The 137851-nt window shown below is 50.9% G+C and overlaps 7 protein-coding genes and 1 long non-coding RNA gene across 21 annotated transcripts; 4 read left to right on the top strand and 4 right to left on the bottom strand.

Annotated features, from left to right (window-relative positions):
* Positions 1-1629: 1629 nt before the first annotated feature.
* LOC132532461 (zinc finger protein 844-like) lies at positions 1630-7244 on the bottom strand. 2 transcript variants are annotated; one of them, XM_060170900.1, is made up of 4 exons: positions 5844-7244; positions 5617-5674; positions 2140-3715; positions 1630-1972 (listed from the first exon to the last, which is right to left on the bottom strand). In XM_060170900.1, the coding sequence occupies exons 3-4, from the start codon at positions 3651-3653 to the stop codon at positions 1879-1881; spliced, it is 1608 nt and encodes a 535-aa protein (XP_060026883.1). In that variant the 5' UTR covers positions 3654-3715; positions 5617-5674; positions 5844-7244; the 3' UTR covers positions 1630-1878. The 2 variants fall into 2 exon arrangements, with proteins under 2 accessions (XP_060026883.1, XP_060026884.1); XM_060170901.1 differs by having other exon boundaries at positions 1630-1967; positions 2136-3715; positions 5844-7209.
* Positions 7245-7421: 177 nt separating this feature from the next.
* On the bottom strand, positions 7422-10479 carry LOC132542566 (uncharacterized). The gene is made up of 2 exons (XR_009553565.1): positions 10366-10479; positions 7422-7643 (listed from the first exon to the last, which is right to left on the bottom strand). It is a non-coding gene; the product is annotated as an uncharacterized LOC132542566 (long non-coding RNA).
* A 26109-nt stretch (positions 10480-36588) lies between these two features.
* FBXO2 (F-box protein 2) lies at positions 36589-43037 on the bottom strand. Of its 2 annotated transcripts, none has more exons than XM_060170895.1 (6): positions 42860-43037; positions 39553-39909; positions 38481-38610; positions 38264-38368; positions 37227-37365; positions 36589-37011 (listed from the first exon to the last, which is right to left on the bottom strand). In XM_060170895.1, the coding sequence occupies exons 1-6, from the start codon at positions 42879-42881 to the stop codon at positions 36877-36879; spliced, it is 888 nt and encodes a 295-aa protein (XP_060026878.1). In that variant the 5' UTR covers positions 42882-43037; the 3' UTR covers positions 36589-36876. The 2 variants fall into 2 exon arrangements, with proteins under 2 accessions (XP_060026878.1, XP_016048014.1); XM_016192528.2 differs by having other exon boundaries at positions 38264-38359; positions 42860-43027.
* A 7-nt stretch (positions 43038-43044) lies between these two features.
* On the top strand, positions 43045-50188 carry LOC103122383 (F-box only protein 44). Of its 5 annotated transcripts, XM_060170896.1 has the most exons (8): positions 43045-43163; positions 44863-44953; positions 45052-45339; positions 46842-46968; positions 47146-47241; positions 47320-47455; positions 49338-49505; positions 49906-50188. In XM_060170896.1, exons 3-7 carry the CDS (start codon positions 45075-45077, stop codon positions 49479-49481), a joined length of 768 nt encoding a protein of 255 aa, XP_060026879.1. In that variant the 5' UTR covers positions 43045-43163; positions 44863-44953; positions 45052-45074; the 3' UTR covers positions 49482-49505; positions 49906-50188. The 5 variants fall into 5 exon arrangements, with proteins under 5 accessions (XP_060026879.1, XP_060026880.1, XP_060026882.1 ...); XM_060170897.1 differs by lacking the exon at positions 44863-44953 and having other exon boundaries at positions 43081-43163; XM_060170899.1 differs by lacking the exons at positions 43045-43163; positions 44863-44953 and adding an exon at positions 43697-43864.
* A 2669-nt stretch (positions 50189-52857) lies between these two features.
* On the top strand, positions 52858-60567 carry LOC103122394 (F-box only protein 6). Of its 5 annotated transcripts, none has more exons than XM_060170889.1 (8): positions 52873-52937; positions 53647-53890; positions 54233-54302; positions 55071-55367; positions 57734-57860; positions 58898-58993; positions 59718-59853; positions 60124-60567. In XM_060170889.1, exons 2-8 carry the CDS (start codon positions 53771-53773, stop codon positions 60304-60306), a joined length of 1029 nt encoding a protein of 342 aa, XP_060026872.1. In that variant the 5' UTR covers positions 52873-52937; positions 53647-53770; the 3' UTR covers positions 60307-60567. The 5 variants fall into 5 exon arrangements, with proteins under 5 accessions (XP_060026874.1, XP_060026872.1, XP_060026871.1 ...); XM_060170888.1 differs by lacking the exon at positions 52873-52937 and adding an exon at positions 52994-53147; XM_007532988.3 differs by lacking the exons at positions 52873-52937; positions 54233-54302 and adding an exon at positions 52994-53147.
* A 440-nt stretch (positions 60568-61007) lies between these two features.
* Positions 61008-68710, bottom strand: MAD2L2 (mitotic arrest deficient 2 like 2). Of its 4 annotated transcripts, none has more exons than XM_060170894.1 (10): positions 68586-68688; positions 68094-68174; positions 67720-67771; positions 67513-67631; positions 65339-65410; positions 64675-64775; positions 63488-63582; positions 63118-63191; positions 61919-62011; positions 61008-61816 (listed from the first exon to the last, which is right to left on the bottom strand). In XM_060170894.1, the coding sequence occupies exons 3-10, from the start codon at positions 67757-67759 to the stop codon at positions 61775-61777; spliced, it is 636 nt and encodes a 211-aa protein (XP_060026877.1). In that variant the 5' UTR covers positions 67760-67771; positions 68094-68174; positions 68586-68688; the 3' UTR covers positions 61008-61774. The 4 variants fall into 4 exon arrangements, with proteins under 4 accessions (XP_060026877.1, XP_060026875.1, XP_016048012.1 ...); XM_060170892.1 differs by having other exon boundaries at positions 67720-67895; positions 68586-68653; XM_016192526.2 differs by lacking the exon at positions 68094-68174 and having other exon boundaries at positions 68586-68710.
* An 8906-nt stretch (positions 68711-77616) lies between these two features.
* Positions 77617-98718, top strand: DRAXIN (dorsal inhibitory axon guidance protein). Its single transcript, XM_007532978.2, has 7 exons — positions 77617-77727; positions 88938-89353; positions 90170-90363; positions 91539-91650; positions 92702-92791; positions 95573-95662; positions 98235-98718. Exons 2-7 carry the CDS (start codon positions 88948-88950, stop codon positions 98345-98347), a joined length of 1005 nt encoding a protein of 334 aa, XP_007533040.1. The 5' UTR covers positions 77617-77727; positions 88938-88947; the 3' UTR covers positions 98348-98718.
* A 21244-nt stretch (positions 98719-119962) lies between these two features.
* AGTRAP (angiotensin II receptor associated protein) lies at positions 119963-133588 on the top strand. The gene is made up of 5 exons (XM_016192539.2): positions 119963-120059; positions 127881-127915; positions 130922-131027; positions 131315-131510; positions 132966-133588. Exons 1-5 carry the CDS (start codon positions 120033-120035, stop codon positions 133079-133081), a joined length of 480 nt encoding a protein of 159 aa, XP_016048025.1. The 5' UTR covers positions 119963-120032; the 3' UTR covers positions 133082-133588.
* Positions 133589-137851: the final 4263 nt, after the last annotated feature.

Genomic DNA, 137851 nt, shown 5'->3' with positions numbered 1-137851 from the left:
AAATAAATATGTAAAAAAAGGCTTTAAGATTCGCATGTTATGGCATCCACTGTTTTACATTCACTGGGCTCTCCAGTACAAGTTACTTACTAGGTCTGTAAAGTCATTCTTCGATATCTGCCTGATAATAATTATATTTTTTTCTATATAAAGGGTTGTCTTTAAAAACTTTTTGATGGGGGGGCCGGGCAGTAGCTCAGCAGGTTAAACGGAAGTGGTGCCAAGCGCAAGGACCAGCTTAATCGCTACACAGGTGGTGAAGCAGTTCTGCAGGTGTCTTTCTCTCCCAGTCTTCCCCACCTCTCAATTTCTCTGTCCTATCCAACGACAGTAATAACCACAAAAGTATTAAAAATTTTGATTGGGGAGTCAGGCGGTAGCGCAGCCGGTTAAGCGCAGGTGGCACTAAGCACAAGGACCAGCGGAAGGATCCCAGTTCAAGCCCGCGGCTTCCCACCTGCAGGGGAGTCACTTCACAGCTGGTGAAGCAGGTCTGCAGGTGTCTTTCCCCCTCTGTCTTCCCCTCCTCACCATTTCTCTTTCCTATCCAACAACAATGACATCAATAATAACTACAACAACAAAACAAGGGCAACTAAATAAACAAAAAAAATTAAAAATTTTTTTGATTGTTGTTGTAGATACTATTACTGCTCTTATTGATGTTCTCAGTGTTAGGACAGAGAAATGGAGAGTAGAAGACAGAAAGGGGGAGTGATAAGACACCTGCAGATCTTCAGCACCTGTGAAGCAACTCCCCTTCAGGTGGTGAACTCAGGGCTTCTACCAGGATCCTTATGCAACTCCTTGGCTTGATGCCACGTGTGCTTAACCTGCTGTGCTACTGGCTGACTCCAGAATTGGGCTTTATAATATTATTTATTCCCTTTTTTTTTTTATTGTTCTAGTTGTTGCTGTTGATGTCGTTGCTGGACAGGACAGAGAGAAATGGAGGAGGGTAAGACAAGAGAGGGGGAAAGATAGACACCTGCAGACCTGCTTCAATGCTTGTGAAGCGACTCCCCTTTAGGTGGGGAGCCAGGGGCTTGAACCAGGATCCTTATGCTGGTCCTTTCACTTTACATGCTACGTGCTCTTAAACTGCTGCTCTACCACCCAACTCCCAGGGCAAGAATTGTTTAATTCCAGTGATTTTATATGTGCAAAAACCATTATTGATTAGAATACATCTAAGCATTGTTGACATAAGTAAATTCTCAATACCAAGTGGATTGTTTCATATATTAGAATTTAAGACAAAGAATCATATTCATTACATTTATAGAATATTCAGAAGTATGCGTTCACTTGTAGCATGGAACTGTGATCCCAATTATTTAGATATATATACTTATATATTATCACAAGATGGAGAGACAATAAAAGAGAACATAACTCTACACATGGAGTGCAGAGGCTCACACCAGAGAACTATGATATTGAACCAAGCCTCTGCATGTCTCAGGTTGCATCTAATCTTAGTACACTTTATGTTCAAAAGATTGATTTCCATTGTGAATATTTTCATGTATTTGAATTTAGTGGAACATCTAAGGCTTTATTACATTCATAGGGTTTTGCTTCACTGTGAATTCTTTCATGTCTACAAAGAGGACCAGAATAATGCAATGTTTTCACCACTGCTTATATTCATCAACTTTCTCTCCATTGTGTTATTTCATGTTGACAAAGATGACAGGCTTAAATCAATGTTTTGCTGTTTACATTCACTGGGTTTCTATCCTCTGTGAGATCTTTCAAATCTCTTAAGAAAACTGGCTTAAATGTTAAAACTACTTGGTTACATTCATGAGGTTTCTTTCTCTGCAGTTTTGATTTCTTTCATGTAACTGAAGAGACTGAGAAACCATGAATGCTTTACTTTTTACATTGTTTACATTCATAGGGTGTCTCCACTGTGAATTGCTTCATGTGTCCGTAGACCACTAGAAGAACTGAATGCTTTACTACAGTTTACATTGTTAGGGTTTCTCTCCACTGTGAATTCTGTCATGTGTCTGAAGATGACTGATACAACTGAATGTTTTACTACAGTTTACATTCATAAGATTTCTCTCCACTGTGAATTCTTTCATGTCTCCGAAGATTACTGGATTGACTGAATGTTTTACTACACAGTTTACACTGATAGGGTTTCTCTCCACTGTGAATTCTTTCGTGTATCTGAAGATAACTGAAACAACTGAATGTTTTACTACACTGTTTACATTCATAAGGTTTCTCTCCACTGTGAATTCTTTCATGTCTCCGAAGATTACCAGAACACCTGAATGTTTTACTACATAGTTTACATTTATAGGGTTTCTCTCCCCGGTGAATTCTTCCATGTGTCCAAAGACTTCTGGAACAACTGAATGTTTTATTACACTGCTTACATTCATAGGGTTTCTCTCCACTGTGAGCTCTTTCATGTGTCCGAAGATGACTGAAACTGAATGTTTTACTACATTGTTTACCTTCATAGGGTTTCTCTCCACTGTGAATTCTTTCATGTCTCTGACAATGACTAGAAGAACTGAATGTTTTACTACACAGTTTACATTCATAGGGTTTGTCTCCACTGTGAATTCTTTCATGTTTCCGAAAATTACTGGAAGAACGAAATGTTTTACTACACTGTTTGCACTCATAGGGTTTCTCTCCATTGTGAATTCTTTCATGTCTCTGAAGACCACCAGATTGCCGGAATGTTTTACTACATTGCTTACATTCATAGGGTTTCTCTCCTCTGTGAATTCTTTCATGTCTCCGAAGATGACTGGATTGCCCGAATGTTTTACTACAGTGTTTACATTCATAGGGTTTCTCTCCACTGTGAATTCTTTCATGTGTCCGAAGAGTACTGGAACAACTGAATGTTTTACTGCACTGTTTACATTCATAGGGTTTCTCTCCACTGTGAATTCTTTCATGTGACCGAAGATGACTGCAACAACTGAATGTTTTACTACACTGTTTACATTCATAGGGTTTCTCTCCACTGTGAATTCCTTCATGTGTCTGAAGAATACCGGATGATATGAATGTTTTACTGCATAGTTTACATTCATAGTGCCTCTCTCCACTGTGAATTCTTTCATGTGTCCGAAGAACACCAGGAAAACTGTATGTTTTACTACATTGTTTACATTCATAGGGTTTCTCTCCACTGTGAATTCTTTCATGTCTCTGGCGATGACTAGAAGAACTGAATGTTTTACTACACAGTTTACATTCATAGGGTTTGTCTCCACTGTGAATTCTTTCATGTGTCTGAAAATTACTGGAAGAACGAAATGTTTTACTACACTGTTTGCACTCATAGGATTTCTCTCCATTGTGAATTCTTTCATGTTTTTGAAGACCACCAGATTGCCGGAATGTTTTACTACATTGCTTACATTCATAGGGTTTTTCTCCACTGTGAAATCTTTGATGTGTCTGAAGACTACTGGAACAACTGAATGTTTTAGTACATTGTTTACATTCATAGGGTTTCTCTCCACTGTGAATTCTTTCATGTTCCCAAAGATGACTGGATCTCCTGAACATTCTATTACATTGTTTACATTCATACGGTTTCTCTCCACTGTGAATTCTTTCATGTTTTTGAAGATGAATAGGATAAGTGAATAATTTGTTATATACTTCATGTTCTTGAGATATTCTAGCAATTTGACTATCTTTGTCCTCAGAAAATTTTACTGTTGTATTACTGTAAAGTAATGAACAATTAATTAATGACATTTTAATGAGTAACACAGATTTTGATTACCAAAATGCAAGACATTTTACTTAATAAGCCACAAAATCAGACATTAGAAATAGATTTGACTAAAACATATACTGAGGGAGTCGTATGGTAGCTCAGCGGGTTAAGTGCATGTGGCACAAAGCGTAAGGATCCTGGTTTGAGGCCCGATTCCCCACCTGCAGGGGAGGCGCTTCACAGGCGGTGAAACAGGTCTACAGGTGTCTATCTTTCTCTCCCCCTCTTTATCTTATCCTCCTCTCTCCATTTCTCTCTATCCTATCCAACAACATCAATAACAACAACAATAATAACTACAACAATAAAAAACAAGGACAACAAAAGGGATAATAAACATTTAAAAAGACATGTACTGAAAAAAATTACAGATATTGAAAAATAATAAAAAGATCTCAAGATAAAAGTAAAGGTAAAAAAATGGTAAAAAAGGGCTGGGCAGTGGTGTGCCTGGCTGAGCGCACATGCTACAATGAGCAAAGAACAGGCTTCAAGCCCCCATCCCCAACTGCAGAAGGAAAGCTTTGAAAGTGATGAAGTAGGAATGCAGGAGTCTTTGTCTCTCCCCTCTCTACCTCCCCATTCCTACTGATTTCTGGGTGTCTCTATCCAATACATAAGTAATAAATAAATAAAAATAAAAACTCATAATACTTAAATACTTTCATATAAAGATATTATGCCAAATATAATGATATCATTACAGGTATTTTATATGCATTAATTGAACTTCTATTTGTTAGTAACAACTTTTGGCTTTGTGTTGAAATCTTACACTGAAAATACTGATCTTTTCAAGAAGGGCTACCACTAAGTATCATAAAATATAGATATTTGCAAGGATCCCAGTAAGAGCCTCTGGCTCCCAAACTGCAGGGGAGTTGCTTTACAGGTAGTGAAGTAGGTCTGCAGGTATGTATCTTTCTCTCCCCCTGTCTTCCCCTCCTCTCTCCATTTCTCTCTGTCCTCTCTAACAATGACAACATCAATAACAATTATTAACTACAACAACAATGAAAACCAACAAGGACAACAAAAGAGAAAATAAGTAAAATATTAAAAAATATATATACATATTCATATACTGAAGTTATTCTTATTGCTTCTAAGTATACTATTTTTTTTTACATTTATTTATTTATTTACTTTCCCTTTTGTTGCCCTTGTTGTTTTATCGTTGTTGTTGTTATTGCTGTCATCGTTGTTGGATAGGACAGAGAGAAATGGAGAGAGGAGGGGACGACAGAGAGGGGGAGAGAAAGACACCTGCGGACCTGCTTCACCACCTGTGAAGCAACTTCCCTGCAGGTGGGGAGCCGGGGGCTCGAACAGGGATCCTTATGCCGATCGTTGTGCTTTGCGCCACCTGCGCTTAACCCGCTGAGCTACGCCCGACTACCAGTATACTATTTTATAAGTGGAAAAAAGACAAATAATTTATTTTATGCGTTTATATTTATAGGTGGAAAAAAGATAATGTAGAACATCATTATGGTCCTCAGTGACTCAGATGGGAACTTCAGTCATGTACATCACATACATCACACTGGAGTCACTTGTCCAAATGTTCTATAACCTAGTCATGAAGTATTTTTAATTTGCTTATTTAAAAAATTGATCTATTTGTGGCAGTAACTATAAATTTAATTTTCTGAATGAATTGTATTGAAAGGGGCCGTATGCAATTGCTAAGTCAGTAGAGAGCACACCATTAAGAATCCATGAGTCTCCTTATACAGGGAAACCACGCAGGCACCTGATCTCAGTAAATTACAGAGACAACACTTTTGAAAACACAGTAGCTTCTTAGGTGGCACATCACGCTTTATTGTAAATGTAACTCTCACCTTTGTTTACTGCCATGCAAGTTATGCTGCCCTTTGGTGGAATGTTCTTGTATCTTTTCTAAAATTACAAAATATAAAAAGTATTAGAAATTATACAAATAGATTGAATTCTTGATTCATCATGAGTCACAATCAAACCTTGCTCACTGAATAGCATCTGTGTTTCTACACTGGTGAACAAAAAGTGATTTGTCCTCTAGTTGAAAAATTAAGGCGATTAGAGTTACCTAGTGAAAGAAAGTTCCTCAAGTTTTCAAACATCACATCTCTGTAGAGTTTCTTCTCCGAAGGATTTAATAGTGCCCACTCCTCTTGAGTGAATATCACAGTTACATCTTCATAGGTCACTGAGCCCTAAAATATATGCAATGTGTTCATGTGAGAAAATGCGAGTGACAGCAGATTAGCCATTCAGTCTCTAGTTTAGGAAGCCTGTGAATGATTGTCTCATCTGCAAACATGTCTTTGGTGACTTGAAAACCAAATACCTCTTAATCATGCTCTAGAAGGTGGTACATTGATTAGAACATTGGACTCTCTTTCACAAAGCCCTGAATACAGAGAGATAATCCTATTCACACTATTTCCCCTCTATAGTTTTGTAATTAGTAAATGATAAAACCTTAGTGGCTATGTGGGAGTACACGCATAGGTTGCTCATGCTGCCATATAAAAGGACCTAGATTCAATATCCTAGTTCTCACATGCAGGGTGTGAGGCCTCTTCACAAGTGCTGAGCAGCTTTGGATATTGTCTTCCTTATTTATAATGTAAAGTTTATATAGGTAAAGAGAATTTGATAGGGAGAGTGAAGTAGAAAGTCACTGGAATTGAACCTACAGCCCCTGGGGACTTAGAGCTCAAAGTCTGGTGTGTCTTCTTAGTACCTTCAGTTCTCTCATTAAAATAAAATAAACATTAGTTTCATTTATCATACATGAATAATTTCAACTGCCACACACACAGAGATATCTCTACTTCAATTTCCTTATTAAATTCTCTTCACCTATATAAAACACAAAAATATAAATAAGAAAAAAAATGGCCACTGGGTGTAATACATTTTTAAAAAAATATTTTAGTTATTTATTAGAAAGATAGGAGGAGACAGACAGAACCGGACATCACTCTGGCACATGTGCTGCTGGGGACTGAACTCGGGACCTCATGCTTAAGACTCCAAAGCTTTATCATTGTGCCACCTCCCAGACCACAGGTATAATGAATTTATAATGAAGCCATAGTGATTAAAAAAAAAAAAAAAGATGGGATAAAAAGAACACATGATGATTATGATAAGTCTGTTAGAAATGAAACATCTCTAGCCACACATGGCTCTTTATCAAATTAACATCATTATGGAAGTATGGAAATTATACTATTTAGAGTGATCATACCACATTAAGGCTCTCTGTAGTGTCACTGTCCAAAAAAAAAATTTTTTTTAAATGCAAGAATGTTAAACAAATAAATAAGAATTATCAGGTGCAGGGCACTGTTGCACCTAATTAAGTCTACATATCACCATGACACTGGACCTAGGATTGAGAACTGCTTCCCACCTGAGAGGGACACTTCATGAGCAGTGACACAGGCCTGGAAATGCCTCTCTCTCTCTACCCATGTTCAACTCTCCATTTCTTTCTGTCCTGTCAAATAAAATGGAAAGAAAAAATACATTTCTTGAGCAAAATTTCTGGAACTGAGCTCAAGAAATAACCCTGGTGGCAGAGAAAAGAACTGTTATCCAGTAATCTACATCCCTCTCAATTTCCCTCTATAATAGGAAAATATAATTTTTAAAAGAACTTTGTTATTGTATTTATTTATTTTCCCTTTTGTTGCCCTTGTTGTTTTCATTGTTGCTGTTGTTATCAATCTTGTCATTGTTGAATAGTACAGACAGAAATGGAGGTTTGAGGCTTGCTTCTCTCCTGAGTGGGGGACACTGCATAAGCAGTGAACAGGCTTGCACATGGCTCTTTCTTGACCTCTGTTCCACTCTCCATTTCTTGTTTCTTGCTATCCTATCAAATAAAATAGAAAGAAAAAATGGCTTTCTGGAGCATTGGATTCATGTTCTGACTCTGAGCTCAAGAAATAACTATGTTGGCAGAAAAAAATAAGAGGGCAAAAGAAAACTGTTTTGCACTACATGCACTTAACCTGCAGTGCTACTGCCTGACTCCCATACGTTTGCAACAAAAATTTTTCAAGAAATAATCTTCAAAAACTATAAATTGCTGTAAAATAAAGACATAAGGCAAACAAAAATGGTGATTACTGGTGGAATATTAATGATTATAAAAACTAAATGACCATTTTAAAAATGGCATATACATGCTATGCAGTCTCCATCAAAATCCCTAAGAACATGTTTAAAGCAAGAAAATGAGGCTGCAATAGGTGAAGTCTCTATAAAAATGATGTTGTGGAAAATGAGTCAGTCACCGCATGCATATAAAAACGAAACAACACCATCACATGACACCATGGGTCATCTCAAAATACATAAGCACTTGGATGTTAGACTAGTCTCCAAAAAATCTATAGAAGTCATCCTCAGTACAGTACATAGTATTTGATTGGGAACTGTCTTCAGAGACCTGGGCTCAACATCAAAAATAAATAAATAAATGGAGAAGTGAACCACTGACACTACAACAAACTGAAAATATTTGGTATAATGACAAGACTTATCACCAAGACAAAGAGATGCAGTAAAAAAAAAACATATTTACATGCGATATATCAAAGGGCTAATCAGCAACATATGTTCTCACACATTCGTAGAGTAACATAAACAAACACAGTAAATGTGCAGAAAGAATTTACAGTCTCTTTAGTCAAGAAGATGTTTAGTCACAGGGCAATTAAAAATTGCTCACAGGAGTCAGGCGGTAGCGCGGCAGTTAAGCGCAGGTGGCACAAAGCAGAAGGACTGGCAATAAGGATCCAGTTTCGAGCCCCTGGCTCCCCACCTGCAGAGGATTCACTAAACAGGCAGTAAAGCAGGTCTGCAGCTGTCTTTTTCTCCCTTACTGTCATCCCCTCCTCTCTCCATTTCTCTCTGTCCTATCCAGTAATGACAACATCAATAACAGCAGCAATAATTAAAAAACAAGGGCAACAAAGGGGAAAATAAATATAATAATAAAAATTAAAAAAAAAGAAATACAACAAAAAACCAAGGGCAACAAAAGGGAATATTTAAAAAAAAATCGCTCACAATCCCTATCACATACAAGTTTACAATAACAATAAATTTTATCTTTTTTAAAAAATGAGTAATTCTGCTTTATTAAACATTTGTAGATTTCCTGATTTTTATCATAACTTAGGCAAAGGTTATGAAAAGCACACATGGAAACTAAGCAGAATTGTGTTAGGTCTCTGATATCCCAGGACAGACATCTTTCTCAGTAGGAATACTGCATTAATGTCATTAATTTTATCTGGAAAAATTAAAACATTTTCAACAGTCCTACACCACTAATCAACATAAAAATTGTTCATCCCACATAGAATGCTGCATATAGAGAAAAAAGGAGGCTAGGAGGTCAAGTGGTGGCACACTTGGTTAAGTGTTCACTTTTTAGTATGCAAAGACCCAGTTCAAACCTCCTGGCCCCACGTACTGGAGGAAAGCTTCATGAAATGTGAAGCAGAGCTGCAGGTTTCTCTCTATCTCTCTCTCTTCCTATTTCCCCTGCCCCATCCATTTCTCTCTCTCAATCCTATATTAAATAAATAAACAAATATTTTAAAAATCTACTTTAAAAAAGAGAGAAAATGAAGACTCTGAATATAAGGAAGTATGTATTCTAATGGACCTCATTTGTGCATGATGCCACTATTCCTGGTGAAACAATTTTATTTATTTTCTCTAGATAGAAGATTAGAGAGAAAAAAGGAAAGACACCAGTGGAACACTCATGAAGTTTCCCCTCCCTAACATGTCCATCAGTGTTGTCAGGGCTTGAAACTCAGTATCTGGGTATGACAAAGTTGCACTTACAACACAAATTATGTCTCGGAATTCAAAAATTATTTCACAAGGTCTTTCAGGGGTCCTACAAAATAGAGACCACAAATGATCACCTGAGAGATCCCAGATGGGTTGAAGATCCATTTCTCCAACAGCTGTAGAGGGAAGTCTCACAATCCTATGTGCTTTACCCCACCCCCATTTCTCATATCTGTTTATATCTATATCTATATATAACATGACATTCAAGAATGTTGACACAAAGTCCCAGTGACAATACTAATTGAAAAGTAAGAGTTTTACGAGTAAGTGGTTGGGCAGAGAGCATAGTGACCATGCACAATACTTCCATACTTGAGGCTTTCATTCCCAGCATCACTATAAGCCAGAGTTGAGCAGTACTCTGGTCAGTCTCTCTTCCTCTCACTCCTTCATTAAAATTAATTTAAAGGTGCCGGGTCATGGTGCACCTGGTTGAGCGCACATGCTACAGTGCTCAAGGATCCAGGTTCGAGTCCCAGGTCCCCATCTGTAGGGGGAAAGCTTCACGAGTGGTGAAGCTGTGCTGCAGGTGTCTGTGTCTCTTTCTATCCCATCCTTCCCTCTCGATTTCCAGCTGTCTCTATCCAAATAAATAAAGACAATAAAAATATTAAAAAATCAAGTTAAAAAAAAATTTAAATGTAAAATAAACAAATCCTGTTTCCCCAAAGCTCTGCCCACCTAGGGGAAGATAGAGACAGGTGGGAGTATGGACTGACCTGTCAACTCCCATGTTCAGTGGGGAAGCAATTACAGATGCCAGGCCTTCCACCTTCTGAACCCCATAAATGACACTGGGTCGATAGTCCCAGAGGGATAAAGAACAGGAGAGCTATCAGGTAGGGGATATAATACGGAGTTCGGCAGTGGAAAATGTGTGGAGTTGTACCTCTCTTATCCTACGGTTTTGTGTTTCCACTATACAAATAATAATTAAATAATGGGGAGTTGGGCAGGTTAAGCACAAGTGGCATCAAGTACAAGTACCTGTGAAAGGATCCCGGTTTAAGTCCCCGGCTCCCCACCTGCAGAGGAGTCGCTTCACAGGCTGTGAAGGAGGTCCGCAGGTGTCTTTCTCTCCCCCTTGTCTTCCCCTCCCCTCTCCATGTCTCTCTGTCTTATCTAACAATGACAACAACAGTAACAATTAAAACAAGGGCAACAAAAGGGAAAATATTTTTTAAAAACTCAAAAGAGACTTAAAATTTTTAAATAAGATAAAAAGAGTAAATGAAAAGAGAAATACAAGAGAGGGGAAGAATAACAAAGTTGCTGCCTGAAGCTCTCAGGTTCTAGCTTCTATTCAGTGACCATAAACCAGGGATATAATCCAGGGATGAGAAGTACACTGGCAGAAAGAGAGAGAAAAAGACAGAGATACAGAAATGTGATGGGCAAAACAGAAACAGTAAATTAAATATGTATCAATTAAAGGACACCTTATTCAAGAGGAAAAAGAAACAGACTCTGATGTGGGGCAAGTCACTTACCCAAGAAGCTGACATCTCTTCCTCGTTCCCTGAATGTCTTTCAGGCCAGAAAATGGAAGGTCAATCACAGCAATAGCTTGAGACTCTGTTTAAATCTAGCAGCACAGCCTCTTCCCTGGACAGTATGTCCCCTAGATGGAAGATACTGCAATGAATAAAAGGTACAATACCCTAGATGTTCAATGGAAACAGAAGAGGTTCTGGAAACATGTAGTGAGTTATCCTGCCTATTAAGACCATGACAAAGCCCACAAATTCTACTGACATCTCTTTCCAGTCCTTTCTTTAATTTTTCTTCAGCAAAAGCATCCACAAAAATCGAGTAAAACGCCAGTTGGGCACTAGTGCAGCATGTTAAGCACACATGGTGCAAAGTTCAGAGACCAGCCTAAAAAGAGATTAAAGCACCTGTCCTGTCCCGTGGGACCTTCAACGTGGGTTAACCTAGGAGAGGGAGGACAAGGAAAGGAGAGGGAAGGGAACAAGACACGCAAGAGAAATGAGACAAGTCAAGATTCTGATCAAGTCTGTTTATTAGCACCAAAGATGCTGTTGTTTTTTTTTTAATATTTATTTATTCCCTTTTGTTGCCCTTGCTGTTTTATTGTTGTAGTTATTATTGTTGTTGTCATTGCTGGATAGGACAGAGAGAAATGGAGAGAGGAGGGGAAGACAGAGAGGAGAGAAAGATAAGACACCTGCAGACCTGTTTCACCACCTGTGAAGCGACTGCCCTGCAGGTGGGGAGCCGGGGCTCAAACCGGGATCCTTATGCCGGTCCTTGTGCTTTGCACCACCTGCGCTTAACCCGCTGCGCTATAGCCCGACTCCCCAAAGATGCTGTTTTTAAGGCCAGGGCAAGGGGGGAGTTAGCAGCTGGAGCCTTGTTGATTGAAGTGGTGTGTTGTCATGGTAATCAGCTGTTATCTGGAAGGTCCTGGGTGATTCATGGGCAGGTGGAATTGGGAGACAGGAACTTATCTGTGAACAAAGACTCTAAGGTGTAAAGAAGCAGGAACTTAACTTTTAAGCAAGGCCAGTCTGTGAACAAAGACTCTGTGGTCATGCCAATAGCAACCTTGAGGGCACATGTGGCTCCCCACATATATATAAGGGTGCATGTTCTGATGTTTGGCGGACTTTATTTTGTGGCAGGGTGGACTGTGCCTGTCTTAGGTTGGGGATCAGCCTTCCGTCTTACCCATCATTGGAACACCTGATCATTTTTTGCCCAGTAGTACCAGGTGCCCTGTCTTAGGTTGATTGGATAGCACTAGTTTCCCCTTTACCCGTCATTGGCTAGCCAGCCCTCTACATGGTGGACGTCCTGACAGAGGGGGGCAAATCCTCTGCAGCAACTCCATTTTCTGCCATGCCCAGCCTATGATAGTGAACTTGTATAGGTTGCATCTTTATGGCATCGATCTGTTGTCGCAAAAAGGTTGTTAAGAATTATAGGACCTACTGTGAGCAGAAGTAAAACAAGTAAGGGTCCTACAACTGAGGGTAGCCAGGTAAGGAAGGGGGAATTTATCCATTGGTATGAAGAGGCGGGATCATATCTCAAGTCTAAGGGAAACAGTCAGTGGATGTAATGTCTAGGGGAAGAAACACAGCATGTCTGGTCCTCTGGTGGTCGTCAGTGCCAACTGATGAAATTTTTCTTCTTCGTAGAGGGTCAGCTGTGGAACAAGCGAAACTAGAAGGCAAGGACTAGGTAGAGAAGCATTGACATGAAAATATAGGGTGGTGTTGCACCAAAACACAGAGGAGGTGCATAAACATTAGAAGTCAAGGTGAGGTTCCTTGAACATGAGGAATATTGAGAGAAAAGAAGAGGTCAATAAACATGTAAGGATGAAGTCAGAGCCAATGGCTTCTGTATAAAGAGGAATTGAAGTCAGCAGTGGTAGGTCAGCAGAAAGAGAAGACTTCATTGACACTTGAGCCAACTGAATATGGGGGGGTGCATTCCCCTTCTTTTTTTATTAATTGAGCTTATGGGTTATAGTATAGGGAATATTGTAATATTACTCTATGTTTTAAAAGGAACAAAAATATATGGAATGGATATATCTATTGAAGCAAAACAGGTGAGCATATGGCTCATAATTTTTTTGATCTTTTCCTTGTTTGAGCTATAGCCCACATAAATTTAGAAAAAGTATCAACTGAGAGAAAAAAAAAAGTTTTTGTTTACTAAACATGGGCAGGTGAGTTACATAAATCTGCCAGAGACCATTGGCTTTTATCAATGGGGATTAATCTTAAAAGTCTGAATAGCAGCATCTTAATTAAACAATGCAGGAGCCAGTAAAGTGCTCTCACTATGGCAAGTCAAGCGTTAAAATTTAAGAGGCTTGGGGAGTCGGGCTGTAGCGCAGCGGTATAAGCGCAGGTGGCGCAAAGCACAAGGACAGGCATAAGGATCCCGGTTCGAGCCCCGGCTCCCCACCTGCAGGGGAGTTGCTTCACAGGTGGTGAAGCAGGTCTGCAGGTGTCTGTCTTTCTCTCCCCCTCTGTCTTCCCCTCCTCTCTCCATTTCTCTCTGTCCTATCCAACAACGACAACAACAAGAATAACTACAACAATAAAACAACAAGGGCAACAAAAGGGAATAAATAAATTAAATAAATATTTAAAAAATAATAAAAAATAAAATTTAAGAGGCTTGTAGATAAATGAGAAAAATTTTAGTATATGAGTGAGTTTAGGAGTCATCAAACACCCATAAATAAAAAAGAAAAATGTTTAGTTTTAAATCTTACCATATGGGCAGTTAGTTCTTCATGTGCATTTATAATTGATGATCTAATGGTTAGAATTGGCTTGAGTTTCTTCATATGATTTTAGAAGGCTCTTTATTAAAATATGCCAGTATGTTAGATATAAAACTCTTAATACATTTTGTCCCTTTTTTAAAATATTTATTTTATTTATTTATTCCCTTTTGTTGCCCTTGTTGTTTTATTGTTGTAGTTATTGTTGTTGTTGGATAGGACAGAGAGAAATGGAGAGAGGAGGGGAAGACAGAGAGGAGGAGAGAAAGATAGACACCTGCAGACCTGCTTCACCGCCTGTGAAGCGACTCCCCTACAGGTGGGGAGCCGGGGTTCGAACCGGGATCCTTATGCCGGTCCTTGTGCTTTTTGCCACCTGCGCTTAACCTGCTGCGCTACAGCCCGACTCCCGGATTTTGTCCCTTAGAACTCTAATATGGCAACTTAAAAGGCTAAAATAAAACCTCATAGCTTAAATGTTCAAAATAATAATTTTGTTAAATCAAGATTTGCCAAAACAAATCTATCAGACCAGAAACACCATGTATTAACTTATCAAGAATAAACCTCTGACAGTGTCTTAAAAACAAGCCAGATAATTTTTGCTCTCTAAAAGAACTAAAGTTTGACATGTAGAATCTGTACTCTCAAAAGCCAATTATTTGATAATAATTTTTGTAGTTTTTCTACATAGGGGAGTTATCTCAGTAACAATTTTATCAGAAGGAGTAAGTTACTGTAAAAGCAAAGGTAACTAACTCATGAGTAAGATAAAAAAATAATATCTCTTACCAAGTTTCAAAGTAAAAAGTTTTAACCAGAACATTTGTCTAAATCAGACATAAAACTCTCTCAACTTTTTACCTAGTCTCTCTTGTTTTAATATCTAGAGTTCTTTCTCAGGGAAACTAGGGGCACACTTTTTGAATAAAATGTAATAAAAGGTTAGCTATATAGCTCTACAGCTAGACAGCTCTCTATATATTTGATCATCTCCAGTGTCAGACAAATGCCAAATTTATTATGGACCAATATCCACAAAACAGTTCACAGGTCATTTTGGGGGCCCTTCAAAATGTACCGGAACTTTTTCAGTTAAATACATAGATAATTTGCATGCCAATTTGGAGATGAAGCATTGTCACGTTGATACTTTTAAGAAGTTAGTCAATTTAAATACTTAGGCTTTTACTTTATTTATTTACCTTAGCAAAATAATTTTTAGATTACCACATAAGAACTGTGATGTAAACCCTCTATTTTTTTTTTAAATCACTTAAACAATTTTAAGTAAAATGTTAAACTTTGTTAGGATCTTTGCTTATCACAAAGCTATCACACCCTTAGGGAAGCTATGAACAAGGGTGGGTACACAACTTAATTGATCTTTTACTTTGATTTGGTTAGATAACTTAAAAGGCTAAGATAAACCTTATAGCTGAAATGTTCAAAATAAATATTTACTGTTACATTTCTTTTAGATGACAATTTTACACTAAATAATTTTGTTGAATCACATCTGCCAAATAAAAAATTTTATCAGACCAGGAATCTTTTTTGATAATGGTTACATCAGTGCCCGTGTCTATGAGTCCTTCAAATTCTTTTCCATTTAGCCAAAGTTTTAGCATGGGTTTATTGTTAGAGACAGTTTGTACCCAATATGTATCAGAGGAGCCAAGGCCTTTGTCTCCCCACGTTGTCTTGCAGCTGGAGTTGTCTGTGGATGTAAAGGGTAAGAGGAGTAGCTGAGCCACACATTGACGTTTAGTAATGGCAGCAACCCCATATGGGGAGGAGAGCATGAGCTTAATTTCTCCTGTATAATCATTATCAACAACACCTGGGGTGATGAGTAGGCCTTTAAGGGTTGTGCTGCTCCTTCCTAATAATAATCCAAACGTGTGAGGGGGGGAGCGGGCCGTAAATGCCGGTGGTTAAGGGCTGAATACCCATGTCTGGAATTAAAACTGTGAAGTCGGTGGCACAGAGGTCCAGTCCTGCACTCCCTGAGGTTGCTCTAAAGAGATCTGAGACAAATTGTCAGAGGAAGGGACAAACCTCACTGCCCCAAGGGCTTGTCTCGGGTAGGGGGCCTGGGGCTGGCCCTGATTCCTGTTTCCCTGGTGGGGAGGTAGGGGATTTCCCTGAATGTCTGTTTTAGATCTGCATTCATTGACCCAATGGCGACCCCTACTGCATCTGGGGCAGAGGCGGCGTGGCGGTAGTCTGCCGCAGGCTTCATAGAGAGGGGCCGTGTTTTCTTTACAATCTTTAGCATAGTGTCCGGATCTACCACATTTAAAGCAATTATTATTTTTCTTTTTGGAGAGAATATCAGAGACAGTGCACCCCTGAAGGGCGGCCGCCATGGCCAGGCCTTGTTGGTATCCAGTACTGATGTCAGAGCAAAGAGGATATACCCAGAGAGGTCAGTTTTCTTTCTCTGAGGGTGGATAGCGGCCTGGCAGGTTGTATTTGCATTTTCAAAGGCCAATTGTTTAACAAATTCTGACCCTATCTATGTTGCCAAAAATCCATCCTAAGAAGCCAGTCAATAAATTCGGAAAAAGGCTCATCTGGTCCTTGTTTAATATTAGTAATAGAGGAACCAGGATCGCCCTTTGAAGGGATCTTTTTCCAAGCACTGCATACAATTGTGCATACAATCCAGGGTTATATTGGATTTGTGTATTATGGTCAGCACAATGCCCTTCTCCAGTAAGCATGTCTAAATTCCAGCCATTATTAGCCTGGGCGTTTCGCCTAGCAGTCTCCTTGCAGTTTCCTACAAACTCAGACTTCCACAAGAGATAGTCACCTCCTGTTAGGGATGCTCTGGTTCATGTTTGCCAGTCTCCAGGGGTTAACAAGCTCTCTTCTATGGATTCAACAATGACAACAGTGTAAGATGCGGCAGTGCCATAAAGGGCTACAGCCTTTTTAAGTTCCTTAATGGTTTTAAAATAAAAAATGTTGTGTTGTCTATATGCTTGCCCTTGTGCATCAGTGATTTCTAAAACTGGGAAGGTCTCCAGGTGTGTTAAATCAATGAGAAGGCCTGGGGAAACATAGAGTCTAGTACTGGGTTTGATGAGGGGAAGGGTTGGTCTTTTTAGCTGACTAATTTTAAGATTATTAAGCTGAGTGACTAACTCCTAGTATTCAGTCTCTAATTTTATTTGTTCTTTTAATAAATTTATCTTTGCTAATAAATCTTTGTTGTTATCGGTGGGTTGAGAAATAGGGGAGGGAGCTGAAAGAGGGGGCGGCACATAAGGGGGTGGTCGGGTTTTTGTTTCTAGAAGAGGTGGCCGGCCAGTCAGGATTATGGTAGCTTACTGCCTGATCATGTAGTGTTGCCCAGTCCTCATCAGAGAGTTCGCTATCTGATTTAACATGGTAGATTTTACGTGTCCTGGGCCGGGTAGTTTTTGTGGGTGTTGCAGGGGGAATGGCTTTGGTGGGTTTTTTTTATTTAGGATTAGCTTTTATGTCAGAATCGAGGTTGGAATTAATCCAGGCCTCCTCAGTAATAGGGGATTTTTTAAATATGTTTTGTGTTAGATTTAACAGACAAATCATCTTCACTATCTAAGGAAATTAAATCTGGGAGGGGGGGGTCATTGGGAAGTTTATGGACACTTTCTATGGCTCCCTGTGAAGGAGGTAGGAGGCAAGCCCAAATCTTTAGCTGGCAGATCTTTAGAAAGAAGGACTTCTTCCTTATTAATAAGTTCTGTAATCTCTTGGGGTCAGGGTCTGACTTTAATTACTTCATTTATAAGATTCCAATAAGAAAAGGTAGTAACAGGGACTTTTTCTGGTCCCAAAAGGTCATAGTACTCTTTTATTGCATCTCCTACTCTTTTCCACCTTTTTTCATCAATAGATCCCTCTTGGGGAAACCAGGGGCAGACTTCAGAGAGAAACTTAAAAAACTTAATTAAATCTTTCTTTTTAACTTTTGTCCCTCGCGTCTTTAAAGCATCTTTAAGCCCGTCAACAAATTTTTCATGTTGACTCAGATCTTGTCCCATATTAGAGTTAGTGGGGGGAGGAAGAAAAGATAGACGAGAAAGGATATTGAAAAAGAACTGGCGCCCCAAAGGGTGACAGACAATCAACTGCGCTCGCCTGGCCGGGCCCCTCGCGGGACCTTAAGGAGTCTTAGCTTAGGAGTAGCCGTATAAATCCCGGCCTCGGTCTCAACAGGGTTGAGAATCTCCACTGAGCTGAGATGACTCCACGGACACGCAGGTTGGGAGCCTAATCATGCCCCGTAGTCTAGTGACCATGAGGCACACAACACGCACACAAGCATTCATAACGAGGCATTCATTCAGTCAAGAGGGGGCGACTGCCTGTCCGGCCACTGCTACTAAAATGTTGCAAGTCAGAGTAGCTCCGGCCAGAATCCGTCAGTTGCACTGACAAGGTCAATTTTTTCACAAATCGCCAAAGTGGAGAGAGAAAGTGTCTGTTAGTCTTAATACTCACCGCCTGCGTCCTGGACTGAATCAGCCGTCTCCTTGAGTTCCTGGAGCACCTAGCCTTCGTGCCCAGCTCTTTTGAGTTCCTGGAGCACCTTGAATTCATGCCCGTCTCCTTGAGTTCCTGGAGCACCTTGCTTCAGTGCCCGTCTCCTTGAGTTCGCTAGCTAGCAATTTCCGCAGTGGTTCTCTAATGAAGTCCTTCACAGGGGTCCCTTGTTCCTTGGGGCATGTTGCGGCGCCATCTGTCCCGTCCTGCGGGATCTTCAACGTGGGTTAACCTAGGAGAGGGAGTGAGGACAAGGAAAGAAGGGAGAGGGAAGGGGACAAGACACACGAGAGAAATGAGACAAGTCAAGATTCTGATCAAGTCTGTTTATTAGCACCAAAGATGCTGTTTTTAAGGCCAGGGCAAGGGGGGAGTTAGCAGCTGGAGCCTTGTTGATTGAAGTGGTGTGTTGTCATGGTAATCAGCTGTTATCTGGAAGGTCCTGGGTGATTCATGGGCAAGTGGAATTGGGAGACAGGAACTTATTTTATCTGTGAACAAAGACTCTAAGGTGTAAAGAAGCAGGAACTTAACTTTTAAGCAAGGCCAGTCTGTGAACAAAGACTCTGTGGTCATGCCAAAAGTAACCTTGAGGGCACATGTGGCTCCCCACAGGCACCCATAGTATAATAGTAGTTAAGAGTTATGATTAGCAATTTAGAGTTAGATTTGCATGTTGTAAGGCACTAGAAAATATTTTAGTTATAGGGGAAATACATAAGATATTCCCTAAGTTTTTATGTATGAAGAGAATTGCTAAAGTAATTCCATGTGGCCTAACCACTGTAAACATACTTGATACTAAGTGACCATCAGTACCCAATTAAGGGAGGAATGGAAGAGATTAGTGAAACAATTCAGATAATGCTAAAGGAAGGAATTATAGAACCTACTCAGAGCTTTAACTATAACAGCCCAATATGGCCAGTTCAGAAGCCCAATGGTAAATGGAGGATGACTGTGGACTATAGAAGAGTTCATGAAAGAACAGGAAAGATGCCAGGACAACTACCAGATGTAGAAGTTATATTTCTAAGAATTAGGAAGGCTTCACCTAAATGGCTAGCCACCATAGACTTAACTGACATGTTCTTTGCCATACCTTTAGCACCAGAATCTACAGAGATTACAAAATTCTCATGGCCGGGAAAGCAGTATCAGTTTACTCGAGTCCCACAAGGGTACAGAAATAGTCCTATCATTGCACATAATACCCTCAGATGGAGCTTAAGAGACATTACAGCTACCAAAGGAATGTGAAAGTTTTTCTTATGTAGCTGATCTTTTAATTATAGGGCAGAATAAGGACACTGTGACACAGGTTCTGGATGTCTCTGTTAAAAAACTGAGACAACAGGGATGGACTATTAACCAGGATAAGGTTCAAGGCCCTGCTGAAAGTATAAAGTTCTTTTTTCTTTCTTCTTTTTTTTTAATTTTCCCTTTTGTTGCCCTTGTTGTTCTTTATCATTGTAGTTAGTGCTGTTGTTGTCATTGTTGTTGGACAGGACAGAGAGAAATGTAGAGAGGAGGGGAAGACAGGGAGAAGGAAAGACAGACACCTACAGACCTGCTTCACTGCTTGTGAAGCAACTTCCCTGCAGGTGGGGAGACGAGGGGCCTGCAGGTCCTTGAACTCTGCGCCATGTGTGCTTAACCCACTGCGCTACCGCCTGACTCCCAAATGTGTAAAGTTCTTAGGAGTACATTGGTCAGCCAGGGTACCTAAAATTCCCGAGGCTGCAATAGACAAATTAAGGCCCTACCAACACCACAGAATAAGTCTCAAACCCAGCAAGCTATAGTAGGTACATTCATGTATTGGAGGAACCATATACCACACTTACAAATGGTGCTTAAACCTTTATATGACATAACTAAGAAAGCTGAAGATTCTGAATGAGGAAAACCACAAAAAGAGGCCTTTGTATAGTGAAGAACTGGTTTATAGAACATAAGGAGCTCACTTATATTAAGGAAGGTCAAACAGTAGTCACTGATGTATTCTATAAACCCAGCTGGGGAAATTGGAATATACTGTTAGGGAACAGAGCAGGTGAAATCCCATAGGACTTTATTGTAAAAGAGTCCCATGGTCAGAGAACAAATTTTCCTTGTTTGAAAAATATGTATGGATAGTCTGTGAAGCGTTGAGAACGTGCCACACTTATTTTGAGGAATAATCCAGTAGTACTCTGAACTACCGTGCCCATGGTAGATTGGGTTAAGGCACCGGCAGAGGCATGGGCTGGCATACACATGGAAGGAAAGGTACCACCCAGGTTGTTCCTCAACCCTGGAGTAATGAATGGGTTATACCTGTGGACCATTCTTGGGGACAGATCTCAATATTACTAACACATCAATGTATACTACAATCCAACACTTTTCTACACAGATCCACTAGTACAACTATTAAGAGAAGCTCATTTGGGGATATTCTGGGCCGAGCTGTGCAACTTGATTTTGTGTGTGTACATATTTGTGATTGGTGGTATTGAGTGAAAGAGATGATCACCTGTGTAATTGTTATTCTAGCACTGACAGTCAGAGTTTGCATTCCAGTGTGCCACTGTTGCTGTGACCATGTCTATCAGGTCTCAAAGACACGGAAGGAACGAAAATCTGTGGGACTCCAGGCAGAAGTATGACCTGGGAAAACATAGTGTCAGGCTGAGCTTCACTGACGGGAGACAGACGACCAGGGACTCATGGTTGAGCTGTAGGCAGTATGTCTTTACTCATGCAGGATGCAGCACAATCTAAGACGAGCTAAACTAAACTCAAGGTACTCTAAAACACACTGCTGTCTTTATATATACTTGCCAAGTAGGATGGAAACAGGATGTGACATAGAGAGGGTGGAGAGAAAAGTGACTGGTGACAATCAGAGTGTGACAAGGAGAGGATCAGGGTGTGACAAGGAGAGGGGGTGGAGCAAAGACATATCATGAAACAGTGGGGATTGAACCAATGCCCTGGAGGGAGGGTGGTGCTTGTTAATAGCGGTTATGTAAATAGAATGAAGTGGTTATGTAAATAGAATAGTGTTAAGCAGGGGGGATTTAAACCAAATGAAACAGAAGGGGTCTCATGCATACCAACAACATAGTAATCAATTTTGGTTTTTCTTTTTTTTTTTTTTTTTAATTTTGGTTTTTCTATAATTGCTACAAAATGCATTTTGAAGGCTTACTGTTTTGTTTCATATATACAATGTCCCATCTAGACTCTGTAGAAACATTTTTCCTAAGGAAATCCATTGCCAATTTTGTACATATAAATACAGTATTATGTTTTGGAAAATTTACTCAAAGCCAGGGCCAGAAGATGAATACCAGTTGGTCACTCTAGCATACCATCTGATAGGGCATGACCCATTAAATCCTAAGAAACGTGTACACTGGGACCCTCTACTACAGACAGCAACCTGAGCAGCAGGATTGTGAGCCTGTTACACAGATAAAGGATCATATACACAGTATTCCTTATTTTACACATGTTAATTAGGCAACCAGAGGGCACATTCACATTCCTGGAAGGAGACTGGTACTCTAGACACCCCCCACCAGACAAGGCCTATCAGTCCACAACCTTAGAATAATACACAGCTCCTATGATCTTAAAGCCTCTTATTGAGGAATGTATTCACCAATACACAGCTCAGAGTTATTGGAGGGGACATTAAACGTTTCACAGTGAGCTGGTATATGGGACCACCCAATTTTCTCTCAAGCTCCCCCTAGACAATTGGACCTTTCAGGCCTTCTAGGCCCTCGGGACCTAAGGGATGGAATGTCACAAACAAGAATATTCAAGCATTCAGTTAAGTGTCCCTTACATATACCAGATGAAGAAAACATGACCCCTTCAACACAAGGGCTGAGACCTCGGATTCCTGAACAAATATGTGGTAACTAATGCCCAAATTTAGAATAGAATAATATAAATGTATAAGAAGTATGAACCCAGTGTTGTGACTTATGCCCAAACTTAGAATAATATTAATGTATACGGAGTGTGAACTTGGAATAATACTAAAGTGTATACTTGAAGCTATAATATGTACTTGACAGAATATGTACTTGAAATAAGTGTGCACTTAAGACATATATAAGAAATGTGAGAATATTAAGTGTGAAAGTATTCCTTTGAGTGTGAAATGTTTAAATAGGATGGAAATATTAGGATAAGTTGTTTCATTTTTGAGTGTTTGGTAAAGTACATATTCAAGTGTGAGAATATTGAGTTTCAAATGTTAAAATGCTTATTTGAGTGATGAAACATTGTTAAAATTAAGTGCTAAACTACTCCTGAGTTTTAAGTAACAAAGGAAAGTGAAAGATAAAACCTAGAACCTTGGCTGCCAAGTCCTGCAGGCCTGCATAGATAAGTCCTATGCAGGATAAACGCCCTGAAATGGCCCTGCACAGGCAAAGATAAAGTCCAGTGCAGAGCAAGCTTTATGTGGCCCCCGTAGTTCTTTGAAATGCCCCTGCAGGCCAGCATAAGATAAAGTCTTGTGCAGGGAAAGCTCAATGCGGCCCCTGAGTTCTCTGAAATGCCCCTTACACCAGCATAAGATAAAGTCCTGTGCAGGGCAGGCCCTACATCTGTATCGCCTGATAAAGTTAGACCTACATGTCAGGAAGACCCCAATTCTCATTGGCTGGAAATTACCTAATCCACACCACAGCGTAGATCAGGGATAAAAGCCCCAGATGTTTGGACATGGATGGCAACTTTTGAACTGCCTGCTAGTCTGTAAGTTCAGAAGCCCCCATCTGGCATATCCCATGGCAATCAACACACCAACGGTCACGGAGGTCTCTGCAGATTCCCCACCAGACCCAGGAAGGAACCAGCTACTTGGAACAGAACAGGAACAGATCAGGACCAGACCCAGGACCCACCCGGACCAGAACCAGGATCCATCCTGACCAGAACTCTGCCTGGAGCAGCTTGTTAACCTGAGGACATAATTTGTCCTGACCTTACCTGTGTACCTACCTGTTTTATACTGAGGAGGTATTTGGGATACATAACTGGAATTATAAGCACTTGACGTCAGGATATTCAGATTTTTAAACTGCATTTCAATAACTTATTTTAATATAAGTGTGATGTTAGAGTGTAACGTGGTGTTTAGAGCGCCATTTAGAGTCAATAAATGAATATACAGCAGAATTCTTTACCCTATTTAATGAATTAATATCAGGGGCATTTTTCAGTCTATGCTCACAATTTCTAAAGCTGTGCAGACCTCCCACACTTAGTACTAGTATTAAACAAGAGTAAAATATCTTAGAAATATTTCTAATTCTTTCTGCCTATTTTCAAAGCAGGTTGTAAAAATTCATAGAAAGTTGCACAGAAGGTTGGGGGTAGATAGCACAATGGTTACACAAAGAGACCTTCATGTCTGAGGCTCTGAAGTCCCAGGTTCAATCCCTACACCACCATAAACCAGAGCTGAGCAGTGCTCTAGTAATAAAAAAGAAAGTTGCACAGAATGAAAGAAAGAAAGAGAGAGAGAGAGAAAGAAAGAGGGAAAGAAAGAAAGAAACACAGTAAAGGGCCATGTTCACATGAACACTAAGTCAGGGAATATGACCATAGCTGATAGGGGGGGAATTCTGGAAAAATTAATCAGAAGAAACCGTCCAGAGGCAGTTCAAAGTGTCCAAAGCTATGAAAGGACTAGAGAGCAAGTTGAGAGGACAGAGCACACAGCTGACTTTTCTAAGAACCCGACAGTCTGCGAGCTGGGTCATGGCAACGACCACATCTCTGTGACACAGTGAAGCCGCCAGCAGCATGCTCGCGCCTCTGTGCATCTGATAAAAACAGTCACTAATTGCAGTGGCTGCTAAGTTCTGGGAACCTTATCAGCTCAAATGCTTCTGCCTGAAGTGTCGACCAAAAGCCAGATTTTGACAATTATGCCAGGTATTTTTTTCAATGTCTAAAGCTATGAAATCGGCCCTGTGGTGTCAAATTGATGACATGCTGAGATGTTAAGTATTTGCACACAGTGCGCTGGATCAATAGTTAAAATTCATTGGTGTCTTGCAGCAAAGGAAATGACTCTGGGGTGGAGGGCAGGGCTCCGGTCCTGCAACATGAGGCAGAGGAGGACTTAGTGGGGGTCGAACTGCTATGTGGAAAACTGAGCATGTTACATATGTACAAACTATTGTATCTTACTGTCGACTGTAAACCATTAATACCGCAATAAAGAAATTTTAAAAATAGTTAAAATTCGGGAGTCGGGTGGTAGAGCAGTGGGTTAAGCCCAGGTGACCAAAGCGCAAGGACCAGAATAAGGATCCCGGTTCGGCCCCCGGCTCCCCACCTGCAGGGGAGTCGCTTCACAGGCGGTGAAGCAGGTCTGCAGGTGTCTATCTTTCTCTCCCCCTGTCTTCCCCTCCTCTCTCCATTTCTCTGTCCTGTCCAACAACAGCATTAATGACAATAATAATAACAATGACAGCAGGGGCAACAAAGTGGGAAAAAAGGCCTCCAGGAGCTGTGGATTTGTAGTGCAGGCACTGAGCCACACTGATAACCCTGTAGGCAAAAAAAAAAAAAAAAAAAACTTATGTATTAATGAGAGAGATAGGAGGAACAGAAAGAGCCAGACAACACTCTGGCAGATGTGCTGCTGGGGATCGAACTCAGGACCTCATGCTTGAGAGTCCAAAGCCCCATCACTGCGCCGCCTCCCGGACACTCCCTTTGCGTTTCTATCTCTATTCACAAAGAAAACGTTTGGGGAAGTCGCAGCAGCTATTAATCATTTTATATCTGCGAGCACAATTCCGGAGCCTTAGAAAACGATGACCAAACCTCTCTGATGGCGAGGCCTGGCCCAGACCGGCGGCACAGCAGCACGGGAGGCGGCCGCAGAGTCGCTGCACAGGATCCTGCAGCGCGACCAGCTCCAGCAGGCCAGTCCCGCCCGGCCGCAGACAAGCAGCTGGCGGCCACCTGCAGCCGCACAACCGCGCAGGCGCCGCGCGCACTCGGGAACCGCAGCCCCGCGCCTGCGCAGACGCGCCGGTCCGCCCGCGGCCAAGGTCAGAGGCCACCGCGCTCAGCGTAGCTCCCCGCGGCGGGTCCGCGCCCACAGTCGCCCGCCGGAGCCCGGCCGGAGCCTGCCCGGAACACCCTGCGCCCGCCCCAGCGGCTCACGCCGCGTCCCCGCGGGCCCCGCACCTCCCCGCAGCTCCGCGGGCCCCAAAGCGGGGCGAGGGGGAAGCGGGACCCAGACCAGCAGGGAGGCGGCACAGAATGGCCAGAGGCGAGGCTGGCGCACCTCCCCGACACACGCAGAGCCCCAGGTCTTTAAGGCCGGTCACGCCGAGGCCTCGCCCGGCTCCCCTGTCACCCGCCACCCGACACCCACCAACTACGACTGACCTGACGCCGCCATGCAACCGACTCTGCATGGCTGACTCGCAGCTACAGTAACGCGAACCTGCCGCCCAGCTGTGCGTGTGCAGGACCCCGCTGGCGTCGCTTGGCCTGACGGGAGCTGTAGTCCGCCTCCTCGCCATCAGCCGAGGGAGAAGAGCCGTTCGAACTACAAGTCCCAGCAGCCCATGCGGCTGGCCTAAGCTGACGTTCAGGAAACAGAGATGCCTCTGCCCTGGAGCCCAGTGCTGCCTCTCTAGCCTGGTGGTTCATGATCGGCTTCTTGTGGTTTTTATTTTATTTTATTTTATTTTTATTTAAGAAAGGATTAATTAACAAAACCATAGGGTAGGAGGGGGTACAACTCCACACAATTCCCACCGCCCAATCTCCATATCCCACCCCCTCCCCCGATAGCTTTCCCATTCTCTATCCCTCTGGGAGCATGGACCCAGGGTCATTGTGGGTTGCAGAAGGTAGAAGGTCTGGCTTCTGTAATTGCTTCCCCGCTGAACATGGGCGTTGACTGGTCGGTCCATACTCCCAGTCTGCCTCTCTCTTTCCCTAGTAGGGTGGGTCTCTGGGGAAGCTGAGCTCCAGGACATATTGGTGGGGTCTTCAATCCAGGGAAGTCTGGCCGGCATCCTGATGACACCTGGAACCTGGTGACTGAAAAGAGAGTTAACATACAAAGCCAAACAAATTGTTGAGCAATCATGGACCCAAAGCTTGGAAAAGTGGAGAGGAAGTATTAGGGAGGTACTCACTGCAAACTCTAGTGTACTTCTGCTTTCTTACTTTGGTGCCATACTCCAAACTCAGTCAATTTCTGCTTTGCGTTTCTACTTGTTTTTTTTTTTTTTTTTTTACATGCATAACATTCCCCAGATGGCTTCTTGTGGTTTTTAAGGATCTGGAAGCTCTAGATAATGAATGAGTGAGCTATTCTGGCCCCGATAGTGACATAATGAGAACAATCTAAGCTGTTTGCTTTTTTATTGATTTGCTTTTATTTGTATTTATTTTGAATGGAGAAAGAGAAATTGAGAGTGGGGTCCGTGTGAGGGCGCACCTGTTTGATGCACCATGAATGCGAGGCCACACAGGGTGGATGGAGAGTCGTGGAACCAGAGAGAGCCTCTCCAGAGAAGATTCTCAACGACCTGCCGCCCACTTAACTGTGAAAGAGATTTCTGTGGGTGGCATTAAAGAAGACACTGAAGAACACCATTAAAGAGATTATTTTGAACACTAAGTTTTTGAAATCATGACTGACCGGGGCAGTGGCTTTGCTTTTGTTTGTTTGTCTTGTTTTTTAATTTTTTAAATATTTATTTATTCATTTTTCCTTTTTGTTGCCTTGTTTTATTCTTGTAGTTATTGTTGTTGTTACTGATGTCGTTGTTGGATAGGGCAGAGAGAAATGGAGAGATAGGGGGAGACAGAGAGGGGGAGAGAAAGACAGACACCTGCAGACCTGCTTCACCGCCTGTGTTTCCCTGCAGGTGGGGAGCTGGGGCTCGAACCAGGATCCTTACACTGGTCTTTGGGCTTTGCACCACCTGCACTTAAGCTGCCACCCAACTCCGGAGGCTTTGCTTTTGTAACCTTTGTTGACCATGAGTCTGTCGACAAGACTGTCATTCAGAAATACCATACAGTGAGTGGCCACAACTGTGAAGCAAGGAAAGCCTTATCACAGCAAAAGATGGCTAGAGCCTCATCCAGACAAAGAGGACAAAGTGGTTCTGGAAACTTTGGTGGTGGCCATGGAGGTGGCTTTGGTGGCAATGACAACTTTGGCCGAGGAGGAGACTTTAGTGGTCGAGGTGGCTTTGGTGGCAGTCGAGGTGGGGGCAGTGAGGATGGCTACAATGGATTTGGCAATGATGGGAGTAATTTTGGAGGTGGCAGAAGCTACAATGATTTTGGCAGTCACAGTAACCAGTCCTCAAATTTTGGCCCTATGAAAGGAGGAAACTTACAGCAAACCATGACAAAAGGACTTTTCAAAGTTAACCCAATTACCAAATAATGTGATGATAACATTAACTATCGATTTTCTTTTTGAACCCTAAGACAGCAGGAACCTCACATCTCCACTATAGAGCCCCTACTTCCCCCAGTCCTGGAACCCTTGGATAGGGCCCACTTTCCCGTATGCGTCTCCCAATCCATATCAAATAATATTGCATCCACCGATCACAACCTAACCAACGCACGATTGCCACCTCAACATGCTTCACTTCAGACTGTGTCCAGAGACTTCACGTGTGGCATGACAACCCTTCAGCTTCATTACTTGGGTGAGACCTTTCCTTTTATAGTACACTCTAATTTCATCTCAGGTGGTTCACCTTCTAACAAAGTCCCATAACCTAGATATACACCAGTTTCTGTGAGAGAGAGCTTATGTTCACACGTATCCATAAACTACTGCAAAATATATACCTGAAAGTAGAAGTACACTAGAGTTTGCAGTGAGTACCTCCCTAACACTTCCTCTCCACTATTCCAAGCTTGGGATCCATGATTGCTCAACAATTTGTTTGGCTTCGTATGTTAACTCTCTATTCAATCACCAGGTTCCAGATGCCACCAGGATGCTGGCCAGGCTTCCCTGGATTGAAGACCCCACCAATATGTCCTGGAGCTCAGCTTCCCCAGAGATACACCTTACTAGGGAAAGAGAGAGGCAGACTGGGTTCCATGGCTGCCAGTTCTTAGCAACATCGCCCCGCCAGATATTCGTCGGGATGCGGCATCATCTAAGTTCATTTCCCACGTCTACGCTTGACCGGACCTGCCAATATACGCGGATATCTTCGCCCACCCTGTCCAACGCTTGACGTCTCGTCACCCAATCTGGTCCCCTATGCCTACACTGAACTTCTCTGTTCCAGTCTCTTGGAAACAGAGTTGGCAGTCAGCTGAGGTAAAGAACAAACACCTCATCACAGACCCCTGCAAGCGTCAACCCGGCTTTGACCTAGCACGTTATGATTGGGCCCTCCTCAATCGCCATCGAATAGGCCATGGCCGGTGCGCCGCTATGTTCCATCACTGGGGAGCCAGAGACGACCCAAACTGCCCCTGCGGCTACAGACAGACTATGACCCACATAGTCAACGACTGCCACCTCTCCAGATTCAAAGGAGGTCTTGAAACTTTACATCAGGCTCAACCTGACGCTGTTGACTGGCTACGGAAGAAGGGCAAACACTAGAAGAAGAAGAAGAAGGAGTATGGACCGACCAGTCAACGCCCATGTTCAGCGGGGAAGCAATTACAGAAGCCAGACCTTCTACCTTCTGCAACCATCAATGACCCTGGGTCCATGCTCCCAGAGGGCTAGAGGATGGGAAAGCTATCATGGGAGGGGGTGGGTTAAGGAGATTGGGCGGTGGGAAATGTGTGGAGTTGTACCCCTCCTACCTTATGGTTTTGTTCGTTAATCCTTTCTTAAATAAAAAATTTTAAAAAAAAAAAAGGAGGAAACTTTGGAGGCCGAAGCTCTGGCCCCTATGGTGGTGTTGGCCAGTATTTTGCCAAACCACAAAACCATGGTGGATATGGTGCCTGCAAGAGAAGCTGTAGCTATGGCAGCGGCAGAAGGTTTTAATCAACAGAAACAAAGCTTAGCAGGAGCGCAGAGCCAGAGAGGTGACAGGAAAGTGACAGATTTGTGAACTCAGCCAAGCACAGTGGTGGCAGGGCCTAGCTGCTACAAAGAAGACTTGTGTTGGATAACACTCTTGTGTATTGGGAAAAAATCTTTGGAGAACTGTATCTGTGACTAATTGTGTAACAGGTCATTTTAGTTTCTGTTTTGTGGAAAGTGTAAAGCATTCCAACAAAGGGTTTTAATGTTGATTTTTTTTTTCACCCATGCTGTTGAATTTAATAGTCTGATGATGACGCTGAATAAATGTGTCTTTAAAGAAACAAAACACTGTGCTACTGAATATAAATAAATATGAACACTGGACACCGAGCTGGCTCATACCGCAGAGCATTTGCCTTACTGTATATGAGATTTCAGGTCTGAGCACCCCACAGGAACAACACAGGGAAGGAAAGTTCCACTTGGGGTGGAGAAGTGTGGTGGAATCCCTCCTCTCTTGACCTCTCAAACATAAAACAATGAAAAAGCCAATACATGAATCCTAGGATCAGGCAAGCACCAATTTTCCGGAGACCACCCCCCACCGAAACTTTATTATTTTTTTATATATTTATTTATTTATTCCCTTTTGTTTCCCTTGTTGTTTTATTGTTGTAGTTATTATCAATGTCATTGTTGTTGGATAGGACAGAGAGAAATGGAGAGAGGAGGGGAAGACAGAGAAGAGGAGAGAAAGACACCTGCAGACCTGCTTCACTGCCTGTGAAGCGACTCCCCTGCAGGTGGGGAGCTGGGGGCTCAAACCAGGATCCTTTCGCTGGTCCTTGCGTTTGGCGCCACCTGCGCTTAAGCCGCTGCGCTACCACCCGACTCCCCGAAACTTTATTTTTTAAAATTTTATTTATAAAAAGGACACACTGAAAAAAAACATAGGAAACACAACTCCACACAATTTCCACCCCCAGAACTCTGTATCCCATCCCCTCCCTTGACAGCTTCCCTATTCTTTATCCCTCTGGGAGTATGGACTCAGGGTCATTGTGGGATGCAGAGTTGGGAGGTTTGGCTCCTGGAATTGCTTCCCTGCTGAACAAGGGCGTTGACAGGTGGATCCATACTCCCAGCCTGTCTCTCTCTTTCCCTAGTGGGGCAGGGATCTGGGGAGTTGGGGCTGTAGGACACATTGGTGGGGTCCTCTGCCCAGGGAAACTGGTTGGCATTATGGTAGTGACTGGAACCTGGTGGCTGAGAAGAGTTAACATATAAAGCCAAACAAATTGCTGACTAATTATGAACCTAAAGGCTGGAATAATGTGGATGAATATTTGGAGATCTCCATTTTGTAGATAGTTAGTGGGCCTATTTTTGTTGTATTCCAAAGGGCCCATGATTATACTAGTTTTTTTTTTTTTTTCTGAGCCTGAAATCTGATATGCAGGTGGACACAAGTTATTGTCTGGGGAGATGATGTCATGGCTGGAAAAAGGAACAGGAAGACAGATTAGGGAATAGAGTTGCTCCCAAATATGGGAAAGGTGTATAAATATTGTCAACTGTAAATCCCATCAATTTGGTCTGGAGCCCATATTCAAAACAATTTTTAAGTGAAACCATGTGTCTGGGGCATGTTAGGGGTCACTGAGTGAGCATAGCAGTTATACAACCAAAGTTCATGCTTGAAATTCAGTGTAACATGTTTCACTCCTAAAAGCTACTATAACTCAAAAGTCAGCATAGTTTTGGTAAGAAAACAAACAAAAACACAGTACAGGTGAATAGCTCTCCTTATGATTATTCATAGTCCGTTTACTTTGCCTTAGTTGATATATCCATTTCTCGACTGTTCCTGAGTTAGAAATAGAGGCAGAGAAGGTGGTGACTAAGATCTGCCATGTAATTAGACTTCTAGAGTTATTGGTGTGAAGTAACATGTTGGAGCCTTTTCTGTGGAGTCTCAGTGATGAGGGGTGCTTATGCATGGGGGGAGATGAAGGAACTAAGAGAATAGAGCTAAGGGATCTGTTCTCTTTGATGACTAATAAACACAGGATTGCCTAGAGACAGGCTGGGAAGCTGGGTAGGTGGGGCCTCAGCCATGCCGGAGGAGACAGGCAGTGGGGAAGCCCAGACAGTGGCATCAGCTCAGTCAAATGTGAGGCAATTTGACTAGTTAATGGGGGTGCTGGAAGACTATTGATAGGAGTGTTGACGGCATCCAAGTTGAAGACAGTTTCACTCTAAGGAAAAGGAGAGGAGGGCCCGACAGTAGTGCAATGGAGCAAAGAGTAAGGACTGGACTAAGGATCCTGGTTCCAACCCCTGGCTCCCCACCTGCTGGGGGATCGCCTTACAGGTGGTGGAGCAGGTCTGCAGGTGTCTGTCTTTCTCTCCCCCTTTCTGTCTTCCCCCTTCTCTCTCCATTTCTCTGCCCTATCCAACAACGACAGCAATAAACACACAATAAACAAGGGCAACAATAAACACACTAAACAAGGGCAACAAAATGGAAAAAGGGCCTCCAGGAGCTGTGGATTCCTAGTGCAGTCACTCAGCCCCAGCAATAAGCCTGGAGGCAAAAGGAAAAAAGAGAGGAGAATGGAGCTATGTTCTGAGGAGGGAAGTCTTTGATAGCGTGTAGGGGAGCAACAATCATGGTTGTAGACAATGAACCTTTGTTTTCATAATTAGGCCCTGTCCCACTAGGGAAAGACAGAGACAGGCTGGGGGTGTGGATCCACCTGCCAACACCAATGTCCAGCAGAGAAGCAATGACAGAAGCCAGAACTCCCACCTTCTGCTCCCCATAGAGAATTTGGGTCCATTCTTCCAGAGGGATAAAGAATAGGGAAGCTTCCAAAGGAGGGTGTTGGTATGCATGAGACCCCTTCTGTTTCATTTGGTTTAAATCCCCCCTGCTTAACACTATTCTATTTACATAACCACTTTATTCTATTTACATAACCACTGTTAACAAGTTCCACCCTCCCTCCAGGGCATTTGTGGTTCAGTGATAGGATTCTCGCCTAATCTGCCTCCTCTTTGTCACACTCTGATTTTCACCAGTCACTTTTCTCTCCACCCTCTCTATGTCACATCCTGCTTCCACCTTACTTGGCAAGTATATATAAAGACAGCATTGTGAGCAGTACTGTACCTTGAGTTTAGCTTAGCTAGTCTTAGATTGTGCTGCGTCCTGCATGAATAAAGAGATACTGTGTACAACCCAGCCATGAGTCCCTGGTCGTCTGTTACCTGCCCGTGAAACTAACCCGCCGAAAACAACATGACCCGTCGAAAACAACAGGAGGGGATGGGACATGGAACTCTGGTGTTGGGAACTGTATGAAATTGTGCCCTTCTTATCCCACAATCTTGTCAGGCAGTATTAAATCACTAATGAAGAGGGGAAAAAAAGAAAAAAGAAAGAAAGAAGTGTGGGATAAAAATGACAGCAGAGGGTCTGGCTCTGTTGCCCCTCCCGGGATTCAGCACGAAATTTAGACACAGGAGACATTGAATGAGGCGAGTAGTCAGGAGTGTAGACCAAGGGCAGTTGAGAGTGTAGCCGGGCACAGCTGGAGTCGCCATGGAGCTGAAGAGCCTCAGCCAGGATGGGAAAGAACCCAGCTCGGGGGGGGGGGGGGGGGGGCTGAGGATGCCCCCCCAAGGACTGGCCAGTGGCCTTAGATAGGGTCTGTTTTTTCTGGCGTGGGCAGGGTCAGTGTTGTGTCATGGGATTGTGTCATGGGATATATGGCCCAGTTTAAGCCCTCAGTCCCCACCTGCAGGGAGGAAGCTTCACAAGTGGAGCAGGGCTGCAGGTGTCTCTCTGTCTCTCTCTCCCTCTCTCCCTCCCTTCCCCTCTTGATTTCTGTCTTTATCTAATAAATTAAAATTAAAAAATAATTTTAAAAAAAGGATGTATGATCCTTTTAGAGATGTTCCTGGTCAGATGTGCCCGGTGCAGACAGGAATAACTCTTCCTAGGTGGGTGAGGGGTCTGCTTATTCTCAGCACACCCCTCAGTCTGTCTCAGTGAGAGAATTTCTTCCATGAGGGTCGGGGTCATGTGTTCCTTCAGCACCCACATGCCTCACCTCCCCACCACACACTGCCTGCTCCTCATGGGAAAGTCGGTCTCTTCAGCCGCTGCCCAACTTCAACCCCACCCCAGCTTCTGCTCACCAAGGGGAGGGTTTCCCCCAAGGAGCTGGTAACACATCTGCCCCCTGGCCCCCATTGTGGCCACGCCCTCTGGGCAGACTTGCAGGTGCTCAGGTGGCACTGCTACCTGCTTGCCACTCTGGCCCGAGGCTGCTTCCCTCACCTGTGTGTTCTGTGCTATCTCAAAACCTAGATGCCCTGGAAACCTTCCCCCACCTCAAACCCGCCAGGCTGTTCCTTTCTCCTTCCACATGCCTCTTCCTGGGAGAAGTCCTGCTCCTGCTAGCTAAGGTTGACATATAAAATATACACTCGCTGTGTGATATACAAGGCATACTGTATATTCTAACTACATACCACGGTATGGATTCGCTGGCTATACAGAGAGTTACTGTAACAAAGCAGAGATCTCTGTCTCTTAGAGCAGTGCGTGACGTGTCAAAGTTCTGTATTATGCTGGTGCTAGCCGTCCCCTTCATTTGTTTCTTTGACTGCTTGCTGTTACATATTCTTGCATCTAACCCACTGATTCCAGGAGACCAGAGTCTTGGTTTTCTCCCTGCATGGCAGACAAGTATTCCAGCCCAGCAGACACCAGCTGATCAGAGAGGCTCCTGAGGACAGGAAGGCCTCTCTCCCCTTGGCGAGTGTTCGAGTCATTGACCGAGCCTGTCAGCCTGCCCTCTAGTGGGCTGCATGTGGGTGGCCCCAGAAAGAGGTGGGTTCCTGCCTCCCCGTCACTGTCAGGGCTGTCCTGTGCCAGGTGCCCGGTTGTGGGGCTATGTGAAAGCTTGGTAGAGCTTAGGGGGAGCTCCCCCCATCTTCTGATGGAGGTCTGGAAAGACACCTCTCTTGTTAGCCTCTCTCCATAGAGATGAGTCAAGAAAGAAAAGTCTATCAGACTCAGCTTGCCCTTATTAGAGTCCCAAATTCACAATAAGCATACACCCTCTCTCTCTTAGTTCCCCCTGCTGTCAGCCAAATGGTTGCCTGCTTTAGAATTCACTCACTCAAAGTTCACACATTCCACTTCGCCTTTTGATCACAAAGGCAGAGCACATCCTGTCACACACTCCTAACAGGGACAAGTGAAAAGCCCCCAAAATCTTGCTTCCTGGTGTTCTTTGATGTCCTTAATTTACATAAAGCCTTGTTCCTCCTTCTCTGTCTCACCTTACTGGTTCAACCCCTATTCTTCTCTCAAACACCTTTAGATAATTAAATGCCTGCATCAGGAGACTAACTGTTTTGATCTTTATGTATCAACTCTTATCATATCAGCCCCCTGCCATAGGGGCATGCTGACCTTTAAGAAACCTGTGAAATCTGACGTGTGTGAAAACTGTTCTTTGTTTAACCTTCTATATTAACCCAACCCACCCCCAATAAACGAGTTGTTCCATCAGAACGCTCCCCAGTGTCTCTTGTCTTTATCACTGAGTCCTTGTGTTAGTGAGGGGAACCGGTAGTGGTAGTTTACCTTTCCTGGCTGGGAGTCACCCCATGCCAGCACCGGGTGGGCAGATGAGGCACACTCTTCTACACCAGTGTGACACCCACACCAGTTTTCCTGCCCCAGCACCAGTTTTCCCACTTCCAGGCAAGTCTCCGGTCCTCTGCGAGCCCCCTGCGCCCTCTCGCCCTCCCCACCTTCCTGGGGGTGTGTCCTTGACGTTCAAGCTCTCATCTTCCTGACAAAAGACCATGGTCTCAGCCAAGCTTCTCTGTGGACCCCAGGTCCTGGGGAGAGCCAGCAACAGCCTCTGGGCTTCTGCTACTACATTGAGAACTGGCAGTGGGGTGGGGTGGGGTGGCCTGGCTAGGTGGGCACCCTCCTAGTCACCCTCCCACCTGAGAGTCCCAGTGCCAGGCCCTGCCTCTCCCTGTCCCTCCACACTGTCTCCTTTCCTCAAGCTAGGAAGGTCATGGGTGACCCTCTTTCTCCTTTATCAGACTGGCCTCCTAGGGCAAGGTGTGGCTTCTATCACATGACAGTCATCTCAGGTGGGTGCAGGAGACCCCCACACACACACACACACAGCGAGACCCTCTGAATGAGATCAAAGGTGTCCACATCTTCAGGCCAGCATTCTCGGAGGCCAGAGCAGGCTCCCCTGTCAGACTGCAGGGGACACCCAGAACAGGAGTTCTGTTTTGTCCTGTCCTGCTCCCAGAGCTGTCACTGGGCTCAGTGCCTAAACCCCATCATGTTCTTTCCTCTTTCTTTCCTTTTCTAGTAAAAACAAAGAAATAAGGAGGAGAAAGTGAGATGGAGAGAGAGAGACTTGCAGCAATGTTTCACTACTTGTAAAGTTCCCTCCCCATAGGCAGGGATCAGCAGCAGATAGCCCACGGGACAGACTGGGTTTCAAAGAGCTGGGGGGCCGGGGGGCAGAATGTGGCCAACACATAGCCTGGGACCACACCCGCTAACCAGTGCCAAGGGCCTGTCTTTGGGCAGGGCTTGGACAATGACCAGTGAGAGCAGATGTCAAAGACAGTGTCAGGCCAGGGAGGGCGGTGCACAATGGACAGGAGCTGACAAGAGGACCCTGTGTCTACCCCTCATCCCCACCCTAACTACCGGCCCCTGTCACTAGAGGGACAGGAACCCCAGCTGAGGGGCTGCCATGACCCCCATTCTGCCTTCAGAGAGCAGCGGGGATGGGGGTATCCCTGCCCCACATTTGGCCTCTGGGCAGCTTGGGTGTCAGTCCTGTGCCAGGCCCAGCTCACAGCTGTGGTCTCACAATCTCAGCCTTTGTCCGGCACCCTGGCCTGACTGGCTCCCATTGGCCCAAAGGCCAGGAAACCAGAGCAGCTGGAGCCCTGCCAAGGATTTTACCAGGACAATCCCTGGTAAAATGGCCCTCTGGAGAGAAAGGATGGGAGAAAGGGGTGTCTATTCATCCGTTTGTTCATTCCTTCCTTGGACAAATAATGTTTATTGGGTGCCCACTTTGCGGTGGGCACTGTGCTAGGTGACAGGGTGGGGAAGAGGTGCTGTTCAGTGGTGGGCCCAGCCAAGGACCTCACCTCATTTTCTCCATGCTAAGATACACTGCCAAACCCTCCTTGAGCCGCAGGGCTGAGCCTGGAGTCAGGGTCTGGAGAGAGCAGAGCAGGGCGGGGCGGGGCAGGGGGCAGGGGCGGTGTTACCACTACATAGGTTGCCCTGGATGCCAGCAGGGCGGCTGGGGGGCTGCGCGTGGCCTAGGGCTCCACCCACACACTGCTGTTGGTCACCCGGGCCCCAAACCAGCCCTTCCAGTAGACCGAGTCCTGCCCCGCGTGCTCGAAGCGGACGAAGCGGACGCCGGGCCCATAGTCGGTGAAGGTGTGGGAGATCTGGGGAAGGGGCGGAGACAGGGTCAGGGGGGCCGGGGCACCCCCTCCACTCTTGCTGCAACACTGCCACACTGGTGCGGGACGAGACCCCCCATACCCCCATGCCTCCTTTGCCCAGGATTTGGCAGTCCAGGGCACCCGCCCACAAGGCAGCCAGGTCCAGACCAGGTGGGTGCTGGGTCCAGACATGGGAGCCCCGCCCTCCGCAGGCTCACCTCGGTCCAGCCGGCACCGTCGCTGTCCGGGGCCACCGCCACCTGGCCGCTACTGAACTCTGCCAGCACATCCTCGTGCTCCGACAGCAGCTTCACCGAGAGCTCGTACAGGCAGCCGGCATCGCTGCGGCTTGAATACCTGCCCCACCCAGATACTTGTCACTCACCCTGCGGCTCCCGCCCCCTTCCCCTCCCCCCTCCCCCCAGCTTTCACAGGTGAGGTCACAGGGATGGAGGGAAGAGTGTCTTTTTTTTTATTTTTAAATCCAAACCCAAGCCTGGTTTCAAAGCCAGTTCACAATCCTGCTTCATTTGAAGCCTAGACAGAGAAAAGAGAAGCAGAAAGGGGTGAAGTGGGAAGGAGAAGGAGGAGAAGAAAAGTGGAGAAGGGGAGACAGAGGAAGAGAAGAAGGACGAAGAGAAAGAAGGAGGAAAAGGGGAGTTGGGCGGTTAAGCGCACAAGGCACGAAGCGCAAGGACCATCGTAAGGATCCCAGTTTGAGCCCCCGGCTCCCCACCTGCAGGGGAGTCACTTCAAAGCAGTGAAGCAGGTCTGCAGGTGTCTGTCTTTCTCTCCCCCTCTGTCTTCCCCTCCTCTCTCCACTTCTCTGTCCTATCCAACAATGACATTAATAACAACAACTATAATAACCACAACAATAAAAAACAAGGGCAACAAAAGGGGAAATAAATATTAAAAACTTTCTTAAAAAAAGAAGAAGGAGGAAAAGGTGACTGTGGAGGAAGAGGAGAAGGAGGTGAAGAAACAGAAGGAGTAGGAGAAGGTGAGAAGGAGGAGGTGGAGAAGAAAGGGAGGAGGGAGGAGGAGAGAAGGAGGAGAAGAAGGAGAAAGAGGAGGAGGGGGAAAGAGAGGAGGAGGAGAAAGAGAACAAGGAGAAAGAGGAGGAGGGGGGAGGGGACTTGCTGGCATGTAAGTCTCAGGAGAAGCAAACTTTCACTTGCTGGACTCCTGTTCCACCACTCTGCCACTCCAAGGGCGCCCTCAATCCCCACTGCCACCCTTCAACCCCGCTCACCAGTCCTTCACCACGATGGCCGGCTGGGTGGTGTCCAGCAGCTCCTCCCAGTAGCCTTCAGCAAGGAGATCCACCAGCTGAGCCTTACGGCACCACCTAGAAGACCTGGGTCAGCCCAGAGCAAGGTCCCCCCTGACCCTCACCACCTCCAGGACCTGGATCAGCCCAGAGCGAGGTCCCCCTGCCCCACCCTCCCCTCCACTCCCAGCCTCCTTACTCAAAGGATGAGGCAAAGAACTTCTTGACTCCACAGTCCTGAATGAACTCCACCCCGCAGTCTCCAGGAAGCTCTTCCACCCTCCAGCCGTCCCCACCGTGTTCCACATCACTCCAGCCTTCCAAGTCCTCTGTAAGGACAGACAGCCCCAGGCAGTCACACAGGCGAGCCCAGGGCCAGGCAGGGATATATATATATATATATCCCTGGGCATATGGGGGGAGGGCAGGGAGGCCCTCAGGACACTAACAAGTTGGGTGAGCAAATGAAGGTGGAAGCTGAAAGGTTGTTCCCAGACTCGGACCCTCTCTCTCCTCCCCCACCCAAGGGTCCTGCACCAGGCTTCTCATGCCCAGCTCACAGTGTATGGGGGCACTGAGAAAAGGAACCCCAAGGGGAAATGTTGACACAGGTGACCCTTGAACAACATGGGTTTGAATACTACTGGCTTTTTTTTTTCTAGAGAGAGACAGAAATTGTGAAAGAGGGGGCCAGGTGGTGGTGCTCACATGACAGTGCACACGGACCCAGGTTCAAGCCCCTGGTCCCCACCTACAGAGGGAAAGCTTCATGACTGGTGAAGCAGGGCTGCAGGTGTCTCTCTGTCTCTCCCTATCTCCCCCTCCCCTCTCAATGTCTATGTATCTATCCAATAATAAATAAATAAATAAATTTAAAGAGTGACAGAAAGAGACCACAGCACAGAGGCTTTCTTCAAAGCTTGAAACTGGGTCTCTCACACTCGCTGTCCAAGTGAACTATCTCACCAGCCTTCTGCTGGTCTTCTTACAAACCATTATTTTTTCCTTTTCCTAAACTGACTCCCAGAAGCAGAGTGAAGCAGCCAGGGATGTAGGTTTGCTGAGTCTGCGCTCGGACTCTGGCTTCTCTGAGCAAGGCTTCATCTCCCTAGAGTCCCCCACCCCCCCAACACACACACAGACACACACACACCCAAAGGTTCCCTGTACAATACTCAGTGAACGCCACCCTGTGCCCAGCAAGAGAGCCCACTGAACACGCCGAGAAGGCCCACCATCCAGCAGGGAATGCTGTGTCCCCAGGCCCGCACCTTCCCCACAGGGGTTTCGCAGTAGATTCCTCTGCCTCTTGCTCAGGAAGTAGAACTGCTGCCAGTGGTCGCGCCCGTCCTCAGCGCAGCCTTCGGGCACCAGCCCCTCCTGCTGGCACTTGAGCAGCCACAGGGGGGCGCCATCTACCAGCTCCTTCCAGCGCAGACACACCAGGCGGCAGGCCTGCACCAGCTGGGCGGCGGGCAGCTCTGCCAGGACGCGCAGCAGCAGGGGCTCAGGCAGCTCGTCTAGGTAGGCCGCCTGGTCCTCCTCCTCCTGCTCCTGTTCCTCCTGCTCTTCCACCACCTCCTCCTGTTGGTCCTCCGGGCTCTCCTCCTCTGGTTGGCCTGCCCTCTCTGTGGTGGGGACAGGAGAGTTGGATGGAGCAGGGTGCCTCTCAGAATGCCCCCCTGCTCTGGTTGGGAGTGACCTGTAGGGTATCTGCCCTCCACCTGCCATGGGACAGTCTGCAGCTGAGGCTGGCAATTCTGTGGCCAGGAGCTGGTGCCCAGTGCCAGGGGGCACGCACCAGCCCTGCGTACAGTTTCACGGGGTGGGGGGGATGGGGTGGGCAGGCATCCTTCCCCCAAGGAAATAATGTGACCACACCCACCTGGGACCTCGTCTTTACCCAGGGCCCCTTTTAACCCTTTCTACTACCTTCTGAGAGCTGTGGTTCCCTCACCACCTCCAGGAAGCCCTCTAGACATGCCCCCACTCTATCCTTACACAGTCTGAACTCCCATCATCCTTAGCCTCTGGCCTAGGGTGTGAAGGTCTATGGCCCCTTTCTGGGGACTAGTGAAGGATTGAGGGCAGTAACAGGGCTGGGACACCAGCCTCCATCCTGTTTGATTCACTGCCAGCTGCTAACGTGTACGGGACACTTGCTGTGTGCCAAGCACTGTGGGAAGGGTTTTTTTTTTTTTTTGCCTCCCATTATCACTGGATTGGAGCTCAGGCAGTCCAGTTTAGAGTCCAGTTTAGACATCAACAGCCTCAGAGGTGGCGCCGTGTAGCTAGGGTGCTGGACTGACAACTATGAGGCCAGGAGTTTAAGCCCAGGCACCACATGTGCCAGAGCGGTGTTCTGGTTGTCCTCCTTTCTCTCCTCTCTGTCACTAGTAAATAAGTTGATTGTTTTAGTGAGTCATGAGATTAGGAGGTACGGCAATGGGCATTGGTTTGGAGTCTGCATATGAAGATCCTCAGGATGGAAGGTGGGGAGGGATTAAGATCACGCTACCTTACTAGGCATGGCTGTGGGGACCTAAGGCTTGCACAGGTCACAGCTACATGACTTGGGGAGGCTGGAGGCAACTTTTTAAAAGAGACCATGTTTAGGGCTGGGTGGTGTCACATCCAGTAGAGTCACATCACTGTGTACAAGGACTTGGGTTCAACCCCCTGGCTGCCAACTATGGGGTGGGAGCTCTATGAGCAGAGCTACAGGTCTCTCCTCTCTATTCCTTGTTGTCTTGACCTCTGTGAAAAGAAACAGGAAAAGCAGGGCAGTTGCCCTGTAGACACAGAGCCCCGGCCATCCGCCATCATCACGAAGAGATGCAGTGTGCCTGGGAAGGGGGGAGGGTTCCTTTGCCTCTTCTTTTCCTATCTTTGACCCTGGGTTTCTTCACCTATGAACTGGAAGGGGTCTTTGTGCTGGGTTGTTCAGATGTGCAGAGGAGGGTCAGGAACACTGACTGCAAGAAGACAGATGTCAGCTGTGGGCTGCGGTATCTCCTACATGCCAGGCTGCCTCAGCTTCTCCACAGACAGCTGAAGTCAGCACACAGGGAGAGCCCAGTGTCCCTGGAGGAGGGGGCATGGGGCGTGGGAGAGACAGAGCCATGTGGGGGTGGGAGAGGCTGCTCCCAGCCTCAGCCCTGGGAGCAGAGGGACAGCCAAGGTCACGGAGGAAGCATTGGGGGGGAGGGGACAGGTCCTGCATCCATCTCCTAACAGTCAGACCTGAGAGCGCCTGACCCCTTCTCCAGTGGCCCTCAGCGCAGCAGGTTGAATGGATAATCATGAGCACAGCATGGCCTCTTCACCGTTAGCACTTCTGGCTACATCTTAACATGAGCCCTTTTGGCAAAGATGGCTCACTGTCTTCTCCTAAGTCCTAGTGCAAACCAGTGGGGGCCCAGAGAGGGAGAGGCCAGGCTCTGCATTGCCTGTCACCCCCATCCTGCTGCCCACAGGTCCCTGGGGAGCTAGCCTGGCATCCTCACCTCTCCACCCCACCCTCCCCTGGCCCTGCCCTGGCCTGGGTGGACACCTGATGCTCCTCAGAAAGGTGCACCTCACCTGGCCCCCTGCTCCTGGCCCCAGGCTGGCGCTCACTGCCCCAGATCTGATTACAGGCCCCTCACCCACTCCTGAACACACACAACTGCTCACATTGTTGCTGTCAGAAAGTTATCTGGCTTCTGGAAGTTGATTCACTCACCTGGATTGGGCCCCAGAGTCAGGGGAATAGCTGGGGCCCGGGAAAAAAACAGGAGCCCCTTCTGGCGCCCCATAAGAGTGTGGCAAAGGGGCCACACGGAGTGGGGGTGGGGAAACTGGAGCTTCCTTGCTGGGAGAGGAGGACTTGGGCCAGACTCGGTTTCCCCTTGCCTCCCCAGACCGTGCCCACGGGCAGAGGGCCGGCAGAGAAAACGCTGGGGGGGGGGGGGTCAGCAGGCAGGTCTGGCTCCCCCTGACTCAGCAGGCAGCCCCTGTAGGCCCCACCAGGAGTCAGAGGGGTTGGGGGGAGGGGTCCGGTGCCAGGCAGGATGACTGGGCAGTCTCCAGGCCCTGGAGTTCAGGGAGAGTTGGCGCACCCCAGCCATCCCCCTGCCCAGGCCGGATCCCCCACTGGGCATCCCAATGTCAGGTTGAAGGCTAGGATGCAGGGAGTGAGGAGAAGCCATTAGACAACCCCCCCAAAATCCATGGGGTTCGGACTGCCCGCAGCCAGAGCTGCCAAGCCAGAAGTTGGTGGGTGGGAGGAAAAGTCCTGGATGAGTTCCCACAGACCCTCCTGAGGCTGGCACGTCGCAACGTGGGACCCCTCCCAAGCCATATCCTAGGCAAACAGAATCCCCACCACCACCACCACCACGTCTCCTCTCCAGCCCTCGGAGCTCCCAGAAGCCAGTTCTCTTTGGGGATGATCTCAGGGGGCTCTGCAGGGATGAAGTCCGCTGCGCTGCAGGGGTGTGTGTAAGGGGGTCGTCCTCTGCTCCCCTCCTCTGCAGCACTGCCCCGCCTGCCCAGGGCCCCTCCCGGGCTGCAGCCTGCAGGTGCAGACGCCGCTACCTGCGTCACCGTCTTCGTCCATCCTGCAAAGGCAGATGCGAGGGCAGGAGCCGAGCGCTGCAGGCTGCTGAGTGCGGCCGAGGCGAGTCCCCGCGCTGCTCCGTCTGGTCGGTCCCGGCCGGCCGAGCCTCTTAAAAGGGCCACCCCCTCCGCAGCCCCCGCATTCCCCCGCACCCGCACCTCCTCCCTCTGCACCCCGCCCCCGGCCCCCCCCTTGGCCGCCGGCCCGAATGCCCTGCAGTCCACAGTCAGCCGCCGGAGCTCTGAGGCTACTGGGAGGCTGGGAAAGGTTCTTCTAACCGGGGTAAGGGAGGTGTCCGCTTTGGTTCGCCTCCTAGGTCCCTCCTGGGGGGAGGGGAGGGGGCTGCTGGGCGGGGGAGGTAGAGAGAGGCTGGGTCATGCGGAGGCTGTGGGGCACAGGGTCCAGGAGGAGGGAGGGAGCAGGAGGTCTCTCCCGGAGGTAATCCCACCAGGTAATGTTCCTACGTCCCGATGGGGGGCGCATCCTCGGCCCAGCAGCCCCGCAGTGACTACCAAAGGCTTCGGGGGCGGGGCCTGGAGGGCGAGGGGCGGGGCCTGGAGAAAGGGACTAGGCCTACAGGGTATGGGCGGGGCCTGGAGGGCGAGGGGCGGGGCCTGGGGGAAGAGAACCGGCCCTGGAGGGCGTGGGTGGGTCCTAGAAACACAGGAAGGGGCGGGAGGGGGCTTGGTGGAAGATGATTGGACCTAGCGGCGTGGGCGGGGTCTGGAGGACGACGGGCGGGGCCTAGACGAAGGTGATTGGGCCTGGAGGCCGAAGGGCGGGTCTGAGGGGAGGGGCGGGGCCCTCGCGACCTCTGGCGGAGGCTGGCTTAGTCTCTGCATCCCAGTCTCTGCATCCCGGAGCACAGGTGACCCGCCGGGAGGGGTCACCGAGAGCTGCCCGGCGAGGACGCGAGCTGGCCCGGACCGGGTGGGAAGGGGCGGCGGTGTCTGATCGAGGCTTAACCAGCCCAGGGCAGCTGGGTGAGGGCCAGGCCCAGGCCACTGGAGTCCCTCCTGGGGGCGGAGGGGGAGCAGGGAGCGTGTAGGAGAGGCCTTTCCCCCATGGGCCACCCCCTGCCCAGGCCCAGCTAGGGCAGAATATGCCCTCTACAGGCCTGAGAAAGTTTCTGAAACCCTGTGACCCTCTGTCAGAAAAATTAAGATGCTTATCCACCCCAAGTCCTGTCCCAACTGGTACCTCCTCCCCTCTGAAGATGGGAGAGAGGATGGAGGAGCAGGCCTGGTGCTACGCATTTTCGTATTCGCTGTAATGATGGTGGTGGTGATATATTGCTGTAGAATCAGAGAAAGATGCCTCTGACCCTGTCTTGGACCGAACGACCTTGGGCAGGTCCTTGTATCTCTGGTGTCCCGACCTTCCTTAAGAGGGTGTTGTGCAGTGCATGGGGGCGGGGGGGAAATCAGGGAAATCGGGGTTCACTTTTTATTTTTTATTATATTTATTTCTTTGATAGAGACAGAAATTGAGAGGGAAGGAGGTGATAGGGAGAGAGACAGGGTGGGGGGAGATAGCATAATGGTTATGCAAAGAGACTCTCATGCCTGAGGCTCCAAAGTCCCAGGTTCAAGCGCCCACACCATCATAAACTAGAGTGGAGCAGTGGTCTGGTAAAAAATAAAATAAAAATCAGCACACTGTCCAAGTGAGCTGTAAAAAGAGAGAGGGGGAAGGAGAGAGAGACACCGCAGCCCTGTTTCACCACTTGTGAAGCTTTCCCCCTGCAGGTGGGTCTAGGGGACTAGAACCTGGGTCCTACAGCATTGTAACATGTGCGCTCAACCTGGTGCACCGCCACCCGGCCCCTCACAGTCTTACAAAGTCCTTGAACCCTCCCCAGAAAAGAGAACTGCACCGGATCCCATGTTTCAGAGGAGGAAACAGAAACTGAGGAGCAAAACCAGAGCCCCACTCTGTATGGATAACGTTCTGCTTGGTTTTTCTTCTTTCCGGTACCCAGAGCAGGGACAGCATCCAGGACCTTGTTGTAGAACCCAGGACCTGCTAGGCTGCCTCCCCAGCCCCAAGGCAGAGTGACTTTAAGTGAGACAGTAAGTGGCAGAGCAGAGATAGGAACCTGCACCCTCACTTCGGGGTGGGGGGCCCTAGGAGAAGGGGGGTCTGCCACACAGCTCTTTGGTGACCGCAGGAGGGTGCCCAGGAGCCACCGCCATGGCCGTGAGGAGCATCAATGAGCTGCCGGAGAACATCCTGCTGGAACTGTTCACTCACGTGCCCGCCCGCCAGCTCCTGCTGCGCTGCCGGCTGGTCTGCAGCCTCTGGCGGGACGTCATCGACCTGGTGACTCTGTGGAAACACAAATGCCAGCGAGAGGGCTTCATCCCCGAGGACTGGGACCAGCCTGTGCCCGACTGGAAGACCTTTTACTTCCTGTGCAGCCTCCGGAGGAACCTTCTGCACAACCCGTGTGCGGAAGGTGGGGTCTGGCGGGGACCCAGTGCTCTCCAGTGCACACACTGCCACAGTGCCAGCGGGCACTTACAGCAAGCCAGGTCCCCCGAGTGGCTTCACTCCTTAACCCTCCCTTAACCACCCCTACATGGTAGGCCCTCACAGAGCACCCAGGACTCAAATGGGCCCGCTGAGAGCAAGAATAGCATTTTTTTACTCTATTTTTTTAAATTATCTTTATTTATTTATTGGATAGAGACAGCCAGAAATTGAAAGGAAGAGAGAGATAAAATAGGAGAGAGACAGAGACAGAGAGACACCTGCAGCCCTGCTTCACCACTCACAAAGCTTTCCCCCTGCAGGTGGGGACCGGGGACTTAAACCCAGGTCCCTGTGTATTGTAGCTTGTGCACTCAACCAGAGGCATCATCACCTTGCCGCTTTGCTCTGTTATGCTGGCTATTCCCCCAGTGACCTTTTCTGGGAGCTGGAGCATTAGCTCATTGGTACTGACTGTGCCCAAGACAAGAGACCAGCAAGTCCAAGCTGTATTCTGTTGGCCAATTTCCCAGTGTCCAAACCTAGCTAGGCCTGCTGGGATTGTTTCAGAGGGCAAAGAGGACTTTGCCTGTGGAAGAATAGGAAATGCCATCTTCTTCCCAGTCCGTGGTACCCAGAGGCCTCTTCCTTCCCTTGCTGGTTCTGTTTCGTCAGATACTGGGATGGAAGGAGAAACTCACTCTGCATGGTGTGGCCAGTTTGGAGGCATAGTGGCAGATGTCTCCAGGATGTCTTTCAGGTCTCTATCTCACATGGTCCCTTACAGACTTGGTCTCCATACAGGTGATGGACAAACAGCCTTATTTTAAAAAGAATATATATATTAATATGTGGCCCTCAAATTTTAATTTTTTGGCCATTTAAGAAAAAATTTGAAGGGCCGAGTGGTGGCGCACCTGGTTGAGTGCACATGTTATAATGCTCAAGGACCCGGATTCCCTACCTGCAAATGGAAAGCTTCACGAGTGATGAAGCAGTGCTGCCAGTGTCTCTCTGTCTCTCTCCCTTTCTATCTCCCCCTTCCCTCTCAATTTCTGGCTGTCTCTAACAAATAAAAAGGATTTAAAAAAATTTTTAAAGAAAAAAAATTTGACCGTCTCCCTGCCCTTCACCCCTTTACAGAGGATAAGAGCAAGGCTCGGAGAGAGAGCAACTTCTTTAAGGTCATACAACCCAGCAGTGGTGGAGCTGGGACTAGACCCAGAACTCTGTAGCCAGCATCAGAATCACCAAAAGGATTAGGTCATGCTAATGACCACGTGCCTGGGAATGTCCAGAAAGTACTGATCGTGGTGCCCTGCACACAGGAGAGGCCTGACCCTAGGTGGCTACTGGGGCCACAGCATCACAGCATGAAGCTTGAGGATAGCTGCCCAGATCTAGGGAGGGGACCCAGAGCAAAGGACCCTTGGGAGAAGATGACCACCCAAGGACTTCCCTGTGGTTTGAACTCTGCTTTCCCACCAGATGGCTTTGAGTTCTGGAGCCTGGATGTGAACGGAGGCGACGAGTGGAAGGTGGAGGACCTCTCTAAAGAGCAGAGGAAGGAATTCCCCAATGACCAGGTCAAGAAATACTTCGTGACTTCTTATTAGTAAGATCCAAGGCTAGGATGGGGCGGACAAACCACTCTGGGGCCTCTTTTTGCTTTGGGAGGGTTACACACACACACACACACACACACACACACACACACACACACACACACTGCCCAGTGGTGTGCCCCTGCCCTGCCCACGTATCTACCTGCCACCCCTGACCCACCCCCCAGCACATGCCTCAAGTCCCAGGTGGTGGACCTCAAGGCAGAAGGGTACTGGGAGGAGCTGATGGACACCACACGTCCGGACATCCAGGTGAAGGACTGGTGAGCGCCGGGCATTCGGGCAGCCCACCCCACCCTGCCTGAGAGTCCCCGACGGACCCTCCCTCCCCCTTCCTGCAGGTTCGCTGCTCGGCCAGACTGCGGGTCTAAGTACCAGCTGTGCGTCCAGCTCCTGTCGTCAGCGCATGCGCCTCTGGGGACCTTCCAGCCGGACCCAGTGACTATCCAGAAGAAGAGCGATGCCAAGTGGAGGGAGGTGTGTGACGGGGCTGGGGGAGGGAGGGGCTGTGACCAGGCTCAGCCCAAGGTCAGATCTCAGCTCCACTGCTGCTCCTCCAGGCTCCGAGCACTAGAAAACAGAGCCGGGAGTCGGGCGGTAGGGCAGCAGGTTAAGCACACGTGGCGCAAAGCGCAAGGACCGGAGTAAGGATCCCAGTTCGAACCCTGGCTCCCCACCTGCAGGGGAGTCGCTTCCCAGGCGGTGAAGCAGGTCTGCAGGTGTCTGTCTTTCTCTCCCCCTCTCTGCCTTTCCCTCCTCTCTCCATTTCTCTTTGTCCTGTCCAACAACGACATCAATAACAAAAGCAACTATAAAAACAAGGGCAACAAAAGGGAAAATAAATAAATATAATAAAAAAAGAAGTTAAAAAAAGAGCCACACCCAGACAGCCTCCCAAAGGGCTATTAATAATTACTAATATTTTTATTTATCTATTTAATTTCTTTATTGGGAATTAATTAATTTATTAATGAGAGAGAGAGAACCAGAGAGCATCACTCTGGCAAATGTGATGGCAGAGATCAGACACAGCACCTCACGTCTGAGCTCCAGTGGCTCATCCACTGCTCCCTTCCCAGATGCTAATTACTGACATCGGTCAGTATTACCTAGGCCAGCATTATCTGCTCTGCTACCTGGATCAGCAGCTTGTCACTGCAGAGACAGACACAAGTTTTGTAGATGTGGAAGCTAGTACTAGTGAGCAGGGTTAGACAGCATAATGGTTCCACAAAGAGACTCTCATGCCTGAGGCTCCAAGGTCCAGGTTCAATTCCCCAAACCACCAGAAGCCAGAGCTGAGCAGTGCTCTGGTAAAATAAATAAATAAATAGATAAATAAGTAAATACACACCTACTCCCAGTGTATGCCAGTTGCATCTAAAGTAGGGGTCAGGTGGGGGTGCACCTGGTTAAGCATTCACACTACAGTGCGCAAGGACCCAGGTTCAAGCCCCTCGTCCCCACCTGCAGGGGGAAAGCTTTCTTTTCTCTCCCTTTTTGTCTCCCCCTACTCTCTCAATTTCTGACTGTCTGTATCCAATAAATAAAGATAATAAAAATTAAAAAAAAATTTTTTTTTAAAGGAAGGGAGGGAGGCAGGCAGGCAGGAAATAATTGACAGTAGTGACCTGGAAGGTGACACGGTGGAGAAAGCATTGGATTTGAAGACATGAGGTCCCAAGTTCCACCCCCAACAGCACTACATATACCAGAGGGACACTCTGGCTCTTTATCCCCCCGCTACTTCTTACTGAGAAATAATTTTTCAGAGGAGTGGGGGCAACTGATGCTAGAGGAGGAGACAGTCTTCCCCAAATCAGAGGCAAGACCAGAACTCAGTTCTGCTGCCTTCAGGCCCAGCACTGAAACTTCAGCTACATCCTTGCCCACTGGCCCCTGCAGGCAACATCACTCTCAAGATCAGGTCTCCTGGCCCCTCCCCTTCCTACTTACCCCCTCCCTCTCTCTTTCTTTCCTCTGTCTCTCTTTTAATGTTTCTATTTATTATTGGATAGAGACAGAGCAAAAATGAGAGGGAAGGACGAGACAGAGATGGAGAGAGACTGAGAGACACCTGTAGCCCTGCTTCATCACTCATGTGAAGCTTTCCCCCTGCAGGTGGGGACCTGTTCCTTGAACACTGTGACATGTGAGCTGAACCAGGTGCGCCACTGTCTGGCCCCTGGCTGTCTGTCTGTCAACAGAGAGAGAGTAAAAGACCACAGCACCAAAGCTTCCTTCAGTGCTATGGGGTTAGGGCCCAAAGCCGGACGGTACACGTGGCAAAGCAGCATACTGAACACGCGAACTACTTCCCCAGCCCAGACTCCTCTTCCTTCGGCCTCCCTCCACCCAGGTCTCCCACACCTTCTCCAACTACCCGCCTGGTGTCCGCTACATCTGGTTTCAGCACGGCGGTGTGGACACTCACTACTGGGCGGGCTGGTACGGCCCCAGGGTCACCAACAGCAGCATCACCATCGGGCCTGCCCTGCTCTGATGGCCTCGCTCTGACGCCCATCTGGTAAAGCTCTTGTACAAGGGCTGGGCTTGGGCAGGGGGACAGCTCTCTTCCCACTGGCAGGGGAGGCTGGTACAGGGTCTCTTTAAGATACAGGGCCCTGGGGCCAGGTGGTGGTGCATCTGGCTCAGCACACATATTACAGTGCGCAAGGATCCAGGTTCAAGCCCCTCGTCCCCACCTGCAGGGGGAAAACTTCACGAGTGGTGAAGCAGAGCTGCAGGTGTATCTGTCTCTGTCTCTGCCCTCTCAATTTCTGGCTGTCTCTATCCAATAAAATAAAAGATAATAATAAAAAATTTTTTTAAAAGAGATAGGGCCCTTGGGTTGGCAAGGGGCCAGGTACTCACAGGCTCCCCACCCCAGGCTCCCCCAGGAGTGAAATAAAATGAAAACTCTGCAGGCAAATAAAAGAATGAAGGAGAGGAAACTGCAAGGATGGTGGACTCTCGCTTCCGCATTCTGGGATCCGGAGTGGAGACCTTGGCAGACTCTGTAGCCAGTCAACTCGTACCCTCTAATCCTGCCCGCACCTTGGCTGACTCTAACCAAACAGCTTGTGCCAGGCCCAGCTTGGAAAAGATAAAGGCTGGGTGCTGGGAAGAAAGGTGTTCAGGCCTGGTAGGAATCGACCTGAAACCTGAAATCGACCTGTGCAGAGAATAAACGTACCTCCCTGCCCTCCACGCGGCCCCAGTCTCATTCTTTGGCCACATTTGAGCTGAGACACTGGGGAGCTGAAACACGGATTTTTCCATAGCACAAGCTCAGGTGACGACCTAGATCTGTGTCTCTCCCTGTGCCTCCTGGGCTTTCTCTCCTTGTGTCCTTTGGGGGTGGCTTCCTGGGGCCCTGCGGGAGCTGGGGCCTGAGTGGAGGGCAGCTCTGCTTATCTCCTGCCCCTTTTGGCCACTCCCTGCCCTCTGCTATGCCCACTGCTCAGACTGGAAGGAGGCTTAGGCCAGAGAGTCAGACCTGGTCTGAGATGAGCAGACTGGTGGCTCCAGGCCTGTCGTCACTGCCAGTGAAAACTTAGAAGCCAAGTAGGCACCAGGTGTGTGGAGAACTCCTGCCCTAGTGTCCCAGGGCAGATGGGGTGGGAGGGGCTGTAGCAGTCGGGGTTTGGCCCGGATTCTGAGAGCTGGGGCATGTGAACCCAGGATGAGTGGCTTGGGGGGTGGTGGGGGTGATGCTCAAGGGTTTGGAGAACATCCGAAGTGCCTACCCCATCACTGGAACTGCCACTCCCAGGACTTCTCTGCCCATCCAGCTGTGCATCTGTGTCCCTCCAACTGGAAGGACAGCAGTGCTCTGAGCTGGCCCCTGACACACACAGTCAAATAAAAGGTGTCCCCACCCCAGCCTGTGTCCTGTGGGATCAGGGGACAGGGGCAGAGTTCTGCTGAAGATAGGACATGGGTGATACTTGTCCAGGGTACCCAGAGAGATGGATACTTCAGTGACCAGGATCCCAAAGGACCAGCACCATGGGACGGAACTCTCACCATTGCCAACATTTCACCCCAGCTGTCCTACGCACTGCTGGCTTCCTCTGGAGAGGGGACTTCAGGTCTCTGGGTCAGTCCTCGCCTCCATGCTTGCCTGCCACACTCCTGACTGATGTGGCTCTTCCAAAAGCACAGGACATCAGAGGAGGCCAGAGCGCTGAGAATGGGACCCAGAAACCTGAGAGGTGGCCCAGCTGGTAGAGTCTGACCTGTGAGCACAAGGACCCAAGTTCCCCAGCATCACATGTGCCACAGTGATACTCTGGTTCCCTACCCCCCCACGCACACATATGCACACACCCACTAGTAAACAACAAATTAAAAAGACAGAGCATGGGCCAGTGAAGTCACTCACTTGGACAGGGCACTGCTTTGCCATGGGCATGACCTGGCTTCAAGTCCATCCTTGCCACACTGGAGGAACTTTCAGTGCCACGGTGGGCCTCTCTGTCCCTGTCTCTCTCTAGAGAGGGCTTGAGGATGGTTGCCTAGCATAGTAGGTGCTCAGTCTGCACCATTAAACTTACTTTATCCTATTCAACTCTGGGCCAGGGAGACAGCATGATGATTATACAAAAACACTTCTCATGCCTAAGGCACCAAAAGGCCCAAGTTAAATCTCTAGCACCACCATAAACCAGAGCTGAACAATCCTCTGGTAAGAAAGAAGAAAAGGAAAGGACAGAAGGGAGAGAGGGAGAGGGAGGGAGAGAGAGAAGGAAGGAAGGAAGGAAGGAAGGAAGGAAAAACAAAGCAAACAAAACCCACTCTTCCTTGAAGATGCAGCCCGCAGCCCTGGTGGAGGCTGAGCACTATCTGCACATTTATGGCTGAAGACAGGGGGTTGGGGTACTGGGGCAGTGGTGCACCCAGTTTAGTGTATACAGTACTAAGCTTAAGGATCCGGGTTTGAGCCCCTGCTCCCCACCTGCAGAGGGGATACTTCACAAGTGGTGAAGCAGGTCTGCAGGTGTCTTCTCCCTCTCTCTCTCCCTCCTCATTCAATTTTTCTCGGTCTTATCCAATAAAAAGGAAAAAATGGCCTCCAGGAACAGTGGATATGTAATGTCAACACCGAGCTCCAGCAGTAACCCTGGAGGCAAAAAAAAAAAAAGAGGGGGAGTCGGCGGTAGCGCAGCAGGTTAAGCGCACATGGCGTGAAGTGCAAGGACCGGCATAAGGATCCTGGTTCAAGCCCCAGCTCCCCACCTGCAGGGGAGTCCCTTCACAAGTGGTGAAGCAGGTCTGCAGGTGTCTGTCTTTCTCTCCCCCTCTCCTCTCCATTTCTCTCTGTCCTATCCAACAGCGATGACAACAACAGCAATAATAACTACAACAACAACAGCAAGGGCAACAAAAGAAAATTAATAAATAAATTTAAAAAAGAGAGAGAAAAAAAAGAATTTTGTTTTTGAAGGTTTAAACGTAGAGTTTCAGAAATCACCCCCCCCCCCCCCATGGAGAGGTCCTGCAACCTGGGCAGGCCATGAGAACTGAGGAATAAGGAAAGTCTCCAGCAGGGGCAAGGATCCAGAAAAGGCTATTTCTTGTTTAATTAATTAATTAATTCATTTTTACTGGAACCCGGCTCAGCTTTAGCTTATGGTGGTGCTGGGGACTGAACCTGGGAGCTCAGAGCCGCAGGCAGGAAAGTCCTTTGCAGAACCCTGATGCTATCCGCCCCTCCACTGCCTTTATGTCATGTCATGTCATGTAATGTCATTTATCTATTCATCCATTTTTGCCGGAGCCCAGCTCAGCTCTGGTTCCCGGGGCTTGAACCTGAGGGCCTGGGGCGAGCCTCCCCAAAGCCAGTGCTAGCCCAGCCTCCTCCGGGATGGGAGGAGGCAGTGCAAGGGTCAGGTGTTCTCCGGGAGTGGCCTGAGCTTCCTTCCCAGGACCAGCTGGGGTCTGTGCAGCGCTCCAGGTCCGTTGGCCCCTTGGGTGCGGGAGGGGGTGGGTGGGTGGGCAGCGCCGGGTGTGACGCACATGTCCCAGCAGGGGACAGCTGGGGCGATCACGTGACGCGAGGCGGGGCGAGGCCGGCAGGCGGAGGCGGCAGGCTTGGGCTCTCCCGGAGCTGGGTGCCGGGGCTGGGTGCCAGGGCGCCCCTCGCGCCCAGGTGTCGCGCCAGCAGGTGCAGGGGTGCGGGGACGGCGGCGCGGGAGGCGGAGGGTGCGGGTTAGCTGTCCGCTGAGCTGGGGGCTGAGTTCCGGGTCCCAGGGTGCGGGGCGGGGCCTGCATATCACCGGCAGCTGCACCCCAGCCCCGGGAAGCACCCAGATGGGCCTGCCGCCTGCTATCTTAGGGCCTCCCGGCACCCCCTCGCGCACAGTGAGCCAAGGGCGCCTAAATTCTGCTTCTGAGGGTGCTGGGTGGCCCAGTGAGGAGCCTCATTGCTGAGCTGACTTCGCACAACTGGCCTGAATGTCTCCTTCCATCCATCCTTCCTCCCTTCCTTGCCTCTATGCTCTGGCTGATGGTGGTGCGGGGGACCGAACCTGGTCTTTGGAGCCTCAGGCATGCTCTCTTTGCATGACCATTATGCTATCTACCCTGCCTTTAGTTTCTCCCCTTTCTCTTTATTTCATCTACCCACTTCCCTCACTCCCTCCCTCCCTTCCTTCCATTTCCAGAGCACTGATCAGCTCTGGCTTATGTGGTACTGGTGGAACCTGGGACCTTTGGTGCTTCATTTATGAAAGGCGTTTTGCATAACCACCGGCAGACATGCTGTCTCCCGCCCTGTGAATGTTTTGAATGTTTGCTCCAGCTGCCTTGGGGAGGCCTTCACCTCTGAGTACACACACCTGGCTGGCCCTCAGCCAGCAAGGGCTGTTGGGGAGGGCTGGGGGTGTCAGCCAACTTCCAGTGTCCAAGGTGAGAAACTTTCACTTTCATCTGGCCTGGGCTGTGTTCTTTGAAGTCACATTTTAATTTTAATTTTGAGAGATGCAGAGAGAGAGAGAAACACCAGAGCACTGCTCAGCTCTGGCATATGGTGGCGCGAGGGATTGAACCTGGGACTTTGGAGCCTCAGGCATGATATCTGTTTACATAACCATTATGCTACCTCCCCCACCTTTTTCTTTTTTTATTTGGGGAATTAATGCAAATACAGTTGTTGGTACATGGGTAAACTTTGTTTTCTTTTTTTCTTTATTGGGGGATTAATTATGTAACATTTCTCAGTTTTCCACATAACAATTCAACCCCCACTAGGTCTTCCTCTGTCATCCTGCTTCAGGACCTGAAACCAGCCCCCACCCCCACCCCAGAGCCTTTTACTCTGGTGCAGTACAACAAACCCTGTCCAACTTCTGCTTTGTGTTTTCCCTTCTGATCTTGTTTTTCAACTTCTGTCTATGAGTGAGATCATCCCAACTTCATCCTTCTCTTTCTGGCTGATCTCACTTCATCTGGAGTGAGGAGTGGGGCTCCGGAACCCTCACACCCCCACATGCAGAGGGGAAGCCCAGCCCACCCAAGGCATGTAGCAGTGTCTGCAAAGCTGGGGAGCCAGTAAGAGAGCAAACAAGTACATGCATTAGAGTTACTCAAGGGAGACCTGGAGTGGACAGGACAGATAAAGGAAGGGGAAGGAGGGGGAGAGAAAATATCTCACTAGTCACCCACACGCACAAACACAAGCAGGCAACTTGTCCACAGACGGCCAGAGGAAGCAGGATGGCTCATTTCAAGCCCTTGTGATTCTCTCCCTAGTTGTCAATGATTAGCCAGTTCCAATTTTTTTATTTTATTCTATTTATTTACTTATTTTTACCAGAACACTGCTCAGCTCTGGCTCATGCTGATAGATTGAGTCTTGGACTTTGGGGCCTCAGGCATGAAAGTCATTTTTTGCATAACCATTATGCTAGCGTCTCTCTCTCTCCATACACACACACACACACACACACACACACACACACACACACACACACACACACACACACATTATCCCAGTCTAAAAGTAAGAAGCAGAGTTAGAGGAGTTCCTAGAGACCTCGGGGTCCTAACCCCTCGGTCAGGTACCACAGCCAGTGTTGCCTTCCCGCAGGCCCGCGTGTGCGCCCCACCTCACCTACTGTCATGGCCCCCGTCTGCATCAATGAGCTGCCCGAGAACATCTTGCTGGAGATCTTCACGCACGTGCCGGCCCGCCAGCTGCAGCTCAGCTGTCGCCTGGTCTGCGGCCTCTGGCACCACCTCATAGACACGGCCACCCTCTGGAAACGCAAGAGCCTGCTGGCGGGCTTCATCACGGAGCACTCTGACCAGCATGTGGATGACTGGAAGATCTTCTTCTTCCTCTGCAGCCTCCGCAGGAACCTGCTACGGAACCCATGTGGCGAAGGTGAAGCGAGGCCTGCAGCTGGGCTGCTCCCATCCGCTCACCCCTTCCTGAGCTAGGGGGCTGGGCACATGCCCTACACCTCCTGGAAGGTCCTAGCACCCTAGCGATGGCCGTGGCCTGTGGGCTCTTCACTCTTCAGCGTTCAGTGTGGAGACTGGTCCTGCCTCATTAAGAAGGGTCCTCCCACCTTGCATTGCCCCTCACGGCACTTTTCACACACGGTGGTTACCTTAGCTCTCTCTTTTTAAAAATATTTTTATTTTCCCCTTTTGTTGCCCCTTTTTTTAAATTGTTGTTGTTATTGCTGTCGTTGTTGGATAGGACAGAGAGAAATGGAGAGAGGAAGAGAAGACAGAGAGGGGGAGAGAAAGATAGACACCTGCAGACCTGCTTCATCACCTGTGAAACGACTCCCCTGCAGATGGGGAGCCAGGGGCTCAAACTGGGATCCCTATGCCGGTCCTTGCGCTTTGCACCACGTGCGCTTAACCCGCTGCACTACTGCCTGACTCCCCAGCTCTCTCTTTTTTTTATCTTTATTTTATTTCATAGAGACAGTTACAAGTTGAGAGGGATGGGGGAGTTAGAGAGGAAGAGAGACAGAGACACCTGCAGCACTGCCTAACTGCTTGTGAAACTCCCCAGGTGGGGACTGGGGATTTGAACCTGGGTCCTTGTGCATTGTAACACATGCACTCAAGCAGGTGCACCACCACCCAGCCCCTAGTTACCTCATTTCTACCTTTTTCTAAAAAAAAAAAAAAAAAGATTCCTTGCCTGCAGGAGGAAAGCTTCCTGAGTGGTGAAGTTTCCTTCCTGAAGTGGCTACAGGTTTCTATCTTTCTCCCTTTCTATCTCCCCTTCCTTCTGAATTTCTGTCTCTATCCAATAAATAAGTAAAATGATTTTTAATTTCTTTTTAAATCTTTATTATTGGATAGAGATAGAAAGAAATTGGGAGGGGAGGGAGCGATACAGAGCGGTCCAGGAAGTGGCGCAGTGAAAGCATTGAACTCTCAAGCATGTGGTCCCAAGTTCAATCCCCAGCAGCACATGTACTGTTTCCTTCTCTCTCTCCTCCTATCTTTCTCATGAATATTTTTTTTTTTTAAAAAAAGAGAGCGAGAGACAGAGAGAGACACCTGCAGCCCTGCTTCACTCCTCATGAAGCTTTCCCCTGGCAGGTGGGGACCAGGAGCTTGAACCCGAGTCCTTGTGCACTGGAATGTGTGCTCTTAACCAGGTGCACCACTACCTGGCCCCTGTAAAATGATTTTAAAAAATTCTTTATTAAAATAGCACATGAGATGCCAGGGATTGAGCTCAGGCATTTGAGTCATGGCTTAAGAGTCCAACATTTTACCCAGTGTGCAAACTCCTGTGTCACTTATCTCCACTTTTTTTTTCCCCTTCTTCTTTCTCCCTCTGCCAATATTTCACATCCCTACGGCCTGATGGTGTCTGCTGTTCAAGACACAGAGCAAAACAGCCTTCCTCTCTGGTTCAGCCAAGCTGCCTGACGTCTCTGGAGGCTTCCTCTGTGCCAGGGACTGGTGTGGGATCTTCACAGATGTCATTTTTCTGTCGCCATCTCTGCCATCCAGATGGAGACAGAGAGGCTTTGGAGTCCAGACACACGGCTCGAGGCCTGTTTCCCCTGGGATGTTCTGTTGTCTCTGCCAGAGGTCTTCTCTTCATATAGTATCTACTGTTTTTTTTTTTTTAAACATTTTAACTTATTTATTTTATTACTGGATAGAGACCGAAATTGAGAAAAGAGGGGGAGATAGGGAAAGAGACAGAGGGACACCTGCAGCCCTGCTTCACCACTTGTGAAGCTTCCCTCCTGCAGGTGGGGACCAGGGGCTTGAACCTGGGTGCTTACGCACTATGTGTGTGCTCAACCAGGTGCACGACCACCTGATCTCCTAGTATGTACTCCGTGCTTCTCTCTCCCTGTCTTCTCTCAATTTCTCTGTCCTGTCCAGTAAAATGGAAAACAACTGGCCCCCAGGAGCAGTGGATTCATAGTGCTGGCACCTGGTCCCAGCGATAACCCTGGAGACAAAAAAAAGGCAGTTAACCCGCATGGGGTCAAAACAGGACCCATGAAGAGCCCAGGTAGCTGCATGGCCCTCTTGTCAACTGACATTTTGAGAACTGGAACGTGGGTGTGGCCCTGAGCCCCAGAGCAACATGAAGTGAGGAGAGGTTTGGTTAGCAGTGCCGGTGTTGAGGCGGGAGGCTCTGCAGGTGCCACCCCACGGACAGCTGGCACGGACGCCTCAGCAGGCCCTTTCTCGTGACCAGGTGGGAGGCAAGTGGCACAGTGGCAGAGGACATCTGCTTGGTTTCTGTTTTTCTAGAGAACATGACCCACTGGAAGCTGGACTTCAACGGGGGGCACAGATGGAAGGTGGAGACCATCCCAGGAGACCACGGGACAGATTTTCCAGACTCCAAAGTCAAGAAGTACTTTGTCACATCCTATGAGTAAGACACACTGACTGAGCAGGTCATGAGGGAGAGGGAGGTCAGACAGTGAAATCTCCTCGTGAGGCTTGGGGGTAGGTGAGAGAGAGAGAGAGGGTGTGTGTGTGTGTGTATCCTCAAACTGGCTCAGTCTGTTGCTTCCTGGAGCACGAATCAACTCAGTGGCTGGCTTAATGGAGGGAGGGCCAACTTCAGGAGACTGGAGTCCACTGGGCAGACAGGTAAATTGGAGCCAAGTGGTGGCACAGCTGGTTAAGCGCACATAGTACTAAAAGCACACCCTATGCAAGGATCTGGGATCTAGTCCTTGGCTCCTCACTTGCAGGGGGACACTTCACAAGAGGTGAAGAAGCAGGTCTACAGGTTCTCTCCGTCTCTCTCTTTCTTGCCTCCCCTTTCAATTTCTCTCTGTCCCTATCAAATGAAAAGGGGGAGGGGGAAGGCTTCTAGAAGCGGTGGATTTGTAGTGCTAGCACCGGAGCCCCATCCACTAGAGGCAAAAAACAAACAAAAACAACAACAGGGGTATTGGGGGCTGGGCGGTGGCATGCTGGGTTAAGTGCAGGTGGTGCAAAGCATAAGGACCGGCCTAAGGATCCCGGTTCAAGCCCCCGGCTCCCCACCTGCAGGGGAGTCACTTCATAAGCGGTGAAGCAGGTCTGCAGGTGTCTTTCTCTTCCCTCTCTGTCTTCCCCTCCTCTCTCCATTTCTCTCTGTTCTGTCCAACAACAACAACAACAACAAAATGGGGAAAATGGCCACCATGAGCAGTGGATTCGTAGGGTAGGCACCAAACCCCAGCGATGACTCTAGAGGCAAACAAACAAAAAATCCAGGGGTATCAGCAAGCTGGTTCTCACCCAGGAAGGTGAGCTGATGGATGGAGGTACCCTTCCTGGGCCCCTGGGATGGGAGATGGTGCCACCCACGTTCAAGTGGGTAAGGCTCCCAGCCATGAGGTGGGGACCAGACTCAGCAGCAGGCGATGAGAGTGATCAGGGTCACGAGGAGTTCAGTCCTTTCTTTCGGGCCCTCAGCTTGTGCCTCAAGTCCCAGCTTGTGGACCTCAAAGAGCAGGGCTACTGGGAGGAGCTGCTCGACACGTACCGGCCCGACATCACGGTCAAGGACTGGTGAGTGGGCCCACGGTGCTCTTTCCCCTTCCTGAGAAGGCCCGTGCCTCAGTGTCCTGGGGCGGGGGCCCTACACCCCTACCAACAGCCCACACCGGGCCTTCCAACAGCATCTCCCAGCTTCCCCTGCGGCTGTGCCAGCCTCCCTTGCAGATGGGGAGCCTGAGACCTCCACAGGAGTTATCAGCAGCAGGCCCTGGGGTGGCAGAGACCTGGCCCCACCTGTGTCTGCACAGGACACAGGACACAGGAAGAGCCTGGGCTTGGTCCAGGCATGAGCAGGACTCCAGCTCTAGGCCTCCAGACCACCCACTATTCTGAGGGCAGTGGGGTATCCCCATCTGCAGCCAGGATTTTTTTTATGTTGGGAAGTGGCGGGGCAGGGGAGTAGTCGCGGCTGAGAGTTCTGCACCACCCCACAATACTGACTCCACAGCCCCGCCCATTATAACCAGCAGGCCACCTGAGAGCCCTTAGGTGCCATCTGCACCCCAGGAGCTGCTCCCCTCCCTCAGGGATAGCTGAGGCTCCGTGTGGATAAACTAAACGTGGTCACACACACCCCCCCCGGGCTCGGTGGGGCACAGGGAGCATTGCATCCATCCAGGTGGGCCTCGCAGCCAGAGGAGGGAGGCAGACCACCACGCTGCAGGGTTTGGGCCATGGGTACACCTGCACCTGCTCCCGCCCCTCAGCGCACGGCCCTGAGCCCCACCTCCCCTAGGTTTGCTGCCAGAGCAGACTGTGGCTGCACCTACAACCTCCAGGTTCATCTGACCACCAGTGACTACATCTCCTTGGCCTCCTTCGAGCCCCCGGCTGTGACCATCCCTCAATGGAGCGATGCCAGGTGGAGAGAGGTGAGGCCCCATGACTTGCCACCTGCCACCACTCCCCTCCCCCCAGAGTCAGAAAACAAGAAGCAGCCCTCTCCCCAAATACCCTGGCTGTCCCGCCTGGAGCTCCCTCCCAACTGCTGGTCTGGGCAGCTTGAACCACTAGCCCCATGTGTCTCCTGCAGCCCAGTGGTCGATTCTCCCCTCTGCCTCCCTGGTCTCCTGGGCAGCTTGAACCACCAGCCCCGTGTGTCTCCTGTAGCCCAGCGGTCACTTCTACCCTCTGCCTCCCAGGTCTCCTACACCTTTTCTGATTACCCTCCGGGTGTCCGCCACATCCTCTTCAGACATGGGGGAAAGGACACCCAGTTCTGGGCAGGCTGGTATGGCCCTCGGGTCACCAACAGCAGCATTGTCATCAACCCCAGGACACCCAGGGACCCGGCCCCTCCCACGGCAGAGCCTGAAACCACCTAGAACCTGTCCGCCTGCCCTCCCCACCTCACCTCCACAGGATGCACGCCCTGACTGTCAGTCACCCAGCAGCTATATACCTTTGGCCTGGGCTGGCCCCAAGACCCCTCTGCATAAGAGCTGAGTTGGGGGGCAGGGTGGGAGAGGGCAGTGAGGCCCCCTGCTCCAGCAGCCCCTGCCCTTAGGGAGGAGACCCACCACTCTGGTGTCTTTCTACCACAAAGCGTAAACATTTTGTCATAATAAATGTTTGTAGTAAGAGTAGCCTGTAATGTTGGTTCCAGAGTTGGCAGACTGGGGGGGTAGGGAGGTCCCTTGGGGCAAGGTGGTGGCACATGTCACAATGTGCCAGGGTTGGGTTCAGGGCCCTGGTCCCCACCTGCAGGGTGAAAGCTTTGCGAGTGGTAAAGCAAGCCTTTAGGTGTCTGTCTCTCTCCCTCTCTAGCTCCCCCTTTCCTCTCAATTTCTGGCTGTCTCTAGCCAATAAATAAAGATAATGAAAATAAAATTGGGGGTGGGGGTAGATAGCATAATGGTTATTATGCAAAGACACTCTCATACCTGAGGCTCCTAAGTCCCAGGTTCAATCCCCAGCACCACCATAAGCCAGAGCTGAGCAGGGCTCTGGGAGAAAAAGCAACAGTCCCTCAGCCTGGGCTAGCGGGCTCCCCAGCCCCTCCCACCAAGGCTGAGTGACAGCAGCCTCAGCCACTGGGGCTCCTTTATTGAAACTACTCACAGCACAGTATCTGAGACAGACATGGAGACATGGAGACAGGAGACACGGAGGTCCCGAGCAGGTGGTAGCGCAGCGGGTTAAGCACATGTGGTGAGACATGGAGGTCGTGGTGCCCTTCACCATCCTGGGGGGAACCCTCCAGACGGTAACCAGTCCTGAGCAGCTCTGGGTCCGGGAGGAGGACAGTCCATCACAGAGGCAATAAGAGCACTTGGAGTCGGGCCGGCCGTAGGCAGGGGGTCCCCAGGGTCCGACACATCAGCATCGGGGGCAGGCAGGGGGTCCCCAGGGTCCGACACATCGGCATCAGGGGGGCAGGCAGGGGGTCCCCAGGGTCCGACACATCGGCATCAGGGGGGCAGGCAGGGGGTCCCCAGGGTCCGACACATCGGCATCAGGGGGGCAGGCAGGGGGTCCCCAGGGTCCGACACATCGGCATCAGGGGGGCAGGCATGGGGTCCCCAGGGTCTGACACATCAGCATCAGGGGGGCAGGCAGGGGGTCCCCGAGGTCCGACACATCGGCATCAGGGGGGCAGGCAGGGGGTCCCCAGGGTCCGACACATCGGCATCAGGGGGGCAGGCAGGGGGTCCCCGAGGTCCGACACATCGGCATCAGGGGGGCAGGCAGGGGGTCCGGCAGGGGGTCCCCGAGGTCTGGCACATCGGCATCAGGGGGGCAGACGGGGTCCCCGAGGTCCGACACATCTGCATCAGTGATGGGCAGGTGCCTTCAGCTGCTTTTATGAGCCCTCTCCTCCACGTAGAGCTGCATCTGCAGGGCAGGAATAAACACCGAGGGTGGGGCCCGAGGGGAGGGGAGAAGGGGGGGGAGCTCTCCGAGGGGCACTCCCTAGACACCGCCCCTTCAGCTCACCTTCAGAATGTCTGACGTCATGGTTTTTAGGGGAATCAGCCGGGGGTCGTGCATGTGCACATCTTGCTCATCTGCCAGGATCCAGGGGAAGTCCTGGGTCAGGGACAGAGGGGAGGGTGGCACCGGAGGCTGGCAGAGTGGGTCCCCAAGATCCCCTCCAGAAGCCGGCAGCTCAGAGCCCGGGGGAACCCGTGTGGTCGATACCTAGAGGGCAGGGGCTTCGTCCCTGGGGGCCCCCACGGAGCTGTGGCCGCATGTGGGGCTCCCCTCCTCTCAGCACTGAATGCCTGGCTGTAGCAGAGACAGGCGTGTGGCCACAGAGCAGACACACAGTGGAGGGGGGGCTCACGGGGCAGAGCACACACATTGCCGTGTGCAAGGACCTGGGTTCAGGCCCCCAGCACACAAGGATGGGGGGATCTTCTCAAGCAGTGAAGCAGGGCTGTAGGTGTCTCTTAATCTCTCCCTATCTCAGTTTCTCTCTTTTTTAAATTATTTATTTATTGGGTAGAGAAAGTAATTAATTGAGAGGGGAGGGGAGACCAAGAGGGAGAGAGACAGACATCTGCAGCCTCGCCCCACCACTTGTGAAGCGACCCTCTGCAGGTGGGACTGGGGTCTCGAATCCTGGTTCTGGCACATTGTAACCTGGCCCTCAATTTCTTTTTCTTCTTTTTTTCCCCATATATTTCTTTATTCCCTTTTGTTGCCCTTGTTCTTTATTGGTGTAGTTATTATTGTTGTCATAGTTGTTGGATAGGACAGAGAGAAATGGAGAAAGGAAGGGAAGACAGAGAGGGGGAGAGAAAGACAGACAGACACCTGTAGACCTGCTTCACCACTTGTGAAGCGACTCCCCTGCAGGTAGGGAGCTGGGAGCTAGAACCGGGATCCTTATGCCAGTCCTTGCACTTTGCGTCACGTGCGCTGAACCCGCTGTGCTACCACCCAACTCCCTGGCCCTCAGCTTCTATGTCTATCTAGTAGAAAGGAAGGAAACAACCAGGAAGGCCACCAGGAACGGTAGATCTGCAGGCACTGAGCCCAGCAGTAACCCTGGTGGCTGTGTAAGTGCCAGGCAACACCGTGCAGGCTGCACTGGCCAGAAGCAAAACCCATGTCCCCTCAGACCCGTGATATCTCCTATTTGGGGGCCGCCAGGTGGTCCTTGCCTACCATCCCAGACAGTTCAGTCTCACCTTGATCACCTGGATTTTCTCCATGTTGCGGGTGGCGGCCTCTCTCGTGTGCACCAAGACAGTGAACGTACAGCCTGAAGATGCAAGAGTGTGCTTGTGGTTAGGTCGGCCTCCCCCCCCACCTCCCCAGCCAGCCGGTCATTGGCACAGGACTGAGAATTAAGCCACGTGCTGGCACAAGACAGTCTCAGCAGGGAGAATGAAGCCAGGAGGAGTCAATCCGGGAAACTTCCTGGGGGAGGCAGATCTCCAGAGGGGTTCTCAAAGGCAGGCGGGAAGGAGTAAAGCTTGGTGCAGCCACATCAGGACCGGAAGACACGGAGCAGCCCCAGGCAGGCAGGCAGGCAGGAAGTGGGACAGAGCAGCATACCTGGGGGGTTGTGGTCCAGGACGGCATCACACACGCTGATCTTCAGGATGAAAGCCCGGAGTAGCTGTTCCACGTGAGACAGCAGGGAGTCTGAGCTGGAGGGAGGCGAGGGGGCAGTCCCCCATCACATGGTGTCCCCTGTCACACGGCATCCCCCTCCCACCAATAGGCAAGGAGCTGGGAAGCAGCCTGGGGCCCCTCCAGTGCTTCACAGAATGCTGGCTTCTAAGGACCGGGCAACCTAGCTCACCCAAGCACTTAAAATATGGGACATTTAAAGCCACTGCCGGGGAGCACCGGCCATGCACACGCAGTACAAAGCGCAAAGGCTTGCAAAAGGATCTGGGTCCGAGCCCCCGGTTCCCCACCCGCAGGGAGGACACTTCACGAGTGGCGAAACAGGTCTGAAGGTGTCTGTTTTTCTTTTTCCCTCTCTATCTAACCCCCTCCACCCATTTCTCTCTGTCCTGTCCAATATAAAATGGAAAATATGGCCACCAGGAGCAGTGGATTCATAGTGCTGGCACCAAGCTCCAGAGATAAGCCTGCAGGCAAAAAAAAAAAAAAGCCAAGGCCAGGTCCTAATTAGAGTGGAGTGGTGCAGGCCCAGCCTACACAGTGGGTCTACCACTCTGCAGCCGGGAACAGACCAGTACACAGCCCCAGCCTCTCCAGGCCCCGTAGGAGAAGGCCTGCCTGAGGTCACAGCACATGGAGGCAGATTCCAGTGCCCTGACTGGCTGTTATACCCGCCTAAGGTCAATGTGCAGCTGACCAGAAAGTTGTGCCATCTCTGCCAGCTTAGTCCCTCTGGCTGCTGAGTGAGGCTGAGACTGGCCCTTCACCAGTCCTGCTTGCAGGTGTGAAGCAGGAGGGGCTCTGTGACCCAGGCGGCCAACCTGGAGGGCTGCCAACAGGCCTTATGAGCTCGGCATACCTGGCATCTGTCCCCTCAATGGAGGCTGCCTTAAAGGGGGTGGTGTGGGTGGGGCTATTGCTGGGAACCTCATGTTGGCTAACAAGTAGAGGAGAAGTGGGCCCAGGGAGTGGGGCAGGGCTGAGGGCTCTGGAACAGAGGGCCCAAGGAGTAGGGAAGGGCTGAGGGGATGGGGAAGGGGTGAGGCTGTGGGAGAAGAGGGCCCAGGGCGTGGGGAAGGGGTGAGGGTGTGGGAACAGAGGCAGCTCACTTGATTGACAGCAATGGGGGCTGTGTGATTTCAAAGACGAATTTCTCCACTGGGCGGTGCTCTTTGTCCAGAATCACCACCACCACCTTCTCCACGTCATTCTGTATGGGCAAAGACTGGGCTGCAGCAGGGGCCAGTGTATCACCCTGCTACCACCCGCTCCTGGCCCAAGGAGGGGAGGGGAGGGGAGGGGAGGGAAGGGGAGGGGAAGGGAGGGGAAGGGTATCCAGCCTCTAGACCAAGGGTCCCCGAGAGCCTAAAGATCAGGTCTGGGAAATCCAAGTGTCCCCTCTCCCCTAGATCCGAGAGGAAGGACAGGCAAGTCTCTCGGTGGGATGTCCCAGCAAGTGTGAGAAAGCAGAGGGAAACAGGAGGGGGAGGCACCAAGTCCAGAGGGAACACTGCAGGGCATGGGTCAGGAGGCAGATGTGTGAGACCCCAGGACCCTTATGGCCGGGGCCCCCCTCCACTGACCCGGCTCCTGGGGCCAGCACACTGTGTGTGTATGACCAGACACTCTGGGGCCTGTGTGCGTGGGGTGCAGGGGCCGGGATTCTGGCTGCAGGTAATGGCGCAGCTCCAGCACTGTCCCCACCCCAGCGTCACTTACTCTGTGTGCCTGGAGGGGCCTCTGGAGGGCCAGGGGAAGGGCCTGGGGTCTCACCTTCTCCAGCAGCGGCTTGACACAGTGCAGCGTGTCCTGGATATACTGGTTCAGCTCCGGGTGACAAGACATCTGCACATAAACCCGTAGGATGACCCGTGAGGACCCAGTACTGATGGGAGCCACCCGCCTGACACGCACCCCAGAAGGCCTTCAGAGAGAGGCCCAGCAGTTCTCCTCCGCCCCCAAGGAAATCAGTTTCCCATCGTGGGACTGGGAACTGCAAATTGTCCAGAGGAAGAGAAGTTAGCAGATAAGAATTCTCTTAGCAGGAGTTGGCAAGGACCGGCATAAGAAGTTAGCAGATAAGAATTCTCTTAGCAAAGCGCAAGGACCGGCATAAGGATCCCGGTTCGAGCTCCAGCTACCCACCTGCATGGGGAGTCACTTCACAGGCAGTGAAGCAGGTCTGCAGGTGTCTGTCTTTCTCTCCCTCTCTCTGTCTTCCCCATCTCTCTCCATTTCTCTCTGTCCTCTCCAACAATGACAGCAATAACAACAACAATAACTACAACAATAAAACATAAAACAACAAGGGCAACAAAAGGGAATAAATATTTTTTAAAAATAAGAATTCTCTTAGCACTGGCATCGACTAGTAGGGCTCCCCTCCAGGGTCTGAGAAGTTCCTATACTGTACAAGGAGGTAGACATATCTGTGGTTGTTGGCATTATTCTAGAATAATAATAAAAAAAATCTAGGGTGGGGGTAGATAGCATAATGGTTATGCACAGAGACTTCCATGCCTGGGGCTCCAAAGTCCCAGGTTCAATCCCCCGCACCATAAGCCAGAGCTGTGCAGTGCTCTGGTGTTTCTCTCTATCTTTCTCTCTCTGCATCTCTCTCAAAAATAAAATAAATACTTTTTTAAAAAAGGAAAAATTAAAAAAATATTTAAAACTTGGGCTTTCAAATATTTGAAACTAGGGGAGATAACATAATGGTTCTGCAAAAAGACTTTGATGCCTGAGGCACTAAATTCAATCCCCAGCACCACCATCAGCCAGAGCTGAGCAGGGCTCTGTTATCTTTCCCTCTATAGCTCTCTCATGAAAAAATCAATTTTACAGAAAAAGAGACAGAACTTTAAACAAAAATCTGAAACTATGGAGCTGTGTGGTCACAGACACGTGGTTTTCTTCCTCTGAGCTTCAGTCTGTCATCTAGGAAGACTCGGCAGACACGTGGAGCCAAGTAGCTGGCCCCACAGAAGCTGCCCACTGTGCCGGGTCCCCTCGCCTCCCTTCCCCTCCCCGCATGCCCTTTACTTGGCCCCGGCCAGTACTGGGCCATTTGATGGAGCTTTCACTGAGCCAGCTAAGGAACCCACACTGCTAGAGAACGGGGATAGAGCGGGCTGGCGTTTACTGACCCCAAGATGTTTTTGTTTTTTTTTTTAATATTTTTTATTCCCTTTTGTTGCTCTTGTTGTTTGATTATTGTAGTTATTGTTGTCATTGTTGGTAAATATTTATTTATTCCCTTTTGTTGCCCTTGTTTGGTTGTTGTAGTTATTATTGTTGTTGTTGTTGGACAGGACAGAGAGAAATGGAGAGAGGAGAGGAAGACAGGGAGAGAGAAAGATAGACACCTGCAGATCTGCTTCACCGCCTGTGAAGCGACTCCCCATTCAGGTGGGGAGCCGGGGGGGGGGGGGGGGGTCAAACCGGGATCCTTAAGGACCCCAAGATATTTTAACCTAAACTAATCCAGAACAATTAAGGCCTGAGAGAAGACGCACAAGAATATCTTCCCTCAAACCAGCCTCAGCGGCCCTTTTATTTGCTGTTTATTATTGGAAAGAACAGAGAGAAATTGAGAGGGGAGTAGGGCATAGAGAAGGAGAGAGACAGGCACCTGCAGCCCTGCTACACACCACTAGTGAAGCTTTCCCCCTGCAGGTGAGGGCCGGGGGGCTCGAACCCAGGTCCTCACCACTGCAATGTGAGCGCTTAACCAGATGCGCCCCCGCCAGGCCCCAGAAGCCCTTCCATAATTTAAGACTCCAGCACCTGTGGGTCCCTCTAGAATTGGACCCTTGGTGCTTGGCCGGGGAACCTCAGTTCTGAGGGGCGGAACATCGCTAACCAAGCCCATGCAAGGAGGGGCTGGCCGGAGTGGGAGAAGGAGCCTACCAGCCCCGGCGTGGGCACACATGGGCGCGGTGACTCGCCTGCACAGGCACGTTGTACTTTTTCCGCTTCTGGAAGATGCCCACCGGGTAGACCTCGCGTACGTAGAGAATCAGGTGCACCGCCACCTCCAGAAACTCGCACAGCACGTCGGCCACCACTGCAGGGGGTGGGGGGGCAGAACTCCGTGGGCTGGGGGAGCGCGGCCCAGGCCCACCCTCGCCTCCCCACAGGTCCACCTCCCTCACCTTGGCCAAAGTTGAGGTCCTGTCGGGTGAGCGTAGTCATCCTGCCCGCCACCTAGGGGGTGGGGCCAGGGTAAGGACTAGCTCCCAGGGTGGGCCCCAGGCCAGGCGGGGGTGCACCTGGTTAAGTGCTTGTGCTCCCTTGCACAAGGACCTGGGTTCGATACCCTGGTCCCCACCTGCGGGGGAAAGCTTCATGAGTGCTGCAGGTGTCTGTCTGTCTCTCTCATCCATCCCCTTTCCCTCTCAATTTCTCTCTGTCCTATAAAATAAGCAAAGGCTAAAAAAAGGGTTAGCAGGAGCCGGGCAGTGGCGTACCCAGTTAAGTGCACATATAACCAAGGGTAAGGACAGGGGTTCGAGATCCCGCTCCTTACCTGCGGTGGGGGACACCTCACAAGTGGTGAAGGTCTCCAGGTGTCTGTCCTCTCCTTTCCCTCCCTTTCCAGTTTCTCTGTCTTAAAAATACATACATACATACATACATACATACATACATAAACAAACAAAGTAGCTGCCGGGCTCCAGGCGGCTGCATGGGGGGGGGGGCATCATCACCGGACACCCCAGAACCAGGGAGGCTGAGCAAGTCCCCCCCCTACGCAGGCATCGTCTGGGGTGCGGGGCTATGGGGGGCTCCAGTGCGCCTCCACCAGCCTCTGTGCGCGGGTGGTCTGCGCCGTAGAGCAGGGCCTGGCCCCGGGTCCGAGGGCTGGGGAGAGGAGCCGCAGAGCAGGGCCTGGCCGCGGACGAGCGGGGCTGCAGGCCCGGAGCAGAAGGCGGACACGAGCACACGCCGCGGCTGCAGCGGCGCCCCGGTCCGCCTGGACCCCCTCCCCGCCGCCCGGAGCCCTTCCCCGCCCCGGTACCGGCTGCTGCCTCCACCCGCGGCCCCGCGCGGGGAACCTCGGCCACCGCCGCTCGCGCCTCCCGCTCAATCCGCAGCCCGGGATCGCTCCCAGCCTCCCGGCGCTCCGTGGGTCCTAGCGCCGACTGCCGACACGCCCACTGCCCCGCAGCCAATAGGAAGGGGCATAGCAGCGGGACATGCGCAGTGGGAGGTGTGTGCGTGGGCGGGACTCCCTTTGAGTGCCCGGAACCCCGGGCCCAGGGGTGGTGGGCGTGGCCTAATCAATGGGCGGGGTTTGTGGGGCGGGGCTCCGTCTGTGTGCCGGGGACCTTGGCCCTCAGAGCCAATCGGAGACTGGAGGTGGGCGTGGCCTGAGTTATGGGGCGGGGCTTTGGGGATAGGCTCCGCCCACCTGCCTGGGGACTGGGGCCAGAGGGGCGGGGTGGGCGTGGAGAAAGCCCACTCGGAGCTCCAGGTCCCGTAGCTGTACATCTTCCCCCCACTCGGGATGTTCCTTTTGCTGATGCAGGACGGGTGGGTGTGGCAGCTGAGAGCCCAAGGGAAGGCAGAGGGTCTCAGGGCGGCGGCATCCTTTGCGGGCTGCGGGCTCGCAGGCCCACGCACCCTCAGCCGCCCAACCGAAAGCGAATCCGCCGGCTGCGGGGCGGGGACTGGGGAGAACCGGCAGGGCCCGGAGACGCCCCCACCCGGCATCTGCTGCAGCCTGAGAGGGTCCTGGAGGAGACCCCACCGCCACCGCCCAGGCATCACGGCATCAGCTGGTCTCTGCAGAGCTTCAGAGACAGTGCCGAGCACCGGGTTCAGCGTGCCCGTGATATAGGAAAGGAAAGGAGGGGAGGAGAGAAGGGAAAAATGTCAAGGCAAAGAAAGAGCTAACTAATGGGGACAGGCGGTGGCGCACCCGCTTGAGCGCACATGTTACAGTGCACAAGGACCCGGGTTCAAACTCCCATCCCCACCTGCAGGGGGGAAGCTTTGCGAGCGCTGAAGTAATGCTGCAAGTGTTGTCTCTGTTTCTCTACCTCATCCTTCTCTCTCCATTTCTGGGAATAAATAAAGATAATTTTAAAAAGAAAAAGTTAACTAATCAAACAGGAAGGAAGAAGAGAAGGCCTTGAGAAAGCCCCCCTTACACACACACACACACACACACACACACACACACACACACACACACACACACACACACACACACACACACTGAAGTATCTCACCCTGACAGGCCGCAGAGCTTCTGAGTCCTGCTGCTAACTTCTCCCAGACACGGTTCTGCGGGGAAAGGCGCCAGAAGGAAGGCGCCCAGACCAGAAGCGGTGGGTCCACGTCCACCGCCTTAGCCCTGCAGCCTCTGCTCTGTGCTGAGCTTGCTGGACCGTCCCTGTGCTCAGGGCCCAGAAGGCTCTAAGAACACCGGCTCTTTCTGCGGCCTTTCAGTTTAATAAAGTTTCTCCTCTCTCTAAATCCACGTGGCTCCCTGGTCTTGTTTGCCACACCATCCTTGAATCCTCTCGTGACATCCTCAAGGCCTTACTCCCATTTTGCAGACAAGCCAAAGGAGATACAGAGGGAGGGGAGTATTCTTCATTGACATAGGTTTTTTTTTTTTTTTTTTTTTGATACCTCTGGATGCCCTTAGACTTCTGTCAGGGTCGAAAAGGCCCTAGAAATTAATAATTGTTTTTTTTGTCTTTTAACAATGTACTGCTTAGCTCTGGGGATTGAACCTGGGGCCTTTGGTGCTTCAGGCATGAAAGTCTATTATTTGCATAACCATTTTACTATCTCCCTTGCCTGGAAGTAATAATATTAATGTAAAAACAATTGCTTGTGAGCTGGATTGTTTTTATATTAATAGAACATTGATATTAAAAGTAATATAATTTTTATATTAATATTGTTACTTCCAAGCTGGGGAGATAGCATGATATAGTTCAGTCCCCAGGACTGCCACAAGCCAGAACTGAGAAGTACTCTGTTAATAAAGAATATTGTTATTGTTATTTAAAAAAAATGCTGGTGTGCGTTGAACACTGATTTTTTTTTTTTTCACTTCATTCATTAACTCTGGGAGCTAAACACACAGGTCCACTTTATAAATGGTAAGTAGCACATACTGGGAACATGCCCTGAATTACCAAAATCACAATGTTGAAATACAGACCCAGTTCTGCCTTCTACTGAAGCTGAGGAAGAAGGGTTTTTGTTTATTTATTTTCCCTACAGCACTTCTCAGCTCTGATTTCTGGTGGTGCTGGGGATTGAACCCAGGCCTTTGGTGCCTCAGGTATGAAAGGCTTTTTGCATAACCATTATGCTACCTCCTCAGCTCCAGGTTCTTTGCTTTCACAGGTAGAAAAACCATGATCAGAGAAGTGGCTACAGAATTGTGGGCTCAAGTCCAGGATTCTTGCCTCTGACTTCCACAGACAGAAGGGCTTGCCAGAAGTCCCACTCATCTGTGGGTGCAAAGCTCTTACCAGGAATAATCACCATCAGGATACCTGGAGAGCCCACCCAACACCCTAAGACCCATTCCCCAGTCTTCTTGCCTACCAGATCAGACCAGGTACACAAGGTGCTGCAGTCAAAAAGCCCAAGGCCACCCCGCAGTGAAGGCATGCCTTCCCTGCATGAGGCTGGGGCCCCTCACTGGCTGTCCTACATGTGATGACTGAGCAGTGCTCGAGTCTCTCTTTCTTTCTCTAAATAAGCACTTACAAACATATGCTTTGAAAATAGCTCTCAAGGGCCCTGATGCCCAAGCAAGTGTGGCAATCACTGTCATCACTGTGATTTGGTCTATTTCCAAGGTAAGTACATTTCCAAAAAAAAAAAAAAATTGCAATGCTTAACCCAAAGGGATAGATGATAACGTGTGTGTGTTTTCTTGTTATGTTTTTCTTAGATTGTTTTGTTTTGGTTTTGGTGGAGCTGGAGACTTGCCCGTGTATAATTTTGCTGCTCCAAGCCACTTTTTCACTCACATAGAGACAGAAACAGAGACAGAGAAGGTGAGACACCCTTTTCTCCAGTGTCACAGCACCTCCCATGCCATGCCAGGGTCTGAGCCTAAGCAGCCCACACACACACACAGCAAGACACGCGCCCGGCCTGGGAAGCCCCATGTCCCAGCCTGGGCATGGATGGCTTATTCAGGGATGAATGCTCCTGGCTTCCCATTTTAGGCACCGTGACTTTTCTCTGGATGTGGGGACCCTTCCTTTCACAAGCTTCCTGCAGTTGTTGCCACACACGGGCCCCGTGAGGCAGAGTCTCTGTGGGTGCTGGGCCACCAGGGAGCAAGAGGGTCCTTCTCTGCCCTTCTCTGGAGGCTACTCTTTCACTGGTGATAGGAAGTTATTTTTTGTGGGGGGGGGGCATTGTGGGAGGCAGTTCCTTGTAAAGGATCCCTAAGATTGGTGTGGGGGGTAGAGATACCCAGATTCCAGATATCCCTGTGGGGTGACCTCCAGTGCACAGGGTGAGTGACATGGGCACCCATGCCAGCCTGGCCCTCTTTTAAAAAAATATTAGTGATTTAATAATGAATTACAAGATTATGAGATTACATAGGTAATTCTACATAACACCTACCACCATAGTTCACGTCAGGCTTTCATCCATCACCACCACCCCCAGACACAGGCCTCAGCACCAGCCCCCAAGCTACCGCAGGCCTCCCAGTATGCTCTGTTAAGGAACATCAGAGAGGGGAGTTGGGCGGTAGTGCAGTGGGTTAAGCGCAGGTGGCACAAAGCGCCGGCGTAAGGATTCCAGTTCGAGCCCCTGGCTCTCCACCTGCAGGGGGGTCACTTCTCAAGTGGTGAAGCAGGTCTGCAGGTGTCTGTCTTTCTCTCCCCCTCTCTGTCTTCCCCTCCTCCCTCTATTTCTCTCTGTCCTACCCAATAATGACAACATCAATAACTACAACAATAAAGCAATAAGGGCAACAAAATAGAATAAATAAATAATTTTTTTAAAAGAATACCAGAGAGGGAGGGGGCAGGCATGGCACACTTGGTTAAGTGCACACATTACAGTGCACAAGGACCCAGGTTCAAGCCCCTGGTCCTGAACTTGCAGGAGGGAAGGTGGTGGTGCTCCTGGTTAAGTGCACATAGTACTAAGAGCAAGGATCCCTACAAGGATCCGGGTTGAAGTCCCCAGCTCCCTACCTGCGGGGGTGGTGGGATGCTTCATAAGCGGAGAAGCAGGTCTGCAGGTGTCTCTCTCTCTCTCTCTATCTTCCCTTCTCCTCTCAACTTCTTTATGTCATATCTAATAAAATGGGGAAAATGGCCTCCAGGAGCAGTGGATTCTTGGAGTGTCAGCTCCAAGCCCCGATGATAACCCTACAGGGAAAAAAAAAAAAAGGAAGTGCCAGTGCCAGGTCTCCTACATTCTCTATCACTCCTCTAAAAAAGAAAAAAAAATGGAAACCACCATTGACGTCTTTCCAGTGGGGAAGCCGAGGTCCCAGCTGCTCGACTGTGGCACTGCAGTGGCCGTCTTGCCGGCTGCCGGCAGAAACCCCGGCGTGAGGATGCACTGGGGCTTTGGTTCAGAGCCAGTGGTGAGCAGGAAGGTGGGCCAGGGAACAAATGACATAAAGCACGACGTGATCAGAGCCCAGGCTTTGTCTCTTCACTTACAAGATGAACAGATGTTCCTGGAAAGCTCAGGTGGTCCTGGGTTCCGTGGAAACCAGGAGTCTGGGGACAGGGTAAGGGCAAAGGGCAGAGCAAGTAAGGGACGAGAGAGCTCTCTGTGCAGACTTATCTGTCATTCCCACCCATGAGGCTGCGTGGCACCTGGCTGTCTCTCCTTAATTGCATCAGCATGATGGATGATGGGGGGGGGTGTCCCAGATTAGATTATCAGGTTAATTTATTTCATTTCTGAAAACTCATTTTACTGGGCGGATGCTTTCCCAAGTTATCTGCATATTTCTCACCAGACAGCAATATGCAGGCAGGTGTTTGGGAGGAAAAGGAAGATGTTTTACCAGAAGAGGGCACTTATTTGCCAACTGGGGCAGGTCCCTGGGACCTGCAACTGGGAGAGAGAGAAAAATCACACTCCAGAGACAATTCTGTCAAGATTCAGAGAAGCTGAGATAGCACAAAGTCTTGCAAAGCAAGGTAAGAGTTTGCACCCCTCGAGCAAAGGCAGAGGCTCGCCATCCCAGGGTCTTCACACAAGACAGAGTCCTAAAGGCCACAGGCAGACACATAGCAAGGGGGCCGGCAGACCCCTCAGCGGCTCCTAAATCTCACCTTGGACCCGCTATCCTGACCACAGGCCTGTCACATCTGGAGTCCCGCCCATCACAGGCAGTGGGGGAGAGCCATAAAGACTAGACCACACAGAGGCTGGTGACAGTCCCTTGGACCCCCTAGCGCCGGGTGACACAGCCAGCTAGAACGCTCCCTGCACAGAGGTAGAGAGAGTCCCATTTTTTTTCGCCCTTCAGTTCAGCACCTGCCTCAAGGCCTGGCCAAATTCAAGTGTTCAGTGAGTGCATGCCACAGGATGAACGAAAGGATGGAGGAATACAGTGACAGTCACAGAGGGTGGCTCAGTGGTGGGGGCAGGATTTGCATGCAGAGTTCACACGATTCTGAGTGGGGTCCCTGGCAACACAAGCCAGTGCTGTGCTCTGGAAGCATCTTTCTCTCTCTGTCTCTCAATCTCTCTCAACGTACATATAAGTAAACCTTTGAAATGATAACAACAGCTCAGGGCTGGGTGATGGCACATCCGGTAAAGTGAACTTAGTACTATGCTCAAGGGCATGCGCAAGGATCCGGGTTTGAGCCCCCGCTTCCCACCTGTAGAGAGGATGCTTTCCAATCCTCCCTTTTGCTGCAGCTCCGAGCTTCTCTCTCACTGCATTTCCCTCTTTCCTGGGATTGCCTCAACTCTAAGAACCAGAGTAAATTTTTTAAACCTTACACCAGATTTTGCCTTGTCCTGCTGGCCTCCACCTCGCTGGCACTGAAAAGCAAAGTCTCTTGCCTTGGCCTCTGCAGGCTCATACGACCTCACACCACCCGACTTCACCCCACTGGTCCCTGCCCAATCGTCCCTGCCTCACACTCCCAGGGCCTTGCACCAGCAGACCACCACTTCTCCCAGAGTCATGGGACTCATTGTCACTCTCTTGGCCCAAACTCTGTCTCATGGAAGAGGCCCTTCCTGGTGAGCTTTTTTTATTATTATTAACATTTTTAAAATATTTATTCCCTTTGTTGACCTTGTTGTTTTGTTGTTATAGTCATTATTATTGTTGTTATTGATGTCTTCATTGTTGCATAGGACGGAGGGAAATGGAGAGAGGAGGGGAAGACAGAGAGGGGGAGAGAAAGACAGACACCTGCAGACCTGCTTCACCACCTGTGAAGCGACTCCCCTGCAGGTGGGGAGCCGGGGGCTCGAACCGGGATCCTCACACCAGTCCTTGCGCTTTGCGCCACCTGCGCTTAACCCGCTGCACTACCGCCCGACTTACCCTGGTGTGCTTTTGTCAAAATAATCTACCCTTCACTTTGTGCCTTCTCTCTACCGTGTGCTTTTTAATTACTTTCTTTCCACAGCACAGTCGCTATCTGGCATATGCACTAGTTGACCTGCTTGCTTTCTGTCACCTTCACTAGAACGTGAGCTCTGTGATTGCTGGGACTCCTGCCCAAGTTGTTTATGACTGGACTGTGCCCACCACTCAGAGCAGCCCTGCACGGAGTAGGTGCTTAGTGTGCATGTCTAGGACGGTGGCTCAAAACTTCCAGGGAATACAGTCCCGCTCAAGGAGGGAGCCTCCAGATGATAGTCCCAGGACAATAGTGCGCCTGGAGCTTGCCCTGCATGTCTTGACGCAGACACCATCATCTTCTTACAGAGGGCCTGGCACTTGGAACATCGAGAGGTGGGATAACAGTGAGCTCAGAGGTTAGGTGACGTGCTTATGGGGACAAGCAATGTGGCATCAGAAAAGGAGCATTAAAAAAAAGAGAGAAGGGAGTTGGGTGGTGGCGCAGCGGGTTAAGCGCTTGTGGCGCAAAGCGCAAGGACCGGCTTAAGGATCCAGTTCGAGCCTCATGCTCCCCACCTGCAGGGGAGTCGCTTCACAGGCGGTGAAGCAGGTCTGCAGGTGTCTGTCTTTCTCTCCCCCTGTCTGTCTCCCCCCCTCTTGATTTCCTTCCATCCTATCCAACAACAACGACGTCAATAACAACAATAACCACAACAATGTTAAACAACAAGGGCAACAAAAGGGAAAAATAAATAAATATATATTTAAAAAGTTTTTTAAAATAAAAAAAGAAGAAGAAGAGGAGGAGCTTCAGGAGTGGGCAGTGAGGCACAGTGTTGAGCGCATATGCTACAATATGCAAGGACCAGAGTTCAAGGCCCAGGTCCCCAGCTGCAGGGACAGCTTCCCCAGCAGTGAAGCAGTATTACAGTTGTCTCTTTCTCTCACCTGTATCCTTCCTTCCCTCTTGATTTATCTCTGCCTCCACCCAATAAATAAAACATTTTTATTTTATTTTATTTTTTTACCAGAACACTGCTCAGCTCTGGCTTATGATGGTGCAGGGGATTGAACCTGGGACTTGGGAGCCTCAAGCATGAGAGTCTCTTTGCATAACCGTTATGCTATCTACCCCTGCTCAATAAACTTTTTTTTAAAAAAGAGGAGGAACATCTAACCTGACAACAGAAAGAAAAAGAAAGAAGAGGGGAAGAAAGGAAAAGACGACTCCAAATAGAAGTCAGGAAGGAGCTCTGGGCGCCAGGGAGACCACTGCTCCCGCAAGTGCTCTTAAATTCTTGTGGGCTGGTGGCCCTCACTGACCCCAATGAGTTATGGGGGCCATGGGACCCATCACACAGCATTCCCGGACTCTCAGGGTCAGAGACAGATGAGCCAGGCCCAGGAGCTGGCTTTGTCACCAAAGGGCTGGGGGCATCACAGTGACTTTGGACATGGCATGGTGAGAGACAGTCCAGAAGTGTGTGAATGTGTGTGTGTGTGTGTGTCCATGTGTGTGTTTTGCTAGGGTGTTATCTTTCCCTCCTTCCACTTAGGATGTGTGTGGGGAAGAGGGCCCAGGTGCGGCTGTCAGAGTGCCAGCCTGTCACCAGATAGCACTTTGAAGAACACCGCATGGGAGAATCCCCTGTCCCCTGACCTCTGCATGGAGAGGCCCCAGTCCCTGACCCCTGCATGGAGAGGCTCCTGTCCCCTGACCCCTGCATGGAGAGTCCCTTGTCCCCTGACCCCTGCATGGAGAGGCCCCTGTCCCCTGACCCCCGCATGGAGAGGCCCCTGTCCCCTGACCCCCGCATGGAGAGGCCCCTGTCTCCTGACCCCAGCATGGAGAGGCCCCTGTCCCCTGACCCCCGCATGGAGAGGCCCCTGTCCCCTGACCCCTGCATGGAGAGGTCCCTGTCCCCTGACCCCCGCACGGAGAGGCCCCTGTCCTGAGACCTCACCCCACATCCCGTTCACTTTCCCGCACGGCAAGGGCCCTGCTATTTCTTCTGTCCCATTTGACAGCTTGGGCTGAATGGCCCTTTGGGAGAACTCTGGGCCCCAGAGGAGCCTCAGCTCCGCTCCATTGCAGGGGTCCGCCGGAGACCCCCTGCCTCGCCCCATTGTGGCGGGGTCCTGTGGGACCGTCCCCAGAGGCACCGCCTGTCCTCGCCCGCCCCGCGCCGTCTTTGTTCGCCTCCTTTGTCTGCCCCGCGCCCTCGCTTGGCGGCTGGGTCCTGGGGACCTGATCTGGGACGCAGCTGGGGACAGCGCAGGGCCCTGCCCGGCCCAGGCCGCCCACCGCAGGGGTGGCCCTGCCGGTCCCCCGCCCCTCCGCCGCGCCCCGCCCCGCCCCGCCCCGCCCGCCGGGCCCCCCGCCCCTCCTGGCCCACCCCGCAGCCCCCCGCCCCGCAGGCCCCACCCTCTACCCCCCATCCTGCAGCCCCCGCCCCCCTGGTCCCCAGCCCCGTAGCCCCCGCCCGGCAGCCCGGTTCAGCCTGGGCGCCTCTCGCGGCTGCCCGCGCTCCTCTCAGCGCTCCCCACTTGGCTGCTCGACCCCAGACTGCGCCTCAAGCCTGCCCGCACTCGACCCCGTGCCCCGCAGGTAAGGCCACGCCCTCGCGCCCACCTGAGCACCACCCGCGCGCCCAACGGTGAGCTACCTGGTGAGTCCAGGGTCCCGGCGCGCGCAGGCTGGAGGAGAGGGCCCTGCTTCTGCTCTGCTTCTGCCCTGTGCCCCTGCAACCCTGCGCCCTGCTGTCCGCGCCCCCGAGGGAGTCCACTTTCCCCTCCTGCCTGGCACCCCAGCGCCCGCTGCGCTCGCCCACTCTCCCGCTCCGCACTTCGTCTTCTTCTGGGACCCCCATCTCTCTTTGTCTCGCTGTCTCTGAGCATTCTGGTGGTCACCCAACCCGGGAACCCCAATCCACCACCTCTCTGAGGAGCTTGGAAGACTACAGAAGCCTGGGGCGGGAACTGGCCGAGATGGGTGTGCTCTGGGGAGCTGGGGGTCCCTCTGGGCGCCCCTCGCTCTGGCGCGCCCTCCCGAGCCAGTACCGAGCGCTGGCAACCGGGACGGGCTGGGGTCCCTCAGCGGAGCCCCTTCTCAGCTCCCTGGGTCTCCACTACCAGCTGTTCTGCACCTGCTCAGCACAGGTCAGGACAGAGGCTTTCCCGCCAAGCCTGCGTGCCTTCGTCCCAGGGCAACCTCTGTCCAGTCTCCCGTGCCCGCCTTTCAGCCACCCAGCTGGTGGCTCCAAAGTTCCTGGCTACAGCTCAATAGGTCCAGGACCACCCCCCCCCCCCACACACACACACACATACCCTGGGGTCAGGCCCACAGAGGCATGGGTTTGGGCTTGGACAAAGGAACTAGACTTTGCTGAGCCTCAGTGTCCCCCTCACAATACAGGGCTGTGTAACAATAGCCTGGGTGGGGATAGCAATGGTACAGCGCTCCTGGAAGCTGGTACCCTGCACAGGCACCTACCAGGAAGGAGTCCATAGCTTCCAGGAGAGGTGGGGCTGAGGGCTACAGAGCAAGGAAAGTGGGTCAGCAGTGCAGGGTCTAGCACCTGGCAGGGAAGCCTGCACATCCCTCCAGCAGCACCATCACCTCGCCTTTCCAAGCCCTGCCAGCCACTCCTTTCTCTTTCCCTCTTCCCCCATTGTCCTGATTTTCGAAAATCAGGGTGAAGGGTACTCTGCTCCCCAAATGAGATAAGAGCAGGAGTGTGGACACTGCCACAGTTATCACAGGGCTTCCATGTGACTCACTCTGTATTCTGTACCTTGTCTTCCGGTCATTTTTAAAATTTTTCTTATTGGGGAATTAATGTTTTACATTCAACAGTAAATACAGTAGTTTGTACATGCATAACATTTCCCTGTTTTCCATAGAACAGTACAACCCCCACTAGGTCCTCTGTCATCCTTTTTGGACCTGTATTCTCCCCACCCACCCACCCCAAAGTCTTTTACTTTGGTGCTATATGTCAATTCCAGTTCAGGGCTTCCAGTCATTTTTTTTACAAGCTCACAGAGCATCTGGTGTGTGTGTGTGTGTGGGGGGGGGGGGTTGGTAATCCCAGGCCTGCTGTGTACTCAGCCAGATCCTCTGAGTATCATCTGAGGTGTTCCAGCATGCAGCACAGCACCCCCAGTGCTGCAGGCTGACTACATGAATCAGGGCTCATTTGGAAGAGGGACCCTCCCAGATGGCAAGTTCTGGGTCCCCTGGCTGAGGTTTTGTTTGCAGCCATAGCCGGGGCTGGCAACTAGAGTGTTGCTCAGGGTGGGGAGCACACTCACACACTCGTGCACATGCTCACACACTCACACACACACACACACACACTCACAGACACGCATGCACACACAGCAGGCAGCTTCCTGCTCCTGACCCTGCCTGGCAGAGGCTCAGCATTGGTGCCCCAGGACCTTTCTGCCTTCTTGGACCACAGAATTGCTTAGCAGCTCTGGCCATCTGACATCCTTACTCAGAGATACTTAGTCTCTAATTCACATGAAAATGGTGGCATCTACTCTGCCTTCTTCCTTACCATCCTAACCACCCCGAAACTCCTCACTGGCTCCCCGTTGCTCTGAGACTAAGCAGTTGGCCTGCCTCCCACCACACTGCAACTTGGGTTCCAGCTATGATGGATGGGTAGTGCTCTCCATGGCTAACTTCCTCTGTGCTTCTGCTGGGATTCACACCCCTCCCCATTTGAAAAGTTGTCCCTGAGGCCAGGTGGTGGCACACCCAGTAGGCACACATGTTACCATGAACAAGGACCCAGGTCCTAACTCCTGTTCCCCACCTGCAGGGCTGGGGAAGTTTTGTGAGTGGTGGAGCAGTGTTCTAGGTACCTCTCCTCTTTGGCTCTCTTCTCCCCCCCCCCCATGGCCCCCCAGTTTCTCACTCCTATTGGAACAGCAAAAAAGAAAGGAAGGAAGAAAGAAAGACACTAGGAAGATTAGTGTACAGACACTTGACAAAAAGAAAAAAAAAAAAAAAAAGGAAGGGCTATCCCTGCCTAGTGTTTAGTGGAAACCTACTGATCCTCAAAGGTCAAGGTGAAGGCCAGGCCCCCTCCGCAGGGAAGCCTTGCTGCAGTACCTGTTCTTTGCCTCCCTGTCTCTCATGGTCTGAACGTCCTTGGGTGGAGCTGGCTCCTGCTCCCCTTGTGGCCCCAGTACCTGACTCATCTTGGGCACTTTTTGCAGTTTTGTCTTATTTATTTTTTTAAAGATCTTATTTATTAATTCATGAGAAAGATAGGAGGAGAGAGAGAGAAAGAAGCAGACATCACTCTGGTACATGTGCTGCCAGGGATTGAACTCAGGACCTCAGGCTTGAGAGTCCAATGTTATATCCACTACACCACATCCCAAACCACCAGATTCATTTCATTGAATGAAATCTGGACCAAGCTGAAAATGGTAAAAGCCAGGGGTTATCCCTGCATTCCACAGGGTCTTGCTGGCCAGAGGCTGAGTTAGCCCTGGACTGAAGACTGTAACTAAGGACAGAGGGGCCATAGCAAACTACCCAGAAAAAAAAAAAAAAAACCCTGTGATTCTGCAAATTCTGTGTCCTTTTGAGAGATGAAGATGGTCTTCAGCTTAACAGAGGAGAAACAGACAAGATAGAGGAAGCAGCTGCCTACATAGATAAACAGGTAAACTGACAGGCAGGCTTTGAATCTCAGCTGGGCACATAGCAGCTTTAAGACCGTGGCTGACACTTGTCCTGACACTTATCCTGAGCCCGGATTTGCACCTGGGCCCCCTAGACTCTATGGCCTGGGAAGAACAGGAAGCCCTCTAGAGAGGCTCAAGGCTGGGGGTTGCATCATACGAGCATACTGATTCTGACCCAGCCAGGTAAGACCTGCCTTTCCTGCTGTCCCAGGTCCTCCACCGTCTCCTCCAGCCCATGGAAGTGTAGAAGGCAGTGTGGAAGGGGGGCAGTGGAATTCCTGCCCCATCCCATCCCCCTGTCCCGGCCTGGCATCGACCATCCCCCTCGTGTTACTGGATGAGTGAGAGAAGCTGGGAGGAGGCCCTGTCAGAAGCCAGGGCAGCTGATATAGAACGCTGTGGGACTCAAGTCTTCCATGCCCTCTCTGCCCTGGCTCTGGCCACAGTCCCCAGCACCTGTGATCCTGGAGGGTCCTAGCATGTGCACTGGTGTTGGCCACATGACTAGTGATCAAAGACCACTTCTGTGGAGTCTGAGGGTTATGGCCTAGAACCCCAGCCCTGTCACTTACTCTGTTGTGTGACCTCCTCCAGTCTGTGTCCTAAAATAGAGTCGCCATTCTGCTAATATGACATGAACAGCATCATCCACAGCAAAGGCTTAAGTCAGATCTTGTAAGGCTAGGTGGTGGCACGATTGGTCAAGTACACAAGTCACCATGTGCGAGACCCCAGGTTTGAGGCTGGGTCCCCATCCGGAGGGGGGAGGGAGCTTCATAAGTGGGGAAGCAGGTTTCTGGTGTCTCTTCTTCTCTCTCCTCCTCCCTCACCCTACTTCTCTCTGCCTCTTAGTAGGGAAAAAAGAAAGGGGGAAATATGACTGCTAGGAAGGGTAGATTTGTCATGTAGGCACTGAGTTCCAGCAATATTCCTGGTGGGAAAAAATTAGGACAGGGAGACAGCATAATGGTTATACAAAAGGGTCTCCTGAGGGGTCGGGTGGTGGCGCACCTGGTTGAACGCACATGTTACAGTGCACAAGGACCCAGGTTCGAGCCCCCAGTCCCCACCTGCAGGGGGAAAGCTTCATGGGTGGTGAAGCAGGACTGCAGGTGTTTCTCCTCTCTCTTTCCCCCTCTGTTGCCCCCTTCCCTCTCCATTTCTGGCTGTCTCTATCTAACAAATATAAAGATTTTAAAAATTATTTTTTAAAAAAAGGGTCTCCTGCCTGAGACTCCTAAGTCCCAGGTTCAATGCTCAGCACCACGTAAGCCAGAGCTGAGCAGGGCTCTGGCATCTCTCTCTATGTGTCTTTCAACCTTTGTCTCTTTCCCACTAAAATACAATAAATAAAAAATTTTATAAAAATTTTAGATAAGGTGGCCGGGTGGTGGTGCACCCAGTTAAGCTCACATAGTACTAAGCACAAGGATTCAGGTTCAAGACCCCAGCTCCTCACCTACAGGGGGGATGCTTCACAAATGGTAAAGCAGGTCTGCAGGTGTTTCTCTCCCTCTCTATCTCTCCTTCCCTGTTCAATTTTTCTCTGTCCTATCCAATACAACTGAAAAAATGTTCTCCAGGAGCAGTGGCTTCATAGTGCTGGCACTGAGCCCCAGCGATAACCCTGGAGCCAAAAAAAAGAGTTAATTCACATAAAGCTCTAAGCCTAGTTAGTGCCTGAAGATAAGTGATACTCATATGAATACAATTCGCTTTTCAGATGTGGGGGGTGAAGTCCAGAGAGGTTAGTTGATGCCCTGGCCTCCTCAGCTGTTCAGTGCCAGTCAGGACCACGTCGGGCTTGTCTGACTCAGGTGCCTCCCCTCTCCCTGCTGCCCAGGTCGGTGCCAGTGCCTGCTGTCAGGCACATTGTCATTTGATGATTAAGTGATGGGTGTGACCCAGTGACAAGTGGCATTAAATTGTCTGGGCACCGAGATAGTGAAGTTGGGGGGGGTAAGGCCATCAGGGAGATGTTGAGAAGGGAGGGTGGGTGGACAGCTACAAGCAACAGAGGGGAGGAGGTACAGGAGCATAGAGCTGGGACCCCAAGTAGGTGGGGCCTCCCAGGCACCCCCGAGACCACTGCTACATGTGTTTTTGAGGTGTGAGTCTTGGGGGAGGAGTGGCTCCCCAGATTGCTACTGGAGACCATCACAGCAGCAGGGGTACCCCTGCAGAGAAGCCAGAGCTCATTTGCCAGGACAATGGTCCCCCCTCGCCTGTCTGCCCCTCCCCACAGAAGCCATCCATCACCCCACTGAGGACCCGGGACATGGCCACCTGCTCCTGCAGGTTCACATGTGAAAATGCTGCCCCCATGCCCTCTCATTCCTGTTCCTGAGGCAGTGGCAGCCACGACTTCTCACAGCATTCCTGTGTGCCAGACACAGGGTATCCCTTCCCTCCCACTTACAGCCATGGGCAGGCTACAGATGTCAAATGACCTGCCTAGAGTCTCTCCTAGACTTCAGTGTGCTGGGTCTGGGCTGGCTGCTGTGTGTCTGAGCCAGTACCACATCCCCCAGGCCTGTCTTCTGCTGCATGGACACACACACACACACACACATACACACACGCACGCACACTCACACGTACACACACATGCATGCACACACGCACACTCACACACACATGCACGCACGCACACACACCATCAGGAAAGGTGGATTTGTTTGTTTGTTTGTTTATTGGATAGAGACAGCCAGAAATCAAGAGGAAAGGGGGAGATAGAGAGGGAGAGAGACAGAGACACCTGCAGCCCCTGCTTCACCACTCGCAAAGCTTTCCCCCTGCAGGTGGGGACTGGGGGCTTGAACCCAGGTCCTTGCACATTGTAGCATGTGTACTCAACCAAGTGCATTATCACCTGGCCCCAAAACTTACTTAAAAAAATAAAAGGTTCTGGAGGGTAGACCCTGTGTGTCTTCTGGGTATAAGAGTCTTCTGAGGTGAGACATGGGGTCCTTATCACGCTGGGAGCTCCCCAAGTCCTGGGTGAATTGTTCCCCATCAGATGGGGAGTTCTAGGAGCAGACACCATGTCCTCTTCCCCTCCAGATTGACACAAGTTCCTTTCCTTGGTACCTAGAGTCTGCCCTCCAGAGGGGATCAGCAAATGACCACCTGGTTTGATCTTTTCCACTCCTAAGAGGAACTCAGTGCTGGGGCTGGGTTGGGCTGGGCTGGGCTGGAGGCTATCGAGGCATAATCAAGCACCCAGGGCTCCCCTGAACCGCCCTCCCCTTGGCCCTCCCCTTCCCCCCCCATCACCTAAGCAGATCAGCCAGGAGCAGCGAGGCCCCCAGCTGTCTGTAATGGTTGGTGGAGCCAAGTCCAGAGTGGCCTGTCAGGCATGCAGGACTGGAGCCCCTCTTGTCTCCAGGCTCCCAGGCGAGGTTGTTGGCAGGACTAGGGTCTGTAGTCCTTCATTTCATTGACCCGTTTCCCCGCACCCCCCTGGACAGACTCAGCATGTGAGGGGCCCCTCCTCCTCCCTCACCATTTCTTCTCTCCCAGCTGCCAGTGCCTAGAGGTCGTGTCAGGAGGCAGACGAGGGCCTCAGCTGCGCTGGGCCACTCACCAGTGGTAGCATCTCAGTCTGCAGTCCGCAGCTCGCCTGGGCAAGAACGCAGCCTGGTGTGCAGGGCAGGTGGCAGCCACAGCAGCGGACGATGAAAGAAGCCAGTGTGAGCTGGGCCTGCATGGCTGCCAAGGCGCAGCAGGTCCCATTGTGCCGATTCCTTTTATGTCACTTTCGGGAGTCGCTGTTAGACTTCCAGTCTGAAGGGCTCCGTTTCTGAGCTCTGCACGCTTCTGATGTTTCTCAACAGGCTTGTTCGGGGGCAACTCCAATCAGTTGGTTGTTGCCAGTTTGGGGGCTGTGGGGGAGTCAGAGCTGGGCCCCCACCCAGAACCCTCCACGGCTGACTTCAGCTGGAAGAAGAGGGGCACCTGCTGCCCCCTTTTGATTGGACGCCATTTGTGGTGCAGCCCCTGGTGGGTTTCCTGAGTGAAGAAATGGACGGGAGCCTTTGATGGCTGTGGGTGGGTCCTTGGCATGAATACTGCAACAGCCTTCGTTTCCTGAGTGGCTTTTTGCCAGGCTGGCATCTTGACTGCTGGGATCTGCCAAGATCCACAGACAAATCCTATAGGCTTGGAGAGAGGGCTTCATGTCAACTTCAGAGAAAAGCAGTGCCAACATGCCCAGCCTTGCTCCAGCCCCCCTCACAGACACATATCCTGGGAACTTACTTATGATTTGTGCAGTTCAGTCATACTCAGCCCAGCTCTGCCCAGACCTGTAGTTAGTAGTGGTCCTGCAAACCCAGTGAAGCATAACAAGGGGTGGCACCGAGATCCCCAGCAGCTTCTTGCCTGGCTAGGGGCTTTCAAAATACTGGGCCAGGGGGCCCGGCGGTAGCGCAACAGGTTAAGCGCACATGATGCAAAGCGCAAGGGCCAGTGTAAGGATCCTGGTTTGAGTCCCCGGCTCCCCACCTGCACGGGGGGTTGCTTCACAGGTGATGAAGCAGGTCTGCAGGTGTCTATATTTCTCTCCCCCTCTCTGTCTTCCCCTCCTCTCTCCATTTCTCTCTGTCCTATCCAACAACGACAGCAATAAAAACAATAACAACAACAGCAATAACAACAATAACAACAACACAGTAGACAACAAGGACAACAAAAGAGAAAAAATAGCCTCCAGGAGCAGTGGGTTTGTAGTGCAGGTACCAAGCCCCAGCAATAAGCCTGGAGGAAAAAAAAAAACTGGGCCAGGAGGTGTTGCACCTGGTTAAGTGTTCACATCAAAGTGTGCAGGAACCCAGGTTCAAGGCCCTGGTCCCCACTGCAGGGTGGTGAAGCAGGGCTGCAGGTGTCTTTATCTCTCTCCCTCTATATCTCCCCCTCCCCTCTCAATTTCTTCATCTTTGTACAACAATAAATTAATAAAAATATTTTAAAAAAGGAATTAATAATAATAATAATAGTAATAAAACTGATCAAGGGCCTGGGCAGTGGCCCAACTGATGAAGCGCAGAAGTCATCATGCGTGAGGACTCAGGTTTGAACCCCCGGTCCCCCCCTACAGGGAGGATGCTTCAGGGGTGGTGCAGCAGGGTACAGGTTTCTCTTCCTCCCTCCCACTCTCTTGCCTATTTCTCTCTATCTTTATTACAAATAAATGAATAAAATATTTTTAATCCCATGAAGTAGCAAGTCATAAAAAAAAATAAGAAGATGGGGGGTGGGGGCGGGCAGTAGCACAGCGGGTTAAGTGCACATGGCTCAAAACTCAAGGATCAGCGTGAGGATCCCAGTTTGAGCCCCCAGCTCCTTACCTATAGGGGGTCATTTTACAAGCAGTGAAGAAGGTCTGTAGGTGTTTATCTTTCTCTCCCCCTCTCTGTCTTCCCCTCCCCTCTCAATTTCTCTCTGTCCTATGTAACAGTACAACAACAGCTATGACAACAATAACAAGGGCAACAAAAATGGAAAAATGACCTCCAGGAGCAGTAGATTCATAGTGCAGGCACTGAGCCCCAGTGATAACCTTGGAGGCAAAAAAAAAAAAAAAAAGACTGGCCAACCTAGAATGGGTACAGCGTGTGGGTACATAGGGATGGAAAGCACAGTAGTTGGGTCTCCCGAGTGGGGCAGGGTTTGCAGAGGGGAGGTTATCCCAAGCCCCAGGCCCCAGGCGGAGGGAACAGCGTAAGTGAGACTGGAGAGACAGGAAGCATGGGGTGGGGTGCTTGGGGTCTGGGGGCAGGGGTGCTGGGCTTAGGGGAGGGTGCGGCTGGGGCCACAGGCTCACAACATCTTGGGAGGTGAAACGAGAAGCTTGTGGTCCTTGGGGAGAGCACGAGGGAGCCATGGACAGCTTGCGATGAAGAGAGTCTTAGCAGAGCCACCTGGCAGCGTGTGGGCTGGATGACACCTGGGGGGAGGGTCACCCCAAGCCCTGTGGGGGCAGTGGCGCTGCACGTGTGTGACTTTGGGGTGCAGAGAGCAAGGCGAGGACAAGGGGCTGAAGTTGGGTTCCTGTCCACAGACCATCTTCACTAGGACTGGCTTTGGCTCCAGAAATCCAGTTAAGAAACCAGTTTTTCTTTTTTTTAAAAAATATTTTTTATTTATTCCCTTTTGTTGCCCTTGCTTTATGTTGTAGTTATTATTGATGTTGTTGTTGTTGGATAGGACAGAGAGAAATGGAGAGAGGAGGGGAAGAGAGAGAGAGGAAGAGAAAGACACCTGCAGACCTGCTTCACCACTCATGGGAATGCACAATAAACTGCAAATATATAGGCAAGAAAAAAGCAAGCAATAAACACTAGTATAGGTCAGGGTCAGATAGCATAATGGTTCTGCAAAGAGACTCTCATGCCTGAGGCTCCAAAGTCCCAGGTTCAGTCCCCAGCACCACCACCGTGAGCCATAGCTGAGCAGGACTCTGGTAAAAAAAAAAAAAAAGGGAGTGGGGGAGTTGGGCGGTAGCACAGCAGGTTAAGCACACATGGCACAAAGTGCAAGGAATGGTATAAGGATCCTGGTTCGAGCCCCCAGTTCTCCACCTGCAGGGGAGTCGCTGCAGGTGTCTGTCTTTCTCTCCCCCTCTCTGTCTTCCCCTCCTCTCTCCATTTCTTTCTGTCTTATCTAACAATGACAACAATAAAAACAACAAGGACAACAAAAGGGAAAATAAATAAATAAAAACTTTAAAAAAAACTATCGAAGACAAGAAACAGGTTTTAGGGATCCCTGGAAGAAGAACAACATATGAATGACAAGGCTTTGCAAAGGAGTTCCTCTTATTATTATTATTTTAATCTTTATTTATTGGATAGAGACAACCAGCAATCAAAGTCAGCAATCTAGAGGGAAGGAAGTGATAGGGAGAGAGAGACAGAGAGATACCTGCAGCCCTGCTTCACCACTTGCAAAGCTTCCCCTCCCCCCCGCAGGTGGGGACCTGGGGCTTGAACCCGGGTCCTTGTGCATTGTAACACTTGGGTTCAATCAGGTGCACCACCTGGAGCACAGGAGCCTGCCTGTGGAGCCCCAGCCTCAGGGCCCCTGTGGGAAAGGCAGGGTGGGGCTGTGAGAGCAGGTGACAATCTGGGGCAGTGCCGGGCAGCAGGGCCCACAGTGGTGTGGGGGGGAAACAGGGGCAGGCACAGTGCAGGTCCTCACCTGAGACCCTCCACCCAGGTCCCCATGCCCACCTGTGCTTGTCCTGGGCCCACAGCCTTCTCTCAGCCCATGATGGGCAGTAGAGGCCAGACCTTGGACCTGACAGTACTGGGACCCCCAGGGGGCCAAGGGAGGGGCAGGAACTACCCCTCCCCTTTCACAAGGCCAGGCAAGGCCTCCCCACCCTTGTCACAACCCTCACTAGGATGGTTGCAGGGGTGGGGCAGCCAGTTTGGAGACAGAGATGCCGAAATCTGAGCTGGCCTGCTGACAGTCCAGGGCCATTACATGGCCCCGAGTCACCAGGAAGCAGTCACAGAAACATCTGTGAGCTTAGTGGAATACACAGGAGGCTGGGAACTATGACCACTCATTCAGCCTGGCTCAGCTGCAGCCTGGCCTGTCTAGATGAGGTCAGGCTGGAGTCAGGGGCAAGAGCCTCCAAGAAGCCTGTGGATGTCAGTACACACTCTACACCCCCAGCCATGGGCCTCTAGAGCCCTCATTCTAAGTTCCTCTGGAATGGCTAGGGACCCCATTTCTTCCCCTGCAGGAGGCTCCACTGTTGGTGTAGAATTTGGGGGTTGGAGGCTGCTACCTCCCAGTCCCCGAGAAAGGCCTTCTAGGCACATCTACACGCTGCCTAGATTCTTCAAGCCAGGGCTTCTTCTCTCTCTGGGAGCTGGGAGCTCTGGGCTGGCGGGTCTGTCTCAGGCTGTGAGGACCACTTAGGTGTGGCGGCATCCCTGCTGTCCGCCGAGCCCCAAGCCTCCCACCCCCAGTTCTAACCCCCTAACTGCCTTCTTCCTTGCATGTCCCCTCCCACCCATGTTGAACCCCCAGGCTACAGCTGTGCAAAGCAGGGAGTTGGGAAGCCAGCTACCCCTCACAGAGCCTCTTTTCTTGCAGGGAGAAGCCCATGGCGGGGCCCCACGTGATCCCCATGCTGTTCCTCTCCCTGCTGGTGCTGTTGGAGCTGAGCCCCACAGGCTCCCTGGGACCCAGGACCCTAGCCCGGAATGTCCCTGAGAATCACATTGGTCTTCCAGGCCCAGATCTGTGGACACCGCAGACCAGCCACTACCGCAGGAGGGGCCTGGGCAAGAAGGAGCGGGGCCCAGGTGTGGCCAGTTGGGCCCAGGATGGGGCTGTGGTGACCGCCACCAGGAAGGCCTCCAGGAGTCCTGCTGGCCTGCTGCAGGACAAGGACCGTCTCCGAGGACTGGCACTGCCCCACCAGGAGAGCCGTTCTCTAGGCCCAGAGAGGTCCAGGAAGCGTGGCAGGGAGCATAGGAGGCGCAGGGAGAGACTGAAGATGACCAGAGGTAGCTGGAAATCTGGGGGCTGAGGGGGAGGGAAGGAAGGAAGGACAGAGAAATTGAGAGGGGAGAGGGAGAAAAAGAAATAACTGCAGACCTGCTTCACCACTTGTGAAGCATCCCCCCTGCAGGTGGGGAGGAGGGGCTTGAACCTGGGTCTTTGTGCTTGGTACTATATGCTCTTAATCCAGTGTGCCTGCCCCCTTCTTAATTTTTTATTTATTACCAGATAGAGACAGAAATTGAGAGGAAAGGGGGAAATAGAGAAAGAGAGAGACAGAGAGACGCCTGCGGCTCTGCTTCACCACTCATGAAGCTTTCCCCCAGCAGGTAGGGACCAGGGGCTTGAACCCTTGTCCTTGGGCACTGTAGTATGTGTACTTAACCAGGTGTGCCACTACCTGGCTACATCATACAGTTCTCATATGCTTGAGAAGCTTCAGCTCTTACCTCCCAGCCTTCTCAGAAGCTTCTTTCCGACTCTACAGTACCTTTCAGTCTCATCGTGTTGGTCAACTATTCCGTCCCCCCTCTGCTGCCTCCTCCAGGAAGGCTTCCTTGATTAAGGATTTGGACTAGCTAGAATATTGGTTTAGAAAAAAAATCACGGACTGTCTTCCCCAGAAACACTGAGGATTCATTAACCACCCTCCCCCCCCAACAGCTGCCTTGTCTTTCACGCCAACAAGGGCAGGTTGCAGGGGTAGATAGCTTGTCACATGGTTCTTGTCACCCTCTTGTTTGCAACAGGAAGTGGGTTTGCGAAGATGAGGATGGGGTGGTGGGTGGATTAAACCCCGTGCTTCCTACTCTGCGTCCCAGGCCAAGCCTTGGTCCAAGGCCCCGGCTCCCTGATGAAGAAGGCGAGGCCCAAAGAGGAGGAGCAGGCCCCTGACTCTGCCATGGAGGAATCTTCCACCGGCTTGGCCCCCACCATCCTCTACCTGAGCACCTTTGAGGCAGCACCTGCCACGGAAGAGTCCCTGGTTCTGCCCGTCACATCTCTGTGGCCACAGGTAGGGCAGGACCTGCCCCAGCGGGAAGGCATGACTTGGAGTCCTCTTTGTACCTTTAGGGAGACAGAAGCACAGTAATCTGGGCCAAACAGTGACGGGGTCTCCTGACGCCCAGCGGCAGGGCCTTGGGTGTTCTGCTCTCGAAAGCCCAGGCAATGGTCACTTTAGGGACGGCCGGGGGCAGATGCCAGCTCAGCACAGTGACCCCAGCATAAAGAAGGGTAAAAGGGAAGGGGTTCTGGCTTCTGTAGCTGTTTCTCTGCTGTACATGGGCCCTGGTGGAGACCTATACCTTTTAAGAGATTGGTTTTCTGGGGGCTGGGCGGTAGCGCAGCGGGTTAAATACAGATGGCGCAAAGCACAAGGACCGGCGTAAGGATCTGGGTTCAAGCCCCCGGCTCCCCATAAGCGTAAGGATCCCGGTTTGAGCCCCTGACTCCCCACCTGCAGGGGAGTCACTTCACAGGCGGTGATGCAGGTCTGCAGGTGTCTTTCTCTCCCCTTTTTTGTCTTCCCCTCCCTTCCTCTCCCCATTTCTCTCTGTCCTATCCAACAAGAATATCAATAACAACAATAATAACAACAAAGGCAACAAAAAGGGAAAAATAGCTTCCAGTAGCAGTGGATTCATAGTGAAGGCACTGAGCTCCAGCAATAACCCTGGAGGCAAAACAAACCGATTTATTTATTTATTAACATGAGAAGAGAGAAAGGTGGAGAGGGAAGGGGTGGGGGAGAGAATCAGAGCCTCTCTCTGGCTGATGCAGCTGTGGGCATAGAGTTCATTACCACATGACCCCAAGTCCAGGGCTCTACCCACTGCACCACCTCCTGGTGGTAGATCAGGCACTTCTGCAGTGGAGAGACAGGGTGGAGCCTGGCAGCAGGCTTCCTCCAGCCCCTGCCCCTGGGAGAGTGTAAACACCCCAACACCAGGCAGACTCCACCCCCTTGGGGCCTGATGGATACCTCCCCCCCTTCACTGGCCACCTGGAGGTCCTGTCCTGGGGCAGGAAGCCTCCAGGAACCAAGTCCATGTCCCTGTCCCCTGACGGGATTCCATGTTGCCCAGCAGAGGGTGTGTTGGTCTGCTGTACCCTCTAGTCCTAGAGTGCCGGTCCTGCTTCCATCGTTCGGAAGCCTTAGATTCCCACCTCTCCACTTGGCTTCTGCAGGCTCAGCCCAGGCCAGACGGAGAGGTGATGCCCACGCTAGACATGGCCTTGTTCGACTGGACCGACTATGAGGACTTAAAGCCTGAGGTCTGGCCCTCCACCAAGAAGAAAGGTGAGTCCTCCCTTCTCTTCCCCTTGCCTACTGTGCAGATGAAGGCCCAGGGGTTCTCCCCCACTGTCTGTAGGGATGGGGCCTCAGAAAGTCCAGCCTGACCTGCAGATGTCCAGACTGAGGCTGCACGGAACCAAATCTAGAATTGATGGCAGAAGAGAATGTTGCCTTCTGTGTTCACCTTAAACCCAAATGCCCCAGCACTAACACACTGTATCCTGCAAGGCCTCAAGTCTTTTTCTGACCCTTTATGGGAAAATTTTGCTGAACCCTAAATTAGAGCCAAAGTTGTTTAAGATAGACCAGAGGCCGGACAGTGGTGCACTGGGTTAAGCACACATAGCACGAAGTGTAAGGACCTGCACAAGGATCCCAGTTCAAGCCCCCAGCTCCCCACCTGCCGGGGGGTCACTTCACAAGTGGTGAAGCAGGTCTGTAGGTGTCTGTCTTTCTCTATCCCTCTCTATCCCCCTCCTCTCTCAATTTCTCTGTGTCCTATCTAATAACATGGAAAAAATATGGCCACTAGGAGCTGTGGATTCTTAGTGTCAGCACTGAGTCCCAGAGATAACCCTGGAGGAAAAAAAAAAGGGGGGGGAGGAGGAAAGAAATTTCAAATAGACCTAGGGAAGAACTTTCCAGCAAGAAGTTTGGTTACATCCTGAAGGGGGTTGGAGCTTAGAGCCTTCCACCCTCCCCCACCTTTGCAAATATGACAGGGAGACAGCTAAGACAAAGAGGCCTTTGTCCTGGTCACGTGTGAAAACCCCTCAGTGGGCCATGTTGTGAATGTCCCAGGGCTCTTCCTACAGGCTGACCCTTCACAGTGCCACCAAGCCCCTTGCCCAAAGCCAACACCTCCTGTTGCTGTCACAGTACCCAGACACTAGCCACTGTGGACCCCCCTGAGGGACCCCTGGGGCAGGAAGCCTGCCCTGGCCTGTTACAACCTCCCTGCCCAGAGCAGCTGGGTGTAAGAGCTGACACCAGGCCTGCGTGTTTAACCTCCCTGCTCTGCAGGGCAACTGATGACAGACGTTCTCATCCTCAGAGAAACACCGGGCTAAACTCTCCAGTGAAGGCAATGAAACATCAGTGGCTGAAGGGGACCCTTGTGACCACCACCAGGACTGCCTGCCAGGTACAGACCACCATGGGCAGTCAAGGGTGAGGCCGGTGCTGGGTAGCCATTGTGTGAGTGTGTGGGGGCTCAGGGTCCTAAGTCCCACCTGACAATTCCTGGTCTCCTTTTTTTCCCCCTTTATTAGGGCAATTAATGGTTTACACTGGACAGTAAAATACAGTCGTTGGTACATTTCTCAGTTTTCCACAGAACGCTCTAACTCCCCACCTAGCTTCTCCCCCACCTGTTCCAGGACTTGAGCCTTCCTCCCCTCCCTCGAGTCCTTGACTTTGGTGCAGTACACCAACTCCAGTCCAAGTTCTGCTTGTGTTTTCCCTTCTGTTCTTATTTCTCAACTTTTGTCCATGAGTGAGATCATCCCATATTCCCTTCTCTTTCTGGGCTGATCTCACTTCACATGAATCCTTCAAGCTCCATCCAAGAGGAGGTCATGAAAGTGACATTACCATTTTTAATAGCTGAGTAGTATTCCATTGTGTGTCTAGACCATTTATTCATCTTAGTTCCCAGTCTTCAAGGAATAATAACCACAACAGCCACCATTTGACTGTGTCACTGCCATGCCTTGAGGATTTTAATCCTCACCATGGCCCAAAGAAAGAGACCCTGACACCTCCAACATTCAATCAGACAAAGCGATTAAACTGCACAGAGACTAAGTGTCTCAGCCCAGGTCACTCAGCTTGCAAAGCCGAGCCTGCCCCGTTCTGCCTAAAGTCTCAGGCCTCTCTGCTTGACTTCTGGTGCCGGTGGGGGACAAAGTATGATTCTGTCCCTCACAACACTGTCACCCTATATGGGGAAGCTTTTGGTAACATCCTTACCTATTCACTAGCAGTGCCCAAGACAGTCTGAAAGTCCGGCCTAGTAGTGCTTTCTTAATAGCTAGATCATGAAAGACAGAGAGCAAGGGAGGGATGGAGGGAGGGGTAGTACCACTTGACCACTCCTGAAGCTCTCTCTTTGCACGGGGCTTCCACGCGGTGGCCGGAGGCTCCAGCCTGGGTCCTTGTTCATAGCAAAGGTGAGCGAGCTCTTTCCTCTCCCCCTTGATGCTCTGAGAGTCTCCTTAACCATTGCCCCTTGTTGAGTCAGTCAGGACTTCTGGTACCAATATGAACTTGAGATGTCAGATGGAATTTTTAATTTTCATTTATGTTATTATTGCATAGAGACAGAGAGAAATTGAGAGAGGTGGAGAAAGAGAAGGGGAAAGAGACAGAGAGATGCCTGAAGTCCTGCTTCACCACTCATGAAGCCTTCCCCCTGCAGGTGGGGGCCAGGGCTTGAACCTGGGTCCTTGTGCACTGTAATGTGTGTGCTCAACCAGGTGTACCACCACCTGGCCTGACCCTACTGAATAAAGTGAAAATTCCTACTTTATTTTATTAATTTATTATTGGATAGAGACAGAGAAATTGAGAGGGAAAGGGAAGTAGGGGGGAGAGTCAGAGAGACACCTGCTGCTCTGCTTCTCCACTTGTGAAGCTTTCCCCCTGTAGGTGAGGATCGGGGGTTTGAACCTGGATCCCTTGTGCACTGTGATGTGTGTGCTTAACCAGGTGCGCCACGGCCCGGCCCCAAGATGTCAGATGTTTGCTGAATGTAGCAGGTGAGGTGGGGTGGTGAAGGTCAAGGCCCGAGAACGAGTGAAAGAGGAGGAGGCGGGTGGCACAGGAAGGCTTCTAGACATTGAAGGCAGTCCACAGAGGAGCCCCAGGCCAGAGACAGCTGGTGCTGGTGCCCCCACCCCCTTGTTAGCTGTTGTCTGGGCTCCTGAGGGGCTTCTCAGCTGGAGGCCACCCTGTAAGGCCTCTCCTCTCTGCTGCATGCTCGGATGCCCTTGAGGGGCCGTGAAGCCAGCCCTCCTGCTCAGTGGCTGAGGCACAAGACAGCTGCAGAACCATCTGGTGTCACACAGACCATATCTGGCCCCACTACCCCCCAGACAGGCTGCTTCTTTCCAGACCATTGTCTGCAGCCCGAGCAGAAAGAAAAGGCTGGAGTTGGGGCCAACTGGACGGCTCCTTGGGCTGGCTCCATGGCCTCTGACCACCCTGCCACTTCCTGGGGTCTCTGCATCCCCATCTGTCACCATGGGGTTTGGTCAGCATCCCCGACCCCATGTCCCCTCCCCATTCCACACCTTCAGCACCCTGGCTGTTACATGTTGGGAAATTGTGCAGATGCGGTCACATCCACCATGTTGTCTCCTCAGGGTATTGTCAATTCCCGTGACAGCTGAAACTATTCCCAGAGTGCCTTTCCCGACCAATCCTGTCCTGACTTCCACTTCCGATTTTTATCCTATAAAGCCCACTGCTGCTGCAGGTCTGGTCTCTCTTTTTGCCCCTTTTCACCTCGGTGACCGGATGCAGAGAAGGGTGCTGCACGTAGCGGGAGGTGGCCATTTTGCTAGCTCCACGTGGCCCGAAGCACTGAGCTCTCACCCAACTCTGAGGTGCCCGTGTGAATAAAGATTTGTGTTCCCCCTCAGCTCCCATCCCTTCTCTCTCTCCCCCACGATGCAGCCCAACAGTTACATCCATTATTATGGGGAGATGATGCCACCCCACCCTCACCCCTCCCACGGTCAACCAGTTGTCCATTGGAAGGTGGCTGGGGTCCCTGCCACCCACCCTGGGAGCCCAGGCCACGGTGGCCATAGCTGGTTTTTGCCCAGAGCCATGGGCAGAGATGGGCCTCCTGCTAGGAATGATGGATTCCCCTGCCCAGTGGGACATGTGCAGGGTAGTTGACCACATGCTCTGCCTGCAGGGGCCTGCTGTGACCTCCGGGAACATCTCTGTACCCCGCACAACCGAGGCCTTAACAACAAGTGCTTTGACGACTGCATGTGTGTGGAAGGTGAGTCCGTGTTCAGAGAGCCTGTTCTACAGCAAGAGAGGGGCCTGACTTCCTGGTGGAGCGTGAGCCCTGGGGTCTGCTGGGAAGAAGGGTGTGGGAGAGCCTCCAGGAGCTGAAGAGCAGAAAGAGAAACCTCCTCCAGCCGTCCGCGCTGCAAACACACACACACACACACACACACACACACACACACACACACACACACACACACGCGCGCGCGCGCACGCGCACGCGCACGCGCACGCGCACACACACGGAGTTCCTGACAACCTCGGTCAGCTTTGCCCGTCTCACCACTTGAAATGCCAGCTGGTGTGGTTTCCCCAGAGCTGTAGGCGGTACCATGGGGAAGCACAGTGCCATCTCTCAATACTGTCCAGCCTGAGACAGTGGCAGCAGCCCCCGCAACAGAGCTCTGCCCGGTGGGGGGAACCCAAATGTGAGCCAGAATGGGGGCTCTAGGGGATCCCCAAGAGTTCTCCCTTGGAAAGATGCACTTGCACTTGGCTGGTCGCTTCCGGAACTCCTCCAAGCTCCCGCCAGCAGTGTGTGTATCCTGCCCAGGTGTGCCCAGGTGTGCTGGACTCTGTGCTGCATAGCCCTCACAGACATCCCAGTAAGGGAGCTACTATGGTCCCCATCTGACACATGAGGAAACTGAGGCATGGAGGAGTTAAATGCCCCAGCACCTGCCCAAATCTACACAGTCAGAAGCAGTGGGACATACCTTCATTTTCAAATTCTGAAAAACCTCAAACACATACTGAAGTGGTCAGAGGAATATAACAGCCCCGGTTCCCATGGCCACCCCTAGAATTACCAACATGCGGCCAACCTGTGATGTCTGTCCTGCCTGCAGCCCCCCCCCCATTCAGGTGGTTAGAACACCCCTCCAGGGAATTTGCAGCTTACATGTTTACTATTCACTTTTTATTGGATAGAGACAGAGAGGAATCAAAAGAGAAGAGGGAGATAGAGGAGAAAGAGAACAGATACTGCTTCACTGCTTGTGAAGCTTCCCCCCTGCAGGTGGGGACCGGGGGCTTGAACCTGGGTCCTTTCCCATGGAACATGTGAGCTTAACTGGTCGTGCCACCGCACAGCCTATGGACTGACTGGTGAGAGAGGAAGAGAAAGAAAAGGAAGCAGCAGATCCTCGCCCTGGCGCGTGCATGGCAGAAGCACATTCAGGTCCTCGTGTCCGGGCACGGCACTCTTAACCGCCTTGGCACCCAGACGTCTGACTCTCAGAGCTTTCGGGTTGGCAGAAACACAGGCAGAGACACAGAGTCCTCTCAGCCCTACAGCCACCGCCCACTTTCACCACCGCACCTCGCTTGGTGTGGGCACCTCATGACAGGTGCCAGCACGGACACCTGACTGTGACCACCACAGTCTGCAGGCAGGGCTCCTGGTTCTGAGGCCTGGATCCACACCACCTGTCTGCACTACAGCAGAAGAGCTGCAGGGCTCCAGATCCTCCTCCCTCCTCCTCGCCCCAGCTCCCTGTCCATCCTTCCTTCCTCCCCATGGAAAGTCTTCTAATTCTTCTTCTTCCTCTTCTTCTTCCTCTCCTCCTCCTCCTTTTTCTTCTTCTTCTCCTCCTTCTTACCCTCCTCCTCCTCCTCCTTCTCCTCCTCCTCCTTCTCCTCCTCCTCCTCCTCCCTCTCCTCCTCCTCCTTCTCCTCCTCTTCCTCCTTTGTCTCCATTTCTGGATCATTTCTTTGGGTCATTTCTGGGGCTTGGTGCCTGCACTACGAATCCACTGCTCCTGGAGGCTATCTTAACCATTTTTTGCCCTTGTTGTTTATTGTTGTTGTTGTTATTGTTGTTATTGCTGTCATTGTTGTCGGGTAGGACAAAAAGAAATGGAGAGAGGAGGGAAGACAGAGAGGGGGAGAGAAAGACAGACACCTGCAGACCTGCTTCACCGCCTGTGAAGCGACCCCCTCCCCCACCCCCACCTCCGTGGCAGGTGGGGAGCCAGGGCTCAAACCAGTATCCTTCACAGGTCCTTGTGCTTTGCGCCATGTGCGCTTAACCCACTGTGCACCCCCCCCCATTTTTAAAAATACTTACTTTGGATAGACACAGAGAGAAATTGAGAGGGGAGAGATAAAGAGAGACACCTGCAGTCCTGCTTCACCACTGGTGAGCTTTCCCTCAGCTTTTAGGGACCAGGGGCTTGAACCCAGGTCCTTGCATATTGTAATATGTGTGCTCAACCAGGTGTGCCACCAGCTGACCCCCCCACTTAAAAAAAATTATCTTTATTTATTGGATAGAGACAGCCAGAAATCAAGAGAGAAGGGGAAAGTAAAGAGGGAGGGAGAGAGAGACACACACACCTGCAGCCCTACTTCACCACTCGAAGCTTTCCCCCTGCAGGTGGACACCAGGGGCTTGAACCCGGGTCCTTGCACACTGTAACATTGTGCATCCAACCAGGTGCACCACCACCCAGCCCTGAGTCTTTTATTTATTTATTCATTTATTTTTAAGCCAGTACAAGCTGCTGTGCAGAGACTGGGGGTCCATGGCAGCCCTGACCCCTCGGCACCCCTCCTTGCAGGGCTGCGCTGCTACGCCAAGTTCCACCGGAACCGCAGGGTGACGCGAAGGAAGGGGCGCTGCGTGGAGCCCGACGCCGCCAGCAGCGACCAGGGGTCCTTCATCCACGTCTAGCATCCCCCTGCGGGGTGCCCCCCAGCCCAGCCAGGGGACCGGCGTGGAGGCCCGGAGAAGCCTGGCAACTCGTGTATGCTCTCCCGGGGGAGGTCAGAGGGCGGCTGGGGTGGGGGCGGCCTGCCCAGGAGTTCCTGGCGGCCCCACACCTGCACCCAGCACCCCGACGCTGGGGGGCCCTTGCTCCCCGCGCTTCCCCGGGCATCCAGATTCTCCGCGACGGCCGCGTGGAGCGCGCCCCCTGCTGTCCGAGAGCGGCACTGCAAGAGTTTCAGGTTCAAGGCTGGCCGGGGCGTGTCGGAGATGGGGAGCCCCAGGGCAGGAGAGGATGCCTACAGACACCTTCTGCAGGCAGCCGCAGACCCATCAGCTCTCCCGACCGTCCTCCCCACACAGGCAGCCTCAACTTCTTACAGGCGGGGAAACCGAGGCACCGTTGAGTTTTGTGACTTGCCCAGGGCTCCTGAGCAATGATCTCAAATGGTGGCTGTGCACGGAGGCCCTGGAAGTACATGCAGCTGGAAGGCAGGTTTCTGTTGCACTGGTTCTGCATGTCTAATAAGCCTAGGGACCTGCATTTCTGCTCCCCCCGCACCCCCCTGAGGACACCCAGGCCCTGGGGAGTGAGAGGAGGGGCTGGACGAGGTAGTCAAGCTCGAAGGCCGGGGCTCTTACTCCTAGTCTCCTCCACAGCGAATGGCTTCTATGGGCGTGGCTCTCTGGTGCGTCCTGCAGCTGTGGCGAGGCTGCGTGGACTGATTCTGTCTCTGGACGCAGCTGTGGCATGTGTACAGACTAAACAAAGTGTGTCGGGCGCCTGCATGCAGATAAGGCATGGTTTATAAACGGAGAGCTCTGCTAGCTGGTGTTCTGAGGGCACCCAGTTAGGGCGCGGTCCTTGCGTCTCCTGGGCCCTGCTCACCCAGCTCTGCAACGTGCGCTCTGGGTTCCTCTGGGAGCTTCCGCCACAGGGCTCACACCACTGGGGAATCTAAGGCAGGCTGGACAGAGAACGCACGTGGACAGTGAGCAGCTTCGCCATGTGCACTGCCTGTTTGATGTCATCCCTGGGGTGGGGGCAGATCTTAGGATCTTATAAGAGAGTGAAAGAGACCTCAGCTCCCACGTGTCTGGCAGTGCCTTGGGGGCCAGGCTCAAGCCTGGGTTTTGCACACGGCAATATCCAAGCAAGCTGTTTTGCTGGCCCTAGGCTGAGTCTTCTGTGGGTTTCTTTTCTCAGAGCCTTAAGACAAGCGATCAGCTTCCCTACATCATTATGAAATGAAAGTGCGGGCCATGACCAGGACTGTGTGTCCTTTGGGCATTTGCATTATTTCCATGTTAGACTCATTTGTTGTCCAAAGAGACAACTCAATCTCGGACCCTAGACAGTTACAAGCTCTTGCTCCAGACACTGAAGGAAGCTACAGTGTTAGTCTCTCTCTCTCTCTCTCTCTTTCTCTCTCTCTCTCTGTCTGCCTCTACCTGAAAAAGTCATCCCAGAGCCGTGAAGACCCGGAGATGACAAAAGAAAGTCTCTAATAATCAAATGCAAGCATGAGCCCCCACCCCCAAATCCACAGATCACCTGTGTGCCACCCTAATAGCTCCTCTGTGTCTTAGTGGTTTCCAGGTCTCTCAGACACGAGCCTCAGCCCCCCAGCCCACACTGCACAGCAAGACCTTCTGAAGCAGAGGTGCTGTCTCAGAGCTCACTCCCCACCAGCTCCAAACATGACTCTCGGTAGATCTGGACCCAGGAGCCACTTTAAGAGAGCTCTGAGAATCTCCCCACGTGGATCTCACTCCTGACCAGCACTCTGATGAGGGGTAGCCATCTTGTTGATGTCAAAAACCTCCCCAGTCCCTGCGCCCCACCCCACCCCCAGCCCGGACAGCCGCTCGAGGACCCATAGCCACAGGTTCCGGGCTTGCTCACTCTCCTGGGAGCTGGCTCAGGGGCTGGCACTGAAGAAAGCAGGCAGATCTAGAAGAAATCAAATAGGCCTGTTTGTCTCTCCCTTTTCAAGTTCAGTGGGCATGGGGACTGAGGGGTGGAGGGAGGAAAAATGAAAGAGATCAAAGTCAACTATTTGAAAGTGAATCCCCTGACGGTTTTGTCTGATAGCAGGACAGCGTCTGAGCTGCGGAAGGCTTACCTGGGGTGGATGGCTGGTCATCGTGATAGAAACCGAAGGTGGTAGCTTCAGGTGAGAGACCTGGCATGCTATGACAGGACTTGGCTCGCCTGTCTTTTTTTAAAAAAAAAAAACTTCAAAAATTATTTATCTAATATTAGATAGAGGCAGAAAGAAATTGAGAAGGGAAGGGGAGAGAGAGAGAGAGAGGGAGAGGGAGAGGGGGAGGGAGAGCGTGGGGGGAGAGAGGCAGAGACACCAGCAGTCCTGCTTCACCACTCAGGAAGCTGTCCCCCTGCAGGTGGGACCAGGGGCTTGAACCTGGGTCCTTGTGAACTGTAGTATGTGTGCTTAACCAGGTGCACCACCACCTGGCCCTGGCTTACCTTTTCAATGACTCTGAGACATCAGAAACAGAAAACACAGGCCAGGACTAAGCTGCAAGCACTCAGAGAAGTACCCCTGCCTACTAGGGTCCATGTTAACCAGGGCTATCTCTTTGTCTAGCTACTGTCTCCATTCTGCATTTGCAAAGGGGTGTGTGTGTGTCAGGGGGGGTGGGGAATCCTCTAAACCCCAGAGTTAGAGATTCCAAACCCCCTCAATGGGTTTGGTGTTGTTGTGGTGGTCAGGTGTCGGGCTGCACCGCGGAGAAGAGAGCGGACGTCCAGAGCAAAGGGGTACACAAATCTTTATTATAGGATGGGGGGGGTTTGGTTCGGACCACGTGGAGCCAGCCGGCAATGGCCGACCATGGGGGAGAGCAGGGAGCGAGACCTCAGAGAGGGAGAGCTGAGAGCCCAGAGGGGGGGGGGGGTGAGGGGACTTTTTATTGGGCGACAACCAGGGGTGACGTGTAGGGCCAGGATTGGTTGAAGGGGGCAATGCTAGGGTTTCGCATGGCGTAGTAAAACCTGGGGGCGGAGACTGCATCAGAATAACTCCTCAGCAACAGTTTGGAATCAAGTTTTCTTCTGGGAATGTCTTCCCTGGGTCTATCTTAAATGTATTTTGCTGGTACAGATGTTAATTTGCTCTCATTTAAGATTCAGCAAACTTTTACTATGAAGAACCAGAGAAATAGTTTAGACCTTGCAGGCCTTACAGTCTTTTTTCTTTTCCCCTCCAGTGTTATTGCTGGGGCTCAGCGGCAGCACTATGAATCCACTGTTCCTGGAGGCCACTTTTTCCATTTTACTGGATAGGACGGAGAGAAATTGAGAGAGGAGGGGGACACAGAGAGAGACACCTGCAGACCTGTTTCACCACTTGTGAAGTGTCCCCCCTGCAGGTGGAAAGCCGGGGGCTCAAACCTAGATCCTTGCATGGGTCCTTGCACTTAGTACTATGTGTGCTTAACCCAGTGCACCACTGCCCGGCCCCTTGGCCACATGGTCTTTATCACGACCACTCAGATCTGTGTAAAGCAGTTGTGGAAAACGGGCACAAGCATGGACGTGGCTGTGACCCATGAAACTATCTATTGTCACTGAGATCTCAACTGCACACAAGTCCCACATGATACTAAACATGGCTCTTCTTTTAGTTTTCTTTTTTAAAATATTTATTTATTCCCTTTTTGTTGCCCTTGTTGTTTTATTGTTATTATTATTGTTGTTATTGATGTCATCATTGTTGGATAGGACAGAGAGAAATGGAGAGAGGAGGGGAAGACAGAGAGGGGAGAGAAAGATAGACACCTGCAGACCTGCTTCACCACCTGTGAAGCGACTCCCTGCAGGTGGGGAGCCGGGGGCTCGAACTGGGATCCTTATGCCGGTCCTTGTGCTTTGCACCACCCGTGCTTAACACGCTGCGCTACCGCCCGACTCCCTTCTTCTAGTTTTCTGAAATGCACTTGAAACACACGCACACATGCACGCACCCCTTTGATTTGCAGGCTACTCAGAAGCAGTCAGTGGTTGCATTTGACCTGTGGACCATAGCTGGCAGATTCCAGCCCTGGTTCACTGACCTCAAGGGGCCTGGAAACACCTACGAAGACTCTGTTTCAGTTGACCCGGGTTGTGTCTGGGCTCCACGTGCTTTTCAAAGCTGCCCATGGGATGCCATCCTGCAAGCGGCCTGAGCACTTCTGCTCTCACCCTGACAGCCCCTCAACACTTTGGGGACATTAGGGAAGTTACCTAGAGTTTCTGTGCCTCACTGGTCCCATCTGTGAAATAGGGGGTGGTGACCCTTCCTTACAGGGGTGTTGTGAGAAGCGCACGCACGATCTTTGCAGCATAGTGAACGCGGCGTCTGACACTCTCAGCTACTGTGACTCACTCCTCTTCTAGAAGAACTTTTGTCGAGGTTCTGTTCTGAGACAAAGACCCATATTCAACATCCTATCTAAGCCTCCCTGGGACTCGAGGGTGATGCGATGGTCTATTGGAAAAGAGGAAAGGAGAAACCACCATCTTTGCTCTCCCCTTCTTCATGACTCTTCTTCTAACTTAAATTCCGAGCGAGCTCAGACTGGGTGTTTTGTTCTGAAAGATAAAATGCATAAGGGAGGCTGCGCAGCCTAAATGCCCATCAGCAGATAACTGGCTAAAGAAGTTATAGGATATCTATTCCATGGAATACTACTCTGCTATCAAAAAGAGAGATTATTGTATCATTTGGAGGGAAAATGGATAGAACTAGAGAGATTATGCTTAGCAAAATAAGTAAAGAGGAGAAAGACAACTTCCATATGGTTTCACTCATATGAGGCTCTAGGGAGTCGGGTGGTAGCACAGTGGGTTAAGCGCAGGTGGCGCAAAGCGCAAGGACCGGTGTAAGGATCCTGGTTGGAGCCCCCGGCTCCCCACCTGCATGGGGAATCGCTTGACAAGTTGTGAAGCAGGTCTGCAGGTGTCTATCTTTCTCTCCCCCTCTCTGTCTTCCCCTCCTCTCTCCATTTCTCTCTGTCCTATCCAACAATGACAACATCAATAGTAACTACAATAAAACAACAAGGGCAACAAAAGGGAATAAATAAATATTTAAAAAAATATATGAGGCTCTAAAACCCCAGGTTCAGTTCCCCACACCACCAGAAGCCAGAGCTGAGGAATGCTCTGGAAAAAAAAGTGTACCAAACTAGACATGTCTGTGAACTTAGAACCCCCAAAAGATAGCATACAGTTCACTTGGTCCAGTTCCTACATCTGGACTATTAAGGCAGCACACACACACACACAAAAAAAAAAAAGCATGGAGGAGACTATATCTTTTTATTTATTTATTTATTATTTTTATTGTTTATTATTATTATTATAGACAACTGATACACATGAACTTGGGGGGGGGGACAGAAGCAAGCAGAAAAGAGAAAACAGTAGAAGGGGCAGAGCTCTGTGGTCAGAGAGGTCTGGGAAACTGGTCCAGACTGAGCCCGGGTGGCAGGTACGAGGCAGGGAACTGAAGAGGGGCTGTGGGTGGGACTAGCCACAGTGACGAGTTCTCTAAAAATGCACACCCAGGCTGAGGGCTGAGCTGGAGGCCAGCAGACGCACTGCCTCCTGGGAGGTGATCTGGACCTCTCTGTGACCCTCCGGTAGGGACTTCAGGGCCAGTCCCCAGATACCCCTGTTCCCACGGGGCTGCCTTCCCTGGATTTGTCTAGTGATGCCAAGGGTGGCTCCCATGTCTGCTGGGGACAGGCTGGGTGTCAGAGCACATGAAGGCTGAGCCTCCTGAGAATGGCACAGTTTCACTTGCTCTTTGAAGCCCCAAATCAACCCCCAAAGCCACTTATCTCTCCCCCTTGCCAGGAAGCTGCCAGTGGAACCTCACTTCCGGCTATATCCAACCAGCTTGGTCACGTCTAAGGTCGAGGTGGTGAGCACAAAACTCCCAGGAATAGAAATGGCTTTGTAGTGAGAGAGAGAGAGAGAGAGAGAGAGAGAGAGAGAGAGGGAACTGGCTTTGTAGAGAGAGAGAGAGACTGTGAACAAAGCTGTATCCTACAAGGAGCGCATATCAAAGAACAGAGGAGGAGGGGAGAGTGGGGGCTGGGAAAGACAGTGAGGAAGAGATGGGGCTCTTTTGGAGGGGCTCTTCTTTGAGGGTTTGCAGAAACTAGAAAGGACAGAGTCACCCCCAAGAACTGCCCACTCTCAGGGGAAATAGGGTGGGGGGAGAGTCACTCAAAATTGGTCGTTCGCAGAAGCAGGGCTCACCTGTGTGTGTGTTCTGAACCCCAAGTCAGGAGGGGTTCCGCTGGAGGAGGTGTGGCTGTTTGGACCCTTCTTCGCTCAGAGTGTGGCCTGGACAAGCTTGTGGCATTATCTGGGAGCTCAGTAGAAATCTGGGGTCCTGGGCCCAGTCCTGGACCCAGTCCTGGACTCATCGAACCAGAATCTCCAGGGCTGGGGCCCAGCCACGTGGATTTCTAGCATGTTCTGAAGAGGCCATTGCTATGTACCTTCAAGATCTAGTGGGGGGAGTCGCACTGTAGCGCAGCGGGTTAAGCGCAGGTGGCGCAAAGCACAAGGACCGGCATAAGGATCCCGGTTCGAACCCCGGCTCCCCACCTGCAGGGGAGTCGCTTCACAGGCGGTGCAGCAGGTCTGCAGGTGTCTATCTTTCTCTCCTCCTCTCTGTCTTCCCTTCCTCTCTCCATTTCTCTCTGTCCTATCCAACAATGACAACAACAATAATAGCTACAACAATAAAACAACAAGGGCAACAAAAGGGAATAAATAAATAAAAATAAATATTAAAAAAAAGACATTACATTAAAAAAAAAGATCTAGTGGGAGAGATAGCATGATGGTTATACAAGTAGATTCATGCATCAAAGGTCCTAGGTTCGATCCCTAGCATCACCATAAGGCAGAGCTAAGCAATGCTTTTACTGTTAGGGGGTGTGGGGGAAGAGCAGATGGTAAAGAACACAGAAATGCCAGCTGTCCAGGGCCATCTGAGTGACTGGAGGGACTTTATGCTCACCCGTGAGCTGGCAAAGCTGAGACCCAGTTTCCCTTGTGCATGCTGACCAGCAGGTGACGAATTCCTGGACATATGAACTCAGACTCCAGGACTGAAACTGGCCTTTATTTTTAGAGGAAACCCAGGGGTATCGGTGGGCCTGGGGCCCTCGCTTGCTTGCTGTTACTTCTCACTTTTAGAAACTTCCCAGTTGGGGCCAGTGGCCCCCCGCCCCCCTGTTGCAGTGGGCGGGCAGCAGGGAAGGCGGCAGCCAGATACCCTGTCTGTCCTGGGCCGAAGTTGTTGCATGTGCTCTTGAGCTGTAAATAAAGTCTAGAGGTTCATAAGCAGACTCACCTGTCTCCCTCAAGGAGCAGATCTGCTCACAGGCGAGTGCTATGGGGGGCTCCAATCTGAGCGTGTGCCCTGTCCCTTCTTGTCCATCCACTTGGTGCCTTTGACAGGACATTTGATGCGTCCATTCTGAGCCGTGTGGTGACCAGGCAGATGGGCTCAGCCTCCCACGGACCCACATCCTCTTGATGTGTTCACCTCCCACTCCATTGCAGGGCTGGGGTAGTCACGGTACAAGGAGACCAAGGTTGGTCCTGGGTGGCTTCCATATGGGCCCGCCTGGCCACGTGTGGAGATAAGCAGATGCCAGGATGGTGGGAATGAACAGAGAGCTGCCGCCTGAAGCCAAGCCCGAGCAGCTCCGGGCAGCTCAGGGAAGGCTGTGGACCGACAGACAAGGGATGCCCAGGCTTGATGCCAGGAAGGACACTTCTGGCCTCGGCACCAGCTAGCACCTGCCAGCGCCCTGAGAGGTCCAACTCTTCAGAACAAGGCTCCCTGACTGTGTGTTCCCCCCAAACCGAGGCAGGTCTAGGGCCTCCTGGGGGCCAGGGCAGCACAGAGGTGGGGAGCTCTTAATGGCCTGGGGTCGCTGTAGGGAGGCCTCCCTCCCCGTGTGTCCCTGGGCAGCCCAGATGAGGGGGGCTCTCCCAACCCAGGAATTCTACAACATGGTGTGATCTCCCCATATTGGGAGCCTGGGAGGAACAAGCCCCAGTTTCTTTTCTTTTTTTTTTTGTATTTATTTTAATTTTATTAGCGATTTAGTATTGATTCACAAAATTATAATGTAACAGGGGTATAATTCCACAACGTTCCCACCACTACAGATGCGTGTCCACATTTCTCTACTGGAAGCTACAGCAGTTCTCCCAAGGTTGCAGATATAGATTAACTATTATTATTTTTTATATTTACTTATTTATTTTTCCTTTTGTTGCCCTTGTTTTTTATTGTTGTTGTTTTTTATTGTTGGTATTATTGATGTCATCGTTGTTAGATAGGACAGAGAGAAATGGAGAGAAGAGGGGGAGACAGAGGGGGAGAGAAAGATAGACGCCTGCAGACCTGCTTCACCGCTTGTGAAGTGACTCCCCTGCAGGTGGGGAACCAGGGGCTCAAACCAGGATCCTTACACCGGTTCTTGTGCTTTGTGCCACCTGCGCTTAACCCGCTGCCCGACGCCAAATTAACTATTATTTCTACAACTATCTGTCTACATTTGTATAGATTTGGCCTCCCCCCTCCCATGGTTCCATCTTCTCTTTCTTTCCAAGTTACCACACCTGTTACTACTTACGAATGTCCCTCCTTTTTTTCTACTTCTCTCACCGGGTCCTGATGGAGCTGGAGTTCAGAGCCCTCTGGTCATCTCCCCCCCTAACACTTCTCCCCCCTCTGGGAGTATGGACCTAAATTCTTTATGGGGAGCAGAAGGTGGGAGTTCTGGCTTCTGTAATTGCTTCTCCTCTGGACCTGGGTGTTGGCTGGTCGATCCACGCCCCTGGCTGGTCTGTGTCCTTTACACAGCAAGTCCTTCAACGATGGAGCTGGGTTCATTTTCCTGTTAACGTGGAGGAGGAGGAGCAAATCCTAGCTGAGGGGAGCCAGGTGGTGTGAGTACAGGCCTTGCTGACCATGCGTCCTCTGCTGGAATGTTCCCGTTGCTAAGAGCCCACTGGCGACCTGACTGAGGACCTGCTGTGTGTGTGTTTGTAGAAGGACGTGCATTTAAAGGAAGGGGCCAGAGGGCAGGTGGTGGTGCACCTGGTTGAGCGCACATGTTACAGTGCATAAGGACCCTGGTTCAAGCCCCCAGTTCCCACTTGCAGGGGGGAGCTTCATGAGTGGTGAAGCAGGGCAGCAGATGTCTGTCTCTCTCCCTCTCTATCTCCCCCTCCCTTCTCCATTTCTCACTGCCTCTATCCAATAAATAAATAAAGATTATACAAAAAACAAGGGGGCCGGGCAGTGGCACTGCGGGTTGGGCACACATGGCGTGAAGCACAGGGACCGGCGTAAGGATCCTTGTTCGAACCCTCAGCTCCCCACCTGCAGGGGGGTCACTTTACAGGCGGTGAAGCAGGTCTGCAGGTGTCTATCTTTCTCTCCCCCTCTGTTTTCCCCTCCTCTCTCCATTTCTCTCTGTTTTATCCAACAATGATGACAACAATAATAACTACAACAGTAAAACAACAAGGGCAACAAAAGAGGATAAATAAATATTTAATGACCTTGCAATTCCTCTCCTGGGGATATATCCTAAGGAACCCAACACATCCATCCAAAAAGATCTGTGTACACATATGTTCTTGGCAGCACAATTTGTAATAGCCAAAACCTGGAAGCAACCCAGGTGTCCAACAACAGATGAGTGGCTGAGCAAGTTGTGGTTTATATACACAATGGAATACTACTCAGCTGTAAAAAATGGTGACTTCACCGTTTTCAGCCAATGTTGGATGGACCTTGAAAAATCCATGTTATGTGAAATAAGTCAGAAACAGAAAGATGAATATGGGATGATCTCACTCTCAGGCAGAAGTTGAAAAACAAGATCAGAAACGAAAACACAAGTAGAACCTGAAATGGAATTGGCATATTGCACCAAAGTAAAAGACTCTGGGGTGGGTGGGTGGGTGGGGATAATATAGGTCCATGAAGGATGATGAATGACATAGTGGGGGTTGTATTGTTAAATGGGAAACTGGGGAATGTTATGCATGAACAAACTATTGTATTTACTGTTGAATGTAAAATATTAATTCCCCAATAAATAAATAAATTAAAAATAAATAAATATTTAAAGAGAGAGGAAGAGGGAGGGAGGGAGAGAGAGAGAAAGGAGAGAGAGAACAAAGGAGAGAGAGAGAACCAAAGCATCACTCTGGCATATGCAATGCTGGGATCAAAGTGAGGAACCCCTGCTTAGACTCCAACCGTCTCTGCCCAGTGTCCCCCTCCCAGGCCACACTAGAATTCATTTTGCAGAGTTGGAAAACAAAGGTAGCCCAAGATAAAGGCTTCTTGTCCAAAGTGACCAGTGACTCAGTGTCTCTGGCTCTTAAGACCTGATGCTGTCTCCCAAGCTGTCCCCTCTCAGATTCCTCAGTTTATCCAGTGCCTACTAGGGGGAGGTCACTGGTCCTCACCCCCACCCTGCCTTCTCCCCAGCTGATAGGAGCTGTGACACTCATCCGGGACACCAAGGCTGCAGGCAGGGCTGGTGCGAGGGGGTCGGAGGAGATCTGCCCTGGGGAGTAAGGGGCCGAGAGTCCTCCCACGGCCTCCCAAATGGTGAGTCCATGCAGGCACCCGCCCTGGTCCCTGATTCTTAATCCTTCTTTCTCCCCTCCTACATGTACAGGGGTCCCCCTTCCTGCACCCCAGGAGGAAAGTGAGAGCTCACAAACTTGCAGACACAGACTCAGAGCTGCCTTGGAAGCTGAGGTAAAAAGAAACCAAGCAGAAGACGGCGAAAGCAAACACCAGATACACCCTCAGCGACAGGCATCTCAGGGGCCCCATGACTCCTAGCTGGCCTGCTGGACAGTCACTAAGACATAGCCAGTGCCCACAAAAGGCCCCTCTGAGATGTCAGCCCATCCAGGCAGACAGGAGAGGTGGCAGGGACCTGGATATAGGCTGGAGCAGGGATAGGCTGGGGGATGGTAGGCTGTGGCGTGTACTTAGTGAGGGCCTGCTTCTGGGAGGGGCTTCAGCTCTGAGCAGGAGTGTCGGAGTTGGGGGTGGGGAGAGTGCAGGCCTACACGTGTGCACACGGGACATGCATGTGCACACACACAGTGACATGAAGAGCCCCGACCAGGACGTAAAGGAAAGCACAGCCTTGCAGAGCCCAGGGGTAGGCCCTGGCCTCGGCACTGGCTACTCCCATCACCTCCTGCCCCGCGTCTAGCTAACCTCTGCTTCACGTGACAGACTAGGGCAAGGGCTGTCTCCATGTGTGTGTGGCTTTATTTATTATTCTTTTTAAAAAAAATCTCATTGGGGGGGGGAGCAGGCGGTGGTGCACTGATTTAAGTGCACTTAGTATAAAGCGCAAGGACCCCAGTTTGAACCCCAGGCTTCTCACCTGCAGGGGAGTCGCTTCACAGGTGGTACAGCAGGTCTGCAGGTGTCTGTCTTTCTCTCCCTCTCTCTGTCTTCCCCTCCTCTCTCCATTTCTCTCTGTCCTATCCAACAACCAAAAATAAATAAATAAATAAATAAATAAATAAATAATCTCATTTTGGACTAGATTCCAACTTAGCAGTAGAAGCCCTGAAGGAAGACAGCCTCTGTCACCTCGCAGTCTGTTCCTGACGTTCCTCTTTGGCCTTCTCTGTTCTCCTGGCCAGCAGTCAGTATCTCCTGCAGCCTGCTCCCTGCTCTCCTCAGAGTACTGTTTCTGTACAGCCTTGCAGTGACAGTCGGTCCTGGTAAAGGTGCTGGGTCATGGGCGCGTTGGTCCTGGCTGTTCTAGCTTCTTTGTGGATTGGCTTTTCTCCCAGCAGATGGCGGACATCACCTTCCTTTGGAAGGCTGAAGAGGTCTCGGATGCAGCAGAACTCTGGGGCCCCAGGTGCCGAGACTCAGTAGTACTAGAGAGCCCAGGAATATCCTCCCCTTTGTCCACAGTGACCAAGTTGAGGATGCCCAAACTGGCATCCACAGTGCAGCCCAAACAGACGTGCCATTTATTTTATTTTATTTTATTTTATTTATTTTTATTTTTATTGCCCCCAGGGTTATTGCTGGGGCTTGGTGCCTGCACTATAAATCCACTGCTCCCAGCAGCCATTTTCCCCTTTATTTTGTTGTTGTTATTGCCAAATAAGATGAAGAGAAACCAAGAGAGGAGGGAGAGAAAGACAGACACCTGCAGACTGCCTGTGAAGTGACTCCCCTGCAGGTGGAGAGCCAGTCACTCAAACCGGGATCCTTACACCTATGCTTGAGCTTGGCACCATGTGCACTTAACCCGCTGCGCTATACTGCCCAGCTCCCTGACTTGTGCTTTCTTTCACCGACCTCCTTGGTCTGTGATAGGGATGCCCCTTCCTTAGCAGCAGGTGGACTCAACCCTGGCCAGGGCCCCCTGCTTCATGGGGAAACCCTGTTTATCACTCCTGCCACTGGTTGGGCCCACACAGCCCTTCCATTCCTCCCCCAGACCACCAGCAGCAGCTTCTGTCGCCATATGTTTCTCATAGAAGGTGCAAACCAGTGGTCTGGGAGGTGGCACTGTGGATAGAGCATTGGACTTTCAAGCATGAGGTTCCAAGTTCAGTCCCCAGCAGCACATAGGGCAATTTGTAGCCTTCTGAGAGTTCTCCAGACTGTTCTCCACAGAGGTTGGACCATTTTACATTCCCAACAGCAGTGTAGGAGGGTTCTTTTGACCCCACAATCTCTCCAGCATTTGCTGCTGTTACCTTTTCTGATGTATGACATTCTCACAGGAGTGAAGTGGTATCTCATTGTTGTCTTTATTTGCATTTCTCTGACAATCAGAGACTTGGAGCATTTTTTCATGTGTTTCTCAGCCTTTTGGATCTCTTCTGTGGTGAATATTCTGTCCATGTCCTCCCCCCATTTTTGGATGGGGTTATTTGTTGTCTTGTTGAGTTTGGCAAGCTCTTTATATATGTTGGTTATTAAACTCTTGTCTGATGTATGGCACTTAAAGATCTTCTGCCATTCTGTGAGGGGTCTCTTGGTTTGGGTAGTGGTTCCTTTTGCTGTGAAGAAGCTTTTTAATTTGAGGTAGTCCCATAGGTTTATACTTGCCGTAGTCTTCTTTGTAATTGGATTCATTTCATTGAAGATGTTTTTAAAATTTATGCAGAAAAGAGTTCTGCCAATATTTTCTTCTAAGTATCTGATAGTTTGTGGTCTAACATCCAAGTCCTTGATCCACTTGGAATTTACTTTTGTATTTGGTAAAATACAGTGGTTCAGTTTCATTCTTCTGCATGTTTCAACCCATTGTTTCCAACACCATTTGTCGAAGAAACTCTGCTTTCCCCATTTAATAGTCTGAGCCCCTTTGTCAAAGATTATATGTCCATAGGTGTGGGGGACTTGGTGATTTTAGAGTCTTGACATCTACCTGCCTTTGGGATGAAGACTAGGGAATGGAGTCTGCTGGGCCAAGGGACTCCAGCCCTCCCAGGTCCCTAGGGTATTTCTTCACCTTTTCTTGCCCCCAACCTCCCACTGTCTTTGTTCAAGATAGCCGAGAGAGGGGGGGAGCGAGCAAGGGGGAGAGAAAGGGGGGAAATGTATCCCCTCCACAGACAACAAAGCACAGTAGTAACCAACAAGATGCCCAGCCTTCCCCTCCCAGCCAGACTGCAGACCAGGAAACAGGAGTGGGTATGTTTGTAAGGAGCTGAGCAGAAAGCCTGGTGGGTGTCCTGGATCAAACCCCCATGGAGATCCCTGTGCCACCCAGGAGCTGAGGCTCTGCTTTGTGGGTCCTTCTCTGTCATGCTTGTGAAGGGTCTGCTGTCAGACGGCTATTTCCTCTCTCTCTCCTGCTTTGATTCTTACCCCTCTGGGGAGGAGGTGACTGGGTCACATCCGAATGGTTGGAGCCCAAAAGGTTGTGGTCCTGAGGGCAGTTGGAAATCCTGTCAAAGCATTTTTTATGTTCTGAGCCTCCTTTGCACCTCACAAAACTTGGGACTCATCAAGTAAATTGATCAGACAATACTTTCAGAACTTTAAAATTTTTATTTTACTTATTACGTATGAGGGAGTTTCACAGGGCTGGGTGGTAGCATACTTGGTAGAGCAAACATGATAGAATGCTCAAGGACCTGGGTTCAAGGCCCTGGTCCCCACCTGTGGAGGCGAAGTTTCATGAGCGGTGAAGCAGGGCTGCAGGTGTCTCTCTGCCTTTCTACTGATTTCTGTCTGTCTGTCTCTAGCCAATAAGTAAATACGTAAATACACACACACACACAGAGAGAGAGAGAGAGAGAATGCCAGAACTCAGGGGCTGGTTGGTGGCGTACCAGATTGAATGCACATGTTACAGTGTGCAGGAACCTTACAGTGCACAAGAACCTGGGTTTGAGTCCCCGGTCCCCGCCTGCAGAGGGAAAGCTTTGCGAGTGGCGAAGCAGGTGTCTCTCTGTTTCTCTCCCTCCCTGCCGTCCCCTTCCCTCCCGATTTCTGGCTGTCATTAGCCAATAAATAAATAAGATTCAAAAACAATGAAATAAAATAGCAATTAAAAAGAGACTGAGAGAGAGAATGCCAGAACTCTGGTATAGCTAGTGCCAGGGACTGAACTGGGAACCTCGAGCATGTAGGTTGAGCTATTTCTCCAGCCACAGTGCCTCCAGATCTTGGTAAGTGCTACAATGAAATCGAAAGGGGGAGGTGGCGCAGTGATAAAGCTTTGGACTCTAAAGCACGAGGCCCCAAATTCAATCCCCGGCAGCACATGTGCCAGAGTGATGTCTGGTTCTTTCTCTCTCCCCCTATCTTTCTCATAAATAAATAAAATCTTTAAAAAAAGAAATTGAAAGGGGTGGCCAAACGCCTTGACAGTGTGCCAATTCCATACAGAGGGAAGTGTCTGCCCACCTCATGGCACAACCACACCTGAGGAAGGAAGGTGAGGGAGTGCTCAGTAACTACCTGCATGTCAGGTTCTCGGTGAAGCTCCCAAGATAAAAATCTAACTGAGACAAAGACTGGCGAGGGTGAAGGCCAGGAACTTCAATTCCAACAGTGTGTTCAACATGTCCCCAGCCCCCAAACCTGTAGACAGTGCTTTGTGGGCGTCTGTCCATCCTTCTGCTTAGCCTTCCAGTCCGGGCTGGGCTATGTTGTAGGAGGGACTGTGACTCCTTGGAGGAAGTGAGTTTCACTTCCCTTTGTTCCTCTACCCCTCCCACTGGGAGTCCAGGGACCTTCCTTGGCCCCTGCTGGGGGGTGAATGTGGTGTCACTGTATGGGGTCCTGAGATGGTTCTCAGGGCCCACCCTGTGCTTCCTCTGCCTCCCACCTACCTCGAGCTCTGGCCTCCACTCCCTCCTTCCCATCTCATCCTGGCTGGTATTTGCTTGCTAAGAGTGACATGTGTCTGGTCCTACAACCTGAACAGCATCAGCCCTGGCCGGTTTCAGTGCTAACTAGTGATGTGCTTTGGCAAAGCCCAGTTAACTTCTCTCTTTTATTTATTTATTATTGGTAGAGACAGAGAAATTGAGAGGGAGGGGGCGGTAGAGAGGTGTTGTTTTCACCGGGCTATGTTGTTTTCAACGGGCTGGCTTCACAGGCGGGTAACAGACAACCGGGGACTCATGGCTGGGTTGTACGCAGTATCTCTTTATTCATGCAGGACGGAGCGCAATCTATACCAAGCTAAGCTAAACTAACTAACACAAACAATCTTGTCCTTATAAATATACTAGCCCAGTAGGGTGGGAACAGGATGCGGTGCAGAGAGGGTGGAGAGAACAGTGACTGGTGAAAATCAGGGTATGACAAGGAGGGGGCGGAGCAGGTGAGAATTCTACCACTAAACCACCAATGCCCTGGAGGGAAGGTGGTGCTTGTTAACAGAGGTTATGTAAATAGAATGAAGTGGTTATGTAAATAGAATAGTGTTAAGCAGGGGGGATTAAACTAATGAAACAGAAGGGGTTTTTAGAAGCATACCAACAGAGAGGGAGAGAGACAGAGGGACACCTGCAGCCCTGCTCCACCACTCCTGAAGCTTTCCCCCTGCAAGTGGGGACCAGGGGCTTGAACCCAGGTCCTTGCGCACTGGTACATGTCACCAGGTGCGACCCACCTGACTGTGAAAAGGCCCCTGGCACCTGCAGTCTGGGGTGGTTGTAGACATTCAATGTAAGTGCGTCACACCAGCTCCACTGCCAGGAGCATTTTCTCTTCACAAGGTGGTCACGCCTCACTGCACCTACAGGCTTGGGTCAAATGCCTCTAAGATCTGGTTGGACTGCAAGCCTGCCTGAGACAGAAACTGACAAATAATAATGTAACGCTCCTATAACCCCTACCGCTCGCCCAGGGGTCCTATAACCCCTACCGCTCGCCCAGGGGTCCTTCTCTTCCCGGTACTCTGCTAATTACTACAATCAATCACAATGGTAGTCAGCCCTGGTTTGCTGCTTGCCATATGCCGTGCGCTGTCCTAATGCTAATCCTGTTTTAAAGACTCCTGCCAACTCGTATGAAGGTGCTATTATGATTACCGTCATTTCACACATGAGAAGCACAGGGGGTGCAGTCACAAGTTCATGCAGTAAGTGGTGTGGTAGGATCTAAACACCTGCTGCTGGGCTTTAAACCATCTCTTTTGTGCTCTGAATTCTAGTTTGAGGGGCTGGGGAAACAGCATAATGCTTCTGCAAAAGTCTTTCAAGCCTGAGGCTCTGAGGTCCCAGGTTTAATCCTCAGCACCACCATCAGCCAGAATGGAGCAGTGTTCTAGTGTTTCCTCTGTCTGTCTATCCATTTATCTATCTATCTTTTCCTCTGTATCTATTCTTTTTCATTAAAATAAAATATTTTTAAAATTCTAGTTTGAAAAACCAAACTAGAGGAGGCTGAGTGGTGGCTCACTTGGTTAAGCACACATAACACTAAGTGCAAGAACCTGTGCAAGGATCTGGGTTCGAGCCCCTGCTACAGGGAGAAGCAGCAAAGCAGGTCTGCAGGTGTCTTTCTGTCTTTCTCTCTCTCCCTCTCTCTCCCCTCCTCTCTCAATTTCTCTCTGTCCTGTCCAATAAAATTTTTTTAAATAAAAAGGCCTCCAGAAGCAGTGGATTCATTCGTAGTGCCAGCACCGAGCTCCAGTGATGACCTTTGAAGCAAAAATAAAGTAAAATGAAGTAAAATAAAATAAGCAAACCAGACACAGGCCTCAAAAGTCCTAGCACTGCCAATTACAGTGGCAGGTGCTGGGCTGCTCTGTCCCCAAGGCTGGAGGGCTGTGTCTCCAGATGGGGCATTAAGGCAGAACCAGAACCAAGGACCCCACAGCCTAAAAAAAAAAAAAAAAAAAAAAACCTTCACCCAACCAGGAAAAAAAATGTCTTTGGTGCTTGGTGAGAGACAGTGTTTGATAGGATGTTGGGACCCCTGCAGACAATCTGTTGGATTTCCACAGGGCCTCTCCCTGCCTGGAAACAAGAATAAGCACTCAGACGGACCCCAAGGGGAACCTCACCCCCCCTTGCGACTTTACATGAACGTTGATATTCTCCAGAGAGGTCCGTGCTTTCTCCGGTGACAGGAGGCAGTGGGAACACACTTTCTCCAGAGGCAGTGGGAACACACGCTCCTTTTGTGAGTAACAGTGGCCAACCTTGGTGACAGCAGACACCAGGAGACAGGGACCTTTATTTCTCCATCTGCTCCATGAACAGACAGTCGAGAGGGCATGTTGGTCAGTACACCAGCTCCCCCCTGCTTAATGCTGTGGTCTGTTTACATAATCACTGTTTTACCTGAGAACCGCCCTGCCTGCAGGGCACTGGTTTAATCCCACTGGTTCACACTCTCTTTTTGCTCTGCCCCCTCTCCTAGTCACACCCTGTTTTCCACCACTAGTTTGTACTCTCTTTTCGCTCCACCCTCTCTACATCACATCCTGTTTCTCACCCTATTTCCTTCTTGGCAAGTATAAAAACAGATGCTCTTCTGATTAAACACTGGATTGCCTTCCGGCTCTGACAGTCCCAGAGTCTCTCTCCTGTGATGCTAGCCTGGCACGAGTTCCTGATCCCTCTCCCATGCAGCAGCCTAGGTTGGCTCCGGTAGAGTTCTCTCCAACCCAGAGAGCACTTGCTTGGGAAGAAGCACCCTCAGGCTATCCTGGCAGGGTCACTCGGTGTCTTGACTGACACTTCCCAATCTTGTTTTTGGGGATGAATGTCTTCTACAGGTTTCCTGCTAATCTCCCAGTGAGACTGTTCTAGACACTTTCGGCAGAGCAATTCCAACCAGACGCCCACCTGTGCAATGAATATAATGCCATTTTCTGAGCATTACCTTTGTTCTAAATGCCCGGTGGGGCCAGGTGGTGGCACACCTAGTTGAGAGCACTTGTTACAGTCCACAAGGATCCGGGTCCCCACCTGCAGGGGGAAAGCTTTGTGAGTGGTGAAGCAGTTCTGCAGGTGTCCCTCCTTGTTCTCTATCTCCCCCAACCTCTGAATTTCTGGCTATCTCTATCCAATAAAGATGATAATAAGAAATATTCTAAATGGAGGGGTCAAATGGTAGCGCGGCGGGTTAAACACAAGGACCAGCGTAAGGATAACAATAATGACAACAACAACAAGAACAACAAAATGGGAAAAATGGCCTCCAGGAGCAGTGGATTCGTAGTACAGTCACTGAGCCCCAGCAATAACCCAAGAGACAAAAAAAAAAAAAAAAACCCACAAAATAAAATATAAATAATGTTCTAAATGCTCGGTTCTGTACTGAGCACTTTAACCTTGTGAACGATACTGCCCTTGACCAAACCTGATGCTCTGCTATGTGTCCCTGGTCCTTGCCATGCCTGCACAATGTGCTTAAAGAACTTTAGGGATAACCCCTCACCTGCCTCCTTGACACCCAGGCACTCACCATCCCAAACCAAGTTCCTGACCCTCCTTGGGCTGCCATGGGAAGACATCTGTCAGGTCAGCTCAGCAGCCACTACCCTTGAATGCTCTTGGTAGTTTTCCCCATGCAGACCCCTCGCCCTGTGTCTCAGTTACAAGTCCCCACTCATCTTTGCTTTATCCAGAACTGAGCTTTATTCCTCTCCCCTACTGCTACTGTAACAGTCGTGAATACAATCTCCCTTGCCCTTTTTTTGTTTTTGTTTCTTAATATTATATTTATTTATTAATAAGGAGAGGAGAGGGGAAGAAAGAGAGAGAACTAGGTAGCACTCTGGCACGTGCTACTAGGGATCAAACTCAGGACCTCATGCTTGAGAGTTCAACATTTTATCTACTACGCCACTCCCGGACCACTTCCTTGCCTTTATTATTATTATTATTATTATCTTTATTTATTGGATAGAGACAGAAACCGAGAGGGAAGGGGGAGTTAGAGAGGGAGTGAGACAGAGAGACACCTGCAGCCCTGCTTCACCACTTGCGAAGCTTTCCCTCTGCAGGTGGGGACCAGGGGCTTGAACCCAGGTCCTTGTGCACTGTAACCAGTGCGCTCAACCAGGTGCGCCACCACCCGGCCCCTTCCTTGCCTTTTTAAAAAATATTTATTTATTTATTTATTTATTTATTTATTTATTCCCTTTTGTTGTCCTAGTTGTTTTATTGTTGTTTTATTGTTGTCGTCATTGTTGGATAGGACAGAGAGAAATGGAGAGAGGAGGGGAAGACAGAGAGAGGAAGAGAAAGATAGACATCTACAGACCTGCTTCACCGCCTGTGAAGCGATGCCCCTGTAGGTGGGGAGCCAGGGGCTTGAACCGGGATCCTTAGCCAGTCCTTGCGCTTTGCGCCACGTGCACTTAACCCGCTGCGCTACCGCCTGACTCCCCTTCCTTGCCTTTTTTAACATGTATCAGAAGAAGTGTCTTCTTAATAATGAATGAGATCATCTATCCTCACAAGGGTCCCAAGAGGTAGGTATTGTGTTGAATAAATAGCTCCACTTTCCCCTTGGAAGGAGGGAGGTGAGAGGGCCCCTAGTAGAAGGAACACCAGCTGTTGTTACTTACAGCTGCAGATCATTCTCCAAGCTGCAGTGGCCTCATCAGTGTCTCCACCACACCAGGCACTGGGATACCAAGCCAGCAAGATATTGCACATTATATATATATATGGAGAGAGAGAGAGATGGGGGGAGAGAGAGATGGAGAGAAGGGGGGAGAGAAAGGGAATGGGGTAGCACAGAAGGTTAAGTGCACGTGGTGTGAAGTGCAAGCACCAGCATAAGGATCCCAATTCAAGGCCCCAGCTCCCCACCTACAGGGGAGTCGCTTCACAGGCAGTGAAGCAGGTCTGCAGGTGTTTGTCTTTCTCCCCCTCCCTCTGTCTTTCCCTCCTCTCTCCATTTCTCTCTGTCCTGTCTAACAATGATGATAACAACAACAACTACAACAACAATAAAAAAAAAACAAGGGTAACAAAAAGGAAAATAAATTAAAAAATATATAAGTATTCTTTAAAAAAAACATATTTTAAGGGCTGGGTGTTGGTGCACCTGGTTGGTTATAATGTTACAATGTGCAAGGAACCAGGTTCAAGCTCCTGGTCCCTACCTGCGGGGGAAAGCTTCACAAGTGGTAAAGCAGGGCTGCAGGTGTCTGTCTCTCTGCCTTCCCCCTCCTCTCAATTTCTGGCTGTCTCTATCCAATAAATAAAGATAATACTTTTTTTTTAATTTGCCTTTTAAAAGATATATTAATGAAAGAGAGACACAGAACGAAAAATACAGAGAGAAAAACCCGAGTCCTATTCAACTCTAGCTGATGGTGATGCTGGGGACTGAACCTGAGACCTCAAAGTCTTAGGCAGGAGAATCTTTTTGCAGAACCATGCTGCAAAAACCATGAAGCTGTTTCCCCAGTCCAATACTGCACTTTAAAAAAATTTTACTTTGGGGAGTTGGGCAGTAGCACAGCGGGTTAAGAGCACGTGGCGCACAGCACAAGAACAGGCGTAAAGATCCTAGTTCGAGCCCCGGGCTCCCCACCTGCAGGGGAGTCGCTTCACAGGCGGTGAAGCAGGTCTGCAGGTGTCTGTCATTCTCTCCCCCTCTCTGTCTTCCCCTCCTCTCTCCATTTCTCTCTGTCCTATCCAACAACAAAAACATCAATAACAACAATAATAACTACAATAGTAGAAAAAAAACCAAGGACAGCAAAAGGGAATAAATAAGTAAATACTTTAAAAAATTACTTTAAAATTGGATAGAAACAGAAGTTAAAGGGGAAAGGGGGAGATAGAGGAAGACACCTGCAGCCTTCATGAAGCTTTCCCCCTGAAGCTGGGACCAGGGGCTTGAACCCGAGTCCCTGCACACTCAAGTGTGCGCGCTTAACCGGGAGCACCATCGCCTGGGCCCCCCCAAACTGCGCTTTTTTACAACCGGAAACCAGCAGCCTCCATCTCCAGGGCTGGGTACCGGGTGGAGGCGGGTCCACGCCGTCTCCTAGCAACGCGCGGCGGTCACGTGTTCGGCTCACGTGTCCCGGAGGCGGGGCCGGTCAGTGTCCCGAGCGGTGAGTCCCGGAGTCCCGGCTGCTGGTCGCGATGGAGCTGCCGGCCGTGAGCCTCAAGGTGGCCGGGCGGGCAGGGGGTTGCGCGGGACGGCCCCAGGGCGCTGGGCGTCTGCTTTTGGGAAATGGAGGGTCCCAGAGGTGACAGGGCGGACAGAGGGGTGGCGGGGAGGGAGGGTGGACAGACCAACCGGGGAAGAGGTGGACAGACGGACACACAGACATGGTTTGCAGAGGAGCCCAGGGAAGCTCAAGAGTTTGCTGGGAAGCCGTAGGGGCGGGTGGGGGCCCTTCCCGGAACTTGACCCCCCCTTCCCCCCTTACACACACCCCCACCTGCCAGCCCTCCGCACAGGTGATCCTTAGGCCTGGGCGCCCACAAGCCCCCGGGCGAGAGGGGCGGGGCGGGGCCACTCCGCGGGTTCGGGCCTGGAGGGGGGTGTGTGGGGGGGTAAACCTCTTCTTCACCCAGACACAGGTGCCACCCTGTGCTCAGTCCGGCTCAGGACACCTGAGGTTCCCCGGATGAATGCTTTTTCCAAAGTTTATCAAAATACAGCCACTTTGTTAAAAAAAGAAAAGAAAAGAAAAAGAAACAAGCAAAACAAAAATCCCTCCAATAGAGGTGACTTTACAGCAGAAACCCCCAGCTCCGAGCAGTTGAGAAAGCACGGCGGGACTTCCTGGGTGTCTTCATTTCCTGAGCTCTGGGCTCCTGGGGGTGCCCTCTGCGCCTCTTCTTCTTTCTGCCCGCCTCCGCTGCCCTCGGCTCTGTCTGGCTCTGGTCCGGGGGGTCTGCGCCTGGCACTACGCCTGCCATCTGGGGGTCTGCTGCTGTCCCTTATAAGACTGTCCCCGGATGGCCTTGTGTTCGCAAGTGACAAAGCCCCGAGCGCCTTGCCACCGGGTAGTAGAGACCTAAAGAAGCCGGCGACAGCACCACAGCACAGAATCCACGCGTGGATTGCTGGCCGTGGCCTGTGCTGTGACTTCTCTTAGTGATTCCCTTGAGCACGAAGTCCCCATTGCACAGCTGTGTGGAGCAGTTGGGTTGGGTGGGACGTTTATCTGGGAAGAAAGGTGCCAGAGGGCATCTGGCATTTGTTGGCATCACTACTCTGCCCTTCCTTACAGAGCACAAGGCCCCCGGTTCAAGCCCCTGGTCCTTGACGAGTGGTGAAGTAGGCCTGCAGGTGTTTCTCTGTTTCTCTCCCTCTCTATCTCTCCCCTTCCCCCCTCTCAATTTCTCTCTGTCTCTATCCAATACTAAATAAATAAAAATATTTAAAATAAAATAAAAAGTATAAATCCATACTCTAGTCCTTGCAGTGTGGGCATAAGGTCAGCTATCTTCTGACCCATTAGGGAGCTACAGAAAGCAGTGGCTAGGAAGGGCCTGCAAAGCAGCCCACCTGGATAGGGTGGCATCTTCCAGTGTGCCAGGCTCCAGCCAGACCCCAACACATTAGGGGAAGCTTTGGTGCTATGGTTTCTTGCCCTCCTTTCCTCTTCTCTCCTTCCCCTCCTCTCTTTCCTCCCCTTCCCCTCCTCCTCCATCTCTCTCTCTCTCCCCCTCCCCCTTCTCTGAAAGACTCAGTCCAGAATGGGGGGGGGGGGTCAGGTTAGGATCAAAGGTGCAGGACTAGAGAAATTAGAGAGCTCTCATTCTTTGGGTTTCTGTGATCTGAATCCCAAATGTCTCCTGAGAGAGTTGTCATCATTTTACAGATGAACAGACTCCAGCCCAGATCAGAGAAGCAACTTGCCAAGGTCCCAAGGGGATTAAGTGTCCTCCTCCTCCACCACCACCACCCCCAGGCTTCAAAGCCATGTCCTTTGTTATTCTGCTTAGCTGGGGTTAACCTCTGCCTTGACCACATAAGTGCCCTGGGAGGACTTGGTCCATTTGACACTAACGCTCAGCAATTTATGGACTTTGCTGGCCGAGGTGGTACCTGTGCTGGTTCTCTGTGCTCAGAATGCAGCAGCTTGTCTTTCCCTTTACTTGGGGAGTAGCATCCCACGTGTCCGTGGGTTGTACCTGCCATGAGTAAGTGCCAGAAGCTTTGAGGGATTGGGGTTGCCAGGAAACATACAGGACGTCTGGCTGAATTTCAGTTTCATTTCAAAGGTGATTTTTGTTAAGTATATCCCTGGCTACATGTGCGACATATAACAGCTTGTCGTAATGACCAGAAATCCAGACCTAAAGAGCATTTTATGTTTTTTGCTGTAAAATCCTTCTGTCCCAAGGAGCCAGCTGTTCACAGGCACGCACTTGGTGTGCTCTGATGTTCACACCCAAAGGCTTGGTTATGAAGCAGCACAGAATCCACGTTTGGATTACTAGACATGCCATGCTGTGGTTTTGGGGGTGGGGTGGGAGGCAGCTTCTCCTTAATCACATTTGCTGGAGCAGAGCTTCCATTCCATGGCTGTTTGGAGCAACGGACTTGGGTGGAATCTTTAGCTATGAAGATCTTTAGTTCAGGGGGCCGGTGAAATAGCTCACCTGGCTAGTGTGCTTGCCTACGTTACAGGGTCAAGCCCAGCCCCCACTGCATTGAAGGAAACTTTGGTGCTGTGGTCTTGGGGTCCTCCTTTCTCTCTCTTTCTGCTCCTGCTTCTCTGCCTCAAGAAAGAAAAAGAAGGAAAGAGAGAAAGAAACTAGCTTAGTCTGGGAATTGGCACCCCGGTACCCATTGTCCTCCACCTCATCCCATGTACTCTGGGTGCCTGCTTGTGCCCAGCCCAGCCAGAAGGGCAGTGGCTCCAGGTGAGAGGAAAGCTGTCCCAAAGGGTGGCCAGTCCTCTGCTAAACCCCAGGACATGAGCAGTAGTGATGTTGTGACAAACTTTTTTTAAAAATGTATTTATTTTGGACAAAGAGAGAGGAATTGGGGGGGGGAGGGAGAGAGAAAGAAAGACACCCACAGACCTGCTTCCTCTTTGCAGGTGGGGAGCAGGGGCTTGAACTGGGGTCCTTGTGCACTGTAATGTGTGTCGTCTCTCCCGAAGAAATCAGCACCTGGCCACTGTGACAAGCTTAGGATGGACCAGCCTTGGCCCTGTGAGGTCTGAAGAGCAGTGGCCCCTGGGAGTGTAGGAGACGGTGTGTCACAGGGGCCAGAACTCAGAAAGCCAAGTCCTCACTGTCATAACAGAGACAGAGGCGTGCTGAGGGTTAGTGACCAGATAGGTGCCATATCTCGGTCACCTCTCCACCTCCCTGAACCACACAGAGACGCCACGAAACAGATGTTCCCGCCTCCACTTTGCAGGAGGTGGTAGAATTCCTGGGAAATCTTGAGGCTTTGTCTAAACTCCGTCTGGGAACCAGAGTCAGGTCTTCCTGTTGGCTTCAGTCCCCATGCGTTTACCCAACTAACTAGTGTTGACTAGCAGCCCTGGTTCATTTCCTTTAGCCCCAGCCTCCCTGGGGGTTGGGGACAGGGCAAGGGGGGGGGGATCTTCCTGCCTTGTGTCATAGGTTGCCAAGGACCTGCACTGCCCCGGGAGGATTACAGTCCTTGTGTCGAGCTCTGTGTTGGCTGTGGGTCTGTCAACCTGTCCGAGGTGTGCCCTCCCCTAGTGGCAAACCACTTGGTCTCCCCTTGGTCTTTCTTCTCCACTTAAACCCTTCCTTTGGGCCTTCCAGTGCCCAAGAGTGCAGCACAGTGGACAGAGCACAAGCCTTGGGGGCTAGAGAGATGGGAGTTCAAGGCCATGCTTTGCAGCTCACGAGTTGCAGGGCCTCGAGCAGGAAGCTCTCTTGAGTGTCTTCTCTGTAAAATGAAGGTAAAAATAGGCCGGACTCAGGGTGATAAAGAGGGAGCCAGGGTTCCAAGTGGTGGTACAGCATTTCTCTCAAGAGCAGAGTTAAAGGCTCAAGACCAGATAGACTGAGCGGGCTGTGTTGTGTATGAACGTGACGGTTCAGGCCAGTCAAGCTCATCTCTCCAGGCCCGAGTTTCTCTCTAACTTGAAACAAGTTGCCAGGGTGACCCGGGCCAAGTGTTCAGGTCAGTGTAGACAGCTGGCAGGCTGGACCTCGCCTGTAGCGGGAGTTGAGGGTGTTGGTGTCAGTGTAGGATGCCTGCCCCCGTGGCGAGGGCCTGAATAGGGTGGCCAGCCAGATGCCCGACTCTGCAGTCCACATCCTGGCCCCGCGGGGCATAGGACCCATGTCCTCTGCTCCACTGCACAGAGCAGGATCCTGAAACTCCACCTCAAAGGGTACCCCACCCAGACCAGATCCAAGCCCTAGTCCAGCATCCCACAAGCCCCTGCTGACTGGACCCAGTTGCCCTCCCGCCCCCTCCCTGGCCTTCTGACACAGTGGTGCACACCAGGAGGAGAGAGCTGGTCAACCCCTTGGCCAAGCACTGCAGAGCCCAAGAGTCGGCACTTTCTTTGCAGCCAGAAAAGGCCAGCTGCTTGGACCCCTTCCTGCCCTGCCTTTTGACTCAGCTCCCTTCTCCGCTTCCAGCTGCTACCTGAGAATCTGTGTCCCTCAACTGGGAGCCTGCAGGCCGTTAGTTCTTTTGAGATGAGTCACTGTTGCCTCCTCCCCTGCACTGACAGGAAGGGCAGGGCAGGGTCAGTTGGACTCCATTTCTTTTTTTTTTTTTTAATTTATTTCTTTATTGGGGAATTAATGTTTTACATTCAACAGTAAATACAATAGTTTGTACATAGATAACATTCCGCAGTTTCCCATTTAACAATATAACCCCCACTATGTCATTTATCATCCTTCATGGACCTGTATTCTCCCCTTCTTTAGGAAACTTTCAGGACATTAACCTTGGGCCTGTGTGGGTGCACCCTTCCATGACAAGGACTGAAAAAGTGAGAACAAGAAGACTTAGTCTCTCTGTTTAAGATGGAGACAGGAAAGGGGGGAGGGAGGAGGAGGAGGAGGAAGAGAAGAAAGGAGAGGGGAGAGGGAGAGAGAAAAACAGCACTGGAGCTTCTTCCTTCATTGTAGTGGGGCTGGGTTTGAACCTGGGCTTTGCAAACGGCAAAGCAGCCCACAGTCCAGGTGTGATCTGTTTCCTCAGCCCCAGGCTTAGTCTTCTGTGGGTTTCTTTTCCAAAGGCTCAAGAGACGTCACCTGGGGCTGGGGGGATGGTAGGGTGGTTCTGCAAAAGAATTTTATGCCAGAGGCTCCAAGGTCATAGGTTCAGTCCCCAGCACCACCATAAGCCAAAGCTGAGCAGTGTTCTGGTCTTTCTCTCTGAATATCTGTATCTGTCTCCCTCTATCTCATTAAAACAAAAGAAATAAAATGGAGAGAGAGAGAGAGAAGCGACCTGAATCTCTAAGTATCTCTGAAATGCAGGTGTTGCCCTGCCATGGGGTCAGCTTGTCCTTTGGGGGAATTACGCTCCAGAGAGCCAGTGGCCTCAGCCAAGTGTGAGCTCCAGCCAGAGACATCTCGTGAATTACAGTGATTTCTCTGTGGGCTTCTCTGCCGGTGTGCTGCCCTCCTGTGTCTCAGCCCGTCATCTTGTCATGGTAGAGAGGGCCTCACAGGGCCAAGGAATGGGAGCACCTACGTACTAAAGGCCTGTAGCCCGTGCTGTCTCCACGTGGGGACCAGAGCACCAGGAAAGGAAGATGGTTTCTGAAACCCAAGTCCGCTGTGGGGAGGGTTCGGTGTTGTTTTTGGGAAGACAGTGGCGGTAGGAGCCGTGCCTCCCCTGCACCTGTTGGCCTGGAAGCCAGACACCAGGGCCGGTGTGACTGGCTGACCACGTCCTGCAGCCTTTGGCAGGTCCCCTCCCCTCTGTGGGCAGGGCTTCCTGTCAGCCACAGGGATGTGGTTGCATTAGAAGATAAAGATCCGACTTCTTCCTCCACGACTCCCTCCTCCAGCAGCTTCTCATCCCTCTGCCCACTTGCCTTTTCCAGAATGTTCTATGGTCACATCTGACCCCAGCCGTTGCTCAGAATGCTCTTCCTCCCCCACTGCCCCCAGGCAGAGCCGTGCTCAAGGCTCAGGTTGCCTGACTTGCCGCCCCCTCTGCTGTCGTCCTCAGGGCAAAGGCTGCTCCCCCTGCTGCAGCCTCCTCCCAGGCTGCCCAGCTCCCTGGAACTCCCATCCTGAGCAGCCAGGGCTTCCCCACTAGTGGGGTATGCCACCTATCTGCTCACCATGAAAGGGGTGCAAACAGGTGACAGGCATGCCACCCAGACTGTAAATGTTGGGGCTGGGCGGTGGTGCACCCAGTTAGGCACACACATTACCAAACGTAAGGACCCAGTTTCGAACCCCCACTCCTCACCTGCACAGATAATAGCTTCATGATAATAGCTATGTTTTGTTATGCCCAGAAGTTCCAGTCCCGATCTCACACAAAGAAGACCAGAATCACATGCAATAGCAAGAGCCTCGATTAGGAAGCTTAAGCTTAGGCCACCGACACCCTTCCAAGCAAGGGGAGAGTCTGCGACCTCGATCACTTCTCGTTCCACTTTTTTATAGTTATCACAGGGTGGGCACAGGTGGAAATATCCACACGGAACAAGGAACAATTGGCTTCGGGTCAACAGCTTCTCTCAATATTCGGGGCCCCCCTCCAACCCCATATTCCCCCCCTTGTCTTTTTGTAACTTTTAGGGCCCAATCTTGGGCCAATCTCTGTTTCTGACTACTGTCCCAGTATCAATGGGGCGTGAGGAGTAGTAGCAGCAGGAACAAAGATTAGAGTCACCAGGAGAGAAAGAGTCTGCAGAGTCACGAGCAGACCAATCGGAGCTTGAGCGGGTGTTTGGGAACAGACTTGAGTTGCCATCTGGTCTTGAACTCTTCTGTCTCTGCTGCACAGACGTGAGAGTGGTGGATCCACGGGCCGATACCATCCACCTTCAGGGCCATGGGGGTGGCTAAGATGACAGTATATGGTCCTTTCCACTGGGGCTCGAGTGTCTCTTTTTGGTGGCGTCTTACCAAGACTGAGTCTCTGGGCTGGTAGGGATGAGGGTCTGGAGGGGGTGCAGCTTCATATATTGCTCTCAGTCTCGGCCACACACGCTTTTGGACTTGAGCTATTATCTGTAAAGACTTCATGAGCGGTGAAGCAGGTCTGTAGGTGTCTGTCTTTCTCTCTCCCTCTCTACCTCTCCCTCCCATCTCAATTTCTATCCTATATGATGATAATAATAATGACAACCCTGCTAGAAAAGATAAAAAGGGGCCGAGTGGTGGCTCACCTGGTTGAGTGCATATGTTATAATGCACAAGGACTCGGGTTCGAGCTCCCGGTCCCCACCTGTAGGGGGATAGCTTTGCAAGTGGTGAAGCAGGGCTGCTGGTGTCTGTCTGTCCTTCTCTATCACCCCTTTCCCCTTGATTTCTGGCTGTCTCTATCCAATAAATAAATAAATAAAGATAATACAAAAATTTTTTAAGAGAGAGAGAGAGAGAGAGAGAGAAAGACACCTGCAGCCCTGCTTCACCTCTTGTGACGCTTTCCCCTTGCAGGTGGGGACCAGGGCTTGAACCTAGGTCCTTGTGCGCTATGATGTGGGCGTTCAACCAGGTGCGCCACCACTCAGCCCCACTCTTTGTCTATCTGGATGGAGATCCTCCTTGCAGAGCAGTTTTCAGGGCTGCCCCTCTGTGGACTCGGGAAGGAGTCCATGCTCTGGGCACTGCCCCTGGCATCTGCCCTGCCTCCTCCAGGCCATTTCCCACCAGGGTCTGTCTGATGCCAGGGCAGGTCCTGGGCTCCTCAGAGAGGCCGCTGCCTTTGGAAGCAGCTCCCAGCCAGGCTGTTGCTCTTTCCAACAGACACTGTGAAGTCCTTTGGGGTGTGAGAGGTGGGGGGCTTATTCACAGACCTCCTCTCACCTCCTCTCTTGTCTTGTGCCACAGACGATTCTCCTGGTTCACTGGCTGCTGACAATCTGGTGAGTGACCCTGAGGATCTCAGTTCAGGGTGTCCACCTGCCTCCCAGGATCAGGGATCTGGCTCCTCCCTTCCTTCTTTCCTTCCTTCCTTCATTCATTCATTTCTTTCTTCCTTTTTTTCTTTTTCTCTAGAGCAATGCTCAACTCTGGCTTATGGTAGCACGGGGGGATTGAACCTGGGACTTTGGAGCCTCAGGCATGAGGATTTCTTAACTGTTACGCTATCTCCCCCTCCCTGGGGTCTGGTTTCTTTTGAGGCCTCCTAGGTGTTGTCCACATGCCTTGCGGTCAGTGCCCAGGCTAAACACCTCTGTCCAGTGTGTCAGCAGCAGACCCCCCCACGCCAAGATTGTTGGGGGCCCAGGCCATGGGGGGGAATGGTTATAGTGAGCCCTGAGAGGCCCATGCTATTGCTGTTGCTGCCACTGCCTGGGCCCCTGGGGCTGGGCACAGCTTCTCTCCTTTACAGAGGGTGCTGGGTCCCCTCTTGCCACTGGAGGGTCGACGCCAGGTGAGCTGTGTGTGACCTGGGCTCAGTCCCAACCTACTTTCTCAAACATAAATTGGGAGCATTACTGGCCCAGCCTTGCTGTGAATGACGTGCACAGTGACAGTCATGGGGAATGTCTTGAGAAGCAAGGACAGGAGGAAGCAGTCCCCCCACCCGGCTCTCTGGGACTTCAAGGATTTGGTGGGCAGGAGGGTGGCCCTTTGAGCCAGGCTTCCTGGAGTGGCCCAAGCCTCACCCTTTTGCAGATGTTTGACTCTGGGCAAGTTGCTTCACCTATTGCTGCCTCCGTCCCTCTTTTATAAAATGGAACTAAAAAAAAAATTAGGGGACCGGGTTAAGCACACATATTACAAAGCACAGAGATCCACACAAGGATCCCGGCTCCCCAACTGCAGGGGTGTCGCTGCACAAGCAATGAAGCAGGTCTCCAGGTATCTTTCTCTCCCCCTCTCTGTCTTCCCCACCTTTCTGTCCTATACAACAGCAACAGCTATAACAATAACAACTACAACAAGGGCAACAAAATGGGCAAAATGGCCGCCAGGAGCAGTGGATTCATAGTGCAGGCACCAAGCCCCAGCAATAACCCTGGAGGCAAAAAAAATTCATTTTTATTTTTATTTATTATTGGATAGACAGCCAGAAATCAAGAAGGAAGGGGGAGATAAAGAGGGAAAGAGACAGAGATACCTTCAGCCCTGTTTCACCACTCATAAATCTTTCCTGCTATAAATGGGGACCAAGGCCTTGAACCTGGGTCCTTGCATGTTGTAACATGTGTGCTCAACCAGGTGTGCCACCACCCAGCCCCTAAAATCATGAATCACAGTAGAGCCTCCTTTGTGCAAATGCATGAAGTCTGCTAATCTAAAGCCCTTGTGACTGTCCAGGTAATAGTGAGGGCTTGTATGACTTAGAAGTAGGTTAGAATTGTTTGACAAGCAACCGAATCAGTAAACATATCAGTAGTACTTTTTTAAAAATGAGATAGTTTGGCGTATTGCTCCAAAGTAAAAGACTCGAGGGTGGGGTTTGGGGGAGAATTCAAGTCTTGGTACATGAGGGCAGAGGAGGACCTAGTGGAGGTTGTGTTTGTGGAAAACTGAGAAATGTTACAAACTACTGTATTTACTGTTGACTGTAAACCATTAATCCCCCAATAAAGAAATTAAAAAAGAAAAAGACGTGAGATAGAGCAGGAATGTGCTAGCAAGTAGGAGGGTGGCACTTAAAACTGGGTAGTTCTGGGGGGCAGGTGGCAGCACACCTGGTTAACTGCACATATTGCCAAGCTCAGGGACCCTGGTTCAGTCCCGCTCCCTACCTGCAGGGGGCTCCTCTTTACAAGTGGTGAAGAAGGTCTGCAGGTGTCTGTCTTTCTCTCCCTATCTCTCCATCCTCTCTCAATTTCTCTCTGTCCTATCTAATTAAATAAATAAATGAATAAATAAGAAAAAAAATAGGGCCGGGTGGTGACACACCTGGTTGAGCGCACATGTTACAGTGCCCAAGGATCCTGGTTCGAGCCCCCAGTCCCCACCAACAGGGGGAAAGCTTCACAAATGCTGAAGCAGGACTGCAGGTGTCTCTCTGTCTCTCCCCTCTCCATTTCTGAATATCTCTATCCAATAAATAAATAAAGATAATTAAAAAATTAAAAAAAAACAGTAGGGCAGTCCCACGAAAGACTCATGCCTGAGGTTTCAAGGTCCCAGCTTCCGTCTCCAGCACCACCTGAAGCCAGAGCTGAGCAGAGCTGGTGAATAAGAATAGCAATGTGAAACAAAGTGGGTAGTCCGGAAGGAGTTCTGGATGGCACATTGAAGCTGAGGCTTCAATGACAGCAGGGGCTGAGCGTCCAGGTAGAGTGAAAGGCGTGGAGAGTAGCTGGGGCAGGGGTGGGACTGCGCCAGGACACTCAGGCCACGCGAGAGCATCTAGTTTATTCCAGACTGGAGGGTCTTCAGCAGGAGTTAATCACTCTGGTTCCATTCTGGCTGCTGTTCAGGGAATGCCCCAAGGGTTGTGCATGACACAGGAGGCTGTGGAGAGAACTGCCAGTAAGCCCACACTCCATGAGCCAGTGTGGAGCTGGCGGAATATGTGGAGGAGATGGAACCAATGGTGTGTGCCCACGTTTCCAGTGGGCAGCCTGATGGAAAAGAACTAGCTCGCTGAGGGCTTATCTCTGGGGGCCTTCAAGAGCCAGAGCCCTGGGTGCAGAGGGTGGACACCTGTGGAACTGTCGTATTATTATTGTTTATTATCTTTATTTGTTGGATAGAGACAGCCAGAAATCATGAGAGTAGGATGAAATAGAGATGGACAGAGAGACACCTGCAGCCCTGCTTCACCACTGGCACAGCTTTCCCCCTGCAGGTGGGGATGTGAGGCTCGAACCTGGGGCCCTGCACGTTGCAAGGTGTGCGTTCAACCAGGCGCCACCACTGCCCGGCCCCACTAGCCACTTTGACTCCAGTGTCTCTCCCCACAGGGGCTGCATTGTGTTCCAGGGCGCCTACGCCTGGGCCAACTTCACCATCTTGGCCTTGGGCGTGTGGGCCACGGCGCAGCGGGATTCTGTAGATGCCATAAGCATGGTGAGCTGGGCGCTGGGGCCTGCACCGCCAGGCGCCGGCTTCAGGGTAGGCCCTGCTTTGCCTGCCGGAAACCAAGCCTGTGCCCCTGTAGCCTCCAAGGTGACAGCAGGCTGGGGGGCGGGGGCAGCTGCGGGGGTACCTGTCTGCTCCGTCCTGTTTCCCAGTAAGTCTTAAGGCCACAATTCGAGCTTCCAGTCGGTGGGGAGGGGAGGATGGGCTGGGACTCTGAGGACACGTGCTGATCCTGGGCCCTGCGCCCACCCCACCACCCCCCCCCCGTCTTGCAGTTTCTGGGTGGCCTGGCGACCACCATCTTCCTGGACATCGTCCACATCAGCATCTTCTACCCTCAGAGCAGCCTCACGGACACAGGCCGCTTCAGCGCAGGCATGGCCATCCTCAGCCTCCTCCTGAAGCCCTTCTCTTGCTGCCTCGTCTACCACATGTACCGGGAGCGTGGGGGCGAGCTCCCTCTGCACACCGGTGAGGCCCCTGCCGTTCAGCTTCCTGACACCCTTGCTGGCTGTTCCCTCTTTCCTCCTCCCCGGGAGAGGAGGCCCACCATGGGCCAGGTCCCCGACTCTCCTCACTGGCCGCCCACCGAGCAGGGAGGGCCATGGCTAGGGTGCCCAGCCTGGATGCTGCCTGTCCCCACCTGGGGTGGCACTGCCCCCAGCGTTCGGCTGAGCACAGTTGGCACATATGGCTCCACGGGGATTAGGTGTGGTAGGGGCAGCTCGCGGCCATCTGCTGGCACTCCAGGGCCCACTTGTCCACTCTGCCCCTGAGGCTCTCTCCTGCCCCCTGGGACCTGGGTGGCTGAGGGAGAGTGGTGGTACCGGCATGGGCTGGGGGAGCAGCAGCTCAAGACGGCTCTGACCTGGGGGTGCTTCCCACACTGGCTGGTTCTCTCACCTCTGCCCCCACTTGCCCTCTCTGACCTGGGCACATGCCTGCCTCATGGTGGCCAGGCCCTACGCTCTCAGAGCCCCTGGGCCTCACCTTTAACTCCTGAGAAGAGCGCCCCATGACACAGCCTTTGGGGGAGCAGCTGGACCTCAGGCAGGGGCTCTGGGAATGGCCTCCCGTCAGGGGGCCTTGGTCTTGTTTAGAACACAGGTGTCTGTCCTCAGGGTAGACATGCAGGGCAAGGCTGGGAGGGAGGCCCCTCTGCCTGGCCTCAGCTCTTGGGTCTCTGCAGCTGTTGGCTGCCAGCTTGGGGGGACTTTTGGTTCCGGCAGTACAGTGGCTGGGGGCTGAGCTCCGGGGTCCAGGGCGGGTGTCCCTCAGCCCAGAGTCCCTAGGACATGGTGCTGAGGCACAGCAACTAGGAGTGCAGCCCTCAGCATCATGCCACCTGACTTTGGGTCTCAGTGCCTCGGCTTTAAGCTTTGTGACCCCCCCAAAATAATCAGCTCATCTCTGCCCTCAGTCTCCTTGTCTGTAAACCGGGGTGCAGAGGGAGTGCCTGTCTAGGAGCGACTCAGGGAGAATTGTGGGAATGTCGTGATGTCACCGCTCTGGGCCCCCAGCCCTGGCTCCCCGCTCTGCCCTCCTGGTGGGGCACGGGGTGCACCTCGGTTTAGATGCAGGGAAGTTCTCGCCTTCCACTTTTGTTTTTAAATATTTATTTTTTTATTCCCTTTTTTGTTGCCCTTGTTGTTTTTTATTGTTGTAGTTATTATTGTTGTTACTGATGTCGTCGTTGTTAGATAGGACAGAGAGAAATGGAGAGAGAAGGGGAAGACAGAGAGGGGGAGAGAAAGACAGACACCTGCAGACCTGCTTCACTGCTTGTGAAGTGACTCCCCTGCAGGTGGGGAGCTGGGGGGCTTGAACCGGGATCCTCACACCAGTCCTTGCGCTTTGTGCCACATGTGCTTAACCCGCCCGACTCCCACCTTCCACTTTTTCTTTCCCTCCTTCCCCCCACCACAGGTTTCCTTGGGGCTTCACAGGAGCACAGTGCCTACCAGAGGATTGACTCTCCAGAGGTTCCTGCAGACCCGTTTGCAGGCCAGGAGGGCAAAGGTCATGGCCCCCAGAGCTACTAGTGCCGACTTCACCAGAGTCCAGCACCCAGGCGTCAGACAGACTGTGGAGAAGTCAGACTCCATCCACGTGCCTTTCTTTGTGCCTTGGACATCATTCTGGGGGTGTTCTGGCCACCAGTGTGTCCACTCTCCTTCACCTCAGGGTTTGCCAGAAGCAGGTCTCAGGCACACTCCTGTCCCCAGCTCCCCAAGGCCTGCCAGGGCCATGCTGGCTCTTAGATGGGGACCTGGCTCCCTCTCCTCACCTCCAGCCTTCTGCTGCTCTGCACAGGTCCTGCCTGAGCTGGGCCGGTGAGGCCCCTGAGAATCAGTGAGATCTCTCACCCAGGCCTCCCACGGAGACATTCCAGGAGCTTTGCGTCCTGCTCCCCCAGGAAAGAGGCCTACAGGTTTCTCACTGACCTCAAAGTGGGTGTCTGGGAACCCCGGAGCCAGAGGCAGGCAGCATGTGCAGCCCCTGGGGCCCTCCTGACAGCCTTGGCATTAAAGCTGGGGGATTTCTCAACAGGGCTGTGTGCTGAGCCTGGTTAATCTCCCCACCCTGCTGGGACCTGGGCCTGACACTGCTGGGGAGGGGGAGGGGCAGCCACCAGGAATCCCTGGAGAGCCAGGGCTGAGGTAGGGCCTGACCTGCTGGGTTCGCCAGCTGTGGCCCCAGCATAGACAGGCACCACTGTGGAACGTGGTGGGGGACATTCACACACAGTTCAGGGGTCTGAGCCCTGCTCACTCACTGGCAGTGCACCCTCAGGTGCTGACACCCCTCTGGTTCAGGGAGACGCCATGAGTGCAGGACACACCCCCTCCCCCAGTGACAGCCATAGGCATAACCCCACTTCACTGGGAGGGGGCCGAGGGCTGAGCACTGGAGACCAAGCACCTGGCCCTTCCCTGACTCCGACCATCCCGGCTTGTCCCAGTACCCAGAGGTCAAGGCCTAGAACACACCCCCACCATCTACCCCTTCTCTCCTAGCAGGCGGAGGAGCTCCCACTGGAGAGCTGGAGGCTTCCATGTAAGGACGGAGGCCTGCTTTCCTCTGTCAGGAGGCCAGAGCCTCAAAAGAAGGCAGCCACAGACCCCCAGGAGGGAACCAACCCCAGCTGTAAAGAGCTGGGAATTCTGGGCCAGGAGAAAACACAGCGGTTGCACCCCAGACTTGCATCCCTGAGGCCCCAGTGGTCCCAGATTCAATCCCAGCACCACCGTAAGCCAGAGCTGAGCAGGGCCATTTCTCTTGCTCATGAAAGCAAAGACATCTTCGCATCAAAGAAAAGAAAACTGGGAACATGGTCCAGGAGGTAGCGCAGGGGATAGAGCATTAGATTCTCAACCGTGAAGTCCTGAGTTCAGTCCCCAGCAGCACGTGTACCAGTGATGTTTGATTCTTTCTCTCCATCTTCCTTTCTCAAGAATGAATAAATAAATTCTTAAAAAAAAAAAAAGTACTAGAAAGCTGGATCAGGGAAGAGAGTAACTCCCAAACCAGATCTTTTTTCCCCCAGGAAAAGTGTTAAATACCATTAACTATAAACCCCATCAATTTGATCTGGGGCCTATATCCAGTGCAAAGGACTGGGCCTTTCACTGAGTCAGGTGGGAATCTCTGGAGGGCTTTGAGCAGAGCCGACTATGGTCTGACTTCATGCTGAAAAGGTAAGTCAGTGGCTTGGGAGGGGAGGTGGGAGATAGGTGGTCGTCACATCAAACAGAACTGTGCACCTGCTAGCTGCAGCAAGGGAGGCCTCCAGGCTCTGCCCACTGCCACCGGGTGGTAGAGGTCATCTAAGGAGAGGACATTGCAGCCAGGGGCTAGAAGGTCACTGCTTCACGCACACTGACTCTGTGGCCACGTGGCCAGTGGTCTCTGCCTGCCGCTGATGGGTAACCTGTTCACACTGCTATTTATTCCACAGAGACAGAAATCAAGAGGGAGATAGAGTAAGAGAGAGAGGGTTGGGTGGTGGTACACCCAGTCCAGCACACATGGTATAATAAGGAGAGACCGATCGCCAGTGCCGCTTCACAGCTGGCGAAGCTGCCCTCCTGCAGTGGGAACCAAGGACTCGAACCCGGCTCCTTGCTCTTTATAGCACGCACACTCTAACATCTGCACTACCGTGTGGCTCAGTCTGCTCTCAGGCTGCAGTGCAAGGTCCCTCTCTGTCCCCATCCCTGAGGGGATAGGCATAGTGATGAGAGAGTCAGGGAGAGTCAGGCATCTGCCACACATCCTGAGTGCAGCTAAAAAGAACTCTGGACCTGAAGCTGGGAAAAACATTCCCACACAAGACCCCACGGTCAACACAGGCGCGTGGGCACTGAGCTTCCTATGAGGAAGTGTCCCCGCCCAATGCCCCTTGCTGTGTGGTCCTGTGACTTTAAAGGACTACATGCAGCACTGCCTCTCCTAGAACGGGAACTCTCGGGTGCATTCTGAAGGCAGAGCAGCGGGGTTTGCTGAAGGGACGGACTGGCAGGTGGGACTGAGTGGTGCGCACCTGGTAGAGGGAATGTGTTATAATGCCTGAGGACCCAGGTTCAAGTCCCTGGCTCCTACCTGCTAGGGCAAAGTTTCATGAGTCAGGAAGCTCTCTCTCTCTCTCTCTCTCTCTAAATAGAGAGAGATGTGCAGTAAGGGTTGCAGTATTTTGAGGCTGAGAGGCTGGAGGCTGGAGCCATAATTAAACAGGGAGAAGACTGGCAGTAAGACAAGGAAGTCAGTCTCCAATGGACCACACATGAGGGGATAGGGTTCTCCAGCCAAACCCCACCACCACACTATTCTATATTTATTTATGACTGGATAAGATGGAAAGAAATTGAGAGGGGAGGAGGAGATAGGGAGAGAGAGACAGAGACAAAGAAACACCCGCAGCCCTGCTTCACTACTCATGAAGCTTTCCCCCACAGGTGGGGACCAGGGGCTCAAACCTGGATTCTTGTGCCCTGTAATGTGAGCACTCAGCCAGGAGCACCACCACCTGACCAACTATCACACTTTTTTTAAAGACCAGAAAGACCAGTTGGAAACCAGTTTGGAGACTTATGAAAATGCTAGAAATGCTAAGAATGCCCCAGCAATTCTTCCCCTGTGGATATACCCAGAGGAAAAAAAGACTCTCATCTGAAAAGACCTATGTTCACCAATGTTCAGAGAAGCATGACTTGTAACAGCCCAAACTTGGAAGCAACCCATGTGTCCAACAACAGACAAGTGGCTACGATAGCCAAGGAATATTACTCAGCTGTTAAAATGATGGAGTCATCTCCTTTGATGTAGGCATGACTTAGGAAGAGAAGGCAGGATCATAGGAAAAATGGGCAAATATTAAAAATATAGATAGTTACAGAAATTATAGTCAACATCTGTGACCTTGGGAGAAGCACTGCAGTTTCCAATGGAGGGAGTGGGACACAGAACTCTGGGGGTGGGAATGGTGCAGAATTAGACCCCTGTTATCTCATAAGTTTGTAAATCAACATTAAATCACTAATAAAATAAAATTGAAAAGAAGCCTTCTCTTCTAGGAACAGAGAAGCAAGGTTGGGTTTGGTTTTTGTCATCATCTGGGCTTCACTGCTCCAGGCTGACTTTTTAAAAAAAAAAAGTTTTAAATTATCTTTATTTATTTATTGGCTAGAGAGAGCCAGAAATTGAGAGGAAGGGGGTGACAGAGAGGGAGTGAAACAGAAAGACCCTTGCAGCCCTGTTTCACCACTTGTGAAGCTTTCCCACTGCAGGTGGGTACCCGAGGTTCGAACCTGGGTCCTTGTGCATTGTAACATGTGCACTCAATCGGGTGCGCCACCACTCGCCGCCGCCCCCCCCCCCCCGCTGACTTTTTCAGTGGGGGATTGGTGGGGAAGAAGAGAGGAAAAAATACTACAGCACCATGTACCTCCAGTACTGGTGGGACTGATGTGAACCTGAGTCATGGCTACAGCAAAGCAGACAGTGTCCGGGAGAGCCCTCTTGCTGGCCAGAGAAGTTTTGTTATTGTTGCTCATGCTTTAGTCTTTGGGGTGCTGAACAGTTCTTGGCGGAGAGCACGGCATCTAGCATGCAAAGGCAGGGCCACAGAGGACCATATGTCACATGCAAAGGCCACAGAGGCCCACGTATGTCACCTCATTATGCTTTTTCATAAACTTCACATTCAGAAAACAGGTCCATGGGGGCCAGGTGGTGGCACACCTGGTTGAGAACACACATTACAGTGCACAGGGATCTGGGTTCAAGCCCCCAGTCCCCACCTGCAGGGGGAAAGCTTTGTGAGTGGTGAAGCAGGGCTGCAGGTGTCTCCCTCTCTCCCTCTCTACTACCTCCTTCCCTCTCAATTTCTGGCTGCTTCTATCCAATAAATAAATAAAGATAATAAAAATAAAAAAGAGAACAGGTCCATGCCCAGCCCCCAGGTGGAGGGCTTAGTATGCTAGAGCCTCCGGTACCCTGGTCACTTTTATTTAGGTCCTGACTGTGCACGTGACCGCTTGGTTCACTGGTTCTGGGGTTTGTGACCTTTGAAGAATGTTGACTGGTCAGACCAGTAGAGGAATTTATGGCTTAACTTGAAAAAAAAAAAAAGACAACTTGTGATAAGATTAGACCCTCCCCCCCACACACACACCCAGTTTCCCCTGAGATTAATGTAGGGGCTTTTAACTGGGTCAAGGTTTCTTCAGATGTCAGGGTTTTTTAGCTTCCAGAAACTGGACAAGTAATCAAAAAAGCCTCAGACAGACTGACAGGAGGAAAGTGGAGAGTGA

The sequence above is a fragment of the Erinaceus europaeus genome, chromosome 13 (genome assembly GCF_950295315.1).
Source record: "Erinaceus europaeus chromosome 13, mEriEur2.1, whole genome shotgun sequence".
Lineage (NCBI taxonomy): Eukaryota > Metazoa > Chordata > Mammalia > Eulipotyphla > Erinaceidae > Erinaceus > Erinaceus europaeus.
This window is presented reverse-complemented; position numbering and strand designations above follow the sequence as displayed.

Excerpts from the sequence above, each read along its gene's own strand:
- MAD2L2 (XM_016192526.2), bottom strand. The coding sequence starts at position 67,759 with ATGACTACGCTCACCCGACAGGACCTCAACTTTGGCCAAG. Across the intron at positions 65,411-67,512 it reads AGTACAACGTGCCTGTGCAG|ATGTCTTGTCACCCGGAGCT; the intron begins GCGAGTCACCGC and ends GTTTATGTGCAG. Across the intron at positions 62,012-63,117 it reads AGAAAATCCAGGTGATCAAG|GACTTCCCCTGGATCCTGGC; the intron begins GTGAGACTGAAC and ends TCCCTGACCCAG.
- DRAXIN (XM_007532978.2), top strand. The coding sequence starts at position 88,948 with ATGGCGGGGCCCCACGTGATCCCCATGCTGTTCCTCTCCCTGCTGGTG. Across the intron at positions 89,354-90,169 it reads GAGACTGAAGATGACCAGAG|GCCAAGCCTTGGTCCAAGGC; the intron begins GTAGCTGGAAAT and ends TCTGCGTCCCAG. Across the intron at positions 91,651-92,701 it reads GCCCTCCACCAAGAAGAAAG|AGAAACACCGGGCTAAACTC; the intron begins GTGAGTCCTCCC and ends TCTCATCCTCAG.
- LOC132532461 (XM_060170900.1), bottom strand. The coding sequence starts at position 3,653 with ATGAAGTATATAACAAATTATTCACTTATCCTATTCATCTTCAAAAAC. Across the intron at positions 1,973-2,139 it reads AGAAACCCTATCAGTGTAAA|TGTAGTAAAGCATTCAGTTC; the intron begins CTGTGTAGTAAA and ends AACAATGTAAAC.
- FBXO2 (XM_060170895.1), bottom strand. The coding sequence starts at position 42,881 with ATGGACGAAGACGGTGACGCAG. Across the intron at positions 38,369-38,480 it reads TTCTTTGCCTCATCCTTTGA|GTCTTCTAGGTGGTGCCGTA; the intron begins GTAAGGAGGCTG and ends GGGCTGACCCAG. Across the intron at positions 37,366-38,263 it reads GCCATCGTGGTGAAGGACTG|GTATTCAAGCCGCAGCGATG; the intron begins GTGAGCGGGGTT and ends TGGGTGGGGCAG.
- AGTRAP (XM_016192539.2), top strand. The coding sequence starts at position 120,033 with ATGGAGCTGCCGGCCGTGAGCCTCAAG. Across the intron at positions 120,060-127,880 it reads TGCCGGCCGTGAGCCTCAAG|ACGATTCTCCTGGTTCACTG; the intron begins GTGGCCGGGCGG and ends CTTGTGCCACAG. Across the intron at positions 127,916-130,921 it reads CACTGGCTGCTGACAATCTG|GGGCTGCATTGTGTTCCAGG; the intron begins GTGAGTGACCCT and ends CTCTCCCCACAG.
- LOC103122383 (XM_060170896.1), top strand. The coding sequence starts at position 45,075 with ATGGCCGTGAGGAGCATCAATGAGCTGCCGGAGAACATCCTGCTGGAA. Across the intron at positions 45,340-46,841 it reads GCACAACCCGTGTGCGGAAG|ATGGCTTTGAGTTCTGGAGC; the intron begins GTGGGGTCTGGC and ends CTTTCCCACCAG. Across the intron at positions 46,969-47,145 it reads TACTTCGTGACTTCTTATTA|CACATGCCTCAAGTCCCAGG; the intron begins GTAAGATCCAAG and ends CCCACCCCCCAG.
- LOC103122394 (XM_060170889.1), top strand. The coding sequence starts at position 53,771 with ATGTTTGCTCCAGCTGCCTTGGGGAGGCCTTCACCTCTGAGTACACAC. Across the intron at positions 54,303-55,070 it reads CCCCAGAGCCTTTTACTCTG|GCCCGCGTGTGCGCCCCACC; the intron begins GTGCAGTACAAC and ends GCCTTCCCGCAG. Across the intron at positions 59,854-60,123 it reads GCGATGCCAGGTGGAGAGAG|GTCTCCTACACCTTTTCTGA; the intron begins GTGAGGCCCCAT and ends TCTGCCTCCCAG.